At 39.0% G+C, this 144,179-nt stretch overlaps 2 protein-coding genes and 2 long non-coding RNA genes across 19 annotated transcripts; 1 reads left to right on the top strand and 3 right to left on the bottom strand.

Moving 5' to 3' along the window:
• Positions 1 to 38,662: 38,662 nt before the first annotated feature.
• ETNK1 (ethanolamine kinase 1) lies at positions 38,663 to 62,942 on the bottom strand. The gene is made up of 8 exons (XM_066319499.1): positions 62,654 to 62,942; positions 52,877 to 53,136; positions 51,281 to 51,421; positions 50,430 to 50,572; positions 44,302 to 44,385; positions 42,486 to 42,646; positions 40,640 to 40,713; positions 38,663 to 39,103 (listed from the first exon to the last, which is right to left on the bottom strand). Exons 1-8 carry the CDS (start codon positions 62,807 to 62,809, stop codon positions 39,031 to 39,033), a joined length of 1,092 nt encoding a protein of 363 aa, XP_066175596.1. The 5' UTR covers positions 62,810 to 62,942; the 3' UTR covers positions 38,663 to 39,030.
• A 3,621-nt stretch (positions 62,943 to 66,563) lies between these two features.
• Positions 66,564 to 82,327, bottom strand: LOC136361510 (uncharacterized). The gene is made up of 2 exons (XR_010743654.1): positions 82,099 to 82,327; positions 66,564 to 68,874 (listed from the first exon to the last, which is right to left on the bottom strand). It is a non-coding gene; the product is annotated as an uncharacterized lncRNA (long non-coding RNA).
• A 2,107-nt stretch (positions 82,328 to 84,434) lies between these two features.
• Positions 84,435 to 85,636, bottom strand: LOC136361509 (uncharacterized). Its single transcript, XR_010743653.1, has 2 exons — positions 85,424 to 85,636; positions 84,435 to 85,192 (listed from the first exon to the last, which is right to left on the bottom strand). It is a non-coding gene; the product is annotated as an uncharacterized lncRNA (long non-coding RNA).
• Positions 85,637 to 85,702: 66 nt separating this feature from the next.
• C2CD5 (C2 calcium dependent domain containing 5) lies at positions 85,703 to 142,481 on the top strand. Of its 16 annotated transcripts, XM_066319484.1 has the most exons (29): positions 85,708 to 85,855; positions 89,121 to 89,207; positions 92,632 to 92,803; positions 94,784 to 94,879; positions 95,403 to 95,558; positions 96,495 to 96,693; positions 99,244 to 99,395; positions 102,208 to 102,402; positions 104,721 to 104,806; positions 110,068 to 110,176; positions 111,950 to 112,015; positions 121,059 to 121,173; positions 122,892 to 122,987; positions 124,734 to 124,925; positions 125,625 to 125,811; positions 126,794 to 126,958; positions 127,273 to 127,413; positions 129,088 to 129,151; positions 130,974 to 131,035; positions 131,525 to 131,623; positions 132,038 to 132,127; positions 132,357 to 132,444; positions 133,487 to 133,573; positions 135,226 to 135,276; positions 136,057 to 136,110; positions 136,345 to 136,416; positions 137,241 to 137,431; positions 140,192 to 140,338; positions 141,002 to 142,481. In XM_066319484.1, the coding sequence occupies exons 1-29, from the start codon at positions 85,766 to 85,768 to the stop codon at positions 141,131 to 141,133; spliced, it is 3,441 nt and encodes a 1,146-aa protein (XP_066175581.1). In that variant the 5' UTR covers positions 85,708 to 85,765; the 3' UTR covers positions 141,134 to 142,481. The 16 variants fall into 16 exon arrangements, with proteins under 16 accessions (XP_066175593.1, XP_066175581.1, XP_066175579.1 ...); XM_066319482.1 differs by lacking the exon at positions 136,057 to 136,110 and having other exon boundaries at positions 122,892 to 123,080; positions 136,315 to 136,416; XM_066319496.1 differs by lacking the exons at positions 102,208 to 102,402; positions 111,950 to 112,015 and having other exon boundaries at positions 85,703 to 85,855; positions 122,892 to 123,080.
• Positions 142,482 to 144,179: the final 1,698 nt, after the last annotated feature.

Raw genomic sequence — 144,179 nt, 5'->3', positions numbered from 1 at the left:
AAAGAAGAGGTTTTTACTCCTCATTTTCCTTTGTCTCATAAATGCAGCATGACATTTGTAGGCCTGTTATCATCAACAGACCAAATCTCAGGGGTCTTGGGAGTAACTTGAGGAACATTAACACTGAGAACAGGTCAGAGGGGCTTCCTGGAGCATGGGCTGGTAGAGAGCCGGCTGTTCTGCGTGAATCTACATTTAGCCTTTTTGCTCTACTTGTGATCTCAAATTCTGGGAGCCAATACATAATAAACCAAAGCAGCTGGAGAAAGCTCTTCCTGGATTATGCCCAAGTGGAGCAGTTGCATGAAGGATTTCAGCAGCTTCCAAGGAAGAAATTCAAAGACATCAAGGCATGTGACAATTCTGGCAAACTGCTATGGTCTCCTTGGTGGAAAATTGTGTTGAATATGAACGGTTGGAAAAAGTGTCTCTCTCTCTTCCTACAGAGGACAATGCAATTTATACCAGTGAGTTTAATCACAGAATTCCCTCAAAGAAGACAGAGCTCCCACTTAAAATATCTTAATTTATCCCATTTCTAGTTAAAAAAAGCCTAATAATTTACATTTGTAAAACAATATCAAGAATAATTTCACAAATTTAGTGCAAATTAGTGTAAACAGGCACAGCTCCATTGTAGCCAAGGTTACTTGAACTGATGTGGAAATGCTCACTGGAAAGAAAGCAAAAATATTTGCAGAAGCTCACCCTGGAAACTCTACAGACAAACAGGATCACATTCTTTTCAGCTACACAGCTGGACAACAGATAAAATTCACTGACAGCAATGCAAGGACCGTGATTTGCAGTGAGGTAACAAAGTATTTGGCTCGTGTATTTTTATGGATATCATTAAGAAAACAAATTCTTTGGCTAGGCTATAAAAACAAGAGAATCTTTAAATAGGAGTCATACAAAGGAAGTTTGTAGCATCATTGAATCAAGGAAGCCAGATCTTCTGCAGATGCAAATTAAAAGTAGCTTCACTGGAAAGCATGTAGCTGTGCTAATTTATAGCCGTTGAAGATCTGAATAGCCACCACAGCAATGTTCTTGGGGAGGAAACAGAGATAGGATTTATAAAGGAACTTTCATCTTCACAGTGCTTTAATAACTCATTTCTTCTGTTGCCCTTTCAAGCACAGAAATGAAACTCAAGATAATTTTAGTAGGGGAGGTAATATAAAAGTGGATCTTTACTGAAGGCTTTCAGGGGCAGTTATGGAAAGATCTCCACAAAAGCTCACCCACACGGGGTGAATACAGTTTTTATGTTTAGCAAATCAGTATAATTGACCAAAATAAGCACCAATTAAGAGGACAAGTGGTGATAGAATTCCCTCCCCAGGTCAAGCCCATTCTCTGGAGTCTCCCCCTTGGTATTAGTTGTAGTTTGTCCATAAGAATGTATTTTGAAGGGCTGTTCTCTACCTTGGTAGCCAGGACGAACCAAGATAGAAGAGGAGCCTTGTAGCTCCCAAGGCTTGGAATTCTGAAATTTGTTTTGTCTTTCTGCTTAGGGAAAGGACATGGAAAATTACCGGGAAAATAAGCCACTAATTCTATAGGCTACAGAGCCACAAATATATGTGTGAAGAGCACAAAGAAGAAAATATTGAAGGAAAAAAGACAAAAAACCAAAAAGGCATCACTTCTCCCAATATCCCCAAGGTAACCAAACCCCTGGTCACATCTCCAGTGGCATCTCAGCTTCAAATATGACAAGAAGTTGCTACCAGCCCTGAGAAAAATTATAATATATAAATGCATGTATGAATGCACATTAATGCCTCCCTATTCATCAGGAACAGTATTTCCTGGAATACACATCCATCATCTGTTCTCCACTGAAACTACCTGCTCTTTCCTAGAGTTCCATCTTCTCTGGCAAAAATAATAGATTTGCAGAACAGCTTAGGTTGGAAGGGACCTTAAAGACAATCCTGTTAAAACCCCCTGCCATGGGCAGGGACACCTTCCACTAGACAAGGTTACTGAGAGCCCCATCCAACCTGGGCTTGGACCCTTCCAGGGATGGGGCATCCACAACTTCTCAGGGCAACTTGTGCCAGTGCCTCACCACTCTCATAGTAAAGGACTTATTCTGTATATCTAACCTAAATTTTTCCTCTTTCAGTTTGAAGCCATTATTCCTTGTCCTGTCACTACAGTTTCTGATGAAGAATCCCTCTATGGCATCCTTGATGGCCTCCTTCAGATACTGAAAGGAAGGATTAACTTTCATTGGGAGAGGACCCTTGACTCCCTCAGTGCAAATACTTTATCTGTACTGACAGTAACAAGAAATTTCATCTCTTAATGCAGATTTTATTTCTAGGATATGGATCCAAAAATTGCAGGGAGAGAAAAAAAAAACAACCCAGGATTATTTCCCTTCGCCTGTACTTCAATGACTGTTAATGGTCCATATCAGCATTCCTTCACAAAAGAGGCTCCTCCTCAGAGCTTTGCTATGGCCCTGTTTTCCTCCCTCTCCCCTTCCCCAGCAGCAATTCTAGCACATGCAAAGGCACAATGTGCCTGTTCTCCTGGAAGACACTTCACCCTCTGTAGGTCACACTCCCTGTTATGGTTCAAGGTCAAAAGCATTTTCGTTTTTTCAGTCTGGTGGGTTTTTCCCTTAGCACCTATTCCTAAGCTAAATCACAACCACTGGAACTGAAATCAGTTTTCTTTAAACCAAATGCCATGTACTTGCAAGACATAATATTCTTACAGAAAACTGTGTGTGGAACCACCAGACCCAGAAATTATGAACAAGCTCTTAAAATGCAAATCCAAAAGCCACTTTTGTATTACCTGCAGAGCAAACAAAATATAATTCAAACTTCAATTGGTCATAACCGAAAAAGACAAATGTAGGTTATTATTGCACAGTACTGGATTAATGGTTCAGCTATGCAATAATATTCTACATGTGTCTCAAGTCCCAGTGATGAAACTATATAAGCCCATTAAAAGGTTATTTCTATTAAACAAGCAATCCCATAATTAGGCTTACTTTTCCAATTTCTGTTCATTTAAGAGGATGTTTTAATAACTTGGGACTACAACTGTACATATCTAGCCTGCCTGGTCATGTCACCATCCTCAGAAAATAAGTATAACCAGCAGTACTAAGTTCTTTTCCTAAAGATGTTCCCACACCATTTTAGGTACCTTAAGTAGTTACTGAATAAATTCAAAGTGGCAGTAAGTTATTTGTTATATCCATGCACAATCAGCTCCTTTCACCAGCAAGCTTCAACTTGAGTTTTGAAGAAAATCCAAGGTCACAGGCAGAACCTTGCTACTTCCTTAGGGATTTTTTGGGTTTTTTTTCTTTGCCACACCCAGAGAAAACCCTCTTAATAGGAAATTTTGCAACAGTGTTGCTTGCTTTGATGCCCCCCAAAAATTTAAGGGGCTAAAGAGCTAAAATACCTTCATTTTGTGCTTCAAAGTTGGTAAAGGTTCTTTCAGAAAGTGCCATCAATGCAATGAGAACTATATACCAGGTTTGGGCATTTGCCATTTGGCATGGCAGGAGGCCTTCTACTCCCTTTTTAGCAGATTCATCTTTGAAAACATAGTCAGGTGGAATATTGCAATATTTAGCCCCAGATTTTACAATGTCAATTCAGAACTTAAAAGTGTGAGTAATAAGCAGTGAACTTGCTGTTTTTAAGAGGGAGAAACTAGAAGTGAAGAGTGTTTCTCCTCTCACAGAAATAATGTGCAGAAGTTCCCAAGAGCTTGGGAAAAACTTGGAAAATACTCGGAAGACATTTTTCCTTCTCTGCTACTGGGAAAAATTAATTTGCAACTCCATCAGAAGTTGAGAGTCATAGCAAATAACTTGGGCACTACAATCTAGGCCCTTGCAGCTACCCCATTTAAATCTTCACTCTACACTTATAACATTATCAGCAAGACTGCTGCAAGAGAGGTTCTTTTTCTCTCACTTTAAAGAGGTGACCACAAGGCAAGACTCTGTTTTTATTAGCTTCCAAGAATTATTCTATAATTTGACTTTCAGTTTACTCTTCTGTGAAACTGGCCTAAAACAAGAGCCAGATCTTTAACTCAAAACAGGTTCATAGACTTCAGTGCCTATCTTTGATGACTTGATAAAAAGCACCATTTTCACAGAAAAAGAAAGGAATACAAGATCATAGGCAGTAACGAAATTATTTTAAGTGTCTTGTGCTGGATTACAGTTTATGAGTATGTCCATCATCTGACAGCACAATTTTTTGTTTCTGTGAAGAACAGTTTATTTGGAAAAGAAATTCAATACAATGTCTTTTCTTGAAAATTTGTGTGCCATAAGCATTATTTTGTAGTAGTTTATCCACTAAAGTAAGAATTTATGGCAATTTAATTCCCTGAGTAAAAGGGGAGAAAAATGTAAATGATGCTGCAAAGGTAACTAGGCTACCAAGAAGCAGATGGCTTTAATTACCTATTTACAGGATTGTTTATACTGGGAATCTGAAAGAGACACACAGTTTAGAAACAATACTCATTGTGGGAATACTCTGTACATTTTAATTAAGCTGGATTTTAAATGGGAATAAAATGAGATTATTGAATGCTATCCAAACTCAAATTGAAAGTTTAAAATCATGTGTGATTGCATACAAACATTTTGTAATATCAGATGTGTATCAGGATGCACAAATCCATACATGCCAAGACACATCCTCATTTTTACTCCTCTTATTTCTGCTGCACCATTCCTGCCAAGAGGCCAGGCTAGGAGAGGCAGCATCACTGCACAGAAGGCACAGGTTCACATTTGTTTCTGGAGCTCAGTAGAGTTGTCTGAGGTTAATTTAAACTCTTGTGCCGGACTTCGGTGACGTGAGCCTGATCCTCCTTTCCCTGAACATCCTTTCACAGTGCCAGAATCTGAAGCAGCAAAGCACCGCCAGCCTTGACCAGATGAGCACATGCTGGCCTCACCCAGCCCTAAATTGGGATGAAGATACATTGAGCTCATCTAGGAGCTCACATTGCTGCCAATGTTGGAGGATAAGGTTCCACCCAAAAGTGCTATTGGCCTCTCTCACCCACTCCCAGATATTGTCCATCCTCCCTCAGTAGGTTGTCTGAACCCTTCACGGACTGTGAATCATTAATTGTGGGAAATCAAGGCACAGAAAATTCTCAAACCCTTGGGCATGCAGGCCCAAATACAGCAGAGAATACAGGGTTCGACCTGAGACCTCAGAAAAGGCTTCCAGATTTAGAGACCATAAGTAAGAATACAGGTTTTTAGTTTAAGCAAAGACATATTAAGCTAGGTAGTGGAAAGTTTTAAAGTTCAGATATAGAAGTAGTTATAAAGGTAATAAGAAGCTTTAAGGTGTAGCAAGTCTGTTACTGTATGACTGGATAAGAAAGCAGCAATGCGGCATGTGATGTGGTGATACGGTTTAATTAGCCGTTGATGTGAAAGTTAAAGCAATATGGGTGGCAGTGGATTATTGGCTAATAAACTTTTAAAAACCCCTATAACCTGTGGTCTTGTGACCACTGGCCACAAACTCCTGGCATATGTGGTGAAGACACTCTCACTCTTCATGAGAATGAGAAGAGCGATAATTCATGTTTTAAGAGGTCTCCCAGTGGTCCTGTCTCCCTTAAAATACCGATAACTAATCAGACACAGAACTAACTCAGCCAAAAGAAAAAGGTTTTTTGGAGTGCAGCAAGCTCTCATGAGCCTCAGAGGCAGCAGGGGGAGAGTGCCTGTGCACCCAGACCTCTCTGCAGCAGAAAAAAAGCAAAGCTGTTGCACATGAAACCACGGTGTCGCACCAAAATTTGCAAAACATTTTGAACCACAAGGCCCTTTAAGGCTGCCCAGTGTCTTGATTAAAGTATGTTTTCCTTCAGACCTTCTGTCCCACTCATTCCTCACCAAGTGCTTTTATGGTGCAAACATGGGCACACAAAGAGCAGCAACGATTTTGGCAATAGGTAAACCAAACAGCTTGAGACTGCCCAAGTTTTGCTCATCCATTAGAATGCTAAATCCCAGGAAAAAGGTGTTTATTTAGAGCATTTCAACCTACACCATCTCTTACACCTCTTTAACAGATCAGCCTAGAATTACCCTTTAAATTAAGCTGGTTAATCGATGCCAGGCATTATCTACAACTCAGGGCCACAATGTGCACTTTTTTATAATCAAGATCAAATATAAGTAGAATAAACACACTAATAATTTAAGTGAGCAAATTATGTCTGCAGAGAAAATATGCTTAAGGAAGGGCCATTCAGCTTCAGTGACTCTGTACAAACAAACCCCTGGGGCAAAGAATAATTACAGTACACTGTCTACAAATGAATAGAATAACCAAGTCAAGATAAAATTCAAATGTATGGCAGAGGCTCTGAGGTGCTCCTAGGTCACAACAAGAGAAGACATACAGAAAATTTTGCATATGAGAAAGAACAAGAGCAGCAGAAACCCTACCTCTTTGCATTTCCTGGAAAAACTGAAAATATTTATGACTCCACAGAGAAAAGGCCTGAGCCAAGACATATTATTAGAAAGAGAAAAAGTGACCAGGAATTTCCCTGACAGTTTGTGGTATAACAATATGCCCTTCATATATTCTCCATGATATGATAAAATTCCATCAGTCCTCAGAACAGCGGTGCACCACCAGAAAAGGATGGTAATAGTTCTTTCACAAATCTGAACTGAAAAAAATTTCTCTCTTCAAGCTGCTATATATTGTGGAAGCCATTACATTAAAATTCAGTTACTTCTAGCTGTTGTCTCAGCAGGATAAATCTAAACTCAGTATCCATGAGTTTTTCTGCCCATGCAAACTCTTTGGACACATCTGCATCTCTTCTCTGGGACGGGGTAAAAGCCAAGGTAATGAGACCATATCTATTTCCTTAATGTGTACACTGTGAGGGTCTACTGGCAGACCAGGCTGTTACAACTACATGGATCAGACATCACCTGCAAATTCTCCACAAATTAGGAGATTCTAATCTCATACATAAGAAATCAAACAAAATTAAAAGGAAAAAACAAGACTAACAGGCATTTGAAGCTTAGCTCAGTATTTTTTGCATTGCCAAAAAAACTTGATTGTTTAATTATATAAAATGATTATAGCAACAAGGGGATTGAATTTTTTTTTTCTTTGTCCTCTAAAGTTTGAATGATCCAACTTCCTCATAGTGATGTGAAGGACTGCACAAGGTGCAAAGCCTCAAACTGAGTCCATTCTACATTGTTAAAAACACTTTGTAATTCCATGGAAAACTATGGAACTGCAACAGCCTGTGCCAGCTGGAGGCCCATTCCGTATGAAAAAATCCTGGCCAAAAGATGAAAGTGGCAGAATTTCCACTGCATACAACAGGACTGGATGCGGTCATTGACAGTCTCTTCTATTTTTTCATCAGTGACCAGTTTCCAAGGCTTATCTTTTTCACACTTCTAGATTTCAGGTACAGGTTTACTCTCCCATTTTATTTATAAACATTGGCTTTCTATAAATTTTTTAATATTTTATTCCCCCTGCCAAAACCATTTTTTGGCATACTGACTGTAGCCTTCTGGACTATCCTAATCCCTGAGAAGACTGAGACACAGAACTAACTAAAATTGTCTAGTACAGCCAACACTGTGCTTAAAATAGTCTCCCATGCTTTGAATCTATTTTTAATAGCTAGGGCAGGATTTAATCCTTCAGTTATAAGGTGGTGCCTTAGATTTTACCTTAAAATGTGTTGGAAACTTTTAAATATCTGTTTTACTACAGGTATTTTCTGATGTGTGTTAGATAACTTCAAATCAATATAAAATTGGGAGACACAAGTTAGTCTTCAGCAGGCAGAAATACCACATAACTTGCCTTTTCCAGAAGGGAAAGACAAGTTTTACCTTACACTGAAAGTCTGATTATCGTCATGTCAGTGAATGGTTATTCCTGGAGGACATCCATATTTGTGATGCACAGTCACCACGCCTCTCCATTGTGGTTTATTCTTTTGTTTTTCCCACAAACCCACAGTGCTATTTGTATCTACCTTATGCTACTAGAAAAACCAAAATAATTATAGTTATTTAAAAAATATATATGTAATTGCTCAAAAGTTTGCTCTAGTTTCTGTTGACTTTCTGTTCAGCTATGGCAATGGGTGAGAGCAAAGACCTGCAGGAATATCTCAATGGCAATGTAATCAGTTTTAGGATTATCTGGAGGATAGAGCTCTTTAAGGATGTAGACAGTGATAGAAGTTATGCCACTCAAGTCCCTTATTTACATTTAAAAGTTCAGGCTCATTCTGTCTTTTTCACTGGCCAGAAACTCCGTGTTTGTTTGGTTTTGTCCTTTGGTTACCAAGCAGTAGAAATTTTGAATAATTTTTTGGAGTTTGTAATTGAATTTTAGTGTTTAAAATTTTCCCCCTGGACATTCTTAAAAGCCTTTCAAGGCAAACACAGGATGAAACCCTGGCAATAACCTGAGGATCAGATGTTTTAAATGCAGTAACAGGACTCCATAGACACAAACCTTATAATGTCTGATGCAACATACCCAAAAAACAGCACTTGCATCCTGTGACTGGCTTTTATACTGGGATGGTGGGAGTGCTTTTTACAGCAGGCCTCGCAGAGGAGAATCTGGACATAAATTAGAAGAAACTGAAATAAGAATTATAGACCTGCTCAAAGGCTTCTTACAACTCTGCAGCAGCAGGCAGGGGGAAATAGGAGGGGTCAAATCCACCAGAGCAGCATCCCACTCCTCCAGTGGCTGATTGGCCCCTTCCCACAGTCCCCACAAAGGCACAGAAATTCAACTTGACAGGCTCCAGAAAACAAAAGGGCATTTTCTCTGTGCCACAGACCACCCTAGTCTCAAGCCAAACATCTCGCCATCATTCCCCACTTCACCACTGAAACAGTACAAAGGAGGCTCAGCTCCCTTTATTGTGGATTTCAGGATGAGAAATTGTGTTCCATTTGGATATCACATCAGCCCTTTGACTAAAGAGACTTTGATTAAATTTCTGCTGTAGAGAGGACAGGAGTGAAGTTTGAGTCTGTATTTCATGGCTGGAAAAACAGCCCAGATAACAAGAACTTTGGTCTTCTGCTCTTGGCTCTGCACCTGGCTCACAAAATCACAAAGCTTAAGTTTATGGTATACTGACATTTTGACCTGTAGCAAGAGAGAAGGTTGGCTATTCTGAGCCCTACACACATTAATATAATTTTTTTGAGAAAGTTGTCCTTAACCAACTTAGTTTTCAGTTGTTCCTCAAAGCTGGGCAGGTAATGCCAGCCTCTATCAGGGGTGCAAGAGTAGGTTAATTTTTTATAAATTCATTTGAGATGTCAGAAGCACTACTTAAAAATCAAAAGTTTAGTATGAGCTTCTTCTAGCCTATTAGAAGTGGAAAAGTAATTTTCTCTAGATTTGAGAAATCCTCTAGAAGAGATCCATGACTGAAATTATGAGACATCAGTTATATCTACACAAGTAGTATGCAGGCAAACAAGCCTACAATTTTCATTAAATATTTATTAAGGTTTTATTAATTTATAAGTACATACTCATTAGCAAAATTCCTACATTTCTAACATTTGACAAGCACTGCCTCTAGCATAACACTGTAACTGGGACCTATGATCAAAGATATCTGCCTTAAACATATTGGATCATAATAATAAAGTTAACGATTAGAAACAATACCAGTTATTGAAACAGACTTTTAAATTAATCACTTGAATATCAAAAAGTCACTTACATGTAGCATATGCATGAGACAAATATGCCATTTTTCTGCAGCTACTTCACATCTACGAAAAAGCAGGGCTGGTTCTACCAGAGAAGTTAAGAAGCTTTTTGCTTGATCACTGTGTGGACACATTTTGACATCTTTTTGGAATGAAAATTGTCTCTTACATCAAATTATTTCCCGTGAAAAAATATTTTTTTCAAGGTCAAGGGATGGAGGGAGAGGTTTTGTTCAATTTTAAGGACACTTGATTTTCTCCTCATGTGTTTCCCATTTTCTTTTTCTAATTGAAAGAGAGGAAAGAGGACTTTAAGACATCTTTTTCAAAACACAATTGCATAAAAATGCAAAATAGTTTCTATAATTATTAAAATGAGAATAATTTAATAATTCCTCAAAAATTGACTAGAATACTTGCTGTCTTATTTGCAAGTTCCAAAAGTGCCCCTTTGGCTACTGGGTTACAGCCTTATTTGTGAGGCAGTTATAACTAAATATTCTTGCAGGAAGTACTCAAAACCAGCTACTAGTTTGCACTTGTAGTAATGTAAACTTACTTGATTATGGAAGAGGAAAGCTACTCATAGAACATATATCAACTTCTAAAACACAGCTAATTTCTCTACTTTACTAAAATCAAATAAAAAGCTGATGCTAACATTTGTGTGCCTTGGAAATGTAAAACATTGCACACAACTAATGCCAAGCATAATCTTGGCAATATTTGTTAGTTAAAAATGAAAGAATAACTTTCATTTTTCCTATGTTTGTTTGTGAATCTTCTCTCATTGTTTCAGGTTAGTTAACATACTGGTTGTTTAGACAAGTTAAATTGTAGGTAAGGAAACAACCTTACCTACAATGAAAACCTTCATTTAAACCTTTATATATATATATATATATATATATATATATATATATATATATATATATATATATATATAGCACAGCCTCATGCAGGAGAACTTTCTTCACAGTAGACCAGCAACAGGGACATGCTTGGTATATGATTTATAAGCATGTATACAAAGACCCATTTATTTTACTACCTCTAAAAACCTGATGTCCCCAGACAAATTCAAATCATCCTCCCTAGAAAATTATGCTCTAATAGTATTATTAGTAAACTGAATCTGGAACCGTGGCTTCCACGCTCTCTCTCTTTCTTGGTTCTTAAAGTTCAGAAAACAATCATGATTTGTAAAATCATGAAGTTGCTTAAAGCAACTTTTCAAAAAAACAACCTCCCCTGCACACACACACACACAAGGAGTCCTTGCTTCCTCATTGGTTTTAATAAATGCAGAACCAAGTTTCTAACAACACACATTTTTAAGCCATGCAATAATCAATACTGTCAGAAGTGACTGGCAACTCATGTGCACAGATTTCAAGGTGCCTACATGGAGACATCCCCAGGAACTTGGCTTTAATAATGAGGATGCATTTAATCATTTTTCCCCCATTGAAAATCTTGGCCCAGGCTTCTCTTAAGTGTCAGTGTAATAGACGTTGTGGCCTGATTTCTGCCTGAGAAAAGATCCCTTTATTCTCCTGTGCAAGCAGGGACTCCATTTCCCTGCTGCTGGAACACACCTTCATCTCCTTCCATCCATAATTAAAGCTGACTTATCTTATGTGGGCCATTCATCTCTTATTTAACAAGAGCAGACTACAAAAATAGCTGAGAAGTTTACAGGAAGGAAGCAGTTAAATGATAAAAATGTGAAATGTTATGCAGCAAGCTGTGTACAATTAACTAGAATTCAAATATACACCTTGTTCCAATCCAAGCCATTTATGAGATAAAAATAGTCTGCTAGAAGAATGTCATGATTAATGAGGTGAGACTCCAGCTAATTACTGTTTCCTCCAGAAGTAATTAGGTTGGCATTGCTAATCAAGATGAATGAACACTCTGACCCGCTTTTTTAAATGTAAAACTATGAGCTGCAGCAGCAATAACATCATTTAGTTCAGGCAATGTAGTCTTCATTAGGCTTGTAGTTTGATTAAATTCTTTTGTTATACCAGGCTTTCCACACATGAACAGATGAATGCTGTGATGTTCAAAGAGTTTGTCACCCTTAATTAAAGACTGAAAAGGCTTGTTCAATTCACGGGGCAGTACACAGGACAGCTCTAAATTGATAGCTTTTAAGTGGGGGATAACTGAGGGAGTCATAGAGTTTCCCATCTGCAAGAGGATCCCTCCTCCTTCCACAGTTTTCTGACATAGTAGCTGGAAAATTAGTATCAGATATTTTTGTATTGATTCCATTAGGCAACACTCATTTCATCAGAGCACCTCTTCATACACAACTATACAGCTTTACTTTTACAGAGTGAACCTATTATAACTTAAGAGAAAGCTGTAAGAAGTAAATCCAAAATACCAGATAATCTACTGCACTGTGTCTGACTGTGACCCTTTTGTACAGCTGCTGAGCCCCAGAACAGCCTCATGTCCCATCATCCCAGCAGCTCCCATCATGAGTACTTAATTTCACTCTGGGAAGGAGGTTGAGAAAGTGACACCTGAATGATGTAGAGATACAACATGCTATAATGGAGTTAACATATAGTAGTTCCCTTTTTTACCTCTTACCAGCAGATAAAGCACTCCCTTGTAACCAGGGTTTATTTCAGCTAAACATTAGGTCCAAATTTTCACCTGAGAATTTTAATTTAAAGCATAAATGAGACTGGGTGACACTCACCCTGCACCAGCTTAATGGATGCATTTGCTGTATGCAAGAAGCACAGCAGGTGAGCAGAGGGGCCTCAGGACCAAGCAATGGGGCAGAGGGAGAGAGAGGAGATGGTGGCACAGGAGACCAAATATTGTCACAGGAGGCCTGGCCTGTTCCGTGGCAGCAGGGGCAGGTTTCCTCCCTTGTCACATGACAAGTCACTATAAATGTGGCAATGCAAAGACCTGTCTGAGCTTTCTGCCACACAGGTTCCATTGGACAGGCAGTGGGATGAGGCCCGGTGCCAAGGCCGCCCAGTCAGGCCTTTCTGCGTGGCATTTCTGCGTGGCATTTCTGCGTGGCATTTCTGCGTGGCATTTCTGCGTGGCATCCCAGCACACAGCAGGAGGCTCCTGACCTGAGCCACCCCAGACCTAACAGCACTTCGTGAGAGGCTCATGTGCCCTCGGTGAAAGGCAAAGCTCTGAGCACAGCCCACACGGATGTGGATTTTCCTCCCTCAGTGAAGCTTCCCCCCAGCCATGGCCTACAGCAGACACAACATGCACCTCAACAGGTAGAAGTTGCTTGCAGCTTCTCACACCTTCCTCACAATACTTGGTAGGGCCAGGGTAGCCCCCCATTAGCCACACCATAATGGACAGGTAGACAGCAGCCCCCTGAGAGAGCCCAGGCTCGTGGGTGTCCCCCACACCCTGCCAGCACAGGGCTGCATGGCCCCTTCTTCCTCTCCAGCTCTGTGATCCTGAACAACTTAACAAAAAATCCTTACCTCGGCAGTAGGAATAGCACCTCTCCTCCTTCCTCCGCCATCTGGTTGATGTTTCTGCTCACTAGATTGCAAACTCCTATTTTTAACCTCTTCTGCCTAATGAAACTGCAATGCCAGCCGCTGCCTGAGGCACGTCTGCCTCTCGCTGCTGCTCCTCCCTTCACCTGGCCCGGGCCAGGCTCACACTCCTGTGAGCAGGACAGCAGCCTGGCTTTCGCAGACACCAACAGCCAGCCCGGGCAGCCACGCACTGGGCTTTCGGGGGGAGTGTCCAGGTGGAAACCTTGAGACCTAATTTGTGTCTGGGAGACCAGGTTGTAACTTAATTAAAACCTCTCCATCCTCATTGCTCGCTGCTTGAGGCCTCTACCTGTCCTCACCTGCTTCAGCTTACACCTCACACCTCCAGGCCCTCTTACATGGGTACCGAAATCACCTCAGGATTTGCATTGCCCTCATCCTGCTGCTTACATGTCCCTGAGCCTCAAAAGGGACACATAACCAGCAGGACCAGCTGTCTGGTGTGGGGGCATTTAATTTCTCATCTGTTTTACTTTTTTTCTTTTTGTTCATCCTTCATCTCCCTGCCTCAGATAGTCGGTACATAAAGAGATAACCCAGGCTGAAAAGCCCAGCAATGGGCATCTCTGGTGCCAAAAGGGCTCAGGTCTCAGCTAAGAATCAACAGTCTGGAGAGCAGATGAGGGAAGAGATAAAAGAAATATTCTTGACTGAGAGACACTGTTTTACAAAATATAAAAGATACACAAGTTATCACAGAGGCAGAAGCCTCTTACATGTATGCACACCCTGAAGTGTTCAAGACTCCTCCCAAGATTTTGGACACAGATTCCGTGGTTACTTCCCTGGGGATTGAGGGAAAGGATCTTGATATGTGTCCCACTAACAGCTGGATGGTGACATACATTGAATCCTAAATTATATTATTTCCTCACTAGCTGTAACATTAATAGGTACCTTTAACCTGTAGGTGCTCATTCACTTTCATTGACATATCCCCTTAATTCCTGTTTTGAGAACATTAGTTAACTGAGTCAAATTAAAACAAGTGATCCCATAGAAGCAAGTGAATTCTGAATTCCATTTCCCTAGTCACAGCTGTGCCACAAAGGTGTTTCCCTTGCTCTGCATACATTATTTCCAGGCAATCCTTCTGGATGTATTCCAGGGTTCTTCAAAAGGTCCTATTGCACAGAGCATGGGCAGCAGCTCTACTGCTGCTTGAGTATAATCATTTCCATCTCCCAGCCTGCAGCTACCTCAGTCCAGGCATTGCATCAGTGTTTTTGCTTGGATTCCTTCAGATGCATCACTCTGGGCTGCTTCTTTCCCTAAGAAACAGTCTAGTATATAGGCACTGTTGGATATTTTTTGGCTCTTCCTTGCATGCTGCCTAAAAATATTGTCACAGTAAGGTGTGATGTCCCCTCAAAAGTCTGCCAGGAAACAAGCCTGGATAGATAGGGGATGCTGAGATGAACTCTCATTTTATATGAGATCTGATTGGTTGCCATTTTTTTTTAAGTAATTTTTATTAGTAGAACTACAAACATCTTTGCTGCCAAAGACTGATCTCTACCCTAGCAGTGTAAGCAAAATTATTCTTAGCTCCCCTTTTTTTTTGCTGATAATAAGACCCAAGGGTAGCTTAAGAAATACTGAGAGAATTAAAATTTTGGATGGCTACATGAAAAACTCAAGTGAAAAAAACGCAAATGAAGTAAGAAGACTTAATAAGCCCATGAGGTCACTGCTCGTGTTCAGCTCGTCAGGAGGCAGGGAACTTGCAGTCGTGCACATGGTAGCTATCACCCACCACGGAGAAAGGAGGGTGGAGTCCACATCCCATCAGTGAGCTCATCTCCATTCTAATCCTACGCTTTCCATATTTTTGGAGCACAACTGCTGCTGTTTTAGCAGGAACTGAGCTCAGCCCTGCCAGCCAAGGGGCGTAGAGGGTCAGGAATTTCCAGACTACTGCTCAGTCCAATCCACCTCCCCAGCTGATGTTGTTTATAGGTCCCTGTACCCTCTCTGCTTAAAGAGAAATCTAGATCCACCTACTCTCTGCACTTTCTGAGCTGTTGATGTATCACAGAGCTGAACTTGCCCAGCCTGGGAATCTATCCCACCAACACTGGTTCATGCACTGGCAAAAACTGATTGTCATGGGTTAGGAGTCTGAGGGTGCCTAAACCACAGGGAAAACAAAAAAAATCAGTCACATTTCTCAGACTCAAAGTTTGTTAACCTGAAATGGAGAAATACTTATGCAGTATTCAGAGAGGCTCCCAGTTCTCTTCCCTACTACCAGCCAAAGCACCAGACACAATGTTTAATATGCATTGTGCATTGCACTCAGTCTGGTTTGGACAGCAGAGTTAGGAGGGAGATGTTTTTTTCTGCCTGCATTCACAGCTGGAAGAGCTTGTCCCCATGCAAAAATGAGGAAGACCAGCTTTTTAATATAGGCAGCAGAGCTGGGTATACAAAAGTGGGTTGGGTGTACAAAAGTGGGCACAAGGAACAACACCCTATTCCCATGTAGTATTTTGGGCTGGTTTTCAGGGGCGGAGGGCAGCAGCAGGTTGGGTTTTTTGTTTTGTTCAGGGGTTTTTTGCTCCCCCCAGCACTTTTCCAGATATGCTTCAGAGTTTGTCAAGTTTGTAAAAAAGAACAGCTGGTATCTGAACAAAATTGTTCTTTGTGTTTTTTTAGAGCTCCCTGCTTATTGTGCTGCTGCAGCAATGGGTGAGAGAACATGGCCACACAACTGCACTTGTCTGCCACAGGTTTCCTTCAGCTAATTCAGGTTTTCCAAGTCTTGATGTGAGTTTTTCTCCCTGAAAGAGTAAAACAGAAGAAGTAACTGATGATTTGTTCTTTGGCTCTATTTTGGTGCCAATGCATCATTTAGCACTACAGCAACCATCAATACCCATTCAGCCACTATCACACAGCTTTTTCCTGACATTCACTGCGTCATTTAGAAAGTGATAAAAATCCCAGCTTAGAGCAGTATATTCTTTTGTGGTCCCTTAGTTCCAGCAACCTTTTAAGGTACTGGACAAAATTAGCAACAAATTACTTTATGAATACCAAGTCCTTTTGTTGCAATGTTCTGAGAGTTTGTAATACTGTCAGATTTGAATTAAATGTAACAAAAATTAAGCTGCTCTGTGTGGCTGCTTGCTTAGACAGTGAGGTAATTATATATAATAAGGAGATCTTTTTAACAATCACTCCTAGTCATGGCAACCTCACACCATTATTGTGCTTAACGTTAAGACAGATTGTTATATTGTTTTGGAATGTGGGAAACCATAATGGCACACCATAAACTTAATACATAGAATAGGATTTTTAAAATTGCCAGCTGCAGGGAATGAATTGTTACCAATATTTTATTTTTTGGGAGTATGGTTTTGCACAGGGGTTAAAAAACTATAAGATACTCAGTAACTTGTACACGGTTCCTTCAGCAAAAATACCATTATGTCTAATTTTTTGTTGACCAAAATAAAAACAACTCTATGGGTGCTGGTTTTTTTCTTGGCTTATGGCTGTTTTGGAAGGAAACCATAGCACAAAAGAGCCATTGTCCTATCTGTACATCCCAATGAGATGTGATGGCAGTGGTAACAACAAACATCCGGGAAGAGAAATCTTTGTCACCGAGTCCTGCCCCAGCAGTTTCCCAGTGCCTTCCTTTGAGTCATCATGAACTAAGATAACTGGAGTATATGCTACTGTGAATTTACAGTGCCGGTGATCTTTTTTTTTTTTTTTTTATTTGGGCAGACTAACAGAAATGGAGAGTTCAGGCACAATATTTCACACATGGAACAAGGACTTTTGTTCCCTCTCTTCAAGCAGCCCTGAGGGCACACACCCTGTTTACCCTGAGGGATGGAAAGGGGAATTTTATAAATAATGCTTTTTTTCCCTGTGTGGGTAAAGTGTCTTGTCCAGGGTTAGAATAAGCCGCTCTATTTTGGGACTCTCCTTCACAAGCGTGTGGCATTTTAAACTCAGGGAAGCAGCTGGAAAAGAAAATGTCACATTCGGTTCTGTTCAAGACTTAGTTTTGAATCTTGGCTGAGCTTAACCAGCCAATCAAGGAATGTAAGTCAGCTTGCTGATTTGTGCCTTTGAAAAGGAAACAGCTCCAGCCTAACCCCATACAAAATAAACAGCCATGCTTTTCAAAGGGGACAATGCACAAAGCTGTGAAACTTCTCAGCAGAGCAGGAGGAGAGCTGGGAGGGAGGCAGCATCAGGAAGAACTCATTTGGTACTGAGGGGCTTTATGAACCATTTGGGACACATTTCAAAACTGAGAGTGAAAACAGAGCTGAAACTTCTCATAGGGCAGCAGTAGCCAAGTCGAGCTCCCAAACATCTCAAGTGCAGCTCCCACGCTGGGACTGTGACACAAGCCAGCAGCTCAACTATTTGGCATAGGAAGCATCTCGGGAATCCAAAGGTCCGTCTGTGGGAGAAAGTTATTGGGTGAGGAGGTGATAAGGTAGCCAGGAAAAGCACATGAACACCAAGAAAAGCAAAAAACTGCACTCGGGCATGGAGTCAGTAGTTATCACTCAGTAAAGAGTTCAGTGTCACTGTGCACAGTGCCATTGGAACATTGAGCCCATGCTTCAGGAAGGTTGAAAAGACAAATAAGACACAGAGAACCATGGGAGAAGGAAAGGCAGAGAGAATAGAATGAAGAATCACTGTACTCGTGTCTACTTCAAGACCCCATTGTTACCCTAAAAAATGACACAGCATATATGGAAATAATACAGCAACAGCTGGATCACAGTTCAGAGCAACATTGCTGTGGGGAACAGAAGCACTGTGGGACTCACCAGCCTGGAGAAGAGGGAACTTGATCTTCCATGAGCTGGTGGCTGCAATGAAGTGCAGGAGGGGGAGATTTGTGGCTCCTCAGCATCTAAGACCTAAGGACATGAAATGAATTATCTTGCAACAGTACTGGAATGAGCAGAGGAAGCACTTTTCCATGTGGCACATAATTAAGCTCAAATACAGATAATTCTGGATGCCAAAAGTATAATATGGTTGAAAATGTAATTTGACAAATTCATGGAGGAAAATCTATTATGAGCTGTGGAACACAAAGCCACAAGTCTCAAGCTCAGAAAATCTGTGAATAACAGGGAAGGGACAGTTTTATGACACATTAGACCCTTTTTAAATTTTCATAGGAAGCAGAAAATGTTGTCTGGTCTGACCCACAACTGCTACCCCAGTATTCCCAAATTATCTGCCCAGCCTGCTGTCACTGGAGTGTCCTAAGACCCAGCTGTAGGGCTGGCTGTAGCCTGCAGGATCTGTTGGGAAAACTTCCTATGTCCTATCTGCCACTACCCTCCCCATGTGTAGGGTATGCCCTGTGCCTTTTATATCTCAAAGATTTTTCCACTCCATGAGGAAGATTATATAGAGTATACAGATTATATTATAGAGTGGAATAAAATATTAGTTTGAAAAGCTTGCTCAGGGTCACATCCTAAATTAAGTAAAAACGAAGATTCCTGTCCAAATCTTGCAGACGGTTGGGGGTGGCAGCCAGTCTGCCTCAGGTTTTAGTCCTATTTTCTCCCAGAGCACATTGAACTCATCATCTCATTGAACAAGCTTTAGCAGTGAGCAACTGTGAATAAGCTAAATCCAGAGAAGTCTGCGTGGAGAGGAGGCAAAATGCAGTGTTCTTTTCCAAAGACCAGAGCTATCCATTAAAAAAAGTAGAAGTAATCTAGTCTTTCTCAAAAACAAACAAGGAAACATAAAACACTCCTCTTTTCTTTGATCATAGTGGTCTTTATGTAATCATGTTTGGATGCAAAGCTGGCATGGATAATTCCAGTCCCAATGGTGAAAGTTTGAGAAAGTCTGAGACATGAAACAAGAAAGCTATAGACGAAACCAGGTTTTCAACTACCTCAAGAAGATGCAATCAGTTTTCTCACTGAAGGGTATGAAATCCATTTACTGAGAAGACAGCACAGTGAGCCCAAGCTGAAAAAACTCTGTTCTTGTGCACAGCACCCAGGGTATGCAAGTGCACCCTGTCTGGCACAAACTGCTGTGTCCACCCTGCCCTCCATCACATTTCACAATTGCAGGGTCTTATCCACAGGTGTAATCCACATTTCAGATGGATTGAACTGAAAATGTCCTCTGAGAAAATTTTTACAAGTTTTTTACAAGGGCAGGCAGTGATAGGACATGGGCAATAGTTTAAAACAAAAAGAGGAGAGATTTAGATTAGATGTTAGGAAGAAATTCCTTACTCAGATTGTAGGGACATCCCAAAACAATTTACCCAGATAAGCTGTGGATGCCCCATCCCTGGAAGTGTTCAAGGACAGGATGAATGGGGTCTGAACTGCTCTGAGGCAGTGGAAGGTCTCCCTGCCCATGGTAGGGGGTTGGAATGAGATGACCTTAAAGGTCTCTTCGAACCCAGATCATTCTGTCATTCTGTGATTTTATGATTTGTAACTCATCTCTTCTGCGTCAATCTGAAAATATCAGTTCTGCTCTTAGACTGCCCAGAGATCTTAGGGAGCACCTGGCAGACTTTCTATTTAGAATTAATTCTATATTACCGTTTCCCACAGTTTCTTGCTCTCCTTGGACGGATTCAACAGGCTTAAAGGCAGCGGAAGTATTGTTTCTAAAAATACAACTGATAGGTAACTGTGGTCTCCACAGGCTGTGTGTTGGGCCTTCTCTGACGTAGTGATGAACAGAATGGTGTTGTAAAAGCCTTGCTGTAGAACAGGATTCTCCTGCTAAGCTTCTCCTGAATAAAAGAAGGAAATTGCATATAGCTGGTCATGTTACAGTGAGGATAAAGCACAAACTGAGTAATAAAACAAGTTCATATGTTTAATGTTTCCAGGTGTTGATGTGGTCTCCCTGCTTGCACTTCTCTTCTTATATTTCTTCAGTATCTCTTGTCACATGATTGGCATGTTTTGTTTAGGCTGAATGTTTTCCTAATTATCTTCTACACTTTGCTTTCTTAAAATTTGTTAGGTATTGCTCTGGGATGCAAAGTAAGCAGGAAATCTTGTGAGACATCTTTTTATCTATTTCTGTGAAATGTAGTTTAAAAAACAGAGCTTGTGTGTCCTCTTTAGATAGGGAGCAGAGAAATGGTACTGTGAATTTATAAACTGCACAGTTTGTCACTAAGTTCATGTATTCTGCTACCAGCACTGAATATGCTATCTTAAACACAAAAATTCAGGCCCCTGTCTCAAAATCTGTGGGCACCTGAATCAAAATCTAGTCACTTTCCCTGTTCTATCAGTGTTCTTTACTGTCTGAATGCTGTAAGCAAAGCATCTTCCTTATGCACCACTGGCATTTAAAGGTCCTTCAAAAAAAACGCTAGGCTGTCCATTAAAAATATGATTTATTGAATTTGCATGGGGGATATAAATAAAGTTTAGTAAAATTCTCTTCCTGAAGCAAAAGAGCATCTAGGTCAGTCATTGCTACTGTTGCTCTACAGTGTTAATGAGAGAAAATGCAATAATTTTTTGTCACTTGGAATATGCCTCAGAATAAGAGACAGATGATCTACTGATTAGGAAAGGGGGCATTTGTTCATTTAATTAAGGAGTTATTTAATGAATTAAAATGGTACTTTAGATCTAAGTATCTAAGCCTGCAAAAATTTTAGGAACACTGTAAGCTTTTGTATTTCAAAAGCAGCTTCAGTTAAGATTATTTATCCTTAAGAGGTGACATCTCAGCTTTGCAGATGGAGAGAGGACTTTGAGTTCTAGAGAGATTAGTCACTGCCAGTAACATCACCACTATACAATAAAGAAAGTATATTTTTGGGTATAATGTTACTGCTACACAGGGAGAGCAGTTCCATAGCTGAGGTAAAAGTTTGCCAATTCTAATGAAAAATGTTGACAGGGTAGGCAATCAAAATTTTTTTCATAATTATTCTTTTGTCCAAAATTTCAAACCATGAAGGTTTGGACATGTACAAGCTTAAACACTGAAGCTGAAAATAGCATGTGCAATTTTTCAGCCAAATATTTCACCAGGCTGAATTCTTAGTGGCTATTATTAAAAAGTTTTAAAGCTTAACTGTACTTTGGAAATAAAATTTTTCTTTTTAAAGAAAAAATAAACCAAACACTTGCTAAAGAAAATATTTTTTTGTTGAGAAAACCAAAACAGTAACAGATTTAAGTCTCGGTGCATGATACAGAATTGAAACCACACATTTTCCCTAGGAATGTCCATTTCATCAAATTTTCCACTTTGACCAAGCTGTTGTTTTTCTACATACAAGGTGGGGTTTCATGACCATTTTTCTATTACCTCCACTATAATTTCTTAGTTTTCATATTATGCCCACCTTTGAGTTGGGTTACAGACCTGCTGGCTGCCCTCACCCCATCAGGTTTAGACACCTGCCTGTTGCTGGGAATCACAGAATGGTTTGTGTTGGAAAGGACCTTAAAGATCGTCTTATTCCAACCTTCTTCCATGGACAGGGACACCTTTCACTATCCGAGGTTGCTCAGAGCCCCATCCAACCTGGCCTTGAACATTTCCAGGGATGAGGCAAAGAAGCCACAGCTTCTCTGGGCAACTGTGCCAGGGCCTCACCAGCCTCACAGGGAAGAACTGTTTCCTAATATCCACTCCAAAGCTAGTTTCTCTCAGTTTGAAGCCATTCCCTCCTATCCTGTCACTCCAGGCCCTTGCAAATAGTTTCTCTTCATCTTACTTGTCAGCTCCCCTCGGGCACTGGAAGGCCACAATGAGGTCATTCCAAAGCCTTTCCTTCTCCAGCTTTCCCAATCTGGAAAATCCCAATTCTCTCAGCCTTTCCTCACAACAGAGCTGCACCATCTCTTTGATCATATTGGTGTCCCTTGTCTGGACTCACTCCAACAGCTCCACATCCTCCCTGTGCTGGGGATCCCGGAGCTGGATGCGGCCCTGCAGAGGGGTGTCAGCAGAGCAGGGCAGAGGGGCAGAATCCCCCCTCCCCTGCTGCCCATGTTGGGGGCTCAGCCCAGCACAGGGGGCTTCAGGGTCCCGGTGCACCTGGCTGGGGTGTGGCCACTTCTCATCCTCCAGCACCCCCACATCCTTCTCCCAGGGCTGCTCCATCTGCTCATTCCCCAGCCCCGCATTAATAACAAAAAGGCTTCACTTGGAGCTTATTTATGACTTACTAGTTTTAAAGCAGGTTCTCTTCCACCACAGCTTGATATAAGCAAGTGTTTCCTTCACACATTTATTAGTGAGCAGATGCCTTCAACTCCTCTGCAAGGGTAAAATCTTCTGTCAACTCTTCACTCCATTTGGTCATTTAAAATGCCACTTAATCCAGAGAGGCAGACCTCTCATCCCCACACTGTGCTTTTTCCACAGCAAGAGAACCTTGAAGGAAAGGAAAGGAAAGGAAAGGAAAGGAAAGGAAAGGAAAGGAAAGGAAAGGAAAGGAAAGGAAAGGAAAGGAAAGGAAAGGAAAGGAAAGGAAAGGAAAGGAAAGGAAAGGAAAGGAAAGGAAAGGAAAGGAAAGGAAAGGAAAGGAAAGGAAAGGAAAGGAAAGGAAAGGAAAGGAAAGGAAAGGAAAGGAAAGGAAAGGAAAGGAAAGGAAAGGAAAGGAAAGGAAAGGAAAGGAAAGGAAAGGAAGCTATTTCATGAGAGGCTTAGTCTGATTTTTTCCATCCATCCCTTGCAGGGTTGTGTAGCAGTAGAAGAGGTGACTGGGGATTCTTGGGTAGCAATTACACCTGGTTCAGACTAGGATGTCTCAGTCATTTGAGGACTCAACAACGGGATTACTCCTTTGTCATGGGAAGAAGCTCATCCAGGCTGCAGCACGGACAGGAGGAGGGGAGCGAAAGAGAAAAGACAGGGGAACAGAGAAGCTGAAATGAAGAACCTGTATGATAACCAGACAGCAGTAGAAGACAGGATTGTGCCTAGCAATCTATTTTTTAATTGGCTGACAAGAATACTATGTGTTGTTTGGGTAAGGATATTGTGCCAGTTTATAAGCAGAGCCAGTCGTGGGAGGGGAGAGCAGTGCAAATCCCCAGTTTTTGCTTCTACTCATCTCTTCTGCTTAGACACCCAAGCAGCAACACTGGTCTCCAGCTACTGCACTGGGCCTAAAGTGTCAGCTGTTGGAGCTTCAGCTGGTCTGAACCTGTCAGTCTCCAGGGATTTTTGGTGGTTGAACACAAGCAGAAGACCTGTCCTTTCATTATAAAAATTACTACTGTTAGCAATAAGGGGGAGGGAAGACATCCAAAGAAGAGGGAGGGCTGAGAGGGAATGTCAAGCTAGGCTGCCTGACATCCCTTGGAGCTTTGACACAGCCTCCACATCGTGTCAGAATGTCTTAATTTGTAATCCTTCATGGAGTGGGCTTTGGCAAATCACCATCCTTTTGTGCCTTTACCCACACATGAACTGCAAAATGATGAACACTATTTAACTTCCAGGTCAAGGGGAACATGCAGCTTTTAGCATCTGTCTTGATTAGAAAGTGTTTCACTTGTTCCTTTTTCACACACACAGAGATTAAGAGAGCTGAGGTACTTTGAGGTGTCATTGGCACTTCAGTATTTCTGTGTCCTGCACGTGATGAGTGTGCAGTGGAGCAGCCATAGCTACACCTGGGAATATGAGCTCAGAATCAGCCTGGTTCTGGCTATTGCTGTTTACTGTGCCAACAGAGGCTGTACTTGGAATATGTTGATATTTTACAAAATAAGCTTCAGTAGTTTCCAGGAATATTGTCACCTTCAATAAATGAGTATCTCCACTTCTTCCCATGAGATTTTCATTGAAAATGAGATCACTTCTCCTGACCTGAGCAACTGAGACGAATCTCAGCAGGAATTTCTGCCAGGGATGCCTTTGGCTCACAATGTCACTACCCATGTCCTACTCAGAAATCAGAGTCTATTGTTGAAGCCTGTAAAAATGAAAGATGTTCAAACTCTACTGGTTTTATTCAGATCAAGTCCATTGGAAGATCTGACACATGGACAGAAGGGGAACATGACACAACTTTATCATGGTCTTTGTCACACAAGAACCTTCCCAGAAGCCAAAGGCTATACCTATGCTAACATAAACATACCTAATGATCAGGTACACTGCAGATTTCTCCTTTAAAGATAAGTCTCAAATTAATTATCTGCAAAGGAAAACACTGTGACTTTATCTTTGGCTTCATGTATGACTTTTTTTCCATCTATTTTTCTTGGTTCCTCCATCTTTCATTTCTTTACTGTTATTCCTTCCATTTACAAGCCTATTTTGAACTCCATTCCTCAGCCATTCAATTTATTATCTCTTTTTTTCTTTTCCTCTTCCACTCCAGCCATGGAAAACTTGGAAAAATCGTTCTTGGACAAATCATTCTCTTATTTCCCAGCTACCCATCAGAGGATACCTGACTTTGCCCACACTGCAGTGTTTCATATCTTGGTGGCAAAGACGAAGCACAGCAGCCACCACCACTTATAGCCCATCCAGCCAGAGATTGCGGCCCAAAAGCCCAGCCTTGGTCTCATTTTGGATCCTAGCCTCTTGCCATGGCCTTCCAGTTTGTTAGGTCCCATGGCCACACCATAAACTGGGTCAAGAAATGCTCTGGCTGAAAATGGTTAAGATTTTGCTCTCAAGGGCAAAATCTGAAGGGCAAAATCTGACTTTTGGAGGTCAGCCTGCTCCTCCAATCTGACTTTTGGAGGTCAGGACTGCCTCGAGACTGGGAGGAGTCTCTAAATAACCTTTGGCTGGTAGACTCCTATTGATGGGAAGTGGTGAGTGGCACAGCTTGACACTTTGCTGCACATTGTTCATGTGTTTGCCAGGAAATCTGGGAGAGAACTGAAGTTTTGCTGCCATGTTTCATTGGAATGGCCCTAATTTTGCAAGACCTGGTGTGTATTGGTCTGTAATGCGTGAGACTACAGCTTCAATGTCTTAAACCACGACCATTCAAGATGAAGAACTCTAAGAACACAACGTGAATTGCTAAAACTTAAAAAAAAAAAAAAAAAAAAAAAAAAAAAGCAAAACTTAAAAATATATATTATTCCAGTTATAAAGTGACAAAATGAGCTCACTTTAGTAGGTGGAACAATGTTATTATTGTAACTAAACCACTGTCACTGCTTATCATTTACAGAGTGGGTGTTAAATAGATCAAGATTGCAAAGTTACCTTGCGGAAAATTCAGGGCTGTGGAGGGAACTGAAAATGTTTCCAGTTCAGAGTAAAATCTTGTGACTTCAAAAATCAGTAATGCATTAAAATTTGCTTTCAATTTAATTTAGAACAGTGAACATATTTCCAAAAATTCATTTGGATAATGTTTATCCATCTCATTTGAGCTTCTCTTATGTTAAATATGATAGTGTTAGCTGGTGTATTTAATATGAAACATGTTAAAGATACTTTAATATAGAAAGAAAATTAAATGAAAACACGATAAAGTCAAAACTATTTTATCTTATATCAAAAAAAGTTTTGATATTATTAAAATAAATCAACAAAGTAAAAATGAAATGTTTTGACTTTTCCTTGTTAAAAATATTTGTCGATATTGACATGTTCTTGCAAAACATTTGGATTTCAACAAACAGAGCTCTTTTTTATAGAAGAATTGTTTCACTGAGCTCTAATTAAAAGCTGGTTAACACAGACCTCAAAGTTGTCAGTGGTGAATTATTACTGTGAGTCAACTACATGATGAAAAAGATAAGTTTATGTGCCAGTGCTATTTAATATTCTGATCTGTGATCCTGAAATAAATATAAAAACACTTCTGAAAAACTTCTAGGTGCTAAGGAGTTTAGCAGAGTGACCAGGGCCATCACAGTGTGATGGGGATGACTTTGGGAGACCTGTGACAAATATCAGCTGTTTCAAGTCAGGAAAATCCAGACACTGCACCCACAAAAAACTCTGCCTTGTCAGGACAGGACCAAGGGGTTTTAATGAATAAATAAATGAGCAGGAGAGAAACAAGCAAGATACTGAGCGGAGACCAATGAAGGAAGGTGGCGTCCTGCTCTGATACCAACAACATAAAACTGGTAGTGAAAAAAGACACTGAGTAAAGGACAAGTCAAGTTAGTGCCCTTTGTTATTTTGCTCATCACAGACTGAAATGTGATGAGGGAAAATGAAGATAAAAGGTTACTGGGGTTTTTTTTTAAGGACAGAGTTTTAAAAAGGACTTTAAAGCAGACAAGTTTAGAGGAAAAATGAAGCAATTTCTTTCACTGGTGAGCCTGACTGACCATAGAAACATGGTAATTGTCAACATGGTGAACTCATCATTTCAGGATGTCTTTAAATCAAAACTTTACTGAAGGCACAATTTATTTTGGTTCAACCCAGGAAAAGGGGGGAAATTATCAAACTTGAGTTACAGAAAAGAACAGAGTAAGTGTTTTTAAATATCCACTATATTTATAATCTATGGAAGTCTACATATCAATTATTTGCACATGGTGAGTAATCTGAAGATAGCCAAGATTTTGTAACTGAATCAAATTATGCCAAAATTCAGGAATTTATTATCAACGCTGTCAATAGTTGTTGAAATTGGATGTTTGGATTGAAAACCACGGACATGGTTTCAAAAAATTATTTCAAACTCAAAATCTTGGTACTAAATGTAATGAGACCGAGCTTTTAACCTTCCTTTTAGGTACACAAAAAGAGAGCTGATCTAGAATCACTGCCCTGGGGGCAGGGACACTCACACAGGTGCAAGAGGGATACCTGCCTGGCTTCCTGATTCAAAGCTTCACTGGTGCCTCCTCCATTGCCTGAGACCTCAGGATATTTTCAGCAAAAAATCCACTTCTGTAGAAACATTTTCCTTTCAGCAAGCACCATTTCATCAGGAAAGAAATTAAAACTTTGATCAATGTAATATCAATGTTTAATTCCTGCTCAGGCTGCAAAATTAATTGTGCAGAACTAGGTTTGCAATTTTTATTTACATTACGTTCTTCTCTACATGTAGAATGGGAATCTGATCTTCTTCTACCTTTATATTCATTGTAAGGTCCTTGAGAGGAAGATTTTCCCTGTGTGTGTATACTTACCTGCAAGGTAAGAAGCGTATCAGCTCATTTGTAACGTAGATGATGCTTGGCCTTCTACTGCTCTCTTTAAAAAAAATATAGCCAACAGTTAGGAAGTGCAAGTCAGAAATTTTATCTGACATCCATTACTTGAATATTACATACTTAAATAAAATATTGAGTTATTTGAGGAAATTAATTTATTGCATGCCATGTGCCTTTTTGCAGAACAATGTGACAATAGGATAACATTTTGCAATTTCAGATCATTTCCCATGGCAAGGAAATTACCTTTGCCAGCCAGTTGGTTTCTTCTATTCCATTTAATGCACATATGATCGATACTGCTTAGTATGGGAGACAAGAAATCCTGTTCATTCTAGCTCAACAAGAAAGCACTCTGGAAAAGGCTCAGCTGACAGTAAGCTAAAAACCAGGTCATGTAACCAGAGAACAGAGGTACAGCTGGCATGTTCTTGCCTCGTGTGTGAGGCAGTGATTGGTTGAGGAGACACATGGACACCACACGATCACAGAACTGACTGGGTAAAGAGTTGCATGAGCAGCAACATTGCAGTGGAAGGCAGCCAATGTGTGCTTGTTTTGGGATAAGTGTAGAACATAAAAGAGTTTGGTTTGTTACAATAAAAAATCTTCTCTGAAGCAAACAAGAAGGCCCATGTGTCTTTGCTCCCAATTGCTACAAATGGCGCCCAAACACAGATACTTCACAGGTGGTGAAAGATTTGGAGTGCACCAATAGCAACTTCCACTGAACCAGGAATCAGGGTCAACCAGGAGAGGTTTGATAAAGGAACCCAAATGCACACCCATCACCTATCAGGTGAGCAGTGGAAGAATTATGGAAGGAAAAATATCCCTGGAACAAAGATGGAGCCAAGGCCTGTTATGGCAGCTCCTGCATTGGCAAAGTACAGATATCTCTGACGCTAAGGTAAGTGCCTTGCTGGACTGTGTGTTCACACATGTAAAACATTTCCCTTGTACTGGGACTTTCCAACTGGAAGCTGGGGAGGCAGAAAGACAGAAACTTTTTAGTATTGCCAAGAAGCCTTGTGCATGAGGCAGCGCTTGGTTGAGGAGACTCATGAACACCATATGATCAGAGAGCTGACTGGATAAAGGGATGCATGAACAGCAACACTGCAGTGGCAGGCAGCCAATGCATGCTTGTTTTGGGATAAGTGTAGAACATAAAAGGGTTCTGTTTGTTACAATAAATTATCTTCTTTGGAAGAAGCGAGGAGATCCATGTATCTTTGTTCCCCATTGCTACAGGTTAGGAAAACATCTAGTGATGTTTTCACTAGAACCTTGTCAACAACTAAATCTAATCGCTGATACAGTGATGGAAAATTTTGTATCATCTTTTGGTACTTTCAGCCTATACTTATAGATAGGTTTACATTGTATTTTTTGTGTGTGTGTGTGTGTAATAGCTGTTATACAGAATTGTATCTCCTATTTTTTCTCAAAGGCAAATTGATTATTGTCAGTAAACCTGTGATTTAACCTTGCCACGCTATTCAATATCTCCTGCCCCTCATCATGGGTGCTCCTTTTTATTTCATGTCCCTGTTTTTAACCCCCCCACTGTCTCCCATATCAGTGCAACTTTTCATTAATCCCTTTTTTCCATTACCTGTCCCATAATTCTTTCCTTGTCTTTCTCCTCTGTGGAGACATATTCTTCTTTCTGATCCCTGCAAATGAAGATCCCATATTTCAATAAATGAATATCGCTTGATACTATTATTATTATTTAATTATCTGTGATATATTAAGAAATTACTTGGCACCCAGTGCTCCAGTTTAGTTGGTTAAGGTGGTGTTTGGTCAAAGTTTGGACTCAATGATCTTGGAGGTCTTTTCCAACCTCAGCGATTCTGTAATTCCATTATTTTACTCTTCCCCCTATACAACACTATCTCAGACAACTCTGTTTTAACTACAAACATTAGTATTCACATTGGTCAAGATCAGAGTAAAATATTTTCTTGGTCTGTAAGACACAAAAAACAGTTTTTCTTTGTGCAGAATTATTAGACACAATTTCATCAGTTTTTTTTTAGTTTAATCTGTTTCTGAAATCTTGCTTCTAGTCAGCAACTGCAGTGAGAGAGTGCACCTTTTGGGTCAGACTTAGGATCACATAACCATTAAGGTGGGAAAAACCACCAAGATCATGGAGTGCAACTTTCAACTGAGCACCACCTTCTCAACTACACCAATAAGTGCCACGCAGAGTCATTTCCTGAGCACTTCCAGGGATGATGACTCCACCACTCCCCTTGGCAGCCCATGCCAGTGCTTGACAACCCTTTAGGTGAAGAAATTCTTTCTGATGTCCAGCCTGAACCTGTCCTGGTGCAGCTGGAGGCCATTTGCTCTTGTCCTGTTGCTGGCTGCCTGGGAGGAGTTGCGAGTCATTGTGGGTCCGTAAGACGCACACCAAGGAAAAGCTTTTGTTTTCTGTATAGCTCTACCAGTCTGGCACCTGCATGACAACTTAACTTGCAGAGGTGGGTGAATTAAGTCAGCCCTATTTTATGCAGAAGCATGAAGGAGCTGTGAGACAGTTTGGTGCAGATAAAACACTGCCACTTGCTCTTTACTGGAATTGCTAAATCTGGACAAGTGTGCTGGGAGAGCCAGGAACCCACTGCTCCTTTTGTAGCTTTTAAACACAACCTGCTGCACAATCCAAAAGAGTAAAGATCAGCCAGTAAACCTCTAGACATCATTCTTCCAAACTTATTTTCAAGTTTTACCTCCAAAGCTTCACTGAATTTTTTAACGAGCCAAGGGAGCCCAGTGAATCCACGTGCAGAGGCTGGATCAACACTGTGGGTTTAGAGCAACTTCAGAGTTCTCACATTATCACCACATTCCAGAGAAAAGTGGAGCAGTAGCTGCTCACAAGCTGAAGCTTCAGCCCAACTTTCAGAGAGTTATCTTAAGTATTTGAAAGGTCAAATACAAGTTCTTTGTGTCTCCCTCTCTCCATAGTCTTTTCTTGTTATTTCACTGATAAAATCTGAGGACATGCTGCTGTTTTTATAGTGCAACAGGATTGGCAAAGCCCCACTTTAGAAAAGTGTAGGTTGTAGCATGCATGACTAATGATTAATGATGCTCATTAAAAAATGAAGTTCTGATGAAATTCATTAATGCTTGGCTTGAGTCTTGCTAACAGTTATGCAACATTAAGAGCAAGGCAATTACAGATCTTGGCTGCAAGTCATTGAGAGATAAAAGAATACCCTCTTTCCTGTTTAACTCAATGTATGACATGCTGCACTACAGAAAAGAGCTGTCTTGAAAAAGCTTCTCCAACAATGAGACCCAGCCTGCAGCTCCATTGCCACCTGCGGGTAAGTGCTGGAGTCTGTCATCCTGCTTTATTTCCCAGAGCAGAGGGGAAAAAAGGTATCCACAGAAAAGGATGAAAAGTAAAAGCCATGCTTCTAACTTGCCCTGGGGATGTGCTGAGGCCTGAGCAGCAGACCTCAGCCTGAGTTGGTTTACAAAATGAATCCAGGGTACTGTGTGACATCATCAGCATTATTTATCTAAAAATAGATTTCAAGATACTTATGCTAGCTCTGTATAACCTTGTGTAATTATCTGCAAGACATGTATCATTCTAAGAAACTTCCCCACCAGGCATGTACAGAGGCCTGCTTGTAGGGTATTTTAGGGGAAAACCCTCCCAGCTGTGGCCTGGGCTCTGGCCAAGCCCTGGCCTCTGCTGGTCAGGAAGTGTGCCATCAGATCCAGGAGTTTTCTGTGCTAAAAATATAATCAAACCACTTTGACTTGCTGATTTGGGCCTATAAATGCTGGACCCACTTTTGGGGTGAATTTGGAGACCTCACCTATGTGTGGATGCACTGTGCAGGATTTTCGCAATTGCCAGGAAGGGTTCTCCAAGTCCTCACTGTGAAACACAGCTCCCCAGCAACTGTGGGTACCTTGGATTAATTCATCAGCACAGATCTCCTTTCCACTGCAACTACAACAGTGAACAGTGATTAGCCACAGCTTAGCCCTCCCTGTGGAACCTTGAGGATTTGAGCAGTGCATGCCACAAAAACACCATCTCTTTGCTCCAAGTAGCAATTCAGAAAGGATAGTAACCCAAGGAACCCAGTCATAGTCTGAGTATTTTCTGTTAAATTGAAATCATAGAATGGTTTGAAGGAATCCTAAAAGATCAACCAGTTCCAACTCCCTTGTTGGAGCTGAAGGGACACCTACTATCCCAGGCTGCTCAGGGCCCAATCGCATTTGGCCTTGAACACATTCCAGCTGATCCACAAGCAAGTATCCAACTCTGTGCCACTGGCACTGGATGCAGAGCTCATTTTCAGCATCATGGATCAGCCTACAAAATGGTCCCCCAGAGTTAAAACAGCACTTACGAGGCATAAATTAAACTTCAGTGCAGCCCTGACTTTGCATGGTTTTCCTCCTTTTCCTCAATGGCAGTGATCCCTCCTGACAGCCATGTTCTATCTAATCCCTGTCTGCTGAAATTTAATGTGGGAGAGGAATGACCAAGCCTATTTGATAGGCCAAACTGTTAGCAGTTAACTTTGTGCAAGCCAAATTTTGGCTCAAAATACTTATTTTTAACTGCATTGTCAATCCCATGGAGAGATGTACATTTGGACATAAGTCAGAACCCTTTAAGAACTGTTGACTACTCTGTATCAAGATTTTTCAAACATGGGGAAAGCAAAATCATCACAATATATACTAACAGTGCCATTAGAAACCAACTTTATTGTTGCAGTTTGAAATTATTTACACAATATAAATCTCTTTGAAAGGTACATTACTTCATTTAATCAGTGGTAGAAGGCCTTAGAATAGTTTCAATCACATTTAGCTCAAAAGAAATACAATACACTCCAATGAATAAATGATGCACCTAAATACCACAACATACAAGAGGCATGGGGACTCTTTTGGGGGATGACAGTGCTAGAAGATGACAAAGGCTCTTTTATAATTCGAGCTTAGTTTACTCACAGGACACAAGTGGACTTGTATTTAAAAGAACACTGAAAAATCCGCAGTAACAAAGAAAATGACACAAAATGGAATATATTCCTAATATGCTGTGGCCCTGTGTCTGCAAGTGTTCAAAGGGTTTTAGTGAAGAGGCTTAGAACCAATGGCTCTAACTTGAAGTCACACCTTAGAAAGATTGGATACATTCTCTGCGCTGAGACTATTCAAAGCACTTGTGTACAAAGCAGCAGCATTAACTACCACACTGTGATACAAAATGGTAAATGGAAACTTGCTTCCAAAAAAAAAAAGAAAGGAAAAAAAAAAAGAACTTTCACACACTGAAGACTGGACACATTTTCTGATAACACTTAAGAATTACTACTATCAAAAATTTAGAAACATATACTTCTTCTCTAGGTCACACTGTATTTTATCCATACAGTATTTTCCACGTTTCTCTTCCAAGGTCTCTCTCATCTTGCATTTTGCATGGGTCTCTACACGGGAAAAAACCCCAAAATCACTTAATAGAAGAAAAACACAGTTGCAATGCCACAAAAATAGGCTGGTGCAGGACTTGAAGTTATATCGGCATTTAGTATCAAAGTTTGCTCGCTAGATTTCAAGTAACTTGTTTTCCTTTTCATTTCCATGAAGTTTCCCTCTGTATCATCTCTCTATAATCATCAAATCAAAGATATTTGGGAAGTCCATGAACTAAATTCCACATTACAGGGAAACTGTGATAGCAGCTTGATAACTTCAGAAGGCTGAAGAAAAAGATTGTGAAACCTTGAATCAAAAGTTTGGGCATCTGGTAAAGTCTGGCCATCTAAGATCCCAGTAAGCATTCAGAGCCATCCTTGTCAGCTTTCTGACATTTCCCAATAGTAATAAAACCCTTTATGGAAGAATTCGGGGCAGAGCACCATCCACACTATTAAACACACAGTAAAGCCCAAAACACCACGTCTTGCAAACTAATCAGCTACAAAGGTGCTTCCTTTTTTACTTTTGAACACTCTCTTCCCTCTGTGCCCAAGTTGACTGGTTTCCTAATTATATAATCTCACAGATCAGACCAACTGTTAACGTCACTTAAAAAGTTAAAAAAACCAAAAAAACTCAACAAACAAACAAACAAACAAACAAAGCCTTTTCCAGTGCCTCAGCACTTCCCTTGGATGGAGCACCTCCTGACAACCAGCCTGTGCAAACATTTCACACATTTTCCTTCCCACTGAAGGTCTCTAAGCCACAGAGCCTGGTTTAATCCAACACATTCCATCTGGAATGGTATGATTTCTCACCATTGAGAGCCCCTTTCCTAAAGATCCTGTGTTTGGCTACCAGAACATCTACCTTGCACAAGCTCAAAGGTCTTGATTTTTCTTATCTTTCACAGCTATTGAAAACAATCAGTTTGACATTCACAGTAATAAAGAAAGAAGAAAAAATCGTTGGCAAGACTGCTCCACATCAGACTTGCATTTCCCTTAAGGGCTGAAAAAAAAAATGCTTTCTGCTCCACTGCCATGATTATTACAACCTGCTTGGTGTGGAAGATGACAGTAGATAGCTGCCAAGTGCAGCAGTTTAGCAATCTTACAACACAACATATAACAAAAAACATGAAAACAAAGAACACACAACCATCTAAAACACAGACACGTGAGACATGGTAAACCTGCTCTGCTAACTACAAGGACTGCCCCAAGCAAGAGGTTATAGTGTCACTGCGGTTTACAACAAAGTTTTATTTCATCAAAAGGTTACCCAATTTTCTTTTGGTATGACTAACAAAAGAGTATTTGTAAGCTTCTGTTACCTACCAAAAACTTTTAAAAAAATCTGAACTTCATTCTGAAATAAACTTTACCCTTTATCAATTTGCTCTTATCCTTAAACCATGAAAGTAAACAAGCACATTCAATACTTTGCTACAGCAAAAACTTGAGCTTCCAAGTGATTGATTTCCTTTTACTTCCATTTTTCAAGCCCATCCCTCCTCTTGACTAGTACTTCTTGGATAAGCTTACTTCCCAGGACCTTTGTAACCCCAGTGTCACCACAGGTAAGGCTGAGAGGTTGTACAAACTGCATCAATATCAATTTGTCAGATGGAGAACACGATTTGCAAACCAGAATTTTCCAGCTGAGGTATTAAACACACCAGTGAGAAGAATAAACTAACAGCTTGAAGGACACAATGGAGTTCATAACAGACAATGAAAGGCAACAGTTAGGAAACACAATCAGGGAAAAAACTAACCTTCATTATGTCTGTTTCCAAGGTTCAAGGCCTCTTCAGCAACGGACTTTTTACACAAAAAAAAAATCCAATGAGAAGTCATGTACTGACAAAGCAGAATGTGCTTTTAGTCCAAAAGGAAATAGTGATAAACCAAGTATGGAAAGGGAGATTTTAGATTCACGTTTATGCTAAAAGTAGGGCTGTGGGCACAAGGAGGAGGGGGAGGGAATCACACACAGGGAAAATATCTCAGCTGTAAGTTTTAAATACTCTAAAGGAATATCAATAGTTCCAGTATTGAGGTAAATTAACTGACAGAACATATGAGTGATTTGGGCATTCAGTATAAGCATTTTTAAGTTAGCAACTAATCCTATTAGAAGGCTATATGCACCAAAAGCATTTGAGGGACTCCTATCACAGCTACCTCAATCAGTGTCCCCATGGGAGCACAAACTTCAGGAGTGCTTCAATCCAACACCCTTAGTTTAGAAGTCAACAGCATTCAAGAATGTATAGGAAATTTTTGGAAGTTTAAATAAACAATTTTAAGAGCTTTCCCTATCCCACTGGTACTGCATACACCTTTGACATATGGTTTGCCCTATTATTAGAACAGATTTTCTCTTAATGTAAGTACTGTATAAATCTCTTTATTCCCAGAATCATTCCCAAGAGCAAGATTTCAAAACAACTAATGGGGGAAAAAAGACACTGGATGTCCAAGGCTATAAATGGATATCTTAACATGAAAGTATTATGCTCCATTATAAATCAACTTAATAAAAGTTGTCCACACACAGAGTTAGATTTCTTCTTTACATCAAGATTTCTACAAAATAGGAGAGAATACAATGCAATACACAAGTCCATAAATGCAAGATAGAGTACAATTCACACTAATTTACAAATGGTTATTTACACTGTTGTATATACATGTACAGTCAGACCTGGTTAATGCAAATTTCGTATCCTTCTAAAAAGTAAATCAACAAGTGTCAATGAAGGTATTTCAAATTACGTGATGGGAGACTAGTGACCATTCAGAAATCTTTCGTGCTTGGATGACCTAAGAAATTAGGCCTGGATTAGCCAGATCTGACTGCAGAAACGAGAAGGAAAAAAAATCACACTATTCTGCTTTACAAAAGCAACCAGGCCACTACAGTCTATTGACTTGATGCTATTTCTGCAAGAAAGCCCAGATTAATAATCCTCTTTATATTTACAATATAGCTTTAACTACAGCAAGAATTATTAATTTTGGCATTCATGCCCTTAGCTTAACAAAGGCAACAGAGTATCCTCTTGGCAAGTCACAGTCAAAACTACTACAGGATGTTTCTAGAGCTCAGTCATTTTTTTCGTCCTACTTCAAATATCTTCATGTTGCTATTACAGAGACCAAGATAAATTAAGTGAAACAAGTACATGTTCTCTAGTACCTAACTTACATTCAGAATGTCCTGTATTCACAGTTTCAAGTTAACCTTATCATCTGCAATGCAAATTACTACTTCCAACTTAATGCATCTGTAGATATTCCTCAGGAAACAAGGATATCCAAGAGCTACTGGCTCAAACAGATGTGGAACAAGGCTCAAGATAACTGGCATTTCATTTTGGGAGATGTTTTACAGTATTTCCTCAGAGCTGATCACAAATGGATTTAACCTGCACTTCTCTTGAGAGAAAGCTGATGCAGAGCAGTGTTGAAATGTCTGAAGTGAATTCCAACGTGCAAACTTAAAGCCTTGACCAGTACTGCAAAGTCAACCACTGTAACCTGTGACAGTCCTTGTGCTCCTTCAAAGTGGCTCAGGGAAAGCTTGGACTATTTGCTACCTGCTTCAAAGTGCTTTGACAGGATTCACTCCACAAGGATGAGATTGAGCTGCACTCAGGAAAAGCTTTGGTTCTGCGGAAGCAAACTTCCACTCCTGCAGTTATTGCTACTTGAGCTATGCAAACAAAAATACTACTGACAAAAATTACAGTAAATCCAAACCTAAGTAGTACTGGTACCTGGAAAGGGAATGTGTTTTGCCAGCCATTGGGAAACTCAGGATCTGTCAAGTGTTGGATTTCCCAAGACCAAATGAACTTCACAGCCTTCTTTCAAAAATTTTCATAAATACAAAGCAACACTGTCAGAAATAAAGCCACTGCTTGGAAGAAAACAGTAACAAAGAGTTCAAAAATCTTTAGCAATCTCAGTTCCAAGGACATCTTGCTGAACTTAAAGGAAATACAAGACAGCAGGGTATTATTCATCAAATGTCAATAAAGTCCATAGGGAGACAGTACAGAAGATTAAGGTCTTCAGTGCCTTCATGAGCTCTAGCAACATCCTTGATAACTGCTACAAAGTAAAATATAAATGTCTATTTTAGCTATTTGTTTCAAATCAAAGAGTTTGTCCAGTATAGTAGCCTCCAGCTAATGAAAACGGTTACCTCATTTCAAGTTACAAAAACCCCCCAGTTCTCCCACTTGTATAAAGATTTTTAAGGTTTTGACTGAATAAAAATAAAATGGAAACATTCAGAGACTAATAGAAACAAGAGGAAAAACAAATCCTAAACCGTGCTTTTGTAAAACAACAAAATACCATTGGAAATGGTCTTTATTGGTGAAGATTTTTCATTCACATGAATTTTCTTTGTCCTGAATCACTCCAAGCTTTTGTAAAGCACACGTGTATGTATGTACAAGTGCACCTGCCATACACACACTGCCAATGTGCCATAAAGCAATTTTGAATAAATATCTTTGCTGGAGTCTGTACAACAGACTCCCCACGTAAGTTTGTGTTTGCATGTGTTCACGCACATGCACAGACTTTGTACACGTGGGCACTTATGTGACCAAAGTGCAAAGTTTTTCAGAGTATCATCAGAGTCAAGTTCATGCCTGCCTAGCCCCAAACTGCATTGTTGGGCTTGAGTTTTCTGCTGTGGGTTCCTTCCCATCTCCTGCCCCCCAATCCCACCCTCCCTTTCAGAGTTAAAGCCTCTTTTCCACACAAACTTATGCATCGTTCCATTAGGTAAACTTCTTTTTTTCAGTTAAACATTTTGTAATCCAGACCATTCTCGGTACAACATCCTTAAGAAATAAAGTGTGTAAGATGATCAAAGCCTCACTGCTGAAGTCACTCATTGCTTTTCCATGGTGTCCTTCAAACTGGAGGCCTTGAAAAGCAATTTTCTGGCAGAATAAAAAAAAAAAATGAAGAACCACCAGACATACCAGAATCTGCACAACTACAGGACCAGGCATTTAAGACTTGAAGAGTCCAATGTAAGAAGGCGACAAAGCAGAAAGTTGTCATCCATACAGGAACTGTAAACCTCTGTCTTGCTCCCCAGGATCTCTGCTCTCCTATCCCAGGTCCAACAGTCCATTCTACCACTGGAGCACAACAGATACAGACACCAGAACAGTGTCAAATCCAGAATCAAGTTTCAAAAAGGAAGAGAGATTTGGAATAGTGGTCTTTTGATTTTAAGAGTACACTTAATAAACAAGCAGCTTTCCCATGGAAGTTAGAGATGGCAAGTTGTCCACCTAACACCAGCGATTGGTACAGTATACTCAGAGAATCTTGTGGTCACAGAACTTGAACATTTCTACAGCTCAGTAAGACAAAAAATTCAAAATGTTATTTATCATTTCAACAAGCTGCTCGATTCTTGTGCAAAAGTAAAGTACCATCCTATGGAAAGCTACCTTTAAAAAAAAAAAAGGGGGGGGGGGGGGCAGGGGTGGGCAAAAAAATTAAGATCATCCTAATCCTTCTCCCTAGCAATCTCATAAATCTATTGTCACTCCTTTTGCTTGTAGGCCCCTAAAAGAAGAATTGTCTCTGACATATCTTCTTTAGCATAAATGAATGCAACTTCAATAAAGTAAGTTGTTAAATGAATCCTTTGGAACAACTTCACTGTCTGCACCCAACTTAAACAGAAACTGATGAAAGCAGCAACAGAATCATGTTAAACGTATAATAAATAATTCACATACAACATATGTTAAATTACAAAGAAGGATTAAATTGCCATTTCTACAACTTTTTATAGATTTAGCAAGTTTCTAATCCGTTTTATATCAACAGCAGTACGTATGTTCTTCATAATAAATTTAACATTGAAGGACTGTCTAGAGGCATTATTTATAAAGCAAGAACCACCAAGTGAGCATTACAGCACTTCAACAAATGTTTAGCTTTTTTCCAGTATCTGTTCTCAGAAAAGATTCAGGGGTTGTCTATCCACTTGGTAAGAGTCCTCCTCTTCATTACTCAGGAAGAGTTAACGTCATGACCTCCAGTTTCATTTTGAAATACTGGTTAAACCGAACAATTGCATACCTGGTCAAAGGGAAAGAGACATTCCAGGTTAGGAACAGCTAATTCTTCACATGACAACAGCCATAAGTAGGACTAGCCAAAACTCCACTGACCCCAGCACCCTGTTTCCAAACTTGACTCTTAGCAGCTGCCAAAGGAAGAAATTAAGAACAGAGCAATGATATTAAAGTACTTCTTCACCACTCCCCTCAATCTCCGCTTGCAAAAGAGATGCTGCTCCAGGATTATCATGATGCTCTAAGTTTTAGCTTTCAAGTTTTTCAGATTCTGTGCTGCCTAGGGGTGTAATTCTGAGCCTCATATTAAGTGTTAATAACTTCTCTATACAGAGTAGGGAGACAAAACAAATCCTTTTCCTGCTGAAGACCAAGGACAACGGTTACCAAAAGCACAAACAACGGTAGACACTTAAGAGAAAAAAACAAGAAGGATGAGGCTTCACAACCCAAAGGTGTAATTGGACAATTAAACCCCAATATGCAAATAGGCCAAAACGTATAAAAGTGTGAGACCTTGTGACTGGTCAGTCATTTTGTGACCACTCTTAGTCCACCTTGGGTGTAGCCCTGATCAGACCCCGTCCTGCCCAAGGTGTACCCTAAAGGCCTTTCAATAAATACCTACGTTATTCTCTAGCTCTGACTAGTCTCTGTTCAAGGTCGGCCTTTCCAAGGCATCCATCAAAGGTGTTTACCTGTTCTTAATGGACTACAGTGCCACAGAAATTTGATCTTGATAATAAAAACGAATGTGCCAAAGCCGGCAAGTTTTTGGGGTCTATCACTGGTGTTCGCACTCCATCTAGTGGTGACTGCCAGGTCCTGCAGCCTGAGATAATTAGGAACCCAACGTCGATCACACTCACCGAAGTGATATAATTAAGCCCAGTAAAGTGGCTTAGTCAGTGCAAAAAATTCTCAAGTGGGACCTTTTGCCAGGTCAAATGACGACTTTTTTCACCTTGCTCAGTCCCCAGTGGAGAAATTAATTCCTCTGCTTGCTGCCATAAAAGACCATTTTAAAAAGGCCGAAGACACAGGTTATCTACCCAGGACAGAACTTAACATTCATTTGTGATACAAAGACTCTTTAAAACAAGAATAGCAACTTCCAGGATCAACACTCCATGCAATATGTAATCAAGCTCTTTTGTACTACATATTTGATTCTCACCGTTTGAAATGTAGGTTTTGCATCTGACAGTACACCTCACTGACCACCTTGGCTTTTATGCCTTTGTCTCCCCAGCAAAAAACACTTAATACCCAAAAACATTATGTTCCTTGCCTTGCAAACCATGTGTTTTAGCCCAGGGGCACATAATTTAGAGAAATTTTAGCAACAAAAAGCACTGGCAGACAGCTTTTACTGCCTTGTTTTCCCTTAAAAATGAAGGAAATGTTTTTTGTATGATCACAGAGGTTAGGTGTGGTCCTCAGATCTCAGTTTCTGATAGCTGGGCTATTGGACTAAATGGCCCCACAAATCCCTTCCACCCTCTAGTATTCCATGACTGTACATAGCAAGCACACTTACCCTAGAAAATCAAAATCAATGGTGGAATATTTGGCTTGAATTAGAGCCCACAATCCCCAAAAGAAATGTGAAGCCTGAAAGAAAAAAATTTAGCAGCAAAAAGTTAGCCTTACCTTCAATCTAACATGTAAACATACTGTCACAGAGCCAAAACTTTATCAATAAGAGAACACTCAAAACCCAATCTTTTTGTAAAGTTACTTGATCTCTCTTGACCAAAGAGTAAGCAGTATTATAGAAAAAATTACCCACAAGCAGATGAGGAAATCCACTAACTCCTAGTCTAACTCCTCAGGTGCAATTTTCAAGAGAAACTATTTGTTGCACTTATAAACTGTTATCTATTAAGCAGATTCTTGTATGATTATACACACCATGCTAAAAAAATGTACAGAAATGTAACTACCACCTCTACCGCTGCTAATTAAATTTGTATTATTCCACATGTATTGAACTCTAGTGCAAACACGAAATTCCTTTTGAATTTTCAATTACACCCTTAGACCTCTATAATTACACTCACATTCACTGACGACTTGGACAAAGATATGTAATGCTTTAAGAAAACCTGTAATTCATCAGAATTTACACAAATTTCTCATCTGTTCCAGCGTTACTTCCATTAAGAGTCCAGAGAAGTAGTCTGGAGGACTTTCAGATTTAAAGTATGGATTATATTAATGATATGACTGTTAATATACTCCAAAATAAACATGTCATGGCCATAAGCTTGGCAGTGTCCTTGTGGAAGACATTTCTGGACAGCCAGGTTACAAGGGACAGACTTTGACCTTCAGTTCATCATTTTACATCAACATCCATTAACTTTATGTCAAGTTTTCCCTTAACAAAACTTCCCACATGAACTGACACAAGAATCTCAGTGTGTTTGTGCATCATGGGCAAGTCCTGACCTTTTCTCTAAACACAACTTAATCCTCTTAAACATTACTATGACTGTTGTTTAAAACTGACAAAACAGTGCGAAGTATTTTCAAACAGACCCACCAGCCTGCTTAATTGCAGCTCTAACTTTCCTACATGATTGGGACAGCTGAATTTAACAGTGAAAACTAACATTTTAAAAGAACAGCAGCACACAAGCTGTTGTTTTTAAAGCTTGTTTAATAATCATCTTCCTGTTAACTGTACTTCCTCACTGCAACCAGTAGCTTTTGCCAGAAAACTGAGGGTATTACAGTAACAATAGAGTGCTCAAATTAGTAGGAAAGAGGACTAAAGTAAGGCCAAAGTGGCTACTTTAGCCTTATTCCTCCTACAAGTAGCTGGGAATGTTATCCTTCAGAAGAAAAAAAATACAAGCACTTTTGTTTTAACATTTCCTGACACATCATCTGGGCAAAACAAAATCAGCAAGAGACTCTAGAGTGACCTATTTCTCTGCAATAGAAAAAAAAAATCAAAATATTCTAGTTTAACAGAATGTTATAATCTTATTTGAAAAAGGGCTTTAAAAGCTTCTAAGTCTTCATGAAGTACTACCTTGTGCTTCTTCTTACCATTACAGGCAGAAGTTCAAAAAAGACCCACCATAAGCTGTGGCAAATTTAAACTTGTCAGACCAATAAAAAGCCAACAGAAATCCTCACTCAATGCTCATCTCCTCGTTTTCTGAATGTACAGTGCCTCCTTCATTAAGAATATTCTACAGAAAATAATTAATATGCAACAGAGAAGCAAGTTTCCACAGAACAGGCAAGTTTTATTTCTTATGAAGTTTTCTTTATATGCCACAACAGTCGAAGAAAATAGCAACATTTGTTCTAAGAGTATCAGGTCAAATCTGCATCATTTAAAATATTCTAATCAAGTGTTTGCTGCTTACCAGTGCAAACTGATTGACTTGGACATACAGAACTTCAACTTCTTTTTCACTGACTTCTGTGCCAAATCCTTTGTATTCTTTGTAGGCCTCAAGGTAAGATCTCAGCCATTGCTCCTGTAATTGTCTGTTGGGATAAAGGCTGTAGTCTACCTCATTTACTCCTAGGAAAAAGAAAAGAACACTATTAGAACTTTATGCTGCATAAAAAGACCATTAGAAACCCCTCAGTACTACCTTTAGTAGTCCATCAATGTACCCTTTCCCAACCCAAAACACAGGCACAGACTGATGTGGACAAATAACCACATTTCTACTTTGCCCTGACATTAGAAATTACATGCTGCCAAGAATTTCCCACAAACAAATCAGAGTGTTCCACATTACAAAATTAAGTTTTCAGCCAGACAGAGTTTGCTTGTATGTTGGGATTCAACACCTTGGGCTTTGAGAAAAAGTTAAAGAAAATGTATTTGCTTAATGAAACAAAAGCCCTCACAAATAGATCAAATATTATGTATTTTGTAGGAAAATAGACTTGCATGCCACAATATCCCCAGCCAAATCCAGATGCATATCCAGTTATTACTAAGCTCATGTTTGAAGAAACTTATGATGAGTCTGCCTCTCTCCTCCACAGGGCATTGGCAGAATTAGGAGACCAAAACCCATTTTTAGCCAATTTTTCCTCCTATACTGGAGGTGCTTTGTCACAGGCTACAGGGAGTCTGCCAGGATCCACAAACCTGGATCACCATTCACTTCCATTATCACTCCCAGGGAATTTGGTAATTATCATTAATTCTTATATTATGAACACTGCAATTCCCTAGCACCTAAGCTCTTTTGTGGGTTAGACCCACATAAATTTAGCTTTAAAAAAAATCAGATTTTTACTGGAGAAATAGAGAATAGAAGTGAAGCACAACCATTCTTCATGGACAAAAAAATGTATTTGTGCATTTATTCTTCTTACTGATGGAGTTAGATTTCAGAAGATGAAAAATCAAGCTTTCAAATATAAGTTTGTAAAAGAATTTAGCTCACTTTCCAAATTTCTAAATTACCAATTATACAACTCAAATTACCAAGCACATACTCTGATTTTTTTTAAGTTATCTAAACATTGTTTGTGAAGCAACTTAAGGCTCTTCATTAAGGCTCTTCATTTCACCACACGTTTCCATCTGCTCTATTAATTTTGCAGGTTTTCCCTGCTGACCCATACTCTGAAATAACAAAGCATACACTTGAGGTCATTTCTCCCTTATGGAGTAAGTGGAATGGGCATTCACTGTAACTGGTTAATAAATTATTCTAAAACACCTTATTCCTAAAATTCACACCTTTTTCCTATGACATACCCTTAGCCTTTACTTCTCCTTTTAGGACAGGCCAAGTATTTAGTGCACACATTCAAAACCACCAAAACACACATGATTCTGCTTCTTGGCACTGTGGAATCACACAGAATATTGTCACTACATACACCTCTAGTGTGATAGCCACAGCATTTCACTACAGTGAGAGGGCTGTGTCACTTCACAAAAGGACAGGGTGAAAGCTGTGTGTTCTGATCTTATCCCAGTCTATCAGAACCTGGGACGTGATGTTTCCATTTCTGGGTTAGAAGACCTGTAAAGGAAGGGCACAACTGGCCTGTAAAAAGAGACATCTCAACACATTCTGATACTGTGGGCTGACAGCCATAAGCATGGAACTAGATATACAAACAAAAAAAGGGAATGCTCAAAAACAAGTTAGTTAGGGTTTTTTTAGTAAAACCAGTCAACTTCTACCCCTCAAATCCAATTCTTACCTGCAAATTCATTGAAATGATTTCCAATGTCATATGCCAGGTAGTTGTACCCAGAGTACTCATAGTCTATGAACTGCACATCACCTATGTGAGAGACAATAGCAGCAACATTAGAGCCCAAATCAAGCAACAGCCCCAATCCTTTGGCAGCCTTTGAAGATTTTTGGGGAAAACAAACCACAAACCCATCTTGTAACTCAGTTGCGTGCACCCAGACATTTCAGGGTAAGGCTGTGACTTCCATGATAAGAGATATTTAAAGGCAAATACCCATTCAGGAAAGCTCTTAAATTTAGAGCTTAAAATCCTCTCTGCTTCATGTCTGAGTAGGAGAATTTCAGTTTTAGCTTCTACCACATGAGGGCCTCCTTTACTCTCAAAATAAGAAGTACAGTATCATATTATTCATTTAAACTTTGTATGTAGAAATAGCAGATCAATTTCTCCTTGACTTAAAAATTTCTGTTTATTCTCACCCATATGTGCGGCCACAGTGGACTAACACATTGCAACCTGCTGATACTTCCTGTTTCCTCAGCCACTCTTACAAAGCAAGATTATTCCTAATTGTTGCTCTTTTTTTAAGCTGGGTTCAACTAGTCTCAAGAAACCATCAGACAATCATGAAGTCCCCAGAGCTATTAAACTATGTAGCACTGTTTAAACAAGGGCTGATGAAGCCGCGAAACACAGCGCCAAATGTTTCCAAACTATGTTTACCTGCAGTGAAGCTGCTCAAGAATGTCTACAGCACACAAAACAGTCAAAATTTAAATGAGATAGATTAGGTAAAACTAGAGCCCTTGTATTTCAAGGGAAACCAGCAAAATTACCAAAAAAATCAGAAAATAAAGCAATGGGTCAACATAAGACGTATTTGCACTAGAACATCAAAAAGTAAAACCTTCCATTTCTCACCGCTATACTGAAATGCGTAATTTTCACCATTGCACTCTCTCTATACTGCTGTTTTTTTTATTACTATCTGCATTATTTAAATAACAAAACAAATAATTTTATTATAATGAAAAATCTTTTAACATGTTAAAACTCTAGGCTAAAGAGGAAATCAAGAACAACGTTAAAATTAAGTACATTTATATGTATTTCCTAGAGTAAGGATTTTAAGTCCCTACTACACTGCCTCCTTAAGATTTAGGAATATTATACATCTCAAATAAAACAGTTTCACAAATGTCCCGACCAAGTTAGCACAGAAGAAGTTTGTTAGAAGTGTTCTTTTCTATGCAGTTCATCTTTGCCATTCTTGAACTACTAATTACGTTTTCCAGATGGAATTTTTTTTTGTCTAAGCACTTAAAATGGAAATTAAACTCTACAACACAAATATAATCACACAGTCACAAATCCTTCAAGTCTGAGTTCACCCTTGCTTCCACTGAAAGAGAGGCTGCCTACCAAGTCTATGATGTTAAATCTTTTAGGTTCTAACAAACCAACAGCCCTGCAAAAATTGGCAAGCTCCTTCCATGAAATTCTGTTGGCAGTGGAAAAATTTAAGTTCTTGAGAGTTTTTCTAGAAGCAGCAAATCTTACAGCAGCTGCAGGCAAGATCTTATTGCCACAGATGAACTTCTATCACTGCCTGACTGGCATATTCATCACAGACTTGCTCTTCCCACTGGTTTTCCAGTGCTGCTTTTCAAAACAGACACCTCTCAAGTTACAAACCAGTTAAAACCAAACCGTGGCTAACATTCTGCTACACAACTGATCTCCTGAACGCCTTCAGCCCCCGCAACATTTAATATTGCTTGCATTAAGAGACTTTTTTTTTCCTTCCTCACATAAAATCCAAACACACCAGGTAAAAGTCTGACAGCAAAATATGGACATAAATACTTCCAAGTTTTTCATGTGCAGATTTCACCTGAACATCCCTATGTGCCATCATGATTTGTTTTAATTACAGCTGACATTTTAAAAAACTTACTTCCAGATATAAAGAATATTACAGACAAGCAGAAGTTGAAGCTCACAAGACATGGGTGGGGCTGTTACTAGGTGCTGTTCTCATAGAGCAGGAACAAGAGCATACCCAGCCCCTGGGCAGCAGATGGATAAAACATGGCAAACTCCCATTTGGTAAGACAAAAGTTCAAAATGAAAAAGCTTTGCATTTATACTGATCCATTTCAGATTGTACTACTGTGAAACTCGACCTTTCAGGTTAATTTTTGCACAAATGCTCAAAATAAAGATGTGCAGTTCTTCCTGTGGAACTGAAAGCAAGCAACAACTTAGAAGTTTGCTGCTCTAAGAATGTGCAACATATATGTACTTAAATGTACACATACACACATCTACCGTGCTTTAGAAAAAAGCAGAAGGAAGTTTGCAGTCATTGTTTAAATAATTACTGGGTTAGAAGTTACTTTTAAGATTTATTGCAGTTCATATGAGAAAGCCACTGCAAAAAGCTATGGTTTACATTACTGGTTTAGCAGGCAGCTGTTGTTTCAAGGTTTCTAAAATGTATCCAAGAAACTGTACATCCCATCAATATCCCTGAGAGCAGGCAGACTAACAAGAGACACTGGTCCAAGTGTATTCGTGCTTCACTGAAATGAAAAAAATTAAAAACAAGCTCTGCCATCTCTCTGGAGAAGCTAGGTCTCTTTAAAGTTCTGACAGGTAGGAGGGTGAAGACATCTCTTTTTGTAGCTGCTTTTGCTTTTTAATGGTTTAATAGGAAAGCACTTTCCCTGTCCAAGTGTTGGCTATAGTCCCCACAGCTGAATGATGTCTCCTGAGTTCTGTCCCATCCTGTTCATCAGGTGAGCCACTGAACCCCTAGAAAACAGCTTCCAAGACAAGGATCTGCGCTAGGAGCACACTTGAAACTTCACAAACAGGTCACCCACCCAAAGGATAATTTTAGCTACAAATACCCAAAGAAGCTCTACAAAACAAAACAGGTTTTTAGACCAAAACCAGAAGCCTTAAAAATATCTCAGTCTTCAGAAGCACTGAGCACCCACAGACTCCTACCAAAGATCACAGAAAACACTGAGTAGGCAGAGGGAATAAACAGAACAAAACTATCCATCTACCTACACACAACTCCCAGGCAACTGATTTTTCATATATGCAAAAAGCACACAGAGACAGAAAAAAGAATTCTGATACTTGATCCCGTTGAATAGCAGGTATTTGAATACTCTTAAAATATCAGCTAGGATTGGAAATTCCCGGATCACACTGAAAAAAAAAACAACAACAACAAAAAAACAAACTCAAACACAAAAACCAAACAAATTTAGGAGTATCAGAACACAAGGTCTATAAATAAGCAGCACCAAGGTTCAAGCATATTTTGAGTATTCTTGATGTCAAAACTGCAATAAAAAGCAAAGTGAAGTGTTGAACTATATCCTCCAAAGGGTAGATGACAGTGATAATTATAAGTTATGTAAAGTAACACTTGCAGATTTTCATATCCTGACTGACTGAGAACGGACATTAACAAAACAGCAAGAGGCAAAGTTCTCTCAGCCGCAGCAGGAACAAATTCAAATCAGATGAGTGGAACTCCATTAAATGGAGTTAACACTCAACATGGTCTTCCAGGCTCATAAATAAGGACAGAAGACTCATTTTTCTTAAAAGCAGTATGTGGCATGACTATGATTTTTTTCTTTCAAGTCTGAAAACTTACAATTAATCTAATGCAGAGGCCAAGCTTAAGGCACAAAGCTCAGGAACAAACCATAATCACCCATACTGCATTGGACACAAGTCCTAATATGTCCTGATATTCTGTAGCTTAAACACACACCCACACATCCCCCTGACAAATAAATGTGCAAATTAAGCATTCAAAAACAAAATTATAAATACAGAATTATTAAAACAAATAAATTAGATTTTCTTTGTGCCAGCTTCTGAAAAGCCAGACACTACTACCAGTTTTGCACAAATTTTCCTGAGGAATAAAGAAAAAAAAGAAAAGTTAATCTAGAAAAACAAATTCTCTCATTTTCAGTTTATGGTCACCAAGGTCTTTTGGACACACAGAAGCTTTTCTAGATGGAAAAGTAAATTTAATCAGAGTATTGCATTCACCAAAGCTGTTAACTACCTTCAGACCATTTGATGCCACTCCTAGTGAAGCTCATTTTTAAAAAGACTATATTTTGTGTTCTTGCAAAATTATTTTTAATAGAAGATGCTTCTGCTCTACTAAATGCAATTGCAATTACACATGCTGCTTTACAGTTAAAGCTGTGCTTCCTGTTAATGCTCTGCAAAAAGTGTGCTATAAAAAACAAGCTTTCAAATGACAATCACTCTTTCTACAGATGGCATTGAAGTTTGTTTACTATGAAAATGGTCCCTTCTGTACCCAGCTTGCACAAATTTTACAACAGTCCACGTACAACATTCAAACATAAGTTTAATAATATATTTACTTCATATTTCCAAGTGTTTACCCCAGCTGTTTACAGCTTGCTTGAAGCATAAGTACTTTACACACCTCCCTCCTCCCCACCCAGTCTCCAAACTCTAAACACTCACACACTTGTTACTGCAGGACTGCTCACAAGTGATGCACTACTGGCATTGTTTTTTCCTCCATTCTGTTTACAAAAAGAAAAGCACACAGCATTTGTTTTTCAATTAGGAGCTTCAAGCCTATCGACCACAATAGTGAAGCTTCTAAAGGAATTCCTCAGGTTTTGTTTTTTTTCTCTTTTTGTTGCATGGTTCTACTATGAAAAGTGACTACAAAAATTACTTTTACTTCAGTGGGTCTGCTCTGGAATGCTAAAACTCAAGGTAATTTCCGCACTAAAAAGACCCACATGGTAAAAAGAGATTTAACTTTGATATTACAATATCACAGCTCCAAGTATGTAAGACCACGAGTCTAGTCTTATGTACACCTTTCATGCTTTCCCCCCTTTCTCTTTTTAAGCAGAATCATTGACACTCAGTGAAACCACTTGAGCTTGGTACTGAATTAACAGAATTTAAAATTTATGTTAATAGCATTGTTAGGGTGCATATACACATATAGGCATCTATAACTGAAAGTACTAGCAATTCCCTTCAAAGGTGGTGTTACTCAGAGGGAAACTTGCATACAAATCACCAGAAGAGTTTATTTCCTCAATTCACAATGGTGATGCAGAAATGAGTTAGCACACAGAGTCAATTTTCATACTAGAACCAGCACCAGCTTGACTTTGTTATATTTTTCCTTTAGTAGTTAAGGCACATAACTTAGATACCAACAATCCGACTCAACTGGCACAAAAATATGCAGCTACTAGAAGGAATGCGTCATCCTTATTTAAAAAGGAAACCTTGTAATCTGATTAGTCATATTTAGCTGAGCTCAGGTATTTGAAACGGGAGGAAAATTGTGTGCTTTTACTGCACAGTGGCCATTTTAGTGTCAAAAGTTTGCCTTGTTTGTTTTAATAACCGATTGATTCACTTAGTAACCAAACCCCCCAAAAAATCAATAAGCTGTGGGTTTATATGGAAGCTTTAACAGATCTTAATAACAGAAACTACGAGTTAAATGTATGGCAAGAGAAACAAAAAAGTAATTCAGTTTTGCCAAGATGTGTGCTGCCTGCAACTGTTTGAACAAAGCATGTATTTACAAAAGAAATCTTTTAAGATGTCTGTGTGCCTCATGCAGAAAACAAATTGAGCTACTGAATGTAGTAGTTAAGTATCATTAAGATACTTCACTTTGAAAGGGTATTTCCCACAATCACAAAGCAGAACAAAACATTACAGGAGGCAATTTTCATGTTATTTTCGATACTTGCATGATTTTCTTTTCCTCCTAAAAGCTTTATACAACCAGAATAGAACTAACATTCAGTTACATAACTTTGGAGCCCAGGCATACAGGCACACTGGGGATTAACAAATTCATGAGTTCATTAAAGAAAAGCAAGGAACACTGATTTTCTTCCTCTACACAGTAGCATACAGATGAGAATTAGCTAATTAAGCAACTTAGTATTTGCACAGGTATCACTGGGTCTTAAAAGCTCACTTCAACAAGTGAGTAAAACAACAGCACGGATGCAGCACATGCAATTACAGCACAGATAAAGGTACTCACTATTTAGTTCAACACTTACCTCTTTTCTTGTTGTAAATAATATTCTTACACAACAGGTCGTTGTGACAGAGCACCACTGGCGAGCCTAAATTTGACAGTCTTTCCTTCATCCAGGCCATCTCTTCCTGAAGAACTTGAGGACTTGGAATGTCACTTAAGAACCTTTTTGAGTATAAGGAAACAGAGTTAACATTTAGTACTCTGTGATCCAGATCAAGCTTATGCAATGAAGTATTTTTCTCTACATTCTTCCTGCAAATAGTTCAACAGACCCTCTGCCAAACCAGGGCATTCTTTCCCAAGGCACAACAGCAGTCAAACTGTGACAATCATTTTTTCTCATCCTCCCCAGAAAACAATTTTCTTAAGATTTGCTGCACTGTAAACACAATAGTGCAAAAATCAGGAGCAGAACATGAATACACTCCCACACATTTTAAAGATGCAAAGATTAAAAGAACTATGGCATGAATTCCATTCATTTTTATTCACATCACAGTACTTTCTCCAAGAAGAATACAAAACAGTATTAGGTACTATATGTATCTATACTGAGGAAATTAACACTAATTTTTAGTCTAGTCACAGTATACACTTCAATAGCCATTTTGTCACCTACATTTTCAGTTACCTATTCATGTTCTCTCAGCTTTACTTGATGCTGTAAAAGAAAAATAACTTTGCTTGAGCATTCTTTAATTACAATGCAGCAAGAAGGGCATCCATGATTTCAAAGTCACGTGAAGCTTATTTTTAGGCTGGAGTCTGCTTTCTGAGCCATACAAAGCCTGATGATACTTCTGTGATGTACAAACACAAATTCCAGCAGAAGGAATGTGAAGTCTGGAAAGAACAAGATGAAATACCCACCTTTTATTTACCTCCTCATCTGCAAATTCTGTGGGTATGAGAGAGAAGTATTTCCCCATTTTCAGCCACAAATTGGATTTAGGGATCCATCCATTGTGTGCATGAATAGTATGGATTTTAGCAAGCTGCCTAGCGATGAGTCTAAAAAAAATTAAAATTAAATTAATGTTATATTTAACTGAAAAATTCCAAAAAATACAGCTCAAAAATTCAAAGAGAGTTTAAAGAAGAGCAGCCCAACCATAGGGTAGGACATTTCAAGATTCAAAAGTTCATTACGATCATTACTGTGGGAAGGGAAGAAGGAAGGACTAGAGTTCAGTTACAGCACACAAACTTCACCCATATTTACAATCTATTCTTGCTTATTTTTTGAAGTAATGATTTAAATTACCTGATATATTTAGGCAAATACATTTCAGCACACTAAAACGAAAACCTTAAGATATCAGCACTTTCTGTTCACTGCCAATAGTTTAAAAAAAATCATTTCTCAGTGGAACTTTCTGATTCTAATCACAAAAGGACTATCTTGGAAACAGTTGGAAATACTTTAACCAAGTCTAGCCCCCTACAACTACAACAGAGGTCAACAATGACCTCTATAATGGTGATGTGCAAGTGTTAAATACAATAAACAGACCTTAATGAGTACAGTCTTCTGTGGAGGCATCAGGGATCATCTGTTCAGCAGTGAAATACCACAACTAAGGCAGTGTACACATCAGCTAAGCACAGACTTATACAAATACGTATTTCCTGCCCAAACTCAACTTCAAGTCCTTGTCTCAGGTTGCAATGCAGGATTGCAATGCAGGTTGTAACCAGGGGTGTGTATTCTACTCTCATCTGCTGAAACAGGGTGGGGAGGTGTTATTGGGCCAGCTGTTAAAACCAGGTGGGGCAGTGTTCTTTATATCTTCCATGACCCATCCTCCCATCAGGGAGATATCTTCTGTTAACGGGCCATCCAGGCTCACTGCATGACTGATAAAATTACATCATCCCACTGGGAGATGTTCCACCCAGGGGGAGGAGCCAAGCATTCCTACCTGGATAAAACCTGGCATTCAGGGACAGCCGTTTTCCACTGGATTCCCAGACGAAGACTGGGCCCATCTCATCCCCACTGGACCTTCAGAGGAAAACTACACCCTTCAGAGGAAAACTACACCCTTCTAACAGGATCATCTCTGCTCCAACATAACCACAGCTGTCACTCCAGGAGGACTTAACCAGACTGCTACCAACACCCTGACCAACAGGGTGTCGGGTTGTATTCTGACTCTGTCAGTGTTTTTGGGATTTTTTAGTTTCTTTTGTACAAACTACATTTGTATTTTTAACATCTCTAGTAAAGAACTGTTATTCCTAGTCCCATATCTTTGCCTGAAAGTCCCTTAATTTCAAAATTATAATTGGAGGGAGGGGGTTTACATTCTCCATTCCAAGGGAAGTTCCAGCTTTCCCTGGCAGACTCCTGTCTTTCCAAACCAAGACAGTCCTTTAGGCCAGGCCGAACGTCATAAATGCACAATGAAATGACAAGATTTAAAAAAAAAAAAAAAAAAAAAAAAAAATATTTTAAAAGCTTACCTGAAAATATCTGGATTGCACACATGCTCTGGATCCAGGGCTTCTCCCTGCATGAACTCGTAGCACAGGCCATTGTTGAAGGTGCAGTAGAGCTGGGGAGCACAGCCATGGGCCTGCAGCACACGGAAACTCTTCACCTCCTCATCCCGATCCACCAGCAGCTCAGTCTTGTTCCCATAGATCCGAACTAGAACGACATCATCTGTTATGTCACCCACGTAGCAGCCAATTAATTTATTGGTGATTCCATCGGTGAACAGCTGAAAAGCAAAATTAATGCAATAAGCAATTCAACTCTGCAGCTTCAACAAGCGGGAAGAGAATGCTGAGTTAGCCTTTAGTTCCCAAAACACAAATGTTTACTAGATGGAGCATTAAGGGAAGAAATCTCTAAGACAGAAGAATATCAGAGAAAATATTGAATGTGAATGTGGGGGGTTTTTTTGTATTTACGGTCATGTCTCTTCTTCCACTCTGTGCCCCAAAAACCCTAATTCTTAATTCAACGAGAATAAACTCTCCCACAAAACATCTTCACAAAAACAAGCAAGCAGCAAAAAGTAGCTTTAGGTGGGATAACATAAACATTTTTTAATCCTTAATAGCAATGAGGTCAGAAAGTCAGCTGAAAAAGAAAAGAAACCTATTTATCAGAATGCTAAGTGTTCAACAGTAACAGTTTGATTTCCTTATTTACTCATGTCCAGTCATGCACTCTCTCAGATATGACTTCTGCCTCAAGCCCTAAGTCAGGCCCAGAACAAAAATACTGACAAATGCAGTGCTCTGTTGTGTATCAGACATTATTCTGAGCCATAATATTTAATGAAAAAGTGCTTTTGCTCGAAACACACACCAACAACAGGATACAAATCTACAGGCATCATAATTCTTTAGAACCTTGGAAATATTGAGTAGAGCTTTCTTATGGGTTGGGGGCTGGGAGTTGTTTAGGGAGATTTTTTGTTTTATAAAACAGTAAAACAATTCAGGAAGTTTGACTTCTATGACTCCCCACCCCAAGATACAGCCTTTATTTTGAAAAGTACTACTATCACTCAAAGACATTTGACAGATTATTTCCAAATCTCAGGAGTTTAGAAAAATTGAGAATTAGGAGCAAATTTTTTTTAATTCCTAAAGAAAAAAACCCTCTGAAGTTGGGTCAAGTCTCCCTGCTTAGGAAAAGATGAGACTTCTACAGTACATGTGTTCTAGCTCGTATGCCTTGCTTTCCCCAACACCCCTAATTTGATGAGGTCAACAGATTAATCAATAAATTCAGAAAAGAAGTGAGGAAGTTTTAGTTGTCATCACAAACCAGAAGAAATAGCTCAAGCTCCTGAGGAAAGAGGCAGAAGATACACAGGCACTCTATTTTCCTGAACAGTTACAAACACTCAATCTTGAAGCAGGTATAGCAAATAATATAACTTTCATCTAGACAGGGTAACCACAAATTCAAATAAAGCTGCTTACAAGGCCTCATTGACTGACTCAAAATTGAGGCTTTAGGGGCACATCTTATTATTAGCTATTACTTTAATAACTCAAGATGAAGAATGAAGAAGCTTGAACATTCTTCATAGTAACTGTTACAATGCACCTCAACTAAGAAAACTGTTCCATTTAGCACCATAGATACTGGGCTTGAGCAGCATTTCAAGTATTTGAACAGGTAGTATCTTAAATGCATTTCAAAATGCTTGTAAATCACAAATTACACCCCTGTACTATAAATGCATCCATTCATAACCTTCCCAGTCATAAGTGTATGGTCACAGAACTGTTCAGATGAGGAAGGGACCTCCTGTGATCCTTTAGCTAAACCTCCCTGCTCAAGCAGGGCCAACCAGAGTCAGCTGCCCAGGACTGTGCCCACGGAAATCTCCAGAATTCTGGAGACTTTATAACCTGTCTGGCAGCATGTTCCAGTGTTTGACCACCCTCATGGTAAAAAAAAAAAAAAAAAAAAAAAAAAAAAAAAAAAAAAAAAAAAAAAAAAAAAAAAAAAAAAGTGTTTCCTTTTGTTGAGATGAAACTTCACACATTTTGTGCCCATTGGCCTTGTCTGTCACTAGGCACTGAGAGGAGTCTGAATGTCTCTTCAATTCCCCCTCACCAGGTATTTATACATCTAAGATCCCTGCAAGTCTCCTTTTTTTCCAGGCCAAATATGAAAGATTCTCCAGGTCCCTCTGTAATCTTCATGCACCTTCGCTGGACCTTCTCCAATAAGCATGTATCTTCCTTCTACTGGGAGCCATGAGCAGGTCACAAGCACTTAAAAGATGCAAATCAACATACAAATACTGATTCTCATACCTTTTGACATAAACCCAGAATTAATTCATTAAAAAAGTATGAAGAGCACTTTGCAGAAGTGATTAATGTTGAGCTGTTCAAATTAAAAAGTATAATGTCAGCTATACTTAGCTAAAAACTTCCAAAATGTAGTTTAAGGGGGAAAAAATGTACTATGAAAAAGACACAGTTCTAAGTCAACAGAAATAGTGATACTACAAAAAAATTAATAGTGCTGATGCAAAGAAACAGTAAGAATTTGAGTTGTTATGCTGTTGAACAGAATCTGCTGGGCACATTACACCTTCTGTCATAGGTCTATTATCCCCTTAAAACAAGTTTCATTAACACTAATAAAAAGAAATCTGCAACAAGGAAATTGGACTCCCTCAGACGTTAATTTAGGAACTCTACTTATTAGCATCTATTTGTAACATGCTGCTACAAATAATTATTTACACCCAGGAGCATTTTAGCTCTTGCTTCTTAAAAAGGCAGAAGGGTTCACTTACTTCTCTAATAACATTATTCAAAGTAGACAATTTCCATATTCCATCATAAGAAAATGTCTAGTGTTTACTGCCACCAGTAAAAGAACACAATAGTCACTTTAGTCTTTTATTCAGAATGCCTTTACTCCACCATTTAAAGAATCAGCTTAGATTGCCTTGCCCAAAACAACCTGAAATGAAGCAGAGCAAAACAGGGGTTCTATAGCAAAAGCATCGGTTGAGCATCAAAAGCAGAGAACAGACCCTGATGATGTGGATAAGACAATCAGTAAACTAGGACGGCCATGTGGAAGAAGATGAAGAATCTACAGAATGCAATCAAAGTAGAAAATTCGAGGAATAAAAAAAAAAAAAAAAAAGAAACAAAACAAAAAAAACACACCAGAGATAACAGAGGTTAAGAACACACAGCAACACAGAAAAACCCTCCAGCAGCAAGATTCTGATACTCCTGTAATCCACAAAAAGTTAATTACTGTGCTATGTGCTTATCACAGTTTAATACACACTTTCAGATGAGACGATACAAAGGTAAAACTAAATTCAGAAATATTTCTGGAAATTATATTTATACCACCCTCAATCAGATCTAGCTTGAATGCAAGGCCTTCTAGAATAAAAAAAATAAACTGTTTAATGAAATGCAGATTTAAGGTGAGAAAGCTACAAACAAGCTCAAATTGCTCAAGTCTCAGAGAGCAGCAGTTGGTACAAACAAGACAGGTCAATGGAGCCCAGGAAGACCAAATTCAACCAAGACACAAAGCATCTTTGAGAGTTTCCCCAAAAAACACTGTTATTAGGTTATTAGATTCCTGTAAAGGGCATATGATGCATATGTTCCCATCTAAAAAGCAGGTGTTTCATGAAAAGCTTCTATCTAATCCCATTGTTCCAAGTGTTCAAAAGAGTGAGAAGAATGAGAACAAAATTGCAATCACATGTAACAAGAACGAACAGACAGAAATAAAAGTGTCATGGGGCAAAGCAGAAAGTACTTCTGACTCAGAAGAGCTGATATTTCCCTTCTGGACTGAGTTATTACATCCATAGGCATAGAAGGTAGGAATCAGTACTGCAGTGCCATAAAAACAAAAGAGTGATGTGAAGGTGCATAAACAAGTAGGAATTTCCCAGATTCTGCTGCTGAACCCCAAACTGACTTTGAGATCTCCAGAAAGGAACAGAGTTCAGTAACATTCTTCTTTAATGTTCACAAACCTTGGATTTTATATTTTAAATCTAAGTTGGTCTTTTTTTCTGGAAAATATAATCCACACAGACACATCCACAGCTATACAGATCAAGGACTTAATTTCTTCAAACAAGACTAGTTATTTCTCTCTCTGTAGCTACTGTAGCTCTCTTTCTGTTGCTATTCATAAAAGAAGGACAAAGTACAACTACTGGAAAATGCCTTGGGTAAATTCTCACATGATCAGCAGGACTTACAAGAAACCTCATTCAAAGGTCTCCAGGCTCTGGAGCCATATCCTCTAGTTCATTACCCTCAGCAGGTGAAAGTCACTGTCTGCATGATCGAGGTGGTCAGATGATGAGGAGCAAGATCATTTGGTGTTAAAAGTACCAAGACAACAAGCAAGCAAGCAAGTTTGCAGCTCTATTCTCTGCTAAGTTGGGCCAGAGGCTGAACCAGCAGTTTCTGCTGAGCTCTTGGGGTGCTCTGTGTGACAGCAGCACGGAAAAAAGCAATGCTTAGAGCTTAGTGCTGGTTTAACTTTCACATGGTTTTTTTGGGGCTACCAAACCATAAACACTTCAGCTTCAAGGTGTGTGGGAGGGTTTTGTTTTGGACATTTTTGGGTTGAGGGCTGGTTTTAATTGAAACGCGTGGCAATATGTGAAAGTTTTTGGTAGGAGTTTCTTGGGTGGGTTTTTTCTTTTTTAATGACAGAAAAAAATTAATAAGTTACTTATTTTTTACCTTGTTTCTGAAGAATATTCTTCTACCTGAAAACAGTTAACATCAGGTAACTAGTTAACACTTTGAAAGTGATGAATTTGCTTTACAAATTTTGTGATACTGATTAAAACAGCTATACATTTTAAAATAATAAAAAGCTAATAGGAAAGAAGCCTAAAACTTTATTCTAAATCAAAGAACTAATTTACTGTTCCTGCCCCTGGGAGATTTTGACATGAAATGCCTGGGGAGGGAGGACTGAGGGACAGGAACTAAACTGTCTTGGATTACTCCTTTCCAATGTTGCAAGCCTGTAGCAAAAGTTATATGCCTTTACATGGACTCATCCAAGCTGTGCCTAAACAAATATTGATCCTCCATAATTAGAACCCCAGTCATCAATAAACACACCACTAACATGCACAGTTGAATTACATCAGGCACATATGGCACATCACTTACATTAAATGCCACTACAGTTTCTGCCCCACACAGACACCAGGAAAACCTTTAAAAATAGGGGATTGAGATTATCAAGCTTCATCAGAAGCTTCAAAAGACTGGAAAAAAAACCCCAGCCTCCAAGGACATCCAATACTGCTGGCATTTCCCACTTACTGTGCCACTGCCTTCAAGGTGCACCTCGAATTACAGTTTTTCCACACAACATCAGTAATGCAGCTCATTCTGCAACTTTAACTTTTCTTATTCTTCTCCTCACTCATCACTTCTCCATTTGGAGGCATCAGCACCTCTCTGGGGATTTCAGTCCTTCCTCTTCATGTGGCAACTGCTTCCCCAACTGCTGAAGTGGGTGATGTGCCAAAACCAGCTGACCAATAAACATCTCACTTGAAAAATGGAACAGCAGTGAGATACAAAATAAGATTAGTTTACTTTGTTTCCCAGAGACTAACATTTTCAATTGTTTCAATGCTTTTAAACCCACGCTCAGTCTGTTTAAATAAACTAAAAAAATATTCCAACGAGTTCAGAACTCTGAAGCAAATTAAAGTTTGTTATAAAAAGAGTATCAAGATCAACACAAGTAAATAAACTAAACCAGCAGCCAGAAAACAGTGCCTGAAGAAAAGCTACTGAGTGCAAGTCAGGATGAAAAAATCAAAGACACAAGGACAGAAGCTAATCTGGCAAACATAAAAGCAGGTGAATGAGTGGTTGTTTAACTGTTTAATCCCCTATTTTTTATAAGCCTGAGTCCATCCCATTCACATTTCACAGCTGCAGGGACAAATCTTCGTAAATTTAAAGTGTTGATAAGTGAGAAGACACGTATATCTCAGGGGGGAAAAAAACCCCCAAACAAACAAAAAAAACCCCCCAAACAAACAAAAAAAACCCCCAAACAAACAAAAAAAACCCCCAAACAAACAAAAAAAACCCCCAAACAAACAAAAAAAACCCCCAAACAAACAAAAAACAGTACCAGAAAACAAGCAAGGCCAAATTATTTCAGAGAATTAAAAAAAATCAAGTTAATCCAACTTATACGGAGATGATAGTTGCCTGCAAGATTTGATGGGGGGGTTATGGAGTATCTTTACGAAAAATTTCGTAAAGATTAATCCCCTCTGCAAAACAGAATTTTTTCCACCTCTCCTCAGGTTTCATCCAGGACAGGAGCACTGTTTGCCAGCCCAACATTTTCATGGTTTTAGATCTTTGAATAATTCTTCAGCTAATTTTTTCCCATACATACCACACTGGTTTACCCAAAAAATGGTATAAATTAACACTATTAGTATTAAGCCTTTTAACCAATAAAAACAGGCAGCCTCTATTCTCAATATTAATTATTACTTAAGAATGGTAAGAAATACTGATGGTTTTTCCTCCACTATAATATTACACTGCAGAGAAGAAATGGTGTGTTATCCTACTGAATTCTTCTTTGTCACCAGAGTTACAAGAAGCAGACAGTCACTGGATAAAGGAATCCTGAATCAGCACTACTGAAGTGGTAACTGATTTTCCCATACTGTAAGCAAACATTCATCTTCCTTGAATCTCCACGAAAGAGAAAAAATAAGGAATTCATAAGGTGGGCAACAAAACCCAATCTGTGAGTGCATTTTTACATTAGGATGGGTAATACAGCCTCTTCCAAAGAGTAAAGAGTTAAAACAATTAGGTTTTTATATTTCATTAAGAATCATGCAGAATATAAAAACTGGAATGCCCACTGTCAAAAGCCAGGCTGCTTACAAAACTCAGAAGCCCTGTTTTGAGTTAGAAGAGCATTTTTGAAATGAATATTTAAAAACCTGTTCCTCATGTTCACAATAGTCAGTTTCTGAATTCAGCAATCAGTGAATTGTTCAGCAGAACTTTGGGAGAGAGACCTCCAAAGAGTCCTTCCAACCAGAACTACTTAAAACACTGCTATTACTAAAAACCAGCCATTCCAGAATCTAAAGTGACTACTGCAAAAAGCAGAGAAAGCAAACCTCAAAAATTCAGGAATTAGAAAATTAAGCGCCCAACTCCACACAGCTCCTAGGACACTTTCAGTTGACAACTGCACAACATACATGAAGATGAGTGTTTAGACAAAAAAATTCTCTTTCTCCCTAGCAATGTAAAATACCTTGACATAAAGGAGATACATTACAGTATAGCTGCTTCCATTTCAAAAGGTAATGCTTCTCATGTCGTAGCCTTTCTGATAAATAATACAATAAAAGAATAATTTAAGCACTGAAGATTTTAATTCTTTTAAATCGTCCATAGTATATTTGTGGTTTATGCTATGGTGTAAAAAAAATTTAAATGTTAAAATATATTCCTAATTATAGGTACTTATAAATCTTACAGAAAGTGAGGATTAAGCATTAACATATGATAACCACAGTTTCAAAATTGTTTCGCTGACTAAACAAATTAACACACAACAGTAAGTTTTTACAAGAGAAGTTAATTAACTTCCTCAAATCAAACTCTGGACTCTTCAACTTCTTAAAATTGTTCTGGTCCAAGAATCACTAAGAGCAAAGGTAGCAAATGGCAGAGTTCACCAGAGGAAGCAGCAGTTCATTAAACCTATCACTTGTTCTTCACTCACTTTGCTGTTTCAGATGAGTCAGGCATATTTTCCATGCAATAAAGGAGCCTCATCCTTATCTCCCTCCTAAACACACGCCCAAAGGGAGGACACCCCAGGGCATCCTCCTGTCCACTGCTTCTTCACAGAAGAACACTTTTCATTTCAACATCTTTCTGTATTGGATGCATCTACATGAATCTGTAACTGGTTGTATTGCCTGCCATCACTGCTGCTGGAATCTCTTTCAAACCACGGGCACTCCTGCTTGTTACACACTCACAGCAGCCTAAACACAAGCTAAAGGGTTAAAAATAAAAGAGCTTTTTGGATGGAATGTTCTTCCAGTGTTCAAAAGGAATGCGTCAAGCTGAAAAGTTGCGTTCCTAAAGTAACTTGGTTAAAACTAAACTCAAGGTATTTTTTAGACCAAAACCTCTAACCACAGACAGTAATCTACTTCTGCATGACCAGTCAAGAGAGTCCCTGTTCTACACTAATGGTGTGGAATAATTATAATAAAAAATCATTATTTATATGGTATTTCTTGCAAAGGGAGTGGCAGAAGGAAGCAACACCTCTTTTTCTTAAACCTAATACAACTTTACCCAAAGGATAGTCATCTCTCCTTAACAGGATAACGTTTTGGTTTCACTTTTCAACAACCTTGAACGAAAGAAAGAAAAATATTCTGCTGAGAACTGCACTTATCAGAGAATCAAAAAAATAAATCCATGTATAATTTTATGTAGCCCTGCAAGGAGCTGGCAGTCGGATTATGCTTGTGGACCCAGTCCAGCTCAAGATATTCTATGAACTTTAGCAACCTCGTTTAGCTTTATGTGTTGTACAGCTATTTTCATTGCACCTCGAGATGCTGGGACTCTGCATAACTTACGGCCACTGCCTCCAACAGATTACTTAGAAGCAGCTCATTAGCTTTATTTTCACGCTAACTGAACTGGCATGTGTCAAGCTGCATTTTTCTTTCAAGACATCAGAAAATTTCAGTCAAATTATGTGCCGTCACCTCAATGTGCTCAGCATTCCTACACAAATTAGTTCAGCAGCTCTCTGAAGAGGAACTTCATTGAAATAGGACACCTCCACTCAACAACTGCTGAATAACACAGCTGAGCATATAACAAAACCCCCGGCTAACCACAGGCTGAGCTGCTATTTGAGCCACGCGAATCGGCTGAAGAGTTTTGAAGTTCCAGGGGGCCATGTTCAGCATATTCTAGAAGCACAAAAGCAGCCAATCCTCCGGCAGATGACTCGTCATGGGTACGAATGACTGCTCACCTAGAGAACACCAGGGAGCAGCGGCGCTTCTGCCAGGAGCAGCGAGCAAGGGCGTCAGCGGGGCTGCTGCCTGCCGCCACCGCCGGCATAACCCACAGCCCGCCCGCCGCTACGAGACACGTTTTTATTTTTTTTTAATGACAGGAAGCACCCAAGGGCTCTGCCGCCCGCGGGAGCGCCCCAGACGGGCGGCCGCGACCTCGGCGGCGGTATGCCCTGCCCCGAGGGCCTGCGCCCAGCCCCGCCGCGTTTACAAACACGCCGCACCCAGCGGAGACGCGGCCAGGGTGCCGCTCAGGAACACCTCCGCTTCCTCCCCTCGCCCCGGCCCTAGAGCTCTCCCTGCCGCCAACGCGGGCGGCCGAGCGGCGGCGGGCAGGGCACGGCTGGAGGAAGACGGGAGCGGGCGGCGGGGAAGGAGGAGGGCCGGGAAGGAAGGAGGGAAGGCGGGAGCCGGCGATGCTGCCGCCCCGCCCCGCCGCCGGGCCGCCCAGCAAATGGGGCTCCGCGCAGGGGGCTGCGGCGGAGAGCGGGGGAAGGAGGGAGGGGGAGGAAACAAGGCGGCAGCTCCCCCGCACAATGGCCGCCCGCCCTCCCCCATTCCTCGCCCGTTTCTCCCCTCCCTTCCCCGCGGCCGGGCCGCCGCATCCCCCGCGCGGACCCCGCCGTACCTGCAGCGTCACCTCCTCGGGTCTCCAGTGCGGGCGCAGCCGGCGCAAGAGCTGCAGGGCGCCCTGGCGATAGCCGGGCCCCTCCCGCTCGCTGACGGTGATGTCCAGTTTGGGCACCTCCGGCGAGCCGGGCGGGACGTGGATGTAGTTGGACATGACGGCGGGCGGGACGCGGCGCGGCACGGGGAGACGAGAGCAGGCGGCTCCCACTGGCGCTTCCTCCGCGGCGGAGCCGGCAACTGACGGGGAAATTTCCACTTCGGCTACCGATAAAGCGGCTCCACCTCCCCCGGCAACGCGGAGCAGCTTGGGAGAGCGGGCGGAGCCGGGCACGGCCCTGCCCTCCGCCCCCCGCCGCTCTCCTCACCTGCCCGTCCCCGCCCTCCGTGCCCCGCTGTCCCTCGGCAGCGCGCTGCGCGCCCCGGGCCCGCGGCACGGGCAGCGCTCCCCGCGTGTGTCCGCTGCGGCCGGAGAGCGGGCGTCACGGCGTGCGGGCGAGCGGCTGATCCTTATCGGAGTTATCGGAGTTATCTGCTGCCGTTGATTTTTTTTTTTTTAATTCAAAATGTCTTTAGTTTGCGTCCTGGAACCTCTCTCTGTGTCTCCCCTTTTGTTTGCCGTGGTCCTGCAGGGCGCGCACCTTGCGCCGCTCCTTCTACGGAGCAGTTATACTCTTTCATATTTTTTCCCCCTCACTTATTTTATGCTGGAAATCTTCTTGCCTTAAAGTTATTTTCGGGGAAAATAAAATATTTTAAAAAAAATTAAAAAAAAAATCTCAGGCTACACCACAGCTTACACCAACGAGGTAAAAAAAAAAAAAAAAAAAAAAAAAAAAAAAAACTCATCTTTTTTAGAAATATTTTGATGCTCCCCCTAACTCCCCCTAACAGCCCTGCCTCCTTTAACATCCTGTGATCTTCCCACTGAACAAGAAGTCCTTCTGTAAAAACAACTGAATTGAGTTAGACCAAGACACAAGAACTATGTAAACGGAGTACTGGTCGGGCTCTCCCCTGAAGCGCTGTTACTCTAAAACAGACCCAGGTCAGGGGATTTTTAATCTTAGACTATTTAGTCTTAGTATTATTTTCCCTCTAAACTTTCATTCAGACCAAGTATTTAAAATCTCCACATCCAGGAATCTGTCTGTGAGAGCTCAACAAATAAATTTTCCTTCTGCTGTATTTTAAATTAAAATTTAATATCCACGGGTTTATGTTATTAGGGTAAATATGTTATTCTACATTAATGGGATTTTTCTATCAAGCATTAAAGGGGAAAGAATATCGGGCTCTGAATCAAATTTCAGATGCCGTAAAATTTCACCCATTTCTTCCATTAGCCTGTTTCACTTTTTCTTCTTTGAAAGTAAGAGTATTTTGAAATTTAAATGCTTTGAAAAATAGATTTCTTTTAACATATTCACCTTCATACACTGTTTAGCCCTATAAATCAATATTACCATAGAGGCATGGTATCACTCTACCAGATCAAGCATGTGATTCATAGTGGCCTCAGCTTCTGCTTAGGCAGTTTGGTAGATGATAAACTAGGATTTATTTATAGATTAAGGCCAAAGAGATATTTTGTTGAAATAAAATATCAAAGGTTGAATGCTCCAACTTCCTAATGTTAATTTTAACAAGAACTGGTCTAAACAGAGATTCAATCTTGCTAATATTGAGAATAATAAATACATCTACCAGAAAGTTTCAGCTATTAACTCTTAGGAGCCTTGTGAATTTGCCCAAGTCTGATTAGATTTTCATAAGTTGTTTGTGAATATATTTTTAACATAAAATGGGGAAGTTGGAGCAGTTATGGTGCTTAAGATTGCTTGGGAATGATGAGAGCTGAACTTCTATATATACTAAATATTTACAAAGTATGTGAAAGAACCTTGAACACTTATGCAGTAGCACTCTCTTGTTATGGTATAAAGACATCCTTTTGGCTCGTCCTCATGGTGCATTGGGAATTCTTAATTCTTGGGTTTAAAAAAAAATCCTATTTTTCTTAAGTCCTGTTATTTTAATTAATATAAGTTACAGGTAGCTGCTCACCTAGTTTCCCTCCCTTTTTACCTTTGGTTTCCCACAGATATCTGCTGTGTCCAAATCAAACCCTAAAAATGTGTTTTTTCTTAATGCTTGATGCATTTGCAGGTACACCACACCAAACTAAATACATTCCAAGGCTGGGGAGAGATGTTCACAAGGAACTGAAGAAAATAGGATGTTTTGCTTCTCTCCCAGGCTTGTGCTCTTCCAGGCAGCCTGTCTGACCTGCTTGTCCTGCCATTCTCTTTTACTTTTCTGCTAATCAGGAACCAGGTTGTGCCATTTAATTTATTCCTACACTTTTCACCTTGCCTTTATGTCAGTGCTGGATGCTTTAGAAATGCTTAAAAAAAAAAAAAAAAGGTATAAAGATCAACATCAGGATCAGAACCAGTTTTAACTTCCCAGGTGCAGTTCACCTGGCTGCTTTCCAAAGCCACTAATTCAGTAATTGCTTCAGAAGGACTCATTGCATAAATGTGACTAGAAATAGGATCCCTTCTGGCCATAATTAATTTTAATAATGTTTTGCATAGTAGTGTTTCAAAATGCTTTATATTGTCCTAATCTCATAAACAAAACAAAACAAAACAAAACACAAAAACAAACACCAAAACTGAGCCATCAGAAGTTTTAAATCTTTCTTTAGAGCAGACAGTGGGCTTGGACATAATTTTCTGACTTCCAGTCCTCTCCTTACATCTCAGCATTTCTTCAGTGCATTCAAGCATATAATTTCTGTTCATTGCCCCACATGTATTATTTGTGTCAAGATGAATCACGTCTCTGTACACATGGTGTAAAACTGTAAGTCAGCTCTTATAGATTTATATATTTATTATATTAATTTTTGAAGTGCCTGGTGGCCTAGCATCCATCCAGCAGCACCCAACAGCATCCTAGCAACAACTCTTGACACACAAAGTTGATAATGCTGTCATGTTTATTGTATTCTGTAAACAGATTTTGTTTTAATCTCAGGGAAGATGAGCTTGAAATAGTTTATTTTATAAAAATCCTGACAGTTTAGAAATTTCTTGAAGATGGATACTGCTTGGTATGTTGTTGAAATGGTAAAAAGTGCAAGTTTTGTGCAAGTTGCTTAATACAATAATAGATTATAGCTTTTTTAAGTATATTTTGAAAGGTATATGAGACAGAGTAACAAGCCTCAAGGCTCATTGCAGTTTTACAGCTTGATTTTCTAGCAGACTCCCAATTTCTGACATTCATTTAACACATTCCACATGATAACCTGGTTCCTGACTCCCTAAGTCCTTTTTCCACCATGGGAGTGGTGTGGTGCACAATGTAACACGACAGCAGATGTGATTACAGATAAGAGGTTTCCAGCTCCTTCAGCAGTTTAGGGTTTCACATGGTAATCTCAAAAGTTTCTAGAGGAAGTCAAGACATCTGTGCAAATGGGCTTGGTTACCTCCAAGGTCTCTCCAGATGAATGCCCCACAGCTTTTCTTTTGTGCTGTCCCTGGCTCCAAGTCCATGAACTGTATGTGAATAGTTACTCAAACTAAACAAACCCCTTAACCAGCCCTGTTAATTAAACTCAACACCAGGAAGAGACAAAACCTGATAAAACCTGCCCAAGTCAGTAGAAGCAAAGACATGCTTACACTTAAGCAGGTGCTAAATCAGAATGAGGAGCTTAGAAAGGAATTTTGTAGTTTCTCCATTTTCTCCATGCTGTAGGCTTGTTTAGGGCTATTTATAAAACAATACAGCCACTGAGTTAAAAGACAGAAGAAAAAAATCTTCATATTATTCACACTATTCAAAAAAATACTTGTACAAAAATAAGGATTAAACAAAGCAACACAAAACCATAATTAAGGCCAGTGCTGTATTCATTTTAATAGACAAAGCTGCATTTGAAGAGTAGTTACAAGTTGACTGATCCTTGACTAAACTTGAACTCTACATGTGATGATTTACCATATTCTGGTGTTTTTCTCAAGGGCAACAAGTACACATATTGCATAAGTACCAAAAAAGAGTCTACTTCAGCAGATTTAAAATCTCTTGCATTCAAGAATAAATTGACCTGCAACAATACAGGAGGAGGAGTTGAATGGCTTTTGTACTTTCTAGAAATTTATGCTTTTCTAACATTTTACTGATTAATCAAACAGCCTCCAACAAGGGAAAGTTAAAAACATCAGCAATTGAAAACACAGTTTGTGAGAAGGACAATATCAAATATGCACTTAAACGTCATGCAAGCTGTAAAAGAAACCTAGAATACTTATTCCTCTTTCTAAGGTACTATCAGAATGTCATAGTGTTTTCTCTAGTGAAATCTCTAATCAATTTTACAGTGTAAAGGGGGGATGAGAGAAGATGGCTGAACTAAATGAAAACAATTAAAAATTGTGTAGGGAATTGTCTTGAGGGACTGAGAGTATGGTTATCACATATAAATGACTTCCACCTTACATTCAAACTGAATCAATGAGAAAGTAGAGGGAAACCTCCTGGATTGAGAGCTGGCTGAATGGTAGATCTCAGAGAGTCTTGCTGGAAGCCTGTAGCTGTGGTGTCCCCAAGGGTCAGTCTTGTCCAACTCATCACTGACCTGGGTGACCATTTGCTCCATGTGGCATCAGTGGCGTGGTGGGTAGAGGGAGCCTTTCCTTTAAACATCCACCCCAGCTCTGGCATCAAGGTGCCAGGAGGAGTTGTGCTTCTGTGCCAATCACCTCTGAGGTGGCTTGAACTCCTTCATAGGCAGCCAAGATCTCCTTCTCTGTGGGAGTGTAGCTGGCTTCAGACCCTCTGTAGCTGCGACTCCAGAATCCCAGTGGTTGGCCTCGAGTCTCCCCAGGCACCTTCTGCCAAAGGCTCCAGGACAGACCATTGTTTCCAAAGCACATTCCTCAGCTCTGTCCTGACTGGGCCAAGGGCTACTGCGTGAGCAACCTCCTGTTTGATCTGGGCAAAAGTATGTTGCTGTTCAGGGCCCCAGTGGAAATCATTCTTCTTCCGGGTAACCAGGTAGAGAGAGCTCACAATCTGGCTGTACTCAGGAATGTGGATTCTCCAAACGCCTATGGCACCTAGGAAAGCTTGTGTTTCCTTCTTGCTGGTCATTGGAGACACCGCTGTGATCTTATTGATGACTTCGGTGGGAATCTGACGCTGTCCATCTTCCCACTAAATTCCCAGGAACTGAATCTCTTGGGCAGGTCCCTTGACTTTGCTCTTCTTGATGGTGAAGCCAGCTTCCAGCAGAATCTGGATGATCTTCTCTCCTTTCTCAAACAATTCCATTGCCATGTTTTCCCACACAGTGATGTCATTGATGTATTGCAGATGTTCTGGAGCTTCACCTTTTTCCAGTGAATCCAGTTTGCTGATGATACAAAGCTGGGAGGAGTGGCTGATCCACCTGACAGCTGAGTGCTTTTCTGTAAAATCTGGACAGGCTGGACAGCTGGGCACAGAGAAACCCAGCAAAGTTCCACAGGGGCAAATACTGTCCCTGCACTGGGGAAAAAGAGCCGCAGCATTTGCACAGGCTGGGGAGGACCTGCTGGAAAGCAGTTCTGCAGAGAAGAACCAGGGAATCCTGGTGGACAAAAGGCTGCCCATGAGCCAGCACTGTGTCCCTGTGTCATCCTGGGGTATATTGAGAAGAGCATTGCCAGGAGGTCAAGGGGGCTTTTATCCTCCTTTACTCAGCCTTGGTGAAGCCACCTCTGGAGTGCTGTGACCAGTTCTGGATTTCCCAGGACATGAAAGGGTAGAAAATGCTTGAGACAGTCCAGTGTAGGGCTGTGGAGACTATTAGGGAGTTATAAAGAAAGGCTGGACCTGTTTAGCCTGGAGAAGAGATGGTTTAGAGGGGACCTTATCAATGCTTCTTAAGGGCATTTGTCAAAAAGTGGTGGTGCTCTGTGACAGGAAAAGGGGCAATGGGCACAAACAAATACAAAAAGATCCATCTGAATAAAAGAGTAAACTTTACTTTGAAGGTGACAGAGCACTGGACAGGCTGCCCAGAGAGACCATGGGGTGTCCTTATCTGGAAATATTCAAAACTCATCCGGACTTGATCCTCTACAATCTGCTCCAGGTGAGAAGAGTGGTTGGACCAGAGGATCTCCAAAGGTGCCTTCCAACCCAAACAATTTCATGATTCTGTGAAAGGCAAAGAAGGGTATCAAAGAGGGGACATGAGAGACAGAAGGAAAACAGCAGGAAATTGTTGCAGTCCCGTCTTAATGAGAGAAGAAATTACAAAATTGGCTCATGTGTCTTCCTCTCAAAAACACCATTCCCTGCAACTTTCTTGGTAGTTTCAAGAAGTCAAGGACTAACACAACAGAAATTAAGCAAAAGTTTCACTTCATTCTTATGCTTATGGCCACTTCCTTTACATTAAAATGACAGATAACCAGGAAGACTCTGGAGCAACACCCTTTTCAAAAGCATTCCAGCTTGTGTGCTGAGGCCCATGTGTCCAGCAGACTCCAAGCTGGCTGCTCTTTTGGTGCCCCTGTGTGCGCCTTTTCTCTAGGTCTTACTTCCAGCCTTGTTCATAGCCCATTTTCTACAGAATTAAGGTTAATGTGACCAGATTTTGTGTCTGCCCTCCAATAATGATTTAGAGAAGGAACAACTTTAGAATTTCACTAGGTCATCAAATACCAAAGATAGTTTTAAATCCTATAATTGGGAATTACTGAACAGGTGGAGCCTACAATCTGTCGGTCATCATCTCAGGCTGCTTTTGAGAACCTTGCAGATTATTATTATAAATCTGCAAAAATATTATTGTTTTCAGGACTATTTCATTTTTCACCTTAGAGATTTTATTTACTCCCAAGGCATTGGTTCTCAGGGGGCTGGCAAAAGAAGTGTCGTGGGCACAAGAGAAGAACAGCTCAGAACAGCCTGATATTTAATCATAGGCTGTAAATATCTTTCATACACTTGTATGTTTGCAACTGTCGCTAAGCATAGAAAATTACTAAATTAGTCAGCTTCATTTATATTTTTCTCAAAGGAGATCTTGGAACATTAGTTAAATTACATTTCAGGTTTAAGGATAATAAAGCTATGTATTCCTCTTGAAAAAGTAAAACAATATTATGATAGAAAATAAATAAAATATAACAAAATTATAGCAACTGTACTAGAAGCAAAGGGCCAAACTTTGCCCAGTTCTCTGTCTTCCCTTCCATAGGGCTACAGAGTTCAACAGCCACAGGAAGCACAGAGGACTGCAGAGGAGAATTGCTTCCCTGGCTCCTGCAGCTTGGACAACCAGCATTAAGCAACCAAGAGGGTAATCAAGGAGAAAGGTATCAAGAACATTGTGTCTTACTAGGAGTTCCCAGTGCTAGTGTAATTCAGAGTTTAAGTTTTATCAAAACTGGGAGAAAGAGAACTGAAAGTGTCACTGCAGCGTAAGCAAACACATAATCTTTACTGGCGTTCCTAGGTTCTGGTTCTTTCTCCTCTTCCCTTAAAATATTTTGGATTGTGTAGCAGATCCAACTCTTCAGTCTTTACGCTTGAAGATGTGACACACTGGTAAGGTTTTCGGTTTTTTGAATCCACCAAGCTTTTAACATGTGAAAAGCAAAGAATATTCATTCTGGCTTCCTCCTCCACCCCAGCCCTCCCCCGCCTTCTTCCTCCCCCACCCCAAAGCACCAGACGTGTGGAGCCATGCCTCTGATTCTTCCTGGCTCACTGGAATTTTGCATTTCCATGTCAGCTGGGCCTCCCTGCCCACAATCCTTGAAGGCTGAGGTCCACCCAGAGTGCAGAGAAAATCTTGTGCAAGCAATTGCAGCTGCAGCATTTGGTTTCTTTGTGATCTCTGTATCTATTGCTTCCGTGTTATTCTGATAGTTGCATTTTTATCTAGATTTTAAGTTTCTAAGTAAGGAGAATTTTTGTTTGGAAAATACTGTTTTTCCCTGGTATTTGTTACAATTGGCCGTGTTTCGAGTATGTCAGGAGCTTAGTCAGCTGTTCCTGCAACTGAGACTTGTTTTTCTTCTTTTTATCCCTTTCATCCAGTGGAAAGTTTCCTGCTGCTCTCCCTGCTGATATTTGATATCCTATCTCCGACTGATGTACATACTTAACTTTTAAAGAACAGCATGTCAGCTAGCTCTGCTAATTAAGGCTCTTTCTGGGTTTTGTATAGTTTGGTTTTCCTTTGTTGTTTTGGGTGGGTTTTTTTTTTGTTTTCATTGAAAGATTATTTTGGAGGTATTACTTCTCAGAGGAATGACTTTTTCTAATCCAGCTCCCTCTTCATAACAATAATAATTTTTAAAAAACACTTGCTCATGCTTTGTAGCAATGTATTTATTTTATTTAATCTTCAGCATTAAAGGAATGCTTAGAGGGAGCAAAGCAGCCAGTCAGCAGCTTTTCTGAATGTCTCCTACAAGTCATTATAATGCAAAAAAGTAGGGAACTGGAGAGATTTGTTTTTAGTTTCTCTAGAAGTGTTTTACATTCTAACGGCATTCCTGATAATCATCTTTCCTCTTGTATTTTTTTAGCAGGAAATTTTCTTTCTGGCCCCACCAGCAACTACTTAGAGTGGAAAGCAAGAGTGGGAAGCCATCAATATGTAGTTATTGATCATGTTATCAAAATGTATAACTAAGAGAAAGGCTAAAAGCTGTCCACTGATCTTTTTATGATGACTTAATGACAAAAATGCTTCCAAACAATTCAGTGAACACTGAACTCCCTGCTTACATTTACAAGTATTTGTTTCCCACTGTCTTTGGGAACAGGAAGCTCCAAGTGGTAAAAACCCACAAGTACACAAAAGCAGGAATACTGTAGGAATATTAGAAGGGTAGATAGACTGAGGCTGTCACCTCATGGATTAATTGCCCAGATTTATGCATTTATATAAAAATCTTCAATGCTGTGCATAGACCCTCACTGTTGGACAAGTGGAAATTGTGAGATGGCAGCTCTGGGACAATCACTTCTAGTTCAATAAATCTTTGTCTTCTTTTACTTTGCTGAGTTGCATAAAGTCATTGGTTCAAGGTCAAATTCTGTGTGATTCTTAAAGTGTCCCCAAACCAGCACTGACGTAGCCTCAATCAGATCCTTTCTTACAAGGCAGCACCACAGTGTGATGAAGGAAGTAGAATAAACCCAGATATCTGAATCTTCAGAATCTACTTTAAAAAAACAAAACCCCACTTTTAAAATGCCCTTGATGAATTTAAGGTCACAGCTTACTGGTAGTTCACTTTCTGCTGGTCAGGGATTTACATTTCCTCCACCAAGAAGGAAAACCTTCCTAACACAAAATTTGATGCCAAAACTTAAACTTCTGGTGAAAACTATTTTCCCTATAATAATATCTCCCTTGCTTACTCTTTTATAAAGCAAACTTAATTGCTTCCAGAAATATTCTAGGCTTCTGCTCCTCTTTGGTGTATTTTAATTTTCCCCTTTTTATCTTCGTGGTGTTTTTCAGCATTCTTTCCTCAGTAAGCTGTTCGAATTTGATCCCCATAATTCACTGGATTTTTCATAAAAGAAAAAGAAAAAAAAAAAGTGAGGCTTCTCTTGGATAGGAAAGATCATAAATAAGAGGTTTTACCTGGTCAAAAGAGCCTTGCAAAATCTGAATTTTGTATGGGAAGGATCACAGAGTAGAACAGAAATACAAGAACAAAGCATACTGTGATGCAGTTTCTGAAACCATAATCAAGATCAGAAAAAGGTTAGAAAATGAATTATAATTAGTACAAGGTTTGAGGTTTTTGAATACTGTATTGGGAAATAATACACCCTTGATTGGGTGGGGGGGATGATAGAAAAGCTGCATGATAGAGAACCTTAGGCTTGAAGTTCAAGAAGCAGCTGAAATAAGCACAAAAGCAGCCATGGGGAAGCACTGCTCATGTCTATGATCCTCTTGTAGAAAACCTCAAAGGCAATTCCAGTTTTACGTGAGGAAAAGGTGTTCCATGTGAACACAAGGGGAGTGAAAGCAGTACAGGCATTTCAAAAATAAGATAAGCTGTTTCCATAGGCATAGTCTATGGAAACCTTTTCCAAAAACTAATTATCACTCCTGTGATCCTTATCAGCAAAACAGGGAATTCATGCAATAAAATTTATGTCCAATGAATTCAGAATAAATTAAAGAAAGGAATTTTTAGCTGAGATAGACATATAGAAAATAGTGCTTTAGGCAGTTTAGGTAAATTTTGTGGCTGCATAATTTTAGAGCTGATAGTAATACACGCAGTTATTGCACATACCAAGTTAAGGATAATTAAGATAAGGGTGATTAAATCTCATTCTCATATACTATAAATTAAATGGTGAAAAGTCAGGAGGGAATTTCTTCTTCTGAACTTTTTTAGTGCACACTGTGTATTTTTAGGGAATATTAAAATATGTTCACTTTTTTTGGAAGCCTCTGCTTCTTGGATACAGCTGGTAATAGAAGAGTGGATCACTGATATCATCTGGCCTTAGATTATTTTTGGGTCTGTGCTGGAATGCCACCAGGGCTGCAAACACACCTCTATAGAAATTTGCAGCGAAAACCATATATTGCATTGTGTATATATTCAAAAAGATGATAAAATATTCATTTAGCCATCTTTAGTATGTTTTAAATTTCCTGGTTTGGTGTTGTGTAAGAATTAGAACCTTTTCCTACATTGAGTATTCAGAACAAGTGCTGCTGCACATTGGCTTGGAGATCTGAGGGAAACTGTCCTGTCACCAAGGCTTTCTGCTGCCTTAATGAGCTCCCCAGCCCTTCAGGGGCTGCTGAGGAAATCCATGTCCCCAGAGGGATAGTTCTCAGTGGTTTTTTTTCATGCACAAGCCCAGCTGTACATCAACTGGTACTGCATGTGTGGAACACACATAGATTAGGTTTTAGTTTCTCTACCTCCGTCCATATAAATGCACTGTTGAATGGGCATTACTCTGTTTTTATAAACTTGTCTGGTTCACTAATATGATACACTTGTCAAAAGGGCAGAAGGAATCCCAGGATGTATTAGAAAAGGCATTCACAGCAGGGACTACCTGCAAATCCAGAGGTGCATGGGGTAAAGAAGTATTGGGAGTGTTGAACAAACACTGTTGAGACCTCATCTGAAACATCATGTCCAATTCAGGCCTCATACATTAAAAAACAAACTAGAAAAAACAAACCAAGGATAACAGCATAATAAAGTAAATGGAGACTCCCACTCTCTTGTAAGAGAAGCCTGTAGCTCAGCTAGTTCCACCTAGTACCAGAAGAGCTGTGTGTGTGGACAGAACCATTCATCACAAGCTTCTGCACAGATGTATCCTGAAGGCAAAATGTACATTTAGGCTATAAAACAACATTGGTGTGCAAAAAATAAATCAGGCACAAACTGATACTGGAGTTGTAGCTGGAAATTTCTAATCATGCATGGAGGTCCTAAAACAGACTTGAATATGAACAATGGGGACAAGAAATGTCTCAATTAAAAAACAACAACAAACCACCACAAAACCAGACACATACAAAAACCAAACCAACCAACAACAAAAACCAAAACAAACAAAAAACCCCAAAGAAACAAGCATAATTAAATCACAAGAATCGTAATCACTCTGTCCTCTTGGAGACGGAATCAAAAATAGCAGCCTTCTTAATGCTGGGTAGTGTAACATCTGTAAGTAATACCAGACATTCCCAGGAATGCTAGAGCTGTACTTTAAATTCAGCATCCCAACATTTTCAATTGTTGCAATTTGAAATGAGGAAGTTTATGCAGAGAAGCATAACCCAGTGTACAACCAGCCCATCCCTGGTTAAGAGTTTTGATACTTCTGTGCATCTGATCATATGGCTGTAACAGAATTATTCTTTTGCCAGATTTCCAGATTACTTTTTAGCTGCACCAATTTCAACTATCTGATTTCGTTCGTCACGATTTAGATACTGGGAGTTAACAAAGCTGTGAGTAAGGATTACATTTTACTACATAACAAAGTCATTTTCAGTGGCTGTGTGGGGGGAAAAAAAAAAAAAAAAAAAAAGTCAACCACTATGAATAGAAAATCAAAATGACACATATCTGGTTTATGAGGTGAAGTTTCCCTTTCCTCTGGGAGCCAGTTCAGTATCACAGAGAGATTTGAAATACAACTTCTCTAACAGCCTCCTCTGATAACATAGACTCACTTAGAGGCTGGGAAAGATCAGAGCTGCAAAACCTGCATCTGAAAGACTGAGCTGTTACTTCTCTGCTGCAAGCAGATAACAAAAAGTGTCCATGGAAACCATTTTTATGCTTATCTAACAATCCCTGAGCAAAAAAGCCTTGGAATATGTGAATTACAAAGGACAGGCAAACATGGCAGGGGGAGTCATCATCCTTTCCACACTTTTCTACTGGTTCCCCACCTTGGCAGCATCAATCCCAAAGATATTTTGCCTCTTTGCTCTCTCCCATGCTCTCATCTGTCCAAGGCACCACGCTAAGGATTCCTGGCTCAGAGGAATATCAGAGTCCATGACAGCTGAACAGATTGTGTTTGTGCATGTCAAACACTTCATAACGTGTCCATGAGAATTCCTGCTCATGGATAATAAGCCAAACTCTTCGAGCTGAGTTTCCCCATGGCCTTAACTCAGCTCTTGGACTATGAGTAGTCTGACTACACCAACTACCAACCTCACAGCAGTGGCTCCACATAAATTCAAATCTATCTGTAGTATAACTCATCTATTGGGATAGTTCACATGTTGTCTTATCTCAGAGGCAGCTAAAAAAACCAAAACCAAGCCCTATGTGCATGTTTTTATTAAGCAAGATTGTACATGGCACATATTCAAGAAAAACATTTCAAATGTTATCTGAGACAGTTTGTGCTTTTTTAAACATGAAGATCAATGCTATCAAGCTGTTTCCCCACACCTGCAAACAAAAACGAGGTTAAAACAATATTGGATCTGTCTTAATTTCAAAACAATCCTCCAAAATTAAGTGAAGGCTGATGAAGTGATTAATCTACTGATTTGAAGCACTGAAACTTAACACAGTGCTTTGAGATAATCTCTAGCATAAATGGAAAATCACTGGAAGGAAAGCCACAGAAAAAAAAACAGGAAACTCCACATAATAGTTAATTCTTTGGATTTAGAATTAGGCTTTCACACAGACCACAGCTATGTTTTGTAACAGATTTTTGGAATGGTTGTCCTTTGCAAACTGATCACATACATTTCTTCACTGGAGAGTTCAGCACTCACAGCAATAAGATCAGGAAGCCCAGAAGGTTTTCATACTACTTAAAAGTCACCTGTAAAGTATCTCAAGACTAGTGTGTAAAATTATGACACAAATTTAGAGAAGATGTTCAAAAATGAGGGTGGATGTACTGGAATATTTTTATTCCTCCTTGCCTTTTTCAGACTGCTAAAATTAGCCAAGGATGGTCTGTTCTTAGTAATTATATTAATAACAGCAAAATAGTGGAGATCTTTCTTACTCCAAGAGCTGTAGGATACAGCTCTTACAGGATGGCAGTCATATACTTGTGTACATGAAAACTCTCAGCTACTGCAGAAAGGGATTTTTTTTGTTACTTCTTAAAATACAATAGTGTGTCTCCTTATTTTGGTTTAATATTAGTCCGTTTTTAATTTTGGTAGAATTTTCCCAGCTGCTAGGTGCTTTGGTGCTAGGAAGATGCACAGTTATTTTGCAGAATTCTTCTGTCTAATTAAGCAATTTATTTAGCAAGTGTTTCTCAAGCTGTGCTGTTCATAATAATCTTGGCTAAGAAAATCAAGGCAGCATCTCCCTCAGCTGCTATCAAGAAATAATTCCAAGGTGATGATCATAATTCTTCCATACATAAAAGCAGAGAGAGGCAGCAGAGGCCTGATGAATGAGAATTTTTGTGCTTTGAAGGCAGTCAGAAGACACTGTCCTTGCATTTCAAAAGCCCCATAAATTTCTGTTAACAGGGTCAAATGCAGCACTGAAGACAGCTCTGCCTGGAATGAATTAAGACAGTAATCAAAGAACAAGCATCGATGACAGGTTTCTCCTTTAGCCAGCTTATCCTGGACAGGAGTTTTTACTTGACAATTAAAATGGTAAGTAGTTTGAGTTTGTTCAAATGGCTAATAATCAAGAAAGTGAACCAGATTAATTCCCATTGGATAACGAGGAATGATCAGTACCAAGACCATCTATCTTCTTTCCACTGTACATAACTCAGTTGTATGAATCCACAGCTACATATAAATTAAAGAGTTTTTAAAAGGTTTGTAAGGTTATCCTGCAGCTCTTGAACTTTTCTGCTTTGTCTGTGAATGGATTATTTCCTTCTGACTTCAGGTGGGAATACATTCAGGAATAAAGATAGGTTTAAAATAATTATTTGCTTTGTTGGAACTATTCATCTTGTTCCATTAACCCATCAGCCATGGATTAGAAGACTTAGAATTCAGATCCTGAGCCTCTTCAGTCTCCTTTGGCTTGGCAAAACACAACCCCGTGTGTATCATGTTTTGACAACAAAAAGGTATCACTGTGTAGACACAAGCTTGAATTTCCCTTTTGAAAGAAGCTGGATGTGAGGCATTACATGCTTCTAAAAACAAAACTCAGCAGTTTGCTTTGTTAATGAGCCTTATGTTTTATATATTTAATATTTTAACATTTAATAACTCTCATCACCATGTCCATTTCAAATGGAACACGTGAAGCAAAACCATCACATGATCATTAAGAACTGCACTCACTCCATGTTTTAGAATACAAAGATTTATTGTTTTGGTTATAATCCAATTTAAGGTCTTTAATGCACCAGAGAATAACTTACATATCTTGTGAAGTATCTTGAAGACTATCCTAAAGATAGTTTATGCAGTGACTACAGTTAAAATAATCTCCTTGGCAGCGCAGACTGACCTGAGGAGCAGCACTTATGTGCTCTTGCTGCCTGTGCCTGTGTTGTTGATGAGACAGGGACAATGGCTTTAATAAGCATTAAAATACTTCAAAACTGCAGGAACATCCCCTTTGATTGTGACAGCGATTTCAATATATAAATATATACATGCATTAATATGTCCATGGTTGGGTGTGGGACCTGAATAAATGATCTATTTATTACATTTAGGCAGGAAAAAGGAAAATACCAACATAACATAAGGTAACATAACGTAACGCAACCAGCAAATATAACTGTTTAATAACTGTGGAAGTGTAATACATATCACTGACACAATTAAATATCTCATTTGTCTTTACTCTTAAAAGGAAAAAAGGCAGAAATTCTGAAAGTGTCACTGAAGGACTATCTATTTTTTTAATGCTATAAATACTGCTGCTGACAACTACATTTAATTAAATTATTTACTAGGTATTGACTAATTAACTAGGACATTGTACATGGGAAGGACTCTGAGTAGCTATTATTATTCTGATGCCTGTAGCTCAGTATCTTTGCTGGAGCATGTGCATGTGGGTTTTGGTTCAGTCTCTCTGAACTGATATCCCAATTATGCCATTGCCACTCATAAAAAGCACCAAGTCATATGCAACCTTATTTCCCTCACAGAACTGTGAGAAAGAGAAAGGATATCAAATTACTGGCTAAGAACGTGGCATCAGATCCAGTTGTTTGATTCCCCCTGTAGGCAATTGCATTCATTCTGTGTTAGTGAATATTTATTTTATCCAACTTCTTTCAAGTCTAGATGGAAACTGACGTCTTCAGACAGCAACAGAGTAATGAAACAGAATTATAATTATTATGATTTCAGAGGCTCCCTATTTTTTACAAACTGCTTGATATGGACCAAATCCCAAACTGCTGAAGTCCACAGAAGAATGACATGAGTAGACTGTTGGCAAGGTGTTATATTCAGAAGAATACAAAGCATTGAGATCTCATTTCCAAAGGAAATAATTTCATTTTATATACAGGAAACAAGTGTACATAAAAAACCACAGAAATATAATTTTAGGAGTATGAAGTATGGGTTTTATTTTTATCCTCTTTAATATATGCCTTGAGAGTAATTCTTGGCTTCTATTTTTCCTTAAAGAACAACCAGGTTTTATTCAATTAACTAGATCTTCATGGGAATATTTCTTTGAACATTACTGGAATTAGAGTTCATTGGATAAGCTTTTTTCATACATATTATAGGATATTTAAAAGACACATAGATGTGGAATCAGGTAATTTAGTGGTAGAATTGGCAGTGTTAGTGTAATGGTAATTGAGAGTCAAAATGAAGTTTATATTTCAAGTTTGAATTGGTCCTGCTCAGGCTTCTATCCTTCCCTTACCACACTGTTCTATTAGAGATTCTTATGGTAGCAGGATTTTGTTCCAGTAGATAGGTGTGTTTAAACAGTCTCACTACAGTGAGCCCCTCCAGTGTAAATCAGAAGTCACATTAATTAGGTCTTGTTCATAAGGAACCCCATCTCCTCATTTCAGGGAGACATTTTTACCTTACTGATTTCATTGAGAAAGGATCTCATTCCATCTTTCAATCTAATGAGAGGGATTAGGGTTGCAATGTCAATCAGATGCTTACAGGTAATTATAAACAGAAGTGACTGTGATTTTCCCTTTATCCCAGGATTTGCCCACCCAAATCCTTGCAGTGGACACACAGCACAGTGCACACAGAGCAGAAGAAAGTTTTTGGGGTTTTCTTCTGGGATGCAGAGGTTCTTTACTAAGGATCCACGACTCTGGATACTGAACCCCTATGAGCATTATTAAAAAAATTTTTGGATTGTGTCCATCAGATTTAAGCCAGATTGATTTGAAATGTGTGGTTAGTTTTACAGAGAAATATAGGAATTTTTCCAGAAACCAGAATCTGACACTTCAATTTCCTGTGTTGATGATAGCTGAAAGATTCCTCTTTCAAAGACTACTTATGACAGTAACTGCAGCAGAAATGGAGCCAGTGGACCAGAGATAAAAAGCTTTTTTTCTGTGTTTCAATGAACTAAAACCCCACCAAAAAGTTTTTCATTTGTTTCTGTGTAAACCAACCCAAGGCAAAAGCACTTTTCCCTGTGGATAAGAGACAAACCGACTATATCCCAAGTCCTGCTGTAACCTGAGGAAAACCTAGATCACCACCTTCTAATTTGTATCGTGAAGGGTGGTAAACCAATATAATTGAAACCTACCCTGATGTGATGGGTCAGCAGACTGAAGTTACAAGGAAAACCTTATCTTTGAAGTATCAATTTCCAAACTAAGGGCTCAACATGCATTTTCTACATAAAACTGAAAAAGAAGGGGTACATGGATGATTACATTTAAGTGGCAAAATCACCCACAAAAAGCTCTCCTGTTTTTCTGACACTCACTGTTCCCCACAAGATGTCTTTAATGTTGCAATTAGCAACATTCCTGGTTGTTTAGTTGAGTTACAGTGCCGTTTAATACATAACAATACCTGCTCAAGTAAGATAATGCTGTTCTTCAAGCATATAGTAGCTGAAACAGGATTTCTATTGTCATGACTTACTGAAACATCACTTCTGAGAAACCTCTGCAAGAAATAATCTAGATACTGAAATGCAAAGTCTCTTTTTTTCCTTATTATGAAAATACACCTTTTAGTATTTTCTGTGGAGTTCTGGCATGCACATTATTGAGCATGTACATACTACAGCTTTAGTTTCTAGTATATCCATTATATTTGCCTAAAACGGATGGAAATTTAATGCTATTTTGGAAGCATCAAGTAGTTTATAAATTCTAGGGGTCTGAGTATACTTTCAGGTGAGTCCCTTCTACCTTTCCTAAGTCCCTGCTGGCCCTAGAGAACTGGAATGCTATTGGTAGGAAATGTGGGAAGTAACATGGTAATTTATGAAAAGACAGGTTTCATTTTACCAGTATGGAAAATCCTCAGCCTCAAGGTAGGTCTAATACACCAAGCAGGTTTCTTAATGCATTAAATCATACCTAATTCATCTTTCTAAGTAGCTAAAGACCAGGTTGAAACTGGCTCTCCAAAATAGGTGTTTTCTGATTTCTAATCTTTGACTACTAGAATCTTCCATTGAAAAAGCTAGATCCTCAGAAATCTTTCAAGATAGAAATATGCATTGCATTAATCTCTGTATTTCATAATCCGAGAGAATGGGAGATGTTCACTAGGCAACATTTGTTAGCAAAAGCTAGTTAGCAAAAGCAGCAAATAAACAGCTTTGTTAGAAATAAAGAAGACGTGTCAAAGTTTGCTTTTGTGTTGTTTTTTTACTTGTTTGAAGCCCAGAATTTATTTTATATTCCCTCAGTCTTGGGCTCTAAAACAGAGCACCAGAAATGAAAAAATGCCAAGCAATGCTGTATCTAACATGGACAACAGGGAATGTTTGGAGTTTTTTGTAGTCCCATCTGCTGGTAATTTTTTACTTAAACAGGAAAGCTAAGAATGGTTGAGTTCACAAGTAATGCAGCGGATCAGTGGCCCCATTTTTAGGGTGAAACAGTGTTGAGGAGCCACCATCCACACCACACACAGTTCTGGTGGGTTACTTAATCCCGGCTCCATTTGCTGCCGCGGCCCAAATGCCCTGAAACACCTACAGTGTATTTGATGTACTGCTACCTTACACTTTTCAGTTCATATGCTGTATAACTGCCTGAATATGTGCGCCAAAACATTTAAGCAGGTGAGATCAGGAGATTCCACCCAAAAAGTTCATTTCTGGTCTAAACTAAACCTTTAATAGTAGGGTAGTAGCATCTTTTCTGCTTCCGATTTCCTTCCAGGGTCTTTGCTCTTCACAGCTGTCCTGCTGTCAGGGTTTGGGATTTTTTTTCCTTTTGTTTCTTTCTCTCACGGAATTTCGTCCCATCTGTCGCTAAGAAACCACAAGGGTGGATATTTAAGAGAGACAAAAGGAGTGTTGCCGCGGGCAGGGCGCGGCGGGCGGGTAGCTTAGCTGGGGCTTTCTCTTGGAGCAGCAGGGACAGCGAGAGACTGCGGACAGGGAGGAGAGGCTGGGTGCAGCCCCCCGCTCCCCTGCTCTCGGCATTCCCAGGGGAGACAGGCTCCGCTGGCCGTGGGGACATTTCACCACCACCGCCGAGTTCCGCGTCCTACTGCCGCCTTCTACCGCCAGGGAAGCTCTTCTTGTGGGAGCGGCCCTTGGACTGAAACCGCATTAACACCTTACCGCACTAAAAAAAGGTCTCTTTTAACATCTGCTCGGGTACCTCAGGAAAAACCCCGGCCCTTTCCCCCTCCAGGGGAGCCTTTCCCGGCCGCGTTCGGGAGCCAGGTGCCACTGCTCACCGATTCTTTGCCTCACGTCCGGTTTTTTGCTATACTGTACCCCCGCACCCCCTGCCTACCGCGACTCCTGCCACATCTGCCGAGTTTCTGCTACTTCTTGCTTGCTGCCCCGGGTGAGGCCGCCCTGCCATTCGGGCCGCTGCTCTGCGCTTCCCGCGGCAGCCCACTCCGGCCACTCAGCCCGTCCGCCATTAGCCAATGCCGGGGACGCGGCTGGGCCCGCACCGCAGCGCCCCCTGCCGGCGCGGGGGAATCACCGCGCCTGAGCCTGGCAGCGCCCCTGCCGGCGGCGCCGGAACTGCACCAAGGGCAAGAGTGTTCTGGGGGCTTCTGCTCTTATTTGGGGGGGGTTGGGGTTTTTTTTCCTAGGAAAAACTCCTTTATTTTCCTTCTGCTTTAGAAACGCTTTGTACAGCTTAAGAAAAGAGGTTGCTTTTAAAAAGAAATGGAATCCCAGGGATGCTCCACCTCATCCAGCACGGGGCTGGACACTGGGCACACCCAGCTGGAGCCTGGCAGGGCTCTGAAGGCCTGGGCCTGTTTAGGGCTGCTGGCAGCGGGATAACACTGCTCCTAAACCTCATTCCCAAAGCCATGAGTTTGGAAGACAGTTGGAGAGGTATCAGAAGCTGCAGCTGGTGTCCATGGGGTGCTGTTATACCATTCCCAAGTTTTGGCTTCTTGGGAATGGGGTTTTTACAGGAAATGGCACCAGTGTTTACAGTTTAAATGTCAGTGTTTAAAATACCTGAACCTGAACAAAGTGCTAAATGATGCTCCCAGCAGAGATCAGCTTTTGGATCCAGGCCTGGCTAGGCCCCACCTGCCCTGATCCAACCTTGTGGGGCTGAAATCCCCTGGCATTTTTCCTCAGGGTTGTGGAATTTTTTGCTGCTAGGCTCTCCTTGCATAGGCATCCAAGGAACCGTTGTTGTTTCTTTGCCTTGTCACGCACACACATACTAGTAAAAAAACCCTGTTATACCATTTCCCATGTCTTTTTGCCTGAAAGCCCCTTAATTTCAAAGTTATAATAATTCAGAGGGAAGCGGGCTATATTCTCCATTCCAAGGGAGGTTCCCACCTTCCTTGGCAGATACCTGTCTTTCGAACCAAGACGTCTGCCTTAGAAGTAGTCTCTGAATCACAGAATCATTTAGGTTGAAAAAGACCTCCAAGATTGAGTCAAACCTTTGACCCATCACCTCCTTGTCAACTAGATTAGAGAACTGAGTGCCACATCCAGTCATTTCTTGAACACCTCCATAATCTCCCTGGGCAGCCCATTCCAATTCTTGACAACTCTTTCTATGAAGAAATTACTGATGGCCAACCTGAACCTCCCTGGGGATAGCTTGTGGCCATTTCCTCTTGTCCTGTCCCTGGGAGCGGAGTCCAACTCCCACCTGGCTGCCTCCTCCTGCCAGGGAGTTGTGGAGAGTGAGAGGGTCCCCCCCGAGCCTCCTTTTCTCCAGATTTAAACACTCCCATCTCACTCAGCTGGTCCTTATCAGACTTCTGCTCCAGACCCTTCCCAAGCTGTTTCCTTCTCTGGGTACACTCCAGCTCCTCAACATCTTTCTTGTTCTGAGGGGCCCAAAACTGAATGACAGGTTTATGGTGAGGCCTCACCATTGGCAGGTACAGGGGGACAATCACTGCTTTGGTCCAGCTGGCCACACTACTCCTGATCCTGGTCAGCATGCCATTGGCCTCTAGCCCACGTGGGCACAGCTGGCTCATGTTCAGCTGCTGTCAGCCAGCACCTTCAGGTCCCTTCCTGTTGTCTCATTACAGTATTCCATCTCAACATGGATGGATGTGTTAAAAACAAGCATTTAGCCTATTTATAATTTACTTGGATATGATGAATATTAGTAATGGTATGGATTGTTCCAAGGGTAACTTCCAAACAAGCCCAAGAGACAAAAGTACTGCGTTGGTGGGACTAACTGCAGGTAGCCTGAGGACAGCCAGCCAAAGATCCTCTATACCTTAATTCCCCACACCACACACTGCTGCATTTCAGTCATAATGTTTGTTTGGAGTATCACATTCCAGCCCATAACATTATTTACTCTTTTTGAAAGATTAGAAAGAGGGGGAAATAATCCCAGCAGATCAACTATTTGGCTCAACACCTGTCAAGCGCTTAACCAAAACAGAAGGGTTCTTTTATGTTCCTGCTCCTGACCACACCACCAGCACAACCCATGTCCCACAGGATCTCATACAACCCGGTTCCATAACCCCACCTATAGGACCACACCTGATCCAGCTTCTGGCCCTGCTCCTTTGCTTTTTGCCAAGCTCCCACAGTGCTATTGCCTAAACAAAGAGCTTTTTCAGGCATCAGAAAGTTACAACCTGGCTGCAAGAACCACATCAAATCCTATTTCTGATAACTAAATTCCATTTAATCTACCCATAATCCTTCAAATACTGCAAATGTTTGTCTTTCGATTAAGAAAACAAAGCCAAACCCACGGGGAGGGCGTGGGGGGTGAATTTAAACCCTTTACAGGAACACTCCCACCGAGTGTCTGGGGATGCACGCGTGCTCCAGCCTCCCTTTTAACTGGTATTCATGGGAGCAACTCCTCCCTAGGGAAGGCAGAGCATCCTGAGGGTGCAGCAGCGAGCACGATGCGGGACACCATCCCGCGCCATCACACCGCAGCCCCCGGACATCGATGACTCGGCGCTCAGGCTGCCCTGGGCAGCGCCCACCGCGGGACCCATCGAGGAATAGGAACTCGACTTTCCGCAGCGGCGTTCCGAGGCCGCGGGCGCCATCTTGGAGCCTGGCAAGGGCGATAACGGGAGGCTGTAATAAAGCCAGGTTTCGGGTCCTGACGTGGGGAGGGACAGCCCCAAATACCACCACAGGCTGGAGGTCATCTGCTGGATGCGAGTGATTTGCGGGGAAGGAGCTGGGAGGCCTGGTGGGTGACAAATTGCCCATGAGACAGCAGTGTGTCCTGGCAGCCAGGAAGACCAGTGGTATCCTAGGGCACATCGGGAAGTGTGGTCAGCAGGTCAGGGGAGGTGATCCTGCCCCTCTGCTCGGCCCCAGTGAGGCCACACCTGGAGTGCTGAGTCCAGTTCTGGGCTCCTCACTACAGGAGAGACAAGGAGGTACTGGAGGGTGTCCTGCGGAGGGGAATAAAGGTGATGAGAGGTATGAAGGACCACTAATAAGAAAGGACTGTGGGAGCTGGGCCTGTTTATTCTGGAGCAGACTGACAGGGAATCTCATTAATGCATATAAATATCTCAAATCGGTGCCAAGAGGACGGTGCCAGACTTTTCAGTGGTGCCCAGCTACAGAGCAAGGAGCAATGGCCATAAAGTAAAACACAAGGAGTTTAATCTCAACTTTACTCTGAAGGTGGCAGAGCCCTGGAACAGCTGCCCAGGGAGGGCGTGGAGTCTTCCTCTCTGGGGAAAGTCCAAATCCCCCTGAACACGTTTCTATATCACCTGCTCTGGGTCACGCTGCCTTGGCAGGGAAGGCAGCCCGGGTGATCCTCAGCGGTCCCTTCCAGAACAATTCCCCGCTCCCGCGGCTCCTTTCCCGCTGCCCTCCGGCCGAGGGCGGGGCAGCCGCGGGAGCCCCGCGCATGCGCAGCGGCCGCGCCCGCCGGTCCATGGCACAGGCGCGGTGGCGCTGTCCCTGCAGCCCGCGGGAGGAGGAGGAGGGGGGGGCAGAGGGGGAAGAAGAAGATGCCGGGGAAGCTGAAGGTCAAGATCGTGGCGGGGCGCCATTTGCCGGTGATGGACCGCGCCAGCGACCTGACCGACGCCTTCGTGGAGGTCGGTGGCGGGGGGGGAGCGGGAGGGGCGCTCCGGGCCCGCGCGGCGGAGGCACCTGCCGGGCCCGTGCTGTGCTGCCGGGAGCCGGCGGCACGGCCGGGGGAGAGCGCCCGGAGCTGCACCAGGGCGGCTGTAGCCCAGACAGCAGGAAGCTCTCCGTGGAAAGGGTGGGCAGGCTGCCCGGGGAGGCGGTGGAGTCGCCGTCGCTGGGGGTGTTGAGGACGAGACTGGACGTGGCGCTCAGTGCCGTGGTGTGGTTGTTGTGGTGGTGGTCGGTCACAGCTTGGACTCGGTGATCCCAGAGGTCATTTCTAGCCTGATTGATTTTGTGATTAGACAGACGTGTTGTAAGGAGGATGGAGAAGTAATAAAATCATCTTTAAGTCAGTTGTATTGCTGAATATATGAATGGTTGTACAGGCTTTACTTTTAAGGCCAATATTCATCTTTCCTTTTAAAACACCTGAAATACTAAAGTATTTTCATAGGCGGCTTTTAGTGAACAAATATTTAATGTTATTTGCGTGTTTAAATCACTTTATTGCACCCAGAGTATCTAACTTCAACCTTCTTTGTAGTCATGTAGTTAACAGGCAATATGTAGAGTCTTTTTCAGGAAGGGATTGTTAAATAAGTTGCAGTGCAAAGTAAGTGAAATTATTTAAGGCCCAGGTTGGCTGGGGCTCTGAGCAGTGTGCTCCAATGAGTGACATCCCTGCTCATGGCAGAGGGGTTTGAATGAGATGGACTTTAAGGTCCCTCCCAATCCAAGCCTTTTTATGATTTCTGGGGTTTTTTTAAAATGTTTTTTTGATTCTTTTTTTTTTTTCCAATATGGATGACTTAGAACATTTCAGAAGCATTCCACAGATTCAGGAATCATACTCTCAGAAAAATCAGAGTTATTTAAAAATAATGTGCTCTGAAAATTGCGTGTCTTGTACCACAAATAGTGGTTGAGGGTGGCACAATACTAGATTTAAGGTAGGAAGACAGAATGCCTTTCTAGACCTGTATACACTGAAAAATATGATAATATTAATATAAATTTGATGTATATAACTCTTGATTTCATTTAGTGCTTAAAAATTGGTGGACATTAGACTCTAAGGGCATTGCTTGATGGGAGAGTAAGCTGGTAGTAAAGTGAAGATGCATTTCAGCTTTTCAGTGGAGCTGAAATAGTACCTCATTCTGTTTTATTACATGAAGCTTAGCGTTTCACTGTTTTGTCAGCTGTTTCACCAGTCAGATTTTAATTTTTAAAAGCTTCTCTTGTCGGCTGCCTGTTAATCTAGTTTAAAATTACCACAACTCTGATACTTGCTACTAGGAGACAAGGAAAACAGGACTAAGGAAATACAGTTCACAGTTTCATTTGGCCTGGTTTTACTCTGTGTTAGGAGAAGCAGCTCTCTCCCTCTGTGGGTTACTTGTTCCCAGCCCTACTGTTGATGCAGCAAAGTAGATTTTTGAAATTCATACAGTAAAATACCAGCACAGCAAAAATGGGAAATAAAACGTTTTCGTCAAGATCAGTTTGTTTATCTGGGTTAACATGCAGTTCCATCAGTGTCTTGGCACAACTAAGGGTATAGAAATACACAGATGGAGCCTTGCATTTAGGATTGTTACTTAGGAACAGTGTGAAGTAACTAACCTTTCCATGTATGGAGTAGGCAATACGGCAGGTGAGATTAATTTCAAAATATATTGAGCTTGAAACTATTATTTTAATATTTTTCTGTGAGATTGCTGAAAAACTTTACAACGTGTTTTTCCTTAAATAAAAATGAGAAGCAGATGTTAAGGTTCTCGTTGTTTACTAACCTTAAATTTCCTTGTTAAATATTGCAATATAAACTTAGAAAAGAAAATGAGAAGAGACTTAAGAGCTCTTTCTTGGCTCAGGTTATGCAAAACTTGGACTTCGCTAGCAGGAGCACAATGATCCTTGTCCCAACTCAGAATACTTTGTTACAATTTCTTCCATAAATGCGCTTTTAACTTTGCACAGTGGACAGCAGTGTGGTGTTTTATTATCTCGACGAGCTTCAATGAACCATCTGGAGTACTGGGGAAATTCAGTTACAGCTGCCTGGGGCTCCGAGGGAACCGATTTACTCCCAAGATAACGCGTTAAAATAGGTTGGGTGGAGTTCAGGACTGTTACGTCCTGGCAGCTTCTGGAGTCAGGACTCGGTATTTAATTGGTAGCTCCTTTACAGCCAGGGCTTACATCACTTTATTGTACTTAAGCAAGTGTAAAATCTCTTCAGAGTTGGGAATATGCACCTGTGCAAAATAATCACTGTACTATTGAAATGTACAAAGTGGTCACTTCATACTGTCTTGAGCAAAAGTGTTAAAATAGTTACTACACAGTTTTCCAGGCCTAAATTTAGTTTCCAAAACGTATTTAGGCTTCTGAAAGATAAAAGCTGTCAAAATCTATCTCGGACTCCAGCATTTCTTTTCCATGCCCCTACTCATTATTTTTCTTAAGAATCTTGAATAAATTAAAAAATGTAACTTTGGGCATTTGTAAGTACTTGGTATGAGGTGAAGTGCTCGGGGTTTTTTGAGAGGTAGGATTCAGAGAACTGTAAGTGTTTGTAAACGGTTTGCAATGAAAGCTGCAGTGAAATAAAGGCTCTTACATGGTGCTGTGTGATTGCCCTATGCTTGGAGCATCACAGAAATTCAGTTTCACTTTAAAAAAGCAAACAAAACCCCCCCACAAAATCCAAATGGGCTTAGCTTGAAGTAGATGCCTGTGGAGACCATATGGCTGCTGCTGAAGTGGGTTATTGTGTGGTTGAAGGTGCAATAAGCAATAAGAGTATGGAAATACTTAAATTTTAGTAGTCCTCTCTCTATGTATCTCAAATCCAGTTTGTTTTTATATTATTTCATCAATTGCATGTGAAGCTGATTGAGAAATTCTAGGGAGAAGATTAATAGGTCATAAACTATCAACATTTAGAATATTTTTCCTTCTAGAAGGTGAGTATGCAAAGTGACTTTGAAGGGCCAATATGAGTGGTATTTTTGCCTCTCAAATGATTAAGGAGGAAAAGAAACAATTTTAGTAGTGTGGTAGGATGAGAGAGAGATTGATTGGAAATGTCATTGATACATGGATACTGATAAGAAAATTATGTGTTGAAATATGTATTTGAAATTATTTGCATATGTCAGTTAAACAAATTTCAAAACCTTTTATTAATATTTGTTACTGGTAATTAAATGTTTGTATTTTTAGGTGAAATTTGGAAATACAACATTTAAGACAGACGTGTATCCCAAATCACTTAATCCTCAGTGGAATTCTGAGTGGTTCAAATTTGAAGTAAGTATTTGTTAAGAGTTTGCCTGTAACTATATAGACACTCTGGTTTAGCTGCACTTAATTAAATAATTGCATTTCAAGCAGAAAATGAGTTTTGAGCGGTGAAGTGTATTTGTGTTTAAATGTACAAAGCCTTTTCAGCAAACCCAGCTCCAGTCGGACCTTATTTGCTAAGGGCGTCTCATTGGCTTTTTAGGAGTGTTTGTGAAGATAAAAGCTTGCCAGGTTGAATCCAACTGAAATGTTGTTCTGTTATAAAAGAGAATACTGCAGGGAAGGTGGGGAAAATGTAGCAGGGGTTAAGCTTTTTGAGTACAGTTGTCAGTACAAGTATTATAAATTAACACATATATCTGAAAGTACAGGAATTCTTGTGGGGTTTTTTTTATATTATTTTGAGCAAGAAAAGTTTATTGGTATTTGAAGTCTTACATTTGGTTGCAAAGATAATGCACTTATCAAAGGAAAAAAAATGGAAAATTCCTATGTGAAGATAACAAAATAAAGAGCTTGGACAACAATTATTGGACGCTTTCTCTTCCCATTTCCTTATGTAATAATGAGGGCAGTCAGCATTTGCCTGTAATTGCTTGTTGCTTTCCAGGATCTAATTTGTTGATGTCCTTTGACATGATGCCCTGAACAGGTGTTTACACGTTTCTTTTTTATTACTACATTTTTTACTGCTAAAAAAAATGAGGATTATGTTTAGACTAAATTAATTATTGAAACACTTGAATGTGTAGTTCTGGTTCATTTACCATATTCTAAGGCAATATGACAATTCTGCAAACACTACATGAGTCATCCCATTGCAGTTAGCAAACTTAATTCTTGGTTCGTGACATTGAAGACAAAAAGCAGTGAAATGTCTGTCTTAGTCCTAAAACAAAATAGTTATTATCTGTAGATGTATTATTGCATTTGTTTAGGAAATTACATATGTACAATTACTAATTTTTACTGCAGGCTGTGTAAATATCTTCTTTTAAGATCCTGACTAGTGATGAAAACGCCATAATCTTAACTTCAGAGTATAATAGTCTTATGAGGTATTTTATCTTAAATCTCCTTCCCTCTCCTTCCCTCTCCTTCCCTCTCCTTCCCTCTCCTTCCCTCTCCTTCCCTCTCCTTCCCTCTCTTCCCTCTCCTTCCCTCTCCTTCCCTCTCCTTCCCTCTCCTTCCCTCTCCTTCCCTCTCCTTCCCTCTCCTTCCCTCTCCTTCCCTCTCCTTCCCTCTCCTTCCCTCTCCTTCCCTCTCCTTCCCTCTCCTTCCTCTCCTTCCCTCTCCTTCCCTCTCCTTCCCTCTCCTTCCCTCTCCTTCCCTCTCCTTCCCTCTCCTTCCCTCTCCTTCCCTCTCCTTCCCTCTCCTTCCCTCTCCTTCCCTCTCCTTCCCTCTCCTTCCCTCTCCTTCCCTCTCCTTCCCTCTCCTTCCCTCTCCTTCCCTCTCCTTCCTCTCCTTCCCTCTCCTTCCCTCTCCTTCCCTCTCCTTCCCTCTCCTTCCTCTCCTTCCCTCCCTTCCCTCTCCTTCCTCTCCTTCCCTCTCCTTCCCTCTCTTCCCTCTCCTTCCCTCTCCTTCCTCTCCTTCCCTCTCCTTCCCTCTCCTTCCCTCTCCTTCCCTCTCCTTCCCTCTCCTTCCCTCTCCTTCCCTCTCCTTCCCTCTCCTTCCCTCTCCTTCCCTCTCCTTCCCTCTCCTTCCCGCTCCTTCCCTCTCCTTCCCTCTCCTTCCCTCTCCTTCCCTCTCCTTCCCTCTCCTCCCACACCTTCCCTCGCCTTCCCTCTCCTTCCCTCTCCTTCCCTCTCCTTCCCTCTCCTTCCCTCTCCTTCCCTCTCCTTCCCTCTCCTTCCCTCTCCGTCCCTCTCCTTCCCTCTCCTTCCCTCTCCTTCCCTCTCCTTCCCTCTCCTTCCCTCTCCTTCCCTCTCCTTCCCTCTCCTTCCCTCTCCTTCCCTCTCCTTCCCTCTCCTTCCCTCTCCTTCCCTCTCCTTCCCTCTCCTTCCCTCTCCTTCCCTCTCCTTCCCTCTCCTTCCCTCTCCTTCCCTCTCCTTCCCTCTCCTTCCCTCTCCTTCCCTCTCCTTCCCTCTCCTTCCCTCTCCGTCCCTCTCCTTCCCTCTCCTTCCCTCTCCTTCCCTCTCCTTCCCTCTCCTTCCCTCTCCTTCCCTCTCCTTCCCTCTCCTTCCCTCTCCTTCCCTCTCCTTCCCTCTCCTTCCCTCTCCTTCCCTCTCCTTCCCTCTCCTTCCCTCTCCTTCCCTCTCCTTCCCTCTCCTTCCCTCTCCTTCCCTCTCCATCCCTCTCCTTCCCTCTCCTTCCCTCTCCTTCCCTCTCCTTCCCTCTCCTTCCCTCTCCTTCCCTCTCCTTCCCTCTCCTTCCCTCTCCTTCCCTCTCCTTCCCTCGCCTTCCCTCTCCTTCCCTCTCCTTCCCTCTCCTTCCCTCTCCTTCCCTCTCCTTCCCTCTCCTTCCCTCTCCTTCCCTCTCCTTCCCTCTCCTTCCCTCTCCTTCCCTCTCCTTCCCTCTCCTTCCCTCTCCTTCCCTCTCCTTCCCTCTCCTTCCCTCTCCTTCCCTCTCCTTTCCCTCTCCTTCCCTCTCCTTCCCTCTCCTTCCCTCTCCTTCCCTCTCCTTCCCTCTCCTTCCCTCTCCTTCCCTCTCCTTCCCTCTCCTTCCCTCTCCGTCCCTCTCCTTCCCTCTCCTTCCCTCTCCTTCCCTCTCCTTCCCTCTCCTTCCCTCTCCTTCCCTCTCCTTCCCTCTCCTTCCCTCGCCTTCCCTCTCCTTCCCTCTCCTTCCCTCTCCTTCCCTCTCCTTCCCTCTCCTTCCCTCTCCTTCCCTCTCCTTCCCTCTCCTTCCCTCTCCTTCCCTCTCCTTCCCTCTCCTTCCCTCTCCTTCCCTCTCCTTCCCTCTCCTTCCCTCTCCTTCCCTCTCCTTCCCTCTCCTTCCCTCTCCTTCCCTCTCCTTCCCTCTCCTTCCCTCTCCTTCCCTCTCCTTCCCTCTCCTTCCCTCTCCTTCCCTCTCCTTCCCTCTCCTTCCCTCTCCTTCCCTCCTTCCCTCTCCTTCCCTCTCCTTCCCTCTCTCCCTCTCCTTCCCTCTCCTTCCCTCTCCTTCCCTCTCCTTCCCTCTCCTTCCCTCTCCTATTGTGGAGATAGGTGGACTAGGAAGTGTGACTTAAAATATTGCGGAATTTTAAAATGAATAACCACTGTTATCTTGCTTTTGTGTTGTGCTCCCAGTGATAGCTGTGTTTCCAGGATCTCTCCACTTTCTGAAGGATAAAATCAAGAAGAGTGAATGTGTTGTTTAGGTTGAGGAAACTCCAATTACAGATTTATCTGTGTTAGGTCACTGTTCATAACTAACCTTTCTCCTCTTCATTTTCAGCAGTATTTCCCTGCACATTTTTAAATACTCAGATTCCATATTAATATTTGTTTTCCAGGTAGATGATGAAGAGCTCCAGGATGAGCCTCTCCAGATCACAGTTCTTGATCATGATACGTACAGTGCCAACGATGCCATTGGCAAAGTGTACATAGATATTGATCCTCTGCTCTATAGTGAAGCAGCCACTGTTATTTCAGGATGGTTTCCAATTTATGATACCATTCATGGTAAGATTTGCTAACTGAAAACAGTCTTGTTTGAAATGTAATCTGCTTCTTATAATCTTGTAAGATGTCTTCAGAAATTTGTAAGAACTTTAGCTTTGGAGTTGGAAAACTACTTTCCTGGCTTTTTTTTTTCCTGTCATGAGAAAATTTCTGGCATAAGAGAAAAGACTGGTTCTTGGCAGAATGAGTCCTTCCATAGGACTTGTGACAAGTGGGAAAAAATCTGCACTAGTTACTGCACATTTCAGATTAAAAAAAAAAAAAAAGATTCATACATATTTGTCCAATTTCCACGTATTTGATAAACAAATGTAATTTTACTGGAGTTACATGAAGTGTGCCTTCCTAGGATTTGGGATAAACTTCAGTTGAGGTGAAGGGACAGGATGTGAGAGGTCTTCAACAGGATGAAATTTCTTTTCCCTGCAGTAAGTGCTCTCAGTGCTAGGTGGGTTTCATCAGAATATTTTGAAGGTATGAGAAAGTAAAGTTAATCATGTTTTTGCTTTTGATTTTAATGAAACAGCTTTTGTCTCAAGCGATGTCAGTTTAGAGCAATTAACTTGCTGCTTGAATACCTTAGTGCAGAATATCTCTGGCTGCATTATCTCCCTTGTTCATTATTCAGGGTGAATTACATGACCTAACAGTGTTAAAAGCCAATTATAAATTGTTGTTGGGAAATAATTAATGATGTTCACTGGATGCTCATCATAAGTGACTCGAAGTGTTTATTGTATTTTTGCATATTGGAGTTACATTGAAGAGAAATACTGAGAAATGTTGCATGTGGGTTTTTTAACTGCCTTTTTATCCTACGCACATTTTCCTATCACACATTTTCTTCTGGACCTAAATTATGCAAACACTTGTTTCAGGATGTGTACAGCTGGTGGGTTAGAGAGAGTTAGATTTCTTTATATTTTTCCAGATATGTTGGTATTTCACAGCTCTTTTCTACTTAAGTAAAATTGGAATTCTTAGATTTTCATGCTCATAGCACTAGATTCCAATTATCTTGAGTCTTGGCAAACATTAATTGATGCTTCCTTAAAAAATAATAAAAAAAATGTTCACAAGTTTGTATTAAATTTTTTTCTTTCACCTCACCGTGCTTGTTTCTGAAAATATATAACCGTGAGGCATTTTCTATTATAATTAAAAGCTTCTTTCTGTTTGCATTTTGGAAGGGAAATATGGCTGATTTTATTGCAGTAATATCTGAGTTGGACAACAAATCCAGTGCTGCTATTTCAGTGTCATATACTGATGAGATAAAGGCTTCTGAAGACACTAGAGATCAGACTCATCAAGAAGTTTAGTCCTCAATATGTCAGAACCTATAATATGTGAAATGATTTTGTTAATGGGTGGGGAAAAAGAAGAAAAAGCTCAGAACTGGAAAATAGAGAAGTCAGAAAGGAAAGGTTCTAGTAAGATTTAATCATAGTTGAAAATTAAGCTTTGTATAAAAGGTCTACAATACCTTATTTTTTAATATATTTTTTGTTACACTTAAAGTATTTTGCAAACACTTCCTGTGCCACTTTGTGGTTCTAGAAAGAACCATAAATCTTTCTCCTTGGGTTGATCTTCAGAGAGGAGCTTTTCTGCAATTTTGAAATCGTTTCAGGGAGGAAATTGAGCAGAGAGAGCACCCTGCAGCAGGGGCCACTGCAGCATCAAGAGCCTGGTGGCTTCTCTTTCTCCTCCTAGTCCCATCTTTCTTATAAAGTTCTGTTTGGTGCAAATAAGGCATTTGAGGAGTGTTGCTTTCATTACTTCAGCCTCCAAGGCTTGGCAGAACTGGAAACTTCCTCTGAGTCAGTGTCTCTGCAGCAGATCTGGGAGGCAAGGATATGGCTCCCTGCTCCCCTGGCATTAATTACTAATAATAGGAAATATTTTATAGGTCTAGTTTTGTATTGATACAGTTACGTTGTTGCAATTTTTGGTTTTTTATGATTTTTTTATTGATAGGTATACGTGGGGAGATCAACGTGGTGGTGAAAGTAGATCTCTTCAATGATTTAAACAGATTTAGGCAGTCATCCTGTGGAGTCAAATTTTTTTGCAGTAAGTAGAGGAAAAAAGTTTATTTGAACAAAAAGCTTCTTCCCTCTTTTCCTTTCTTTGCCTCTTCTGTTGATTTCCCTTTTCTTACCAGCTCATTGCATAAGCCTAGTGGAGATAACATTGACACAAATTGCCTTTTTTATTTTTTTTTTATTTTTTTTAAACACATTTTTACTGTTCATGTTTCAAAACAATGTAAATAACTGATGGGATTTTTTTAATGTCCACAAGTTGCATTTCAGTGCCTGTGCATAGACACGTGGTGTTATTTTAGGTCTATATCATTTTAAAGAAGCACAAAATGAAAAGGTTTCATAATGATCCATGGTGTAACTGGTACAATGGGTAGTTATCAGGGTTCCATGATCTCATGAGCAAAACTTTTTGGATATGTCCACATTTTTGCAGAAAATTGTCTGGAAAACTTTCTGAAATAATTTTTATGGGTAACTTTATGTTTTTCTTGCTATCCTTGGCTCATAGGCTTACCTCTTACATATTTTATGTATGTATTTTTTAACAGCTACATCTATTCCTAAGTGTTACAGAGCAGTAATTATTCATGGATTTGTGGAAGAGCTTGTAGTGAATGAGGACCCAGAGTACCAGTGGATAGACAGGATCCGTACTCCCAGGGCATCCAACGAGGCTCGGCAAAGACTCATTTCACTCATGTCAGGTATTTAAGCATGTGGGCTGGAATGGTTATTGCTACTTCTGAAAACGCTCAGGATTTAAATAAGTGCCTTGCTTAAGATTGCATATGGGTTTTGTTGTTAATTATGCTGATTTTTTTTCAGTTCACGGTGTCTTCTCTTTGCGAGGGTTATGTATTTCTACCTGATGGACAGTGTGACTGATTTTCATTTTTTCTCACTTCTTGGTGAGGCCAGGCTGCTGCCTAATTTTTGTGGCTGCTTTTAGCAAGGTCAGAGAAACCTGTGAAACTTTCTTCAAGATGTTCTTAACCCATGTGAAGAGTATCACTAGAATTTTGACTCAGACAGTGAAAGTAATGAACTTTACCCTCTTTGAACATTGTGAAGTATGTGAACAAATCCACACTATTTCAGATACAGTGTGCATCAATACTTATGAGTAACATCTCATTAGAAATCAGAAGGGGCTTTGGTTCATTATTTCTCAAGCATCTCCTGTGAGGAGAGAGTTGGAGAATTTGGATTATTCAGCCTAGAGAGCAAAAAGCTTTGGGGAGACCTTGGTGGCTTTCCAGTGCCTGAAAGGAGCTACAAGAATGATGGAGAGGGACTATTTGCAAGGCCTGGAGTGATAGGAAAAGGGGAATGGCTTAAAACTGACAGAGAATAGGTTTGGCTTGGATATTGGGAAGAAATTCTTCCCTGTGAGGGTGATGAGGCCCTGGCACAGATTGTCCAGAGAAGCTGTGGCTGCCTCATCCCTAGAAGTGTTCAAGGCCAGGTTGGATGGGGCTCTGAGCAGCCTGTGATAGTGGAAGGGGTCCTTGAGATCTTCAGTAAGTGGGCTAACAACCTGTTCTGCTGACTTGGTTTGCACTCCAAAAGCAGAGGTCAAAGACCACAAAAGAGAATAGAGATTTACTGCAACTATGACCTTTTTATGTTTTGTTTTGTAGGTGAATTGCAAAGGAAGATTGGCTTGAAGGTGCTTGAAATGAGAGGAAATGCTGTTGTTGGTTATTTGCAGTGTTTTGATTTGGAGGGAGAGTCTGGACTTGTAGTGAGAGCCATAGGAACAGCCTGCACCTTGGATAAATTAAGTAACACATCAGCATTTTTACCTGCATGTAACTCCCCATCCAAAGAAATGAAGGAGTAAGTATGAATTAGTAGCTTGTAGGGAAACAAGTTTCACCTATCTTCTTTTCATACTCATTCAGTTTTTCATAACCAGTGTGATTTCTTTTTTTCCCCAGAGTTTGTTTTTCTTTTGTAGTTTTATTTGTCTAGTTTTATATTCTACAATTCTGAAATGTTTTAGGTTGGATGACTTGTTATTTCAGTAGAAGCTGGAGTGGTCATTTTTACTTAAGATGACTTTCTTTGTATTTATGTAGCAATAGTACTACCTATCCTTGGCTTGTGATCCACCAGTTCAACTATAATTAGTTCTGCTTTGATGCTGTGTTTGTGCAATGGACATTTTTGTGAGGACAAATACACCTTCGGTTCAAGCTTAAATGTTCATGAGCATAGAAGAGAAGATAGATTTTGAATTCTGATGGTTCTGTCAGTGATTTGGACAATGACTCCGAAGAGGTCTCCTCTTTCGTTGTGTGCTTTGCTTTTTACTGTTGTAAAACAAGTAGGACTATGGCAAAATAGGTAGACAGTGAACTTGCAGACAAATCTCTTTACAATGAGATGTAGAATTTTGTGATTTTTGTCATATGTACTACAGCACCAAACAGTTTGAATGCAATATTTTGATATGCCTACAAATTAATAGAAATATACTTGCAGTCTTCTTCCAACTGTTGCTGATTTTTTTCTGTAGATGAATTAGTTATTTTCTCTTTGATAGAGCAATCCAGGAAGGAAAAAGTGCACCAAGAAGTATATTACATATCCTCCATTTCTAGATATATTAATTGAAGTAGCCATTTTTATTAACTTGAACTGCTGTGTCACTGCAATAAAGATGAGGCATTTTCATTGTGCGGGCATCAATTGCTCTGCAAAATTTTGCAAAATATGAACTGACATTTAAAAATTACTGGCTTCTATTTCACAGCATAGCTTGTTTGACTTGTCTTGATTTTAAGAAATTGCCTTTAAAAGAACTTCTGGATGCAGCGCAGCATAGAACAACAGCATGGTGTTTATAAACAAAAAGGGTAGACATGGTAATTATCAACTCAAAAAATCACCCATAAATAAACCAGTGGCTTTCACTCTGCAGCAGAATGTGGAAATTCCACTTTCCAAATTATCCATGTTCAACTTGGTGATGGATATTGTCAGTTAAAAAAAGGGGAATGTTTCTCTAAGGCAGCAAAATCAACTAATTTGATTCTTCTCATTCTTGGCTTTACTAACTCGATGGCCTGTTGCCAAAAATCAATGATGCAATCACAAGCAAGTGCTTAAGCTCTTCCTTTCCCTCCTTTTATTTCATCTGGACTCTTGCATGCTAGGAATTGAAATTCTTAGAGTCTGCTTAGAGTAAGAGATCTCCTCTAGCTAAACTTCCCTGAAATCATTGATAAAACATAACTTTGCAACCTGTTTGTATGTATTGTTTTCTTTTCTTCCGCCTTGGCTGCAAACTCTCTCAGGTCTCCGCTGGTTCATCCGCCAAGCCATGGATGCCGCTCGACTCACAACAGCCCAATTCACACTGCTACTGGCTCACGACTTACTCAGAACTTCTCTGTGTCTGTTCCCACTCTCATCTACACTGGTACGAGACTGCTCGCACTCCAAAGCTGGGGAGAGGCAGCCCACAGGCACAGTGGTCCCAAAGGGCAGGCAGGCAGGCAGTGTAGGCAGGTACCACCCATCTTGCTTCCCTCGTTTCCTCATGGACGCACCTTCTGTCAATCAGGGAAGGAGCACCCAGGGTGCAGCAGCTCAAAACAAATGCACAATAGTTTCTTGGAGATGCCTCGGAGTCTCTTCCACAAAGCCACGCTCTTCGCTTTAACGTGATCTTGCTTCCTATGAAATAAAGTTAAAAAAAAAAATTAAGGTGATGTAACTGGAAAACATGGATTTGAGCTCATAATTGCTTTCAAACGTAATTCAGATACAGTAGGTTTTAACATGGTTCTAGGAAGGGTCTGTGCCATTTGTGGAAGAGATGGTTTTAGAGAGCAGGTAAGTCAAGCTGTGCATAAATAAACTGTTTGTCAATAGATTGTTCCCATAAAGATTCTCCTCTTTGCTCTGTTTTTAGCTGTGGCATGCTGCTGATGCTATAGGATAAGGAAACATCTTTGTTTTTTTTTCTTTTTACCTTAAAATGCATATGTGTATATACATAAGTGTTTAAATATGTATAAACACAACTATAATTTGAAATCATTTTTTCTTTATTAAACTAACTCAAAGCATTGTGTATTTGACCAGATTTTTAAGCCATAAACTCCTCAATTTTTTTATTTTGCATATATCTATAATTTTTTGTCACATCTCATGCCTTTCATTTGGCTTAATTGTTTCATTGTAGATGACGAGCATCTCTCTGTAGGATGCTGAGAGGGTAAAACAGCATTTCTTTGCCTCTGGCCTCATTCCCAGCCTCGCACCTAAGGAATAGCTGCTGGCCCTGCCCCAATCCCATCCTGGTGTTTGGATCATGCTGCTGTCAGCCAGGTCCTTTGGCACAGGATTACTGAATATGTTTCCACCTTCTTCTGGCAGGATTCCTTTCAATGAAGATCCCAATCCCAATACATATTCATCAGGACCCTCCACCCCTCTGAAAAACCAAACCTATTCCTTTTCACCTTCCAAGTCCTACAGTCGACAGTCCTCTTCTTCTGACACAGATTTGAGTTTGACACCCAAAACTGGTAAGGCACTTCCACCCACTTTTTGTTTAAGTTGTGTTTCTCTTTTTATATTTTCATTCAACCCCTTTTTGCTATTTGGCATTTAAGTTATCAAAATGATGTGAAAATTGGAGACCTCACACAGCACACCTCAAGCTCAAAAGGGTTTTTGCAGGGTCAAAATTTCAATCCTGCCTGTGTTTCCAGTGTCCTGGATAACATAAAAATTACATTTGTACCCCAACTCTATTCAAGTCAAAATAAAACATCTCAGAGCATTCAGGGAGTCCTAAGTAATTGCCTTTTTCTTATTTCCTCCATTTCATATCACAGATCATAGGAGTGTATTTCTCACCACAATATGTTAAGGACTATGTAGCCTTCAAGCCTACTGTGTTGTGCCCTAAGTTCACTGCATACATTTATCTAATTTTGAACTCCCTTTTGCAAATTCAAGACTAGAAATGTAACAGGCACTGTCTTTTTATTCTCTGAGTACATAGAAATAGCTTTACATACACAGTATACACTTTCAAAATAACTTAAGTTATATTAGAAGTAATCCAGCCATCTTCAAAAAGCATTTTTCTTTCTCCATTGCTTGATCATAATTTTTTCAACTTTTTTCCTCCCTCCTTATTTTTTAGTCCGTGGTTAGAGTCATATCAGTAATAATGTCAACACAACTCAAAGAATTATTGTATGTTTATTTTTCATTATATTACCAATGCTGTGAATTTTGCTACTGTAAGGCAAAGTATTATGTAGAACTGTTTATAGAAGTGTGGTTAATTTTTAAATTATGTCTTCAATTGTGGTATTGGAAGCTCAGAACAATCTTGACTCCATCTAAGTAGACAAAATTTAATCATATTAAAGTAGTTGATTCAGCTTTACTTGGTAGCACCCCTTTCAAGAATTTTTTCCAGCAGATAAATTGATTCTTGCATTCAAATGGAGTGTGTTAAATATTTCATGCAGTTTATTCCCTAGATGTGTTAAAAATATTCCAAATTAGGAAGCTGTCTTTCTTAGTCCTATCTTCTCTGTCCCATTTTTAAAACAAACAAGCAAGACGCACACTTGGGTTTTTTTGTCCTTTTTAAAGGATGTCTGTCCTGTGGGTAACCTATGGTGGTCACTCATTCAAAGGACCTACAGATCTAACTGGATGCTTATTACTTAGGAGCACCTCAAATTCATGTTTGTTTTACTGGGTATTTGAAATCCTGTTTCTTTTGATCAGATTTTCCATGGTAAAGATCATGTAATGTAAAGGATTTAAGTGTAACATAGGTGGTCATCTTTATAGATGTAAATGGGAATTTAGGCATGCGGCAACTCACTATCAATGTGTTACGGTTTTAAAGCAGCAGTATTTCCTGGCAATATTAGGTAGGTGGATAAACCCTGCTGTCTTTAGTTAGTTCCTTCCGAACTGAAACAGATTATGTAATTGGTATCTCTTATTTGTAGGGATTTTTCAAGTATGTAAAGATGTTTCTTAGCTATCTTTCTAGTATTAAAGCAAACTATGGGCATAGTTTGGCTTACTAGCACTGTCTTTTTGGCAGCTTTTAACTCTGCTAGTGAAACTTGTCCAAATAGGGTTTGCTAGTTACATTTAAAAATTCTGTATCTTGCTATGACAAACTCCATTTTGAATCTTAATAGATCAAAAAGACAATATCTCATTAGTCATTTGTTTTACTTCTGCCCAAAATTTGATGATATGCAGAAGACACTTCCATAAGACACTAAATTCAGTATGATGTTCTTGACAATTACTGTATATGTTTAGACCTCTATCTTAATTTCCCAAGGTGGTTACCAAGTTCAAATATCTGTGTGTAAGTTGGTGGTCTTAGTAGTTAAAGAAAGAAATGCAGACTTCTCATGTAACACATCAAACATTATCAAATTTGAGATGCCCATTACTCAGATTGGCTGATGTGAAAAAGAAGTATTTTCTGCTGTTTCTGCAGTATATTATGTTCTTCTTTATTTCTCAGTCAGGTAGTTAGTGTGCTGACATGTCTGAGATAGAGATTAACCTCGAGAAACAGTGCAGATACCACAATTTCCCAGTATGGGTGACAAAACACTGGACGTTGAAACTTGGATCTGCTCAAGCATCTGATTTTCAAAAGCTCCAAATCTGGAGAGCATTACCTTGATGTTTTCTGTGAAATGCAGTTGTGCTTGTGTTATCCATTCTGGTTCATAAATACATTTGCTGAGTTTGGGTTTGAAGTTAGAATTCTAGGAGTTAGGGATGTATTTTATGCCCCTGCAAATGAACAGAATCAGGCTGACAAAAAGCATGGTGTCTTTTAATCAGATAATACATCCTGATGTGCCATAGCATATGTTTGGAGGAAATGAAGAAGGTGGGAACTCCTTTTCTTGCTGGGAATTTAAAATTCTACAAGATTTATTACTCTAGAAAATCATAAAACAAATCCACGACTTCTTTGGAAAATAACCTTTTCTACCAAGATAATGAAAGTAATCAGATTAAGTGTGTGCAAAGACTCTGTTGTTTGGGTTTTACTCCATAGTATTTGCTATCAAATTTTGTTTGACATTTAAAATGTTAAATTACCATTAATTTCAAAATAAAGTTAATCAAGCCATAATTTTTAAAAACATGCTTCTCATGCACGTTTTGGAGCTGTATTGTCATTCCATTTCTTTGTATGTCAAGAAATAATTTGCAGTAAGTGTTGATTCATTTAGAGAAAACAAAAAATGCTTCATTTTGATTTCTTTTGTCCGTTTCTTTAGTCATCTTCTGAATCTACATCTTTGTCTCTATTACTTTCCTCCACAGCACCTTCCCCACAGGGACCTAGGATTTTCCTGTTTCCCAGCTCCCCTACACTCTCTTGTGATTCCCCACATCTTAAAAAGTCCTGTCTCCTCCTCTCGGGGTCTAGCATTAAACCTCTACACTCTAGCCATGTCAGCCCAGTTGTTCTGAGGAAAAGTGTTTCTTTCACTGAAGAGCTGCTTCTGGCTGCTTCTGGTAGGATCTATCTATTATGGCCTTTTAAACAAACTTTTAAGGGAATGTTGTTATTTGATTAACACAGAGATGCTTCTATAACTCTGGGTTTGCTCAGTTAGCCTCTGAAAACTGCTGGCTACATGACTATACATTCCATCTCTCACATTCTCTGCCTCAGAAGCTTGAAACGCCTTCAGAACTTCTTAGAGGATTTGAAACAATGTCATTTATGCTCCAGAATTTCTCTGGCCTTGAAAAATATCGTTTGGTAATTGGACTGAAATAATTTACTTTATTTGTAATCCCACATATTCTCTTCATTTTGTTGTTCTTGCATTTTGCATGGAGCAAATGCTCATTTTACTTCCTCGTGAATTCATTCATAATTTGCTGAAATAATGGCTATCAGATGCTACCAACTCTGCTTTTTAATTTAAACTTCTAAACAGAGCCCATGCTTTTTATTTTTTTACTGCCCACTTTTTCATTTCACTGACATGAATTATTTTCATGGATTTCAATTAAATCGTTGAGATTACTGTGCTTTTTTTTGTAGAAACTCTTTTGGTTAGTTTGTATTTTTTGAGTTTGTTTCATGTGTAGTATTTATGCTATGTTTGTCTGTATTTAATATTGTATAGTCCCTGACAGTGATGTTTAGAATCAATGCTAAATAGTAAAGGCAATTTAATCTTGTTTAATGGGACTATACAGATACTAATATTTTTGTTTCCTTATCCAAGAACAGCTAAAAATACTCGTTGAAAATTGTAGTGGTTTTATATCTAATTACATGGTAATGGTAGCTTAGTAACTCTTAAAAATGAATGAATTAATTTAGGAATGAATTTACATACATTATTAAGTCTGGTAATATTTCTAGATCTCCCAGTCTTTGGTTAAAACAAATATCTACTTTTTGATGTATATTTACAATTTTATTCATCTTTATCAGATATTTGATCAGAAGAAAAAGGAAAGTAGCAAGGAATCACTGTTTTGAATTAGTTACAAATTCTGGAAAAGAAAATCTTGCTTCATTTCTAACAGTTTGCACTGTGATGTTTGTATCTCATTCTGCTCCTGACACCTTTTTGTTCTTTATGCTCTGCTTTCTTCTACCACTTATGGGCTTATTTTTGCTTTGCCATGTTAGCCCTGATGGCTTTAGATAGAAGGAACAGCAATGATAATGTGCTTTAAGGCTTGACAAATTACCAAGAAAATCTGATTCACTAGCATTGTGTTTAGGAAAAACACAATCTTGGTATGCATTTAGTGATTTTTTAACCACAGAGCCCATAATTTACTGTCAGACACATAACCTGCATCTCAACACGCTCTGTTCAGGGGACACATCCTTGTCAGCAAATAATTCAACAGCAAAGATGCTTGTGAATCTGATAAACCTTCTCTGCACTAAATCTCCTGTGGTTAGGGGAGTAAGGCTGGAGGTAAAAATCTGAAAGAAGGAAAGAGTGAATTATTATATTATGCAAAATTGGAGTTTATCTCTTGTTCATTTACAGCTACTCTGCAGGTTATGTGTGTGCAAATATAGTAATCAGATAAGTGTACTTTTAAATGCTGAGCAGTAGTAACCCTTAGCTTATTTGACTGAATCAGATGAGTATTTCATCATGTACAATAATTTGTAATTTTTTCAGAGTTTATATTTCAAATCAAAGGATATTCATTGCCTTTTTATTCTCTTCTTGTTCCTAATGCTTTATGTAACTGCTGTTTTAATTGTGTAGTCTCCTACTATTAGTTAGGAAAGGTGATTTAGTTACCTGAAACTCTCTGAAAAACAGATTTTTATTACTTCTATTAAATAAAAATATTGTAATAATATTAGTGAGAGGTACACAACTATGGAGTAGTCTGACAGAGAGACTCTTTGCTAAGGGCAGATAATGTGGTTATGTAAAAACCTAATTTGAAAAGTAGATCTATATTTCAATCATAGGCAAAAAGTCATAACAACAACAACAACAAAAAAGTTAAATGTTATAGGAAAGAATTTTAAGCTCACATCTTTTAAGTTTTTATATTTTAAAGTTGACTTTAACTCAGGTTGACAGCAGGAAAAGATCTTATATCAGGGAGGTTTGTCCAAATACTACCAGATCACTGCTAGTCATGTAAAAAGGAAAAACTTAGAACAACCCTCAAACCAAAAATAAATTTTAATGCTTTTTTTTTTTTTAAAGTTAAGATTATGGGGATAATTTGACTGTTTTCAATGACTCATTTTTATCTATTTTGAAATCACTTTTTGATTACAAATTATAATATATGTTTCTTTAAATGTCATTTGTACTGGTACTCTTCAGGAATGGGCAGTGGGAGTGCTGGAAAAGAAGGGGGGCCATTTAAAACTCTTTTAAGACAACAGACTCAGTCAGCTCTGGAACAAAGGGTAAGGCATTTTATACTTCCATTTCTGGTCTACTGAAGTGAAAACTTACCTTGTAGTAAGTTAAATGTTTGCTGTTATTTTCTGTTTGAAAATGTGTAATTCTACTACAAGTGTTGACTGTTTAATAGCCCTTTTATACACAAATTATTTAAATATTATTATATTACTAAAGCATTAGGAAAAGTGGAGTAGTTAACTCAGTAATTACTCAAGTAATTCCAGTAGTATTAAGAAATAATAGGAGAAACTACTGTTGTGTGCTCTCTGTAAGGTACTGATGCATGTTAAGTTTAATATTGAGTAAACACATGATGGTAAAGTTTTTACAGAAGTTAAATTCAGAAACACTGGCATAGCTTTAAACAAGTTGAAAATCCCATCTGGAGTTGGGAAAAGTTTCAGGTTTTGGGAATTCAGTTGATGCCTTGCACCCTATTTCGTGGAATAGCAGGTAGCCTTTAACTGGGAACTTGAACCTGAACTACTTGCCAAGCAGTAAAAAAACATTTACAAATTTAAGCTTATCCTCTGTAGGACTGTCATTATACCATCACAAATGCCATCTGTCATTATACTGAATAGACTGTATGATGAAAAGAGTGGTTTAAATTAATTATTTATATTTAGAATGAGTAACTGCAACTTTTTTAATAAATTATATACTGCTTTGATCAAAATGTTGATAGAGAGGTGTCTTGAAGGAAAAAATGTGAATATATTCATACTCAGAAATAAATTGAATTGCAATTTCTGACTACCTAAACTAGTGACATTGGAGCATAAGTGTTAGTTGAGAAAAAAAAAAATCACTTGCATCTATGAAATACAAGTGCCCAGCTGCTATTTTGAGTAAGTGGATGATTCTCTTCTCATTTCTTGTGTTATCCACGGCTAAGGGAGGATCGCCTCATAGGTTCTGTAGAAGGCGGGTATGTTAAAAAACACTGTGTGACTCTTTCTAGCCTTTTCTTCTTCTATTGGGGATTTCAAAAGCATTATCTGATTTTTTTTTTGTGAGGCTATGCAGATTTCTTTGTTATTTTGTTTATGCAGAGATTTTTTTAATTTGTTGTCTTTAAGAGCATTTTTTTAGATCAGTGTATTTTTTTGCATGTTGATAGATTTCAGTTAAAATTTTAGTTTAGATATGAATACAGATCCATGGCTTTTTGCTTTCAATTTTTTAATTTGGCTGAAGGAATGCTTTAAAACAAGCCTTTTTTCTGTTTACCTTTGATTTTGCTAGCATTTCAGACATTCCATGGCTGATCTTTTTATTTCATTAGGAAGCTTTTTAAAGACAATAAATATGTAAATTAAGAGCCCTTAATGTATTTTTAGAGCTTGAATTATTTGCACATTATTTTGATAAGGTCTGTGTATTGTCTAGTAGAAGAAAATACTGTAAAATCAGATGGAGACATGTTAAGTCTGTTATTGATGTGGATTATGATGTAGCAGCAAAGCATGTGGTCAGTTAATAGATAAAAAATATGTTCATTCTGTCTTCTGAAAATTTCATATTGGATGTAGTTTTGCTATGGTGTTACCTCGTTTGGTTACCTTTAAGTGGAGTTAACTAGAATGAATAACATCTGTAAGTTATTTTGTCTGTTTTAATATTACACACATAAACAGTGCACTCTACTTGTCTGGTTTACTTAAGATAGCAAGTATTTGGGAAACCCAAGAATAAAATCAGTATATATAATAAAGTTTCACATATATTAGATATATCATAAAATCCCAGAATAATTTGAGTTTAAGGGACCCTAATGATCCTCTTATTTCAACCATCCTGCCATGGGTAGGGGCATATTCCATGAGACCAGGTTGCTCAAATGGTTCTTTTGAGTCTTAGATTATTTGGATGTATGGTAATGCTAAGGTACCTGCATGTCTCAACAGCTTTTTTTAGCCAAATATGTTTTTAGTAGATTACTTAAATAACCCTAACTGCAAACAGAACAGAGTTTGTTAGGAGGGTAATATTCCTCAATTTCCTCCCGGGAAACCTGCAGAAAATAACAGCTGTGAAAAACTCATGTACATATTACATTGTACATTAATAACTGTAACTGTAGCACAGCTGTCTCTCTGTATATTTTTAACTAAAAAAATACATGCTGCATTTCCATCAGTAGGAAAATATGAGGTTAACTTACTCCTAAAAAATTAGCCTATGTTTTTGTAGAAATGGCCAAAAGCTGCTCTCGATTGTATTCCATGTCTCTCTCTTCCACTTGGAGAAATTCTGTTTTCTTCCTGTTTTTACATTCTGCAAGTGCTTGAGAGATCTTTTCTGCTGCCTTTTCAAAGTGGGGATATGTTGGCCTCCATCTCTGAAGGGCACTGCAGGAAATCTGTTGTGTTAGAGTGCAGTTCTCTAAATTTGTTTGGCTGAAATTCGTTTGGCTGAAATCCTGACTTAAGCATCTTCCCTTTCCAGTGACTTCTTATCCACCCATCCCCTCAGTTCAGGTCAAGAGAAACTGTAAAGTTGTTTGGCCACCTTGTTAGATGGCACAGTAAATGTGCTTAAATAAAAATAATTAACCAGGAAGTGAGCAATATCTTAATGTGGACCGGTTCCCTGCCCTGGTTTAGCCCCAGATGCTCTGTGAGCATTACCTGAGGGAGTGGTTCAATGATGGGAGTGAGTGAATGGCTGGAAGGGAATCAAAGAACTGCTTCAGCTGGCACTTACACCAAAGGGTGTGTGTGTAGCCTTGCTCCACGTCCTGCTTCATTGTTTTGTGTGTCTTTGAACGAAATGTACTTAAGAAAGAACAGCACTGGCAATACATGTCTGTGTATGCACATTTTTAAACACTGTTTTATTTGAGAATTTGTTTGTAACCTTATCAGACACCCCCCAAACACCAACTAGAAAATCTCTGTATAGTTGTGAGGATTAAAAGTGACAGTTCTTTCATGGTCTGTGCAATTCAGTGACAGAAGTGGAACAGTAAATTGGTGGTGGTAAAATGATTGACCATCTTCAGTCGCAGCTTGGAAATCATCCTGGTTTGTCATATACTGAAATACTTTGTGGTTGCATCGCCTTGATGTAATGGAGTCATTTGCAAATTGCAGTAGTAGAAGGGATTTATAATATGGGAACTGCATCTGGTTTTCCCAGAAATCTCTATTTCCCTGAAATAACTGTAGATTTAGAAGTTTGAACCATTACGGTTTACGTGTAATTGAGGCTAGAACTTGTATTTGAGTGAGAAAATAATAAAATTTTAAAAAGCTCTAAATGAGATAAAAAAGAAAGAAAAATCTTCATATGAAGTGATGGAGTTCCATCTCTGTCAGATTGATTGAGAGATGGCTAATAGAATTGTGCCAGAATGATTCAGTGAGTCTGTTACCCAGATTTTTCTGTGGCTCAAATTAACTGATGGAACACCTTATTTTTATCAAGTATCATAATACAGTTTTGGGACTATTGATATATTTATTGAGATAAAACCATGTTATTATTTGAGGTTTTACTCCTGGTTTCTAGTGTAGGCAAACTGGAAGTCTGAACATGTTAAAATTACTTACAGTACACAGCCTTATGGGAAGGAAGCGAAAGTGGAAAAACTTCTGAATTTCCATGAGCATGGAGTATTGTTTACTTTGTTCAATGCATACTGTTTCAGCACAGTGTAAATGTGACTGTCTGTATATATAAAATGTAAATATAATACAGGCTTAATGGAATTTCATACAGATGGCAAATTCAGAAAACTTCTTTATTGATTTCTGCAGTCCTGGGAAAGCAAGTATTTTGACTATTCTGATAACCTGCAAAGTACTTTGCAATCTGTTAGAACTTCCTGGGGGAATCTTTACTGTATCCTTCTCTAGAATCCATTGCTGCTCCTGAAGACCCATCAGTCAAAGCAGGTTTGCAGAGTCCTGGGGTGCAGTCTTCCTACTCTTTAATTGCATTCTAAGGCAAAACTACAGGGTTTGGATTTTGGGATTGTTTTTCTTTTTCTTCTGGTTATTGGTACTATGGTTGCTGATTTCAAAGTTTGCCTCTTAATTTTGAAAGTTTAAGCCAAATGAAAATCCAGAAAACTTGAAGTTTGTAGGACCTTTTAAAAGTTTTAAGAGTTCCTATAACAAGGGTGGTAAGAATCCTGAAGTATTAATTCTTAAACCTACATTGGGCTTTAGTTTAAGATGACTTGTCATGCCATGTATTGCTGGAAGAACCCGATCCTCTCTGCAGCATGTGTGCTGTTCAGGTAGAAGCTCAGTTGAATTGTGCTGTTTCCAAGTATGTGAGAAAGGAATCTATCCTGTACTTTCTCTCATATAAAATTATGGTGTTTATTTGTTCCATTTAATCAGTTACAATTATACAAGACACAATTGCATGATTTTTCTTCTTTTTTTTTTTTTTTTTTGCTTTCTGCATTTAGAATTGCTGAACATGAATTATTGCCTTTCCCCCATAAGTGTGCTATTATGTATATATTAGACTTATCACAGAACGTTTCTGGAGAAATTAAAATCCAAGTTTGGGCTCCACTTCTTTGAATATGACTTTTATTTTATCATATGTGTCTTGCAAAGTTGCCGTTATTACTTACTTTGCCTCTTTTATGAATTAAAAACTGGAGTAGTTGCTGAAACTTTACTCTTCATTTTACTTATGAACTGAAAGTGAATTACCTTAGTTTAAGGACTTACAGTTGTGTTTCAAGACCTGTGTTTTATTTTAAAAGGTGGATATTTACTTGTTATATTTAGAGCTGACAAGCACAGCAGTCCTTTGATATTTTTTGGCTATGTTTTCCTGTAATAAGACATTCCTCATTCTTACAAGACTACAGTTTGTTTCACTCTGTGCTTCAGAATCAAACTGCAGTCGGAACACCTCAAAATGGAGAAAAATGTGGTTTTTTCATCCGCTAGTGAAAGAAGAATTCTGCTGTTCAGCAGCCATGGTAAAAATGGATCGATAGAGGTTTTATTAACCTCTAAATATGTCAAATTTTGATTTTTTTTTTTTAATCACTGAGAAACAGCTCTGTGGGGGAAAAGTATCTTTCACTGTGTAAAACCTCTGCTTTTCTGATACAATGGGTCCATAAGGACGCATGGTTCTGAAGCGCTCAGTAAGCCTGAAGGACACGTCTGGCCCAGTGTAACTGCTTTGCTTGTATTTCAGGGAAGTGATCAATTCATTGCATGTTAACTGGAACTCAGCAGTGCTCGGTGAGCAGTCATTTATTGTCTTTTTTTAATCACAACAGGAATTCCCATTTTTTACCTTGACGACCTTCCCACCAGGCTTTCTTGTCCACGTTGGGGGTGTTGTCAGTGCTCGCTCAGTGAAGCTCCTGGATCGCATCCACAATCCTGGTATGTCAGTACAGGAATGGCTTCCTTGCACAAGGCCTGTCCTCTAACCTTTATAACATATCAGTGCTTGAATAGATACTGATCTATTCTAACAGTGTATTTCAGATAATCGTTACTCGGCTTGAAAAATAAGATACTCCAAGGTTATGTTTTTAGTGAGAAACATTGCAGCAAGTTAAAGTAGTAATAAAAATAATTTGAATCAGTAACTTTGCACTCAAAACTAGCTTTGAATTATTGAGGGGTTAATTAATTTTTTTGCCACTTTTTGTGATTAAAACTTGATGCAAGTTTTTCATTCAAACAAAAATGAGTTGAAATGATGCTTGATCTTAACAATGAATGTTTTCCCATTTTCAGCTCCTTGAAATCCTTAAGGACTACAATTTAGCTCACAACATGGTTTTTAACCTTTACAGCTTTGTTTTTGTTCTTAAAAACTTTTACTGCACAGTACTTCAAGATTTTTATTTATTATTTTCCTGGGAACCCCAGTATCAGAACATGTGTGTTTTGCATGTCCTAGTCCTAATGTTAGAACTGAGTGACTTTTGACTCTGAAGACTTGGTTGGTTTAGTCACTGAGACCAGATAAGCAATGCTTTGCAAAAAGTTGGAGTTGACAGTGCACTTAAAAATGCAGAAGAGAGTAAAAATAGCACCTTGTAGTGGTTTTGCATGCACTAGTCAGGAGTAATAAAAGGAAGTTTATTTAAATATATCCTTAAAAACAAGTACAAAACCTGAATCTTTCCCTTTTCTTCCTCTGGCCCAAGGCAAGCAATTCTCCAGGCAGGCAGATCACATTGTTGTTGACCTAAGGATTCACTAAACTGGCAACATGAAATTAAATCCAAGTCTTAATTTGTATTAGATCTTCCTACTTTAAGGATTTTTTTCAAGTATATTAGTACACAAATGTTACTCTTTTGTTTTCCTATTCAAAGATCTATTTACACAGTGAAGAGAAGATAAAAAGAAATGTCAAAGTATAATTAATATACAAGTCTTTCTTTGTCACAAAGTTATTTTAGGATTCTGTATTTCCAACAGATTTCTGATACAGGTCTCTTATGTGCAGAATTTACTGTGTGATGTAAGACAGAATGGAAAAAAATCAATTTTGCTCAGAAGTTTTAAAAACTAATTTCTTGCATTATGCACTCCTTCATTTTTGCCAGCTGACTGGAAGCAGTTTAAGACATAAGGCAAGATAGAGATGTGTTTGCACAGCTGCAATGTTTCTGTGAGACTTGCAGATTGCTCCTGACAAGTGAATGTAAAATGCATGATCCTTGGAACTCATATTGCAAAATAGTGGGGAAAAAAGAGGGAACAAAGGCATGCGGCTGTGGGAGGGGAGGTGGTGGAGAAGTGGAAAAAATTCTGGTATGGTTATGATTGTGAAGCTTTTGAGTCAACTAAGTCTGTAAAATATTTAAGGAAGCAAATAAACTGGCAAATTAATTAATCAGGAAAACATGGAAGAGGAGAGAACATTTGAAGGTGGATTGAGAACATTTGAAGGTGGATTAAGAGCTTGCCAGTAAGACAAAATTGCCACATACTGTCCACTTTGGTCACCTAGTACCAGATTGCTATAGCATGCTCCTTTTTCCCTTTCTATTTCAGCCTCTTATTAACTCTGCTGTCTGTGTCTTTCCAGTTCCTGTGGAGTGATGTTGTCAATTGTGTTCTTGTCGGTAGTTTTTTTTTTTTTTTTCACTATTCTGCTTCTATAACTGATCTACTAATTTGCTGTTTTGAACTCAGCCTTTGTCGGAATTATGGGTAACACAAGATCATACAAACTGCTAGACTGGAATAGTTTCAATTCAGGTATTTTATTAGTCATTCAGTACTACATATGCTGACAGAAATTATGGCAGCTCAGTGAAGTTACTAGAAATGCTCTAGGATATTTAGGTTAATGCTTCAAATTTAAATCTATTTAATCATCAAATGCCTAAATGTCATGTTTTCATGTTGTTAAAGACTTCCTTTAAAATTACAAACTATTGTTTCAGTATAAAATAGTATTGCTAAGAATAATTTATTATCAATCTGGAAAGCTGAATGTTCAGATGTTTATTTAGTAGTCACTTTCAGCTCAGCATCTGTGAAGGAAGTAATTTAGGGAAAGAGAATGGATTCTTCCTTACAGAGTTGGGATCGTGTCAGGTGTGATTTTCTTTTTTGTTTGGTTTGGGTTTTTTTTATATAATGGAGTTTTGGGGTTTTTTTGGCCTATTGGTTTGTTTTGGGGGCATTGTTGGTTAGGTTTGTTTTGTTTTGCACGGGCTTGCGCTTTCTTCAACAATGGCTTTCTTCCTGTTAATTTCAGGAAATCGAGGAATGTGTTTGTTCTTAATAATAGTTCTGAAATAACAGATGTCTTACAGATAATAATACGTATAAAAACTGTCCAAGAAAAATAGAGAACTATCAGTTTAAAGAGAAGGATAGTATGTAGCCCAGGATTTGTTGGTTCATAGATCTTGTATTGTAAAATGCAGCCAGTTTCAGGACTTAAAATATAATTCTTTTTAATCACTGCATTACCTAGCTTGAAAAAAGCCCCAATATTCTTATTATATGCAGTTTTAATAATCAAAGTGTGTAACTTCCTTATACAGCTGTGGAAGGAATAGATGAGCTGATGCAGTCTAGATGAAATAAAGACATCTCTGTCTCATGTTTTCCCTCTGGAAAGATAAAATGCTGTGGAAGAGAGGCAGGCATAACTTCTCTGCATATAACATCCAAGCCAGTAGACCTTGTCAAACTTTGATGTTTTTAAAGCTGGCACAATAAAAAGGTACAAAGCTGCCCTCTGAGAGCTTGTTTCCCTCAGAAACCTTCCTTCTTGATAATTCACTGTTGCCATGCAGCTCTGTATCATGCTCTAAGATTCAGCTTTAACATACAGTTATTAAAAAACAGACATTTTTAATTTTGCAAATTGTTCAAAAGTAGGGAGAGCCTAAAACTATTGGCTCACTTTTATTGCTCCTTGTTACAGTTAGCATCCTTTAATATTATGATTATAAGCTTTTTTCGACTTTTTTGGTTTTCTTTGCTTCTAAAGTGATAATCTTTTAAAATTAACCTTCAGTATGAAAATAATGTTTTAAAATTCTCAGGTCTGTGTCTGGTATAGCGTAGTCTGGTCCATGGTGTTAAAAATATGTCAAAATTTTTGTATATTGTGTGCAACCTTGAAAAGTTGGAATTCATTGTTACTGCTTCCAGATTGTTGAGTAGGATGTTTTTATTGAAAGAATTTCAGGCTGCTTTCTGGGGTATAAGTGTGAACCATTTGTAGGAACACAGTAGGAAATGTCAATGTTCCAGTTGATGTGTGATGTCATTATCCTTCAGAACAGGTAGTAAAAAGCCCAACATTTTAAGGTTGACCTCTTGCCTTTTCTTGGAGAATTTCCAGGTTGACTTCTTTTCCATCAGTATGTGTTGAATGAAAATGGAAGGTTAAGGCAGTTGTCAGAGGCTTTTTCTGAAAAGACTGAGGAGTGTGATATTATCCAGTAATAATGTACTCCACTTTTCTGCAGCCTTTCCAGAGGAGTGAATGTTCCTAAGTAATTTCTATGGTTAATGTAAATGGTGTTTGAATATTATTTCTGGAAGTAGATACCATCCTCATGTTAAAGAAGTAATTTTCATTGGGACTGTGCTGCTTTGTTTTTTTGAAAGTTCTAAGTAGATACTTATGTAACTGAAGAAAGAGTGGTCACTGTCTCTGAGCATAGGACAGTATTCACATGTTCTGTTAGAGATTCATAAATAAACTTGTCATTTAAAATCTTTGTTTAGATTTCTTTGCCTACCTAAGTAATGCTGTTTAATTTGTTCATATTGGTTTAAAACTCTCCCTAAATTCTGCCTAATGGTGTGAAAGGCAATATCAAGTTTTCCTTGCACAAGTGCTCCAAAAAAGCCATTGCATATTGCACAACTACACTTTGGTTTTGAATTGATAGTACACAGGAGAGAGAACCTTGGTCTTACAAAAATCGTGTTTCTGCACATACCTTGTCTTAATTTCAAAATATGGAGCTTTACTAAAACTGTTGTCTTCATAAAATTTCCTTCATGGATTGCATTGAGTTTTTCCAGCCTTCTGATACGTGATTCTGTGGTTGCAAACATACAGTTGTAGAACTATTTGCCTGGCTCAAAATGTATCATTGCTAGAAGAAAACCAGAATGGTTTTGGTTGAATCAACACCTTCCTAACTGCTATATAATTACAGTTAAACATGGCCTTGTAAAATTTCTACAGAAGTTTTGTAGGAAAATATACTGAGAGCACAAGTTCTCACTGACTCTTAAGAGGATTATAGGAATAACTGATAATTGTCATTGGATAATATAAGACACAAGAGATTTTCTTTTCAAGTCTTCTTGGATCCAGAAGTTAAAAGAGGCTTCTCTGCCTTGTTTGTCTTGAAACAAACAGTTGTGAGCATATAGAAATAATGCAGAGGTTCTGCATTCCTGAGGGGTGCAAACAAGGAATAGGAAATTCAGAGACATTGTCGTTTCATACCAAATAATGGCATCCCATTCCTGCAGCAATAAATAGATAAAATGTGGTTTACAAAGCCCTGTCTTGTTACAGTATAGTGTCCCCAGTTTTGGGTAACAGCCCCTTTGTTGTAGTCATTTGAAGCTTTTCTTTGAAGATTGCTCATGATTTAAAATAGGTTGTATTTATTGTGCCAAGGCGACAAAGCAACAGAGACAAAAAATAAAATAAGTAGTTTTTCTATTACCTGCTGAGTCACCATTCTGGGATGAATGACTGAAATAATCACTAAAAGCTGGAGTAACAAAGGCACACATTTATACATGGAACTGATTTTCCACAGGCAAATTTATTTCCTATATTTAATGCTTTCTAATTCCTGGGCAGTATTTTTAAGTTTTTATAATTCTAAGTATGGTGCAACTTAAACCTTCGTTTTTAAGTATTTTAAAGTGTTAATTTAATTTTTAGTATATTCTGAATGTAGTTTTTTTATTCAAATGCCTTATGTTTTGACATACTTTTCATTTTATTGAAGTTGTGTCATGTAATGGTTTCCTTTCTTTTAGCTCTACACTAAATTATTAGTGCTGCTTTGACATTAGTGCACGATTTTGTTTTTTTAGACAATACTTTTTTCAGCTTGTGCTCTTCCTGTAGACTTTCATCTATAATTGGAAAAAAAGTTATAGCCACTGTTGTGGCTGTATTAAGCAATATGGGGAACAACCCTTCTGCTTCTCCACCTTGGAGTGTATTTTGGGATTAAAGCCAACACTTTAGCAGCGAGCTGCCAGTGAAAGGAGTGGAGTGTGGACTTTGCTGTATGTTTTCTCTTGGCGTCTTGGTGCTCAGGTAGTGATTTGGCCTGACTAACAGTAGAAAACTGCCCTGCACATAAAAGGGTTTGTGTTTAATCAACCAGCCAATATCTCACCCTGTAAATGCAGTTTCAATCCAAAGTGTTCTTAAAATTGTCTCCTTAGTAATTGAAGAATTCCTTCAACCTTCAAGTCTTGTTTTGCTCATTCAGCAGTTTGGGTTTAAGAAGTGAGATGTGTGGTGTTCTCTGACTTCGTCTGGCAGAAATGCACTGGTTATCAATAATATTTTGCAGGCTGAATGTTTTATTTCAAGTTTAACTTTGTAAGAGTAAGTGTGCCTGTTCTCTTTGAGTGTAGTTACACTGTTTCCTGCTAATTTAGTGGATCCTATTTTTCCTTTGATATAGCCCTTTAATTTTTTCCTTAATTTTGTTACAGAAAGTTTTAATTTGTACATGTTTTTGTCTTAAAGATGAATATAGGGAGTAGTATTTTTAACAAGGATGGAGTGGCTTGGAAACTTTTTTGAAAGTTTTAGGTTAATCTGCTATAGGTTTAGTTATTTGCTGCCTGAAAATACCAAAACCAGAGGTTTTGTGTTTCTGTACAGTTATTTAGTTGTCAAATATTTTAGAAAACTGATAATGTCAATGTTTATGGGACAACCAGCAAGGATTAAATAAAACTTCAAGGTCCAGGGAAGGTTCTTATAAACCTATAAAAGATGTCTGTTAAAAAAACCCAACCAGCCAAACCTACAGGAAAATATCACACTTCTTTCTGTATAAGCTGTTAGTAGGTTTTTTATTAACAAGATACAATAATAAGGAATCGTTGAACATGTGGATAATGACTTTGCCTAATGAAAGGTTCCTAGATTGAATCTGAAAGAATATTATTGGCCTTCATTGCCAATTTTGAAACTACAGAATGAGTGATCTATAGATCATGAAAATTTTCCTTTGATTGTCCTCCTCCTGTCAGAGTATTGTGTTCTACATGTAAATATTTACTAAATTATACAATATAAAATTGGTTGAAATGAATCAGACAGTTCCCGCTTTGGAGTTATTTCCTCAGGTTGTCCAAGGCTTCAGCTTTAGGGATACGGCAACTCTTGGGTATAAACTGTTGTCGTCAAGAGGCCATTCTTAACCTGTCTTCAGTTTTAAAAAATTTATATGGACTAGCAAAATGCAGCTTCTGGCTAAATCTTGAAAGAGCCTGTACAAGTGAACCTCTAGCAAACAACTTGGGAAATGTGTTGCTTCTTATGAATTAGAAAAGTGATAGTGTCTAAGTGAAAGATTTTTACAGGCTGTTGTCTCATGGATAGTACAGCTCAACCTTGTATTTTAAAGGAGATAGGTGACTTGGTGTTGGATAGAGCTAACTCAAAGAACATTCCAGAAGTGCTGTTTGTGTCTTACAAAACTGCTCAATAAAATCAATTTGGAAGCTTTCAGCTGGAGGAGGTTTGAGTTGGCACAATTTTTATAGAGCACTGTACTGTTGACAACATTGTTTCTCAAGTCCTCAACTATAGGAACAGTGTGCTTTGCTTCCACTTGGCTATAAATATCCTGCCAATTTGGAAACATTGATAAAGTAAGTTTAATATTCAGCCTTCTCTTTCCCACAAAGGGGGCATAATTAGCAGCAGAATTTCCTGCAAACTTTTCTGCTTAAAGTTGTAGAGAAACCTTGGTCCAAACTACTCGGTACATTTGCTAGAAAAGCTTGTGACTGAGTGCTCTGTATGCTTGCCTTTTTGCTTCCACCTAGAATCCAGGGCCATTACTTTCTGTAACCATTTCAGTGAGCTGCCATAGTTTTCAGTCTGTACTGTCACCTGATCCAAGCATGCGCCAAAATACCCACCGTTTCTGGCTCCTGTCTGCTGAATCTGCTTTGCAAACCCTTAGTTCTTAAGCTTTTGCCTTAGCAAAAAAAAACCAACAGGCACTCTCATGGAGTGTGCTGGACACATGCCATCCTGCTTCCCTAACTCCTTTAATTGTTTATGTAAATCCTTAGCTTTACTAAACTTGTAAATGCTACGACAGCATCCCCATGTGAAATTGTGTGGCTCATGTGTCAAAAAAGGCTGCTTGTGAAAATCTTTGTCAGAAGGATATGAATGCTACACATTGCACTGCATTCAGTGTTTTGTATCAACTTATTATTGCAATGTCATGGTGTTTGATTTTAATTGTAGACAATTTTTTTTTAATATACAAAGGTAAGTTCATGTAAACTGTGAATGTACAGTATTTATATATAAGCATAATAATTGTTATTTTTTGGCCTCTTTCTGGAAAAAAAAATAGTCAAATATCTTAAGCAGAGGTCCCAGTCTTCCTTATAGTTGTTTATGCATGACTTATGGAAATATTTGTTCTTGTGCAATAAGAAATTGTTGAATTATTTGAAAGATATTGGGCCTGATCCTGTTAATGCTGAAGACAATGGCTAGAAAATACTTCTTAATTCTAATAAGAATGAAAATGATCCATTACATTTCTGTACTTAATAATTTTGTTAGTGTGGATACTGAACAGGTCCTAGAATAAAGGGTGAAATGTTGTTTTTGCAACACACAGTGTTGAGCAACTTCACAACACTCTGTGTTTGCCATAATGGTTGGGTGTTCTTGTAGATGTTAGGTAAGAAAATTGTTAAGTCTCTTAATAACTTCAGTAATTTAAACAATGAATTTTAGTGGAGGAAAGCCAAATGTTGGCATAGAATTTGGGACCCGTCACTATTTCTACCTTTTATGTTCACTTTAAGGATCCTTGTTTCCTTTCAACATCTCATTCCATTTCAGTTTTCACTCTGGCTATATTCCTTTTCAATGTCATTCTTGTCTTTATCTATCTTACCTTTATTTCACAGCACATTTTGTATTCATCCTCAGTCACTTCACCTGTTGCTAACTCTCAAATCCTCATCATGACTTCACATTTTCTTGCACTTTGACATGGAAATGTCACTGGTGATAAGTAGAAGCAGTTTTTGCCATGTGGAACCAAAAGATATAAAAAGTTATGGTTTTGAAAAATTGGCACATTTTTTGTCTAGAAAAAGGGATTTCTTCATTGAAGGTGTTTTTCTTTGAAGTACAAAAATTTGTGTGGCTGTTCAGTCAGTGTGTATAATCAGCTGCCTGTGATCCAGTCTCACTGAGCAGGTGTTCTTCGGCATGGTCAGAGAACCACTTTTGCTGCTCCTTAGACTTTTCATCTCTAAGGAGAAACACATTGCTTAGCAAAACAATCTCTGGCCCATGACTGGAGGCGGGGGAAGAGCAATTGCTCCCAAGATCCTTGACCATTTCAACAAAAAGAGTTAAGAGAGAGCTTCACAGAATGTGACTGTGGTCTCACATCTTCCATACACTCTGAATTTGTCAGATGTTATGGCCTGGCCTTACAATCCATTTCCAAAAATTCTCCCTCGTTTCAACTACTTCTGCTGCTGTTGCCTGGTGGCAGCAAAAGCAGCCTCTGTCCAGAGGTGTCCATGCAAAGAGAAGCCATTTTCCACTTTTTGTACCACAAATGGTTCTGAGAGCTGAGCTGGGGAACTCCAACCCTGTGTTGTGATGGATTATTTCTGTAGGAATCTCCATTTCCAAAGCTGAGAGGAGCAGGTGCTCCAGGAATCTGAGTCAGGGTTGCTGAATATCATCTTAAGCATTTATTTTCCCAGTCACTGAGAGGATTTAAACAGTGTTTTCACACTGAGTGAAGTGCAGCGCCTCAAGATTCTGCCAGTAATGCATTGAAACCTGCTAAACTGAAGTTGCATATAACAACATGATTGATACGGTTCATAGAAATCCCTTGTTTTGTGTCCTAAAGTGTATATTTTTGTTGATTGCAGAGAACATTCCTAAGAACTCTCACTGTAAGGTTTTTTTCTGTTCAGTGTTTATTTCTTAAAGCAAAGGATGACTAAATTTCAGTCTGAGGATCCAGGCTGCTGCTGGTCAGCATAATGCTGTGACTTACACAAGCACTGCCATCTAAAGTTAGGTATAATTGAATATACAGACCTCTGTGCTCTTCCTTTTAATTAGAAAATGATTAGTTTAGTTTAGAAATATTAAAGCCTAGTGCTAAATGCAAAGTTGAGGTAAAGTCATGAATGAATACATCTTATTTTACAATATTGATTACATCTTACTTTACAATATTTCTGTTTCAGTAACTTTTAAATTATGTGTATATCTGCATCTTGCATTTTTGTTTGTCATGTTGTCAGAGAACCCAAGTGTATGATAGTGTGGTTATCATACACTGTATTGATAAAAATTCCTGGTAGTACAAAATTGGTTCCAAATAAATTTCAGGCTTTGATCTTGATATTTAAATTACGATTCAGCAAGGAGAACTGAGTGGCCAGAAGTTTGTATCTCTGCTAAGTTCAGATTAAAGGGAAATTCCATAAAAATCTCTCTAGTCAGAACCCTTGATAATATCTGAGGGATTGTTTATTACTGGTTTTCCCTTTTTGTATCAAAAATTAACACAGTTGCCAACTACCTTTATTGAAACAGGTAAGTTTTGAGAGAAGAAACAGCTGACAAATTCCAGTTGTAAATTCAGTATTTGTTGGCTCCATATGTAAAAAGCTTGCAAGACAAGAGCTTTAGTTATGGGAACTAATTGCTGAGCAGTTAAAATAAATGGATTGGATGAACTAATTCTTGCAGCACACTTTTTGTATTTTGTATCTTGTAGTTTTCAAGAAAAGCAGGCAGGATATATTTAACATATAACCTTGAGGACAATAAAGGTAATTGGAATCCATTCATGGGCATGAAGGGAAAGGTGCAGTTTCCAGGATACTGAAACTAAAAAGCACTGAGCATACACCCTGTACTTCTTCATTTTGCAAATGTAGATTTAGTTTCAAATCCCTGTGGCTTCTTACAGTTAGGAGTGCCACAGAACTGTCTGTTTGATTAGTGATATGGTTTTGAACAAATATTTTTAAAATCTGGTTAACAGAGAGAACTGCTTCCAGTAGGGAAAACTACTGAGGTTATTTCAAAGATATCAAGGGTACAGCAAAGTAAAATATTAGTTTACTACTACAGATTCCTATTCATTACTGTTAGTTTTTCAACATTGCAGAGTATCTGTGATGCTTTGTTGCAAGTTACACACTGCTCTTGTGTTGTTGGAAACTGAGAGTGTGGTTTGGAACTAAAAATGGGTAAAGATTGGAACAGTATCTACAGTATTTTAGTGTTATCTGTCACATGGACAACCACAAGAATGCATTAATTTGTGAGAACCTGCTCACATGGGGTAGAAACAAGACAATTAGTGAAAAAGTCCCATTAGGCTTCCTTGAAGTGTGATGAATAGGAAGGAAATAAAGTGTGTCCATATTCAAAACACTTGAGTATGAAAACCTCAACTTTTCAGATTAATTGCATGAAGCTTTGTGTTGGCATAGTACAGAATAGTGAACTGATTTATACTTTGTCTTTCAGATGAACCAGAGACACGAGATGCCTGGTGGGCAGAAATCAGACAAGAAATAAAATCCCATGCCAAGGCATTGGGTTGTCATGCTGTAGTGGGCTACAGTGAATCAACCAGCATTTGGTAAATCATGATGATGATTTGATTTTCAAAATGCCACAGAAAACATGTTTCATCACCAGTGGATTTGAAATTAACTGTTCCAGTGCAGTTGTTGGTACTGTCTATTCTAGAACTACTTTACAGGGTTTAAGTGACATTATGAAATTTCAGTATTAGGCATCTTCTATATATATTTAGATCCGGGGTTTAAGTTTTTTCTAATGAATGTTGCAATTTTTTCTTTTAAACTAAAGGCTACAATTTACTTTGTAGTTACAATATTAATTTACCCATGAAGTTTTCTAAACCTAATCTAACTAAATAATTAAGACTGTTCTAAAAAATACATGTATTGAAGCTTCATTATTGGATAACAACTGACAGACCAGAACTTAAATGGAAAACATCACATTTCAGGCCCAGAAAAAGCTCACCCTGGAGCCAGTTGTGCTTGATGATATTAAGACAGAAAATTACTCTGGTTCACTATTTCGACTTGGATTTGGGAAGTAATGAACAAATTCAAACATCTGAATTTATTTTCTTTCAAGTTGATTTTGCCTTAATGCTTTAAGGTAAAAGCGCTAAAGATGTGCTTTTTTAAGGAGAGAAATTGGAAAATTTTGTTTTACCTTATTTGCCTCAATTATTCCATCACTAAGGGGTGAACACACCTAAATGAAGCATTTATTCCTTTGCCTGTCAGTCTCCTTGTAAAAAGCATGAATAGTTTGTATTTTATTTTTCTATCTTAACTATGGGGAAAGAATGTACAGAGCATAGGCAGGCAATCAGTTATTGGGTTATTTGATGCTTGCATTTCTCTAAAGGTATTTAAAGTGGTAGTGTTTGATTATTGATAAAATATTGATTGGAATTCCCATACTTATTACCAGTTCAGCTTTATTCCATGCTTGAAGCACAAGCCTGTGTGTGTTTAAGTACTGGTCTGCCAGATGTGTTACATATGAAAAATTCTTTTGGAAAGAGAAACAAAAAATAAAAAAGACACATGTATCATTCTAGAAAATGTGGTAAAAATTTTCTATATTTTTTTTTTAATGTAGTATTTTGTACTGAATACTAGAGGTTTGTTTCTTATTTAACAACTTGAGAATTATTAAAAGCTCTGTAGTAGTTCTGAGAGCTTTAACTCTTCTAAATCCTAAGTGTGGTTGGTTACTTTACATGCAAAATGTACCATTATTGTAGTTCTTCCTAGTAAAATTCTACTGTTTTGCTACTTTTTATCCTTCCAAGAGGCACCTTGTCAGTGTTGGGTTGTAACTTCATTTTTGAAAATTGAATGTTAATAAGATGCTGAGGCTCTCGACTTCCCTTTTACTTTGGTAAAAAAATTATGCCTTTTTTTTTGTTTGTTTGGGTTTTTTTGTTTTGTTTTTAATGTTTGGTTTGCTGTATTTCTTTGCATTGTTAACCACAGAACTGAAAATCACACTTAAACCTGCTTAGTCTTTCTTTTGTTATATTATTTGTAACATGAGGCAAAGCTCTTAAGTCTTTCTGTTCAACCCTTCTTTATCTTGTACTTGTTATAATTTAAATCCCAGAAGAGGATTGTTTGTGAGTTTTAATGGATCAAATTGCGCAAGTGCACAAAATTAGTGGTGATGTTGAACTTCATTGAGACTTATACTAGCCTTTTAATCTGATAATTTTATATAAAAGCACCACTAAGTGGTAGGAATTCACTCTGTTGTTATTCTTTTCTCTTATAGTGAAGAGGTCTGTATTTTGTCCGCATCTGGCACAGCAGCTGTACTGAACCCTAGGTTCCTTCAGGATGGCACCATGGAAGGCTGTTTGGAACAAAGGTTGTCATGGCAGCCTGGCTTCTTTTCCATAGGGTCAGAGAAGGGAGAGGTTGATTTTTTTCCTCAGAGCCAAGATAGTTCTTCTCTATTAGGGTAGGTTACAGTGTTACAGTGCAGGATGCGGGACCAACCACTTTACTGCTTTTCACTAACAACAACCACCACAGGAGTAATGGAGCTCTGCACCCAATTAGATACTCTGTTTTTATTTCTAACAGTCTCAATAAGGTAACACGTTTGACTACTAACACAGATCATAACTCAAGTTTTTTTCCTTCGCTGCTCTTCAGGTCTCTTTTCTCAATTTTTTATCACACAATAAAAAATGACAGATGTTTGATAACTTACATAAGCCAGAAGTGGCTGTGGCTGTAATATGTGTGTATATGCTCCATTAAATACTATTTATGTGTGGGAAATAAAATAGCTTGGTTGTAAAACAAGTATGATGCCAGATTTTTCCAAAATGGGTATGTGTTTGTCAAAGTTGATGAACAGAATGATAAAACTGAAGGCCAAACATGAAGTTTCCCTTTGTTTCTGCTCTTGTGAATCAAATTTGAAGAATGAGCATTGCCACAAATTTATTTTCATGGAAAAGAAGATTAATTAATGCATATTGGTAATTTATTATGTATTCATCAGGATAGTAATCAAATATTTCAAGGGATTATTATAGTTGTAAGCAAGGCTATTTATTACACTTTATCCCTTGCCTTGCTTTTTTTCCATAATAAACCAGTCAGTGTAATATTTATTATTCTTTTACTCTGTTAGCAGAAGACCATTGTCTTCTGGTGTAGATAGATTTTTAAAAACTATGGCCAGAACTAAAATACTTGTTTCTGTAGTCACTGTATGATGGAGAGGAAGAAATATCATGTTCATAATATTAAAAAATAGCACTTTTAGTAGCACCAAAATACATATTTAGATAAGAGTTTTGGCATAGATTAGAAATGCCAGAGGGAGGTAAAACAGGTAAACAGACAAAGCTCATGCTCAACACAAAATATATTTGCCAGTCTTATGATAACTAATGTTCCAAATCTATCAGATTTGGTTAAGCACCTTTTCAGAATCACTGAGAATTCTTTATGTGAAACAGAATGAATGTGCAGTGATGATTTGCAGTTGGCCTGTGCTTTCCCTGTTCATATTTTTATAGTGGCCATTCCTGGATATTGCTCATGGGGGAAAGAGACTAAGCAAATAATTACCTCATACCTTGTCTTAGGAAATAATCTTGTTGTTCTTCTCACATATAATAATACATGTTAATATATGTTGTACAGGTTCTCAGCAGGATGGTTGGTTTGTTGTTTGCATTCTGCTCTTATGGGGTTTTGGGCACAATGAATGTAAAAGAGATTTTTTTGGTGTGTTTGGTACAGCTAATTCTTTGTACACCAGTTGTATAATGGATTATATTTAGAAGTTACACTGCTTAAAGCCAGTTCAATAACATTGCGGGTTTATATGAATTGTTAGACACTAAATGTCTTTTTTCTCAATCCCTGCATAGGAAGTTTCAATGCAAGTTTTATTGATAGCATTTTAGCAAGCAGTGTGCAACCTTTTAGTTCATATATTGTAATACTTGTCACATTGGTATAACGGAGCAGAGTTTGGTTGTGGCGTATGTTTTAAGGAAGTCTCTGTAGGTTTTTATACACATGTGCACTTACTGATCATGGTTAACAAGATGCAGATGTTTTAAGTATTCTCTCCATAATGTATTTTTAGGATTGAAGAAGCTTCACCACCAGGTTGTGGATTTTGCCATATCCCATATGATGAACTGAACATGCCATTTCCTGCTCACCTCACTTACTGTTACAACTGCAGGAAGCAAAAAGTTCCTGATGTCCTTTTCACCACAATTGACCTTCCTGTAGAGGCTATAGTTGTTGGGAAGGGCTGTCTTATTCAAGCCAGGTATCTGTCAAAATACTTCCTTAGTCTAGTAAAGTTTTGAAGATCTTTGAGAAAATTCCTGTTGCTAAAGTCCAATATGTCATCGAACCTTATATTTTAAAAATTACAATTAGCATGTGTTCTTGAATGAAGTTTTTCTCTGAAAGTATCATTGCACTGGTGTGGACTTTGAATTTCAGCTTGTAGGACTAAACCCAAAGAGTGGAAGATGATTAATGTATAGTCAGAGATGGGATTGCTGTGCTCTTTGTTTTTGTCTTTTCAGATAAATATGGTTAATGCTTTAGCTGTGAGGCTAAAACTTGGGTTTGGTTTGTTTGGGGTTTTTTTTTATTCTTTCCAATGTGTGTCTTGAATAACTGTATTGATAGGAATTTTAAAAGTTCTACCACTAGAAATTACAGTAGTAATTTTTTGTATTTGTGCCTGAAATGTTTGAGTTTTGCAGCAAGAGAAATAGGTGTTTGCATTGGGGATCTTACTAGAAGAAAAGCTGAAAATGGAAGTTTTCAGATTACACTGTCTCCAGGAATTAATGTAAAGAACTGGCATTTTATTTTACTGCTGCAGCAATCTAGAAGGATTGAAAAGAAGCTGTGTTAGGTTATACAATGAGGCAGAAAATTCAAGATACCCTGTGATCCCTTTCAATCTTCACAAATCCATTAAAGCTCTTTCTGTGCTGCTTGGTGTTGCCAGGTTGTGCCGTCTGAAGAAGAAAGCTCAGGCTGAAGCAAATGCAACCTCCATCAGTAACCTCTTGCCATTCATGGAGTATGAAGTGCACACACAACTGATGAATAAACTCAAGCTGAGAGGAATGAATGCCCTCTTTGGGCTGAGAATTCAGATCACTGTGGGGGAAAATATGCTGATGGGCTTGGCTGTAAGTACAGTTGGAATCCTGGGATTCTTTTGCTTTCTTACAGTATTTTTTTCAGGAAGACATGCAAGTGTCGTGGAATTCAGAGCAACCAGGCATATTGAAACATCATTTTAAGAGCAAAGTGTCTTATTTATTGTAAAATCAGGACAGACTTGTCTTTCATAACCAGCAGAAGAAGATTCAAATCTCTTGAAAATGGTAGAAGACAAGATTATTAGAAAGAGGATGAAAGAAAAAGAAGCTTTAAACCGTTTAATGGCAGAAATTGTGGGAAAATGATAGTATTCCTATCAAAGAGATGCCTGGTCTTCAAGTTGAGTTGCAGTTTCATGACAAATAAGGTCGATTAAGTATGTCAGTAAAATTTTTGGTTATTTGGTAACAAGGGGAAGGTCTGTTACCTCTTCTTTGATGAAACTGAAGAAATAAATGATAGAGTTGAGAAAGTCAAGATCTGTTCATTAACAATATTTTCTAACCCTATTTTTCCATGCTAAGTTAGAATAGTGAAATACCCTGCTTCTTCCTGCATCAGAGGGTGCTTGGGTAATTCTGGCCGACATCATCTTTTATCTTTCATATCTGTTTCAAGATTGCCCTGTAAATAGAAGTAGGGTTGTCACAACCTCACTGATGCTGTAAATGGTTTGTCCCAATTTTAGGTCTTCAAAATCTGTAAAAAATTATTTGCTTATGCAAAACATACTGGACAGGGGCTTTAATTTTTAGGGTTCTTTTTTTTTTAATTTCTAGGCAAGTCTAAGAGTTCCACCATGAAAAATAAAAAAGGAGGGAGTTTTTTAAAAGATTAGTGAAGCTTCTTCATAAGCAAACAGAAGAGAGATCCATTTATTTATTTGCAGCAGATGCTATTGCAATTGTTACAATGCTGGCTTAGCATAAGCATTATGGAAAGCTTTATATGAAAATATTAGGAATTCATGCTTATATAATTGTCTTTTTCTTTGTGACTTTTAAAAAGTCTGCAACAGGTGTGTATTTAGCAGCTTTGCCAACACCTGGAGGTATTCAGATTGCTGGGAAGACTCCAAATGATGGCACCTATGAGCAGCACATATCCCATATGCAAAAGAAAATAAATGATACAATAGCAAAAAACAAGGAACTCTATGAGATTAATCCTCCAGTAAGTAAATATTTTATTCTTAAAAATAAAATATTATGATTCAAATACATACACTGTATATTAATTTTTTCTTACTGAGTCATTCAGAATGTAAGTTTATTACAAATAATAATACAGATCTTTTTCACTGTATTTTGGAAAGCTGCTGGAATTTTCAGATCTCTTCAGCCACATAGCCAAATCAGTTTGATATTATTTAGATGTATTTCTCAGTAGAATAATTTTCAAAATTATCTGATTCTTGGAATTATTGTGAAGAGTTGAATTATTTTTAAGCTGAGCACAACATCTGTTAATTCTTACATTCTTTTTAGGAGTTACCTGAAGAAATTATTGGGTCTCCCATTCCAGAGCCAAGACAACGTTCCAGACTGTTGAGATCTCAGTCAGAAAGCTCTGATGAAGTTACAGAGCTTGACCTTTCACATGGGAAGAAAGATGCTTTTGTCTTGGAGGTGATAAACATTTTCACTACTCATATTCATACTTTTCTTTTCCTGAAATAAATATTTTTTTAAAAAGTCTCCTTATTCATCTCCAAGAACAATTCCTAAATTTGTGTATGATTTTTTTTTCCTTTTTGTATCAATAGAAAAAGCAAAGTATTAGATTTTGTTTTGTCTTTTTCATACTCCATTTCCTTAAAGTACAGACTGTCTGAAGAAAGATTGCCCTGGTATTCATGAATATGTAGCCATCTCTAGAATAATAATTAAGAGCTGTTAAGAAATGTCCTTCTGCTTGCTTCAAGCAGCAGATCAGACTAATCAAAAACCTAAGATCTATTTTTATAAACACTGAGTTTCTGTGTTGCCACACTTTATATTTAGCAAATAAAAAGACTGTATTTTCTTCCTGTTTCAAAGCTCTTACTGTTGTAGTTAAACATTCAGAATTATTACTCTTCAGAATGAGTTGTATTCAAAGCATTCAAAAAACTACATGTGCCGAGAGAACACATGAAAGAAGCTTTTCTGAATTTCAGCTATTTGCGTTTCACAATTTAAGAGCTCACAACTTCTGACAGTTCTTTCTACAGCTGCAACTAGAAAGAACAACACCTATAGATTAATAAAGGACATAGTGGGGGTTTTTTACCTTTCTATTTACTAAAATTCAAAGACATAACTGAACATTGTCCATTTGGAAGTGTTGAATACTCCAGCAAGTGTTAAAGAAGGGCTGGAGTTTTGATCATCCTGTAGATATAGGTAGTTCAAATAGCTATCACTGACTAAAAACCACTTCAAAATACAGCCTGTAATTGCAGCCTAAGGTACATTTAAGGCTTTGTTAATCTTCACAAGTCGCTACCTTCATAGAAAATTATCTGGAAGAAAGGTTGGAGATAGGAAGAATGAGGGAGCACTATAAGAGTAGTTTGTTTGAAAACATTAGTTTGAAAGGAGAGTAAGAAAATAACAGGAGAGTTTGGGATGATAAATTTACATTGGTTGGTGTTTTTGCAAAAAGGGTCTTTGTAAAAAATTGAGAAATATTTAAGGCATTTATAGAAAAAAAAATTTTTATCTGTGGAATCATTTACTACTGTCTACTTGAGAAACTGGATATTTGGTTGATGATTTATTTGATATCAGAAACAATATTCCAGAAGATTTAGTTAAATTCCTGACTTTCAAGCTTTCAAGAGTAAAATCATTGTTCATTGGAGCTATGTAAGAAAAAACAGTAAACATTTCATTGTGATATGCTGAAAGAGGCTAGAAGGCAGTTATGAGGGGTGAAGATACCTGGTTTGGTTTTGTTTAGTTTTTGGGTTGTTTTTTGAAGGAAAAAAAAAAAAAAAGACAACCTCTTTTACATTGAAAGTGAGAAGGAGACACATTACTTCACAGAAAACTTCAATACTGAAGTTAGATTATGAACCATTTCTAAAAAACACTTGATGAGAAAATGTTGGGAGTTAGAGATAAATTTGGATCTCTTGCAGGTCAATAAGACAGGATCAATGTAAAGACCCAGCAGAGGTATTTACAGAAGGTAGCAGAGCTCTCAGTCTGATCTAAAACGAATGTTAAAGGCTGAATGGAATAGAGGTTATTTTATTTCTTTCTGAAACTTCCTATTGGCATAGCAACATGATTTTCTTAATTGTTCCCTTTTTTCAGATTGATGACACAGATGCAATGGAAGATGTACATTCTTTACTGACAGATGTTCCACCACCTTCTGGTATACAACCATCTTTTTCTAATTTGTGCTGCAAAATGACAAAATCTGGCTAGTTTTATTAAAAATAATTTTTAAAGCTCCCAGAGAACTGACAATATTCCTGTTTCTGAAGATTTTTTGACTTAATTACATATTTTTAGGTTCCAGGTTAATGAAAGTAGAATAGAGAACTGATTATTGCCTGCTATCAGTTGTCTTTATGCTTTTATCATTGTATAGATATGTCATGCCTTCCCCAACAGAACTGCTGGATCTGAATAAGAGGCAAATAGATTTGTCCATTATATAGAAATTGCTCTGGACATTTGATTTGTCCTTGTCCTTCCTCTTGTCATTGTGAATTTCCCTATGTTTCTTCTAAGAAAGTCTTAGTTACTTTCCTGATAACTGATATCAATGTTAATAATTCTGAGTCGTGTCAAGCTCAGAACTGTCCTTGTAGTTACCTGTTACTATTACCAAATTTTTTGTTCGTCACTGATTATCCAGTTGTGCTGCCGTTGATGTTATTGCCTTAAATTAAGGCCATCAGCAATCATCTTGTTTTATCCTCTTCTGCATGTAAGTTATTAATGTGTTTGAAGCACAAAATCCAAAATTACAGATGTCTTCACTGTGAAAGTAAGCATTTTTGTCCCTCTTTTCCTAGTCTAATGTTTACATTTCATTTGATGATGCTTCATTCTTAGTTTGTTAAAAGAGACCTTGGTGAAGGATCTTTCCAAATCCTTGTTTATGTTCCAAAGTAGATGGTGTAAGTCAGGTGCCTTTTGTCTGTGTGCTTGCTGAGAGCTTGTGAGCAGTGGCTGTTCCTTAGGAAACTGATATCAGCTCATCTGCAATCTTATTTTTCCATCTGCTCATGAACTCCCCATTTCTGGAGTAGTTGCAATGGATCAGTTATAGAGTTACCTATACTAAGGAAATTAGTAGGATCAGTCATTTTAGCACATTATTACTTGAAGATTAAAGAATGTTCTTCTCTGGTAGTGGAATAAGTTGAGAGTTCTGTCTCAATTAGCTATTTGATCTTTTGCCTATTCTGTGATTTATAGGAGTCTTGCTTTTGCATTTGCCTTTTTGTACAGTATCTCCTTCAGACACTTGTTGAAGACAGATAAACAAAGGGCTGGTTTTCTGCTGTTGTGGAAAACTCTACTACACTGCTGTAAAAAGAAAAGCATGTTTTCTGCTCTCATGTTATGATTTCTTGCATCTCCTTTCTAAATCTTATTTGATTCTTCAACAGAATTTCTGCTTTTGATATTCTGAAAAGCAGTCTATTAATATTTATACCCTCTGCAAGCTGCTGCTCAGTTTCTTTTCTAGCTCAGTTTGTGCTTTTATATAGACCCTACCAGATTGGCCTAATTTCTGCTTATTTAACTGCGTTTTCAGGTTTTCAGAATCGCTGATTTGCTGTTAATAACTTCTTTTACTCTGCTGTTCAGTCATTACGCTTCTGCTTTTGATTTGAATTCAGTCACTATAGTAGTTCCTTTACAGCCTTTTCTGTGCTCTCTATTGAAGGTTGGCCTTTTAGCTTTTTATATCACACCTTTCAAAAAAAATTCCTCATTTGTGCATAGTTTATCTAATAGAAATAGGTGGAGCAGTTGTGGATTTGGGGTGTTGGCTCCTCCCACAAGAATTCTCTATTTGTTTTTTGAATGTTGATCTCATTTCTGGAATATTTTTCAATATTCAAAACCACATGAGGGAGAATACTTGCAAAACTTTGTCACATATGTTTCCTTCACAAGTATTTTTATATTGCAGTGTATGAAATAGATTTTTTTTCCCCCAATTATTTTTTTCACAGGTTTTTACAGTTGCAACACAGAAGTTATGCCTGGTATAAATAACTGGACACCAGAAATTCAAGTAAGGTTATTCAAAATTGAAACTTTTTGTTAAATTGTATTGAAATATGCCGTAGTAATTTAAATACATATTTTGAAAGAGAAATTCAAAGGACATCCTTGTGACAGAAATAAAAGTAGTATTTTGGTAAGAACAATAAGGTATGAGAACCTATTTCTTTGTTTGTTTTTTTTTAATGGTGTTATGTAACAAATAACCAAATAATACCAAATAAAACCAAATAACAAATAATACAGAAAAAATGAAAGTAATTACAATAAATATGAACTTCAAGATTTTGGCTTTTTGAAACGTTTGGCTCTGTTTGAAGCCCCTTAAAGGGAACAGATTATTGACTATGTTGCTTAGCTAACATACTTTGTTACTTAGTTAACATGTATGTTGATATATTTTTCATTATTTTCCTTCTTTATGAATTTTGATTTAAGACACTAGATAAAATATTTTGGCATATGTTGGCAAAAACCCCTATGTTTGTTTCTAATTCAGATGTTCACAGCAGTTAGAGTGTCCAGATTAAGCAACATTAACCCAACAAATCAAACACTCAATAAGAACTTTAATGATCTCTGTGAGAATCTGTTGAAGGTAAGAATCTTATTTCAAATACTGTTTTTAAATGTTCAAATGGAACCAAGTAAAATTCAGCTGTACTGAAAATAGCATGGGTCTCATAATTTTGAAAATAGACTGCAAAGTGTCTGTAATTAGTTTGTAAGTTTCTGTACAGATAGGTTCAACCTTTTTTACTATATTAGGGATTTCCAAAGCTTTTGGAATCTGAAGGAGTCCTTTGACTGGCAGTACACTCTAGAAACAGAAAGACAGCTCCACAGTAGATTTCATTCTGTCCTGACTTTTCACACATGTAATTCTTCTTCAAGAAAACATAATATCATTAGATGACTTTCACTATGAAAAGAGTTTTGATCCTTAATTTCTCTGAAATAAACCACACTTCTTTTTCCTGAGTAACACAGAATAATATCCTGTCTTCAACAGAGTTTGTATTTTAAACTCCGGTCTATGGTTCCCTGCTGTCTTTGCCATGTAAACTTTACAGTTGCTCTGCCAGAGGATGAATTAGTTCAGGTAAGTGAATTGCTGCCTTTAACTAACAGCACATAGGCATGGACCTGGTTAACCTTTGCTGCTCAGGGTAAACTGGGCTAGGATTTGATTTACAGCTACGTCTGGTGAATTCTTAGATTTTTTTTTCCCTATTATGTTTCTATGCAAAGAACTGCTTGTTTGCAAAACAGTTTTTCAAATTGCACAAGAGATCAACTTACCTAATTTGCCAAATGTTTCTGATTTGCAGATTGCAGTCACAGCTGTTGCCATTACATATGACAAAAACCAAGCACTACAGGCCAACAAAGCACCTACAGAAAAATCACAGCAAAGAGGTAAATATTGTAAGGCATCTTTTCCTTTTTTAACCCCAGTGTCTAATGAGTCTCGATTTAATTTCAGTTACATACACAGATCACAGACCACAGAATATTCTGAGTTGAAAGGCACCTACAGGGATCATCAAGTTCAAATAGACATATTTTTCAGGGAAATTCTTCCAACACATAGAGCTTTTTTACAGTTTATGTACTTGACCTCCAGCAGGATGACTTACTTATCAAGGATTAGGTATTTATTTTACATAATCAACAAATTTATAGCACTTTCTTATTTTCTGTATAATACTATTTTGATTATTTTTCTCTAAAAGGTTGGTGTAACAGATGATGACATTTCTGTTGCATTTTGGAACATGTGGTATAAATCATCACAGAATACTTGTTCTTCTAAGTATTTTTGTCCATACTTTATGAAGTTGGAAAATAAATTATTTGTAATACTTTTAAGTAAACCCAGCAGTCTGAAAATCCTAAAGCAGGTCAGTAATAGTTTTGGAGCTCAATAAAGCACATGCAGGGAATAGAAGAGACTACTGTGCTTATGTCGCCTTGCTAGTGAAGTACCATCTTATGTTAAAAATGTATGGTGCACTCTGGAAGTGGGAATTCAGGCAGAACTCTGAGGATACTCAATTCTTCAGAATGGAATTAGATAGTATAACCAGAACCATTTGTTTCTAAAACATTAGTTATAGCTGACTTCTTCAGTAGTAACAGTGAAGTGTTTCCTTTTGTGTGAAATAAATGCTAATTTTTATTACAATAGCTGACTTTCCAACTGCAGAATCAAAAAAAGCAGGAGTGGACTTTATTTTTTCCTAAAAACTTCAAGTCCTTTTCAGTGGAACACAAGTTCTGTTCAATGTTGCAGCTGGATTTGTTGTCACACACCTGTTTCTGCAGAACTGCATCACTTTATCCACATGCTAAAAATACCTATTCAAGTCAGACCTGACTAAATTGACTCTCCTTGTAATTACTGACCAATCTTATTTTGGGGGTTAATTATCAGTTGGCCATGTTTTCTTTGTTGAAGCATCTACAGACAATGAAGAACAGCTACAGTTTCCCTTGGAACTTTGTTCTGATCCTGTTTCTTCTCAACCATTCTCTCCAGCTAAAGGTCAGTTAAGGGGAAGAGTGTTAAACTGTTGTTTTTTATGGATTTTGAGTTTGCTCGTTCATAGTTGTAGAGGCTCTAAAAAATACCTGTACTTTCACAGTCTTTAAATGTGCTTTGCTGCCTAAACATAATGGGTATATTTACTCTTGTTGTCAAAGATTTTGAGAGTCACAGGAGATGGGCTTGGCTGATCATTCTGTCTGTATTTCCTATCCTTTGCATTTAGAATATTGAAGATGCTGCAAAGCACTGGGTTTTGAGTGTCATTTGACATAACTATCAATTACCTAATAATTAGGCCTGTGGCCCATATAAATTACCTCCATGTTTTCTTAGCCTCACATAATTAATGTCATTGTTTTCATGATGGGAAGTACTTTATCTACCAAATACTAATTACATGCAAATTTCCTTTAAGTGAAAGGGGCCTAAACTTGTATAGTAAATAATCTGTACAGTGCAGCACATTGTAGGCTGCTTTATTTTACCTGAGATAGAGCTGCATTTCAGAAATGGTTGTCACAGTTCTTCTATGACTGCATTAAAAATTCAATTCATTGAAATCAGCTGTCTTTAATTCCTTCTCCCTTGTTGGATTATCTACCAAAATGGTTACTGAGAAGAAATTAAATATCTAGGAATTACTGTACATGTTTGAGCTCCCTTTTTTGCCTGTTAAATCAGTTGTGTAAAGAAGGGTGCCTACCACACTTACTTGTATTTTCAGATGCCAGATTAATTTCAGCAGAACATTCTTACTGATTTTTATTTTTTTTTAATGCTTAACTCTTAATTTTCTACATGCTTATTTTCAAAAAAGAGAAGCTATGCAGAAATTTCTGCTAGTGTCTCTCTGCCCATTACTGGCCTGTGCTGCCTGTACGCTGGGCACTGACAAGTGTAGGGCAGCCTGTTCCTGTGTACCCCTTTTCCTGATGTTCTCCGCATTCCATATTGTGCTGTAGACAGAGAAGTTCAGCCAGAAAATTATACCATCTGCCATTTCTTCACAACTTCTTTGTAGTTACATTTATTTAACAGGTTATTTAATATATTTTTACTTTTCTGTAGGATTGTTGTTTTAAAAATACTGGTTTACAATCTTATACAGTAGTGACCTTTAATAAACAAACATATTAAAATTGCAGTGTAGATTTAGTAAAGTGATTTATGCTAACTCTGTTATCAAACCACATAGTATACTATATAGAGGGTGGGTTTTTTTCATACTTGACTCTAAGAACTTTTGTAAGGGTCATAGAATTGTGGAGTAGTTTGGTTGGAAGGGACCTTAAAAGTAAGGGTTGGAAGGGACCTTAAAAATCCTCTTATTCCAACCCCTTGCCCTGGGCAGGAACACCTTCCACTCTCCCAGGCTGCTCTGAGCCCCATCCAGCCTGGTCTTGGATACTTCCAGGGATGGAGCAGCCACAGCTTCTCTGGGCAACCTGTGCCAGGACCTCACCACCTTCACAGGGAGGAATTCCTTCCTAATATCCAATCTAAACCTGTCAGTTTGAATCCATTCCCCCTTGTCCTGTCACTCCAGGCCCTTGTGAACAGTCACTCCCATCTTTCTTGGTAGCTGTTGTCCTGTACTACCTCACTCTGCTTAATAGATGATCTGAAAGGAATTAATTTTGTTTTATTAGAAGTCCTGGAGGGTGCAAGTTCCCACACAGGTATTCCTGCTGCTCAGAGAGGTGAGTTTCCTTAATTTAGCCATCTGCCAGAACAGAATGAGCATTCTTGGGGTATTGGTATACTCTTTTTGGATGTGTCTTAATCCAGGAAGTGTTTACTACTTTACTGAGAATGCATGCTCTGGTGTGGCTTAATGATATCCTAATATTTTGATGTGATTTTTTCATTATAGAAGTTAGATTTTTTAATAATAACAGCCTCTCTGTCAGGTACATCGATATAACTTTATCTGACAGAAAATGAGTCCCTGGGAAGAGAGCTGTTTTGCCTGTGTTAATTTGAAGTTAGCATGTGTTCCTCCCGTTTCTTCAGGATAATGAAGAAACGGTGTTTGCAACCCCCTCCCCTTTTTTTTTTTTTTGAAAGATATGCAAACACCCCTGCAACTAATACCAAAAGTCATAGCAGAAACAACTCTTACTTCTTACTGTAATGATAGTGGGAGGGATGTTGGAGGGAGGGGGGAGGTGTTGGGGCAAGGAAGATGTTCTGTAAGGGGGATTAATTTGTATTTAAAACAGAGGTGTTGTTTCAGTTTGTGACTCTTATCCTCATCACCAAAGCTTTTTTTTTTCAGTCTGTAGGTTAGTTATTGATAAAGGCAGTTGGGAAGTTTAAATCCTGATCAGCAGCTCTTTGTAAGGGAAAAAAAAAGCAATGAAAATTAAAAAAGGCTTAAATAAAGTTTAAAAAGCCATAATAACTTACAACCTAAATTGAGATAAAAAAAAACTAATCTAGCGTAAGTCCTTAATGACTGTATTTGCATGTTTTTTCAGTGCTGAAGTCCCACTCAGGCAGTTGGTTCAGAGCTGGGACATCACCAGAAATCGGTACTTTGGTTTGGACAAGTCCAAACCTATCCTGTAACTTTTCCTTTTAAACAGCCCTGCAAAAACGGATGGTTGTTCTCTCTCAGACACGAATCATTGCTTCCTCAAAAAGGAGCATTGAGATGAGCAAGAGACATCATCCATATATTTTTTTTCTGTTTTTTCTTTTTTCTTTTTCTTTTGTTTTTCTGTCTGTGTTTCCAGCAACGTCAGTTGATTACAGTTCCTTTGCAGACAGATGCAACAGCTGGATAGAGCTCATTAAACTGAAAGCTCAGACCATAAGGCGCGGATCAATTAAGACAAGTAGGCGGCTGTTTCTACCACGTTCTGATAATCTGAGACATTATCTCTGATTTCCCAGTGGTGACTTAGTGGAGTGCCCTGCCCAGCCAGTAGCATTGCAGATCCCATATAGAATGAATTCCCGAGTGTGAAAACTGCTGACATTGTTTTGTAACCTCACCTAGGGTCGATGAAACCAGTAGCATAAAAAGCAAAATAAAAGTCTTGCTGTAATTAGTTCTCCATACATGTGTACGCCTACTAATTGTATAACATCCACTGCATGGATGTAGGTGTATGTATGATCTTGGAAAATTGGGGGTGAGAAACAGGAAGCAATCACCAAGGGGACAATCAAGGCAGTGGTCACTAAATTAGCAAGTGGTGAGTTGGTTTTCAGTAGTTCTTTGGCCACAGGTCTGACTATCTTGCTTAAATTAGCAGAGATTAATACCTGTTTTAATGGAAAATGCTGCACTGGGGAAACACAACTTTTCACACTTCCTATAATTTGTTCTTCCAGCAGAATACATGTTTTAAAATGTTGGCACTTTTTTCTTTACCTTCACATTATAACTGATGGTTGTATGTGCAGCTGCTCGCCTCAATGTTTTCCTTTTGCAGGAATGCCACTCTTTCAAATAAATGCCATTTCAGCTTCTTGTCTCCTTTTGCATGCTTTGCATGATGATTTCCTTTCTCACGTATATGGCTGAGCATCACAGGCAGCTGAATGTTGTCACCAAACTATTTGGAAAACCATAAAGAAGAGATTTTGTGTTTTGAGGAACAGTGATGGATCTCGGTAGTTATTTATTTTCTCCTGGTTTTTTCCCATTTTTCAGCTACTTCCCTTGAAAAAGCAAGTCCATTGGCTGAGGGATACTTACGGCACCGTTCTGTCCCGTCCTGCACCAATTCCACTGTCTCAGTTGTTAAGATGACACCTCTTTCCTTTCTCCCTGGGGCGAAAATAACCAAATATCTTGGCATAATCAACATGTTTTTTATACGAGAAACCACTTCTTTGCGTGAGGTGAGCTGTGTGCCAGGGGATTAATTTTATGTCAGGGGATAATTTTTTTGTTAGTTGTAAAAATCGGAGGTTTGAGTTGGTGTGGCACAGCCAGGGAGTAGATTTGTGGCACTTGTGGGAAGGTGCTGAGTGCAGAGCAAGTTCCATTGTGCTGCTCTTGTCATGGAGCACACAAAGCTGTTTTGTGTTTGTCACTGTTAGGAAGGGGTTAGTTAACAATTATCATTGCTATTGAATTAGATAGAACACTAAAGCAGTGAGTTCTTAAACAGAACCATATGGAACAAATGTGTCTTTGACCAGCAGTGGTAGAAGTTGGGATCATTTGAACCCAAATTAAATGCTAAAGAAAAAAATAAGTCATCTATTCTTCTCTGGTTTAGCAAGCTCAGTGATGAACTTTCAGTGTATTTGGATTTTAAAATTCTTTGGTTAATACAACATTGCCCATATCATAATGTTATGCTAACTTCTAGCATTACATTCTGTGCATTCTCTATTACAAAACTTTGTGTGGTGAGCATCAAAAATTGCACCATGAGTCCATGACCACACAACCATCTTAGAGGTGTTGTTCAAACCCTGATCTCCAGTCTGCAGTGGGAAGACAAATAATCCTCTGAGCACATCAAAATGCTAGCCATGTTCCTCAGAATTTTCCTGTCCTTTTGGGAAGTAGCTGTATCTTTGCTTTTGGCTACGAAATAGAGTGTACCTCTTGCCTGGTTTTTCCTAATTACACATTGCTAAAATTGCAGAGCGGATGTTCATAAAAATGATCAGGCTTCCTGAAAATGAGCTGTGAGCTCTCTAGGGAAACTTGGATCAAACATTTTGTTTGCATCTTGAAAGTTACTTTTAACTTTCCCTTTTAACTTGAGAAATCCATATGTGAAAAGGGCAGTGTTTTCAAAAGGATGTCAGAGCAGGGAAATGGTTACAGGACATTCCTGTACTAAGTGCAGATTCTGTAGGTGCAAATTCAATAGCTGATAAGCTTTGGTATCTATGTTAGCAGATCCCTACAAGGATAGGTCACTCAGGTGTTTGGTTCAGCTCCATCATAAGCTGGAATGTTGCACAGTCCCTGGGATGCTGTCGCCATTCTATTTCCAGCACCTGGGGGAGCTAATTCGAATTATTTCAGCTACATAGGCTGAGTCACAAACTACTCTTACTATAGGATTGCCTTGAGTTACAATGGAGTCAGAGCAGTCATTATATCCAACTCCAGTAGTGTGGTTCAGGTCCTTTAAGAAAGTAGTGACCAGCATTTTTGTGTTTATTGCTTTTTGTTTTGCTTGTGGTAGTGCTGAAGTATATACCAGAATAAAAAATATATATATATATATATATATTTAAGTCAGATTAATCCATTGTTCTTAGGCTTTGCTGTTTACATGTGGGTGTTTACAGTCATTTTGTTACCTGTTGTCATCCAGTGTTGTATTAGGTTTATAGTACATACTTTTTTCCCATCAGTTGCTGTACCTTTGAAAGACTTGGACAAAATCAAAATTCCACGAGAATTATGAACTTGTATTGCATTTTAATTTCTTGCTGCAGTTGACTTCATCCCAGCCTTATGCTGGGTTTGACAAAATTATACCTGTCCTTTTCCTTTGTACATTTTCATCCGAGATGTGTTTTTATAATGCCTTTATTATTCTGTTCAAGGGACATTATACTTTTAGGAATGAGCACAGAAATTCAGCTTTGTTCAACATCTTCTTCTGCCTGCCTCTTCCATTTTTCCCAGTGGCACTCACACAGTCATGTGGGAAGTCTAGTGGTCTTGCCTTTCACTTGAATTTTGAAATTCTGTATGTGTTTTGAACCAGCAGTGAGCTCTGTTTTGATCAGTTTCTTTTCTCAGCATTTTCTGTGGATTTCTTTGGTTGGTTGCCTGGTTTGTGTGCAATAGATTTTTTCCCCACAATGGAGTTGCTCACATTCTTTCATAAGGATTTTCTAGGAAAATCCATACTTGGTTGTTTTTCTTCTCCGTTGACATCGCTTTTAATTCTTCAGTTTTGACCAAAGAAGTAAAAATGCCCCACAAGCACCATCAAGTCAAAAAAATTAATGAAATGAGATGGTTAGAAGTTCCTTTGCACTTCAAGGGGAAAATAAAAAAAATGAATAGCCTGAATCGCTCAAGTCTCTGCTCTGTCACTTGCTTACTTATTTTGAGGGATCATTTCTTTAGTGATTGTTGAGAACTAATGACAGTCATTAACATACGTGAAGTTGCAATGATCAGAGGTAACGGTCACTCCTTTTTGGGAATTTCCAAGAATTTCATACAGCCTTAGAATGGTTTGGATTGGGAGAGACCTTAAAGACCCTCTTGTTCCACCCCCCTGCCATGGGCAGGGACACCTTCCACTATCCCAGGGTGCTCTAAGCCTGTCCAGCCTGGCCTTGGACACTTCCAGGGATCCAGGGGCAGCCACAGCTTCTCTGGGCAGCCTGTGCCAGGGCCTCCCCACCCTCACAGGGAAGAATTTCTTCTTAATACGCAATGTAAACCTGTCAGTTTGAATCCATTCCCCCTTGTCCTGTCACTCCAGGCCCCTGCAGATGGTCTCTCCCCCTTGTGATTTGTAACTGTGACCCATTAAACAGTGAATAGCTTTTAAGTTCTCCACACCATTTAGGAGTCGCTAAATTATTCAGCTGATAAATATGTAAGAGAGGTACTCATCATCTTATAGCTAGACCTAATATAATGTGTAATGTATATTTTTTCCATTCTAGGAGGGTGGTGTCAGTGGTTTCCTCCATGCTTTTATTGCTGAAGTGTTTGCCATGGTGAGAGCTCATGTTGCAGCTCTGGGAGGGAATGCAGTTGTGTCATACATAATGAAGCAGTGTGTTTTCATGGAGAACCCAAACAAAAATCAGGTACGTTAGGATGTAAAATAACAAGTGCTGTTGTGGTTAATGTGATACAAATACTCATTTTATGTCTTTAAAAACCAGCAGTGCTGTCTACGCAACATTCCTTGATATCTTGGGATAACATTTGAAGAATCCAAGAGTGTTCTTGTATTAACGCAAAAACATGAGGGTGCTTTGTAAATACCCAGATGGATAAAAGAACCAAGCTTGCTAGAATGAAGTAAATTGCAGAAAACAGTTGCACAGTAATGCAGAACTTACTTGATATTTCTGATGTTGCAGTGTAGGATTTCCATCCTAACTCCTTGTAAAAATACCTGGAGTTGCTGATGTAAAATGCTTCGTTTTGTACAAAAGGGACAAAAGACAATAACAGAATATTCAGTAAATTAAATATCGTCAAAGCAGTAATGAAAGCAAGTAACAGATATCCAGATATTTCATCTGTGGTGGTCTTCCAAGAATCCATCTGCATGTTTGGCAGCACACAAGTGAGCAGATAGAAAGGAAAATGTGGCACAGGTTGCCTCACCAAGAAATTCTAATAATTTGTCCTTCTCCTGATCTCTGTTGATTTTTCTGTGTAGTTTTATTTAGCAGATATAAGTCAACATAAAATACATTATTGTTTAATATTTGGTAACTGGGTATTTTCTTTTTTTCCAGGCTCAGTGTTTGATAAATGTCAGTGGTGATGCCGTCATCTTTGTCCGTGAATCTGAGCTCGAAATGCTGCCAGTGCAGCCTTCTACAGCTGCTCCTCAGCCCACCAGCTCTTCGGGAGATGTCACAACATGAAGGCAGAACAAGTGAAGTAGTCTCTGCTTAATATAAAGATTATTTAAAATGTGGGAATGTTTAGGTTTGCATCTTCAAAGTCACTATCTCTCCATGATATTCACAGCCCAAATCCAAGACAATCATTCTTTTTTTGTTGTCATATAACTTATAAAGTCAGAGCAGTGAACTGGCACTGGTTCTTCTGGTGTGCTCTGGTTCTTCTATTACCATTCCTGGCCTCTCTGAAACCAGGCAGCAGGTGAAGCACTGATGGGAGAACATGGATTAGACTGGCAGGCATCACATGGAGCTGTTGAAGGAAGGAAAAATTGTAGCATTGTTGAGCTGGTCAGTGGGACCATCAAAGTTGTCATTCAAAACCATTTCTGAGTTTGAGTGTTGTCCAAATTGATTCTCAACTCGGGTCGGGGGGAGGGAGGTGCCTGAGAAATTCGTGTTGGAAACCTTTAATGGAGAAGAGAGAGAGAGATTTTTGTGCAGGCTAAGAAAGTGTGGGCTGGACTCTGAAATTCCTTTACATCATAGAGTGAGTGTAAAGAGGAAAAAGCAGAACCAAAAAGTTACAGTTTAAATTTCTGCACGTTAAGAGGGTTTTTTCTTGTTTTGTTGTTTTTATATTTGGGGACTGGGGAGTGTTGTTTGTTTAACTGTTTTTTAAAAGCTGCCAGACCACAATGCTGTGATCCTGGGCATCCCTGTGGTGGGACACAAAACAACCCAGAACACACCAAAAAGTTCCAGGGTGTGTCTGGTGCTATTACAAGATGTTCACTTCAGTATTGACAAAGCAGGTCTTTTTATTATTTAAGACTTTGTGAAAGATTAGTCCTGAGCTTCATTTTCTTAAGGCAGGATCTGTTTCAAGGATGACATAAACAGTCCCCCAAAAATCAGTTGTGCAGAGGTTATTCTGCAGCCTCCTTCCTGTTTAAATGGCTGGTTAATTGGAGATTGATGTATGTGTGTGAGCCTGGTTCCTGCAGGTTGCTTTTGTGTTTGGGTTTTTTTGTTCTTTACCAGTGCTGTAGCTGGGAAATAAGGGTACTGCAAAGACAGGAAATTTGTCATTTCCAGTAAAAGTCTGAAAGGTGGTGGTACTCTGTTGTAAAAAAAAAAAAAAAAAACCAAAACAAACAACCCAACAAAAACCAACTTTGATTTGAAGATGCATTCTTGCTGCGTTCTGACAATATTGTACATGGAACTTGAACAAAGATGTAAACTTGAATGTAAATATTCTGTTTAGTGTTGAAATTAAGCAATGGCACGACTATTTGTTAAAACTAATTATTTCGTTGTAAATGAGCATGAAAATCATTCTTGCACAATAAATCTCTTTATAAAATTCACTGTCTTAATATATGTGCATCAGGTAAATGTGTAAGCTGGATGTACTGAAGATGTTCTACCCTCATTCTCCTGAGAGGAATATTTTTTTTTATAACATGTTACAACCTCATCTGTATCCTGGGCTGAAAATTGTATCCTGGATCCTGTATCCTGCATCCACAGCCCCGTGGGCAGCAGGGGAGGGGAGATTCTTCCCCACTATGGTGAGATCCCACCTTCAGAGCTGCCTCCAGCCAAGGGGTCCCAGCACAGGAAGGACAAGGAGCTGCTGGAGTAAGTCCAGAGGAGGCACCAAGATGATCAGAGGGATGGAGCAGCTCTGCTGTGAGGAAAGGATGAGAGAATTGGGATTGTTCAGCCTAGAGGAGTCACCTCATGGTGGCCTTCCAATGTGCAAAGAGAGCCTACAGAAATGATGAGGAGAGACTACTTCCAAGGGACCTGGAGTGACAGGACATGGAATGGATTCAAACTGACAGATTTAGATTGGATATTAGGAAGAAATTCTTCCCTGTGAGGGTGGGAAGGCACTGGCAGAGGTTGCCCAGAGAAGCTGTGGCTGCCCCTGGATCCTTGGCAGTGTCCAAGGTCAGGTTGGATGGGGCTCTGAGCAACCTGGTCTGGTGGAAGGTGTCCCTGCCCAGGGCAGGGGTGAGGGGGTGGAACTGGAATGGTGTTAAAGGTCTCGTCTAGCCCAAGCCATTCTGTGATCTCATCAAGTATATTTGTGCTGTGGGAATTCCTCCCTAAAGATGCAAAGAGGTGCATCTGATTTCGTGAAGTTTTAACTGTTGAAAAATTCTAGTTAATGCTTGGAGGTGTCTCAGCAAAAAGTCGAGAGGCACAATGGGATGGTTTGTAGAGAAACAAGGACAAAAACCTGCTGCTCTTGAAAACCAGGTTACAGAATAGAAGACATTGGAAATCAATCTCTGGTCTGACACAGAGGTAACACAGAAGCCAATAAAATAGCAAGTGGCTGATATCACAGTAATGATGTTACTTTTGAAATACTTAAGCTTATGCTTGGGTTAATTCCTATCCTATGAGAAAATGGATTAAAGTGAATTGGTTAGGACACTGCAGTACAGTGCTCAAGTGCTCCCAAGTTAACAACAATCAGGGGAAAGAAGATCTTAACAGACAAGACACACTGAAAATCAACTTAAACTCTAAAAACTCCCCATTTTTGTTCCACATTGTGACAAATGTTTCAGTTCCCTGGTTAATTAGGTAATACACTTGGTAGAAGTTCATCTGAAAGATCCATTATTAGAAGGGATGATGGGTAATTAGCTCAGAAATGTCTTGCTGAATTTCTGTAGGTTTTATATGATCTTCCTTTGGTTTCATAACAATATTTTTGAGCTACTGAATGAGTTGTGAGTATTTAACCCCTCTAGAAATCTGATACCTGAGGGCATTTCTTGTTGAATAATCACAGAATGAATCACTGGCATTAGGGATGAGAATGTTTTGAACTCATCACCCAAAAACTTGGAAACAGTGTTTGGACATACACTGACTGAAAACCCAAGGGAATCTGCTCCTGTGATCTGTGTCATGCAGGAAAAAACCCAGTTTTTAAATTAATCCAAATGGCACCCAAGGCAGAACAGCAAAGGCTAAATCCTGGGGCTGAAATTTTGCCTGACTGTAGCCCTTACCCATGCTCCAAACTTAGCAATCAAAG

This window comes from Sylvia atricapilla, chromosome 5, assembly GCF_009819655.1.
Source record: "Sylvia atricapilla isolate bSylAtr1 chromosome 5, bSylAtr1.pri, whole genome shotgun sequence".
Classification (NCBI taxonomy): domain Eukaryota; kingdom Metazoa; phylum Chordata; class Aves; order Passeriformes; family Sylviidae; genus Sylvia; species Sylvia atricapilla.
The sequence above is the reverse complement of the archived record's forward strand: the minus strand, read 5'-3'. Positions and strand labels throughout refer to the sequence as shown.

What these genes read in the sequence shown, in the direction of transcription:
- ETNK1 (XM_066319499.1), bottom strand. Translation starts at nt 62,809, where the DNA reads ATGTCCAACTACATCCACGTCCCGCCCGGCTCGCCGGAGGTGCCCAAA. An exon ending in CCGAGGAGGTGACGCTGCAG is followed by an intron (nt 53,137 to 62,653) that starts GTACGGCGGGGT and finishes TTTGCTTTTCAG; the next exon opens with CTGTTCACCGATGGAATCAC. An exon ending in ATTGATTTTGATTTTCTAGG is followed by an intron (nt 39,104 to 40,639) that starts GTAAGTGTGCTT and finishes CCCTTTGACCAG; the next exon opens with GTATGCAATTGTTCGGTTTA.
- C2CD5 (XM_066319482.1), top strand. Translation starts at nt 85,766, where the DNA reads ATGCCGGGGAAGCTGAAGGTCAAGATCGTGGCGGGGCGCCATTTGCCG. An exon ending in TGGAGTCAAATTTTTTTGCA is followed by an intron (nt 94,880 to 95,402) that starts GTAAGTAGAGGA and finishes ATTTTTTAACAG; the next exon opens with CTACATCTATTCCTAAGTGT. An exon ending in ACCATTCTCTCCAGCTAAAG is followed by an intron (nt 133,574 to 135,225) that starts GTCAGTTAAGGG and finishes TTGTTTTATTAG; the next exon opens with AAGTCCTGGAGGGTGCAAGT.